This window comes from Oncorhynchus clarkii, chromosome 18 (genome assembly GCF_045791955.1).
Source record: "Oncorhynchus clarkii lewisi isolate Uvic-CL-2024 chromosome 18, UVic_Ocla_1.0, whole genome shotgun sequence".
NCBI lineage: Eukaryota > Metazoa > Chordata > Actinopteri > Salmoniformes > Salmonidae > Oncorhynchus > Oncorhynchus clarkii.
Window position 1 is genome coordinate 2,857,435 of NC_092164.1, and position 122,898 is coordinate 2,980,332.

The window sequence follows — 122,898 nt, forward strand, 5'->3', positions numbered from 1 at the left end:
TGCTGTTTCCAACTCTCTAGAGACAGCAGGAGCGGTAGAGAAACTCTCAATGATCGGCTATGAAAAGCCAACTGACATTTACTCCTGAGGTGCTGACCTGTTGCACCCTCGACAACCAATGTGATTATTATTATTTTCCCTCTTGGTCATCTATGAATATCTCCATCCAGCACAGCCAGAAGAGGACTGGCCACCCCTCAAAGCCTGGATCCTCTCTAGGTTTCTTCCTTGGTTCTGGCCTTTCTAGGGAGTTTTTCCTAGCCACTGTGCTTCAACACCTGCATTGCTTGCTGTTTGTTGTTTTAGGCTGCGTTTCTGTACAGCACTTTGTGACTTCTTTAACCCTCTTTCCTACTGATCAACCTTTAGGCTTCAACCACTCTGTCTCCCTTCACATGTTCTTTAACAATATCATCCATGGACATAGATATTGGGACCTCAGAGACTATTACTCCCTTCAATGTAGCATCAGCTCCAGGGTCATGGCTTCTGAGCTTCGTCCCATTATGATTTTCCAATTGAAGAATCTTCCCTTGCTGAACCTGACCAGCACAAGATATTAACAATCTACCACTTTCAATGTTTTATTTCACCTTTATTTAACCAGGTAGGCTCGTTCAGAACAAGTTCTCGTTTACACGGCTGCATCCCAGTTTATCTTCACCTCTTTTTATGGCCTTGGTTAATCAGGGTGTGAATGAGGTGTTCTCCTCAAACACCATCCCAACTTTCCACTCTAACACATTATTACTCTAGCTCCCTACCTTGGGCCTCTAGTTACTATACTACATGCACCCCTGCTTCCAGTATCAATATCTCTGTTCTTCCTATGTCTTCCCACTACAGAACATTCACATACTAGGCCCTCATCCTCCCGCTCCATATCATCACAACTGTCCCCCACATTGATCGCATTCCAGCACAGCTGTTGCTTCTCAAACTCTCAATTTCCATCGTTTCAGGGGTGTCAAACTCATTCTATTGAGGGCCAAATCTCATCAGGTGTTCCTTTCAATTAAAACCTAGACAATCAGATGAGGGGAGTTCCTTTCTAAATAGTGACCTTAATTCATTAATCAAGTACAGGTGTGGAGCGAAAACACCCAGACACTTGGTCCTCCATGGAATGAGTTTGACACGTGCTCCCATTCATTCGCATTAATCGACGCCATTCCATGCAGTTGGCCTCGCTCTCCAAATGGTGAAGGATAACTTCAGTTAGCTTCCCTCTATTTTGATTTTCACCACGAGAAAACTCCTAGAAAGACGACCGAAACCGTTGAAGCCGCCATTTGACTTGCCTTTTTTGAATCATCTTGATCTCGCGAGCTTACATTAACGAAACAGTGTATGTAAACTCGCGAGAACAGGATGGTTTGGACAAGGCTATTTACCAGCTCATAAACGTTTTACACAAAACCAAGAACATGTAAAAACAAACTTAAATAACTGGAATCTTTATGAAATGACTTTGACGAAATTATGTACATACACTCAGACAAACCCAGTCTATCTATGTGACTTGTAAAATCGTTTTTAATCACGTTCTTCACTAACTCGGTTAGACTCCAAAATAACACATACAATTAAAACCATTACAAGGCGTGAAACGGATTTGTTGCCAAGCATGTTATATATTCTTTCGACATTAGAAATTTTAAACATGCTATTACATACCTACAATGATACATTTGAAACGGACACAACAGCACAGTTCTGTCGTTTCGACCCGGAACTTCCTGTTCCCCACCTCGACAATGCAACAGCGTCATCTTCTTCTCTGGTATACTGACATTTACACAAATATAACCTGTCTGCTGCCACCTACTGTAAGGTTAATATAAATCCGAGACTCTCAAAATAGTGTGATATGTTACATTATGGTCCCATAAGACAGATGGTTACTTAATGAATGGAATTTGGTGGTGCTGTACTGTAACAGCGAGCTGGCCAGTTGAAAGTATTGACGCCAGGGACATATTGTTGGTGACTGTGTGCTCCTTCATTAGTTTTGTGTTTTTTATTATTTTTCTTCTGGTACCCTCCTACCTGAGAGGCATGAGGCCTGTGTGGCGTTGCACTGTTAAAATCATCCCAGTGTGGAGATGAAACACCTGTGTGCTGCAAAGCCACATGCTCTGTCCTCTCTGCTCAACCTAGGTGTTTTAATGTTGGTAATACTAATATAGAGATAATACTAATAGAGATAACCACTGCCCTACCTAGGTGTTTTAATGTTGGTAATACTAATATAGAGATAATACTAATAGAGATATCCACTGCTCTACCTAGGTGTTTTAATGTTGGTAATACTAATATAGAGATAATACTAATAGAGATATCCACTGCTCTACCTAGGTGTTTTAATGTTGGTAATACTAATATAGAGATAATACTAATAGAGATAACCACTGCCCTACCTAGGTGTTTTAATGTTGGTAATACTAATATAGAGATAATACTAATAGAGATAACCACTGCTCTACCTAGGTGTTTTAATGTTGGTAATACTAATATAGAGATAATACTAATAGAGATAACCACTGCTCTCCCTAGGAGTTTTAATGTTGGTAATACTAATATAGAGATAATACTAATAGAGATAACCACTGCTCTACCAAGGTGTGTTACAAAGCCACATGCTCTGTCCTCTCTGCTCTACCTAGTTGTTTTAAATGTGGATAATACTAATACAGAGATAACCATTGGATATGCATTTTCCATTATGCCATTGTGTTTACCACTTCAGAACCTTACATCTGTAGTTTGAATCACATACAGGGCATTATTCAAGACCACTTGACTTTTCCCACATTTTTTTACGTTACAGCCTTATTTGAAAATGGATTAAATTCATTTTTCCCTCGTCAATATAAACACAATACCTCATAATGATAAACCGAAAACAGGTTTTTAGATATTTTTGCAAATTTATACAAATGAATACCTTATTTGGTAAGTGCCCTCCAAGCTCGTCATCAAGCTCGGGACCCTGGGTCTCGACCCCGCCCTGTGCAACTGGGTACTGGACTTCCTGACGGGCCGCCTCCAGGTGGTGAGGGTAGGCAACAACATCTCCACCCCGCTGATCCTCAACACTGGGGCCCCACAAGGTTTGCGTTCTGAGCCCTCTCCTGTACTCCCTGTTCACCCACGACTGCGTGGCCACGCACGCCTCCAACTCAATCATCAAGTTTGCGGACGACACAACAGTGGTAGGCTTGATTACCAACAACGACGAGACGGCCTACAGGGAGGAGGTGAGGGCCCTCGGAGTGTGGTGTCAGGAAAATAACCTCACACTCAACGTCAACAAAACTAAGGAGATGATTGTGGACTTCAGGAAACAGCAGAGGGAACACCGCCCTATCCACATCGATGGAACAGTAGTGGAGAGGGTAGTAAGTTTTAAGTTCCTCGGCGTACACATCACAGACAAACTGAATTGGTCCACCCACACAGACAGCATTGTGAAGAAGGCGCAGCAGCGCCTCTTCAACCTCAGGAGGCTGAAGAAATTCGGCTTGTCACCAAAAGCACTCACAAACTTCTACAGATGCACAATCGAGAGCATCCTGTCGGGTACGGCAACTGCTCCGCCCACAACCGTAAGGCTCTCCAGAGGGTAGTGAGGTCTGCACAACGCATCACCGGGGGCAAACTACCTGCCCTCCAGGACACCTACACCACCCGATGTCACAGGAAGGCCATAAAGATCATCAAGGACAACAACCACCCGAGCCACTGCCTGTTCACCCCGCTATCATCCAGAAGGCGAGGTCAGTACAGGTGCATCAAAGCTGGGACCGAGAGACTGAAAAACAGCTTCTATCTCAAGGCCATCAGACTGTTAAACAGCCACCACTAACATTGAGTGGCTGCTGCCAACACACTGACTCAACTCCAGCCACTTTAATAATGGGAATTGATGGGAAATGATGTAAAATATATCACTAGCCACTTTAAACAATGCTACCTAATATAATGTTTACATACCCTACATTATTCATCTCATATGCATACGTATATACTGTACTCTATATCATCGACTGCATCTTTATGTAATACATGTATCACTAGCCACTTTAACTATGCCACTTTGTTTACATACTCATCTCATATGTATATACTGCACTCAATACCATCTACTGTATCTTGCCTATGCCGCTCTGTACCATCACTCATTCATATATCTTTATGTACATATTCTTTATCCCCTTACACTTGTGTCTATAAGGTAGTAGTTTTGGAATTGTTAGCTAGATTACTTGTTGGTTATTACTGCATTGTCGGAACTAGAAGCACAAGCATTTCGCTACACTCGCATTAACATCTGCTAACCATGTGTATGTGACAAATAACATTTGATTTGATTTATTCAGACCCTTTGCCCTGAGACTCGAAAGTGAGCTCAAGTGCATCCTGTTTCCATTGATAATCCTTGAGATGTTTCTACAACTTGATTGGAATCCACCTGTGGCAAATTCAAATGATTGGACATGATTGGAAAAGGATCACACCTGTCGATATAAGGTTCCACAGTTGACAGTGCATGTCAGAGCAAAAACCAAGCAACGAGGTCGAAGAAATTGTCTGTCGAGCTTTGAGACAGGTTTGTGGTGAGGAACAAATCTGGAGAAGAGTACCAAAATATTTCTCAAATCTCTGTTGAATGGGCTCCCTGCTTGTGCCGTAAACTCCTGCCTCACATTGGGGGCAAACCTTTTAAGGGCTCACGAGTGGCGCAGCGGTCTAAGGCACCTCATCTCAGTGCAAGAGACATCGTCTCTATAGTCCCTGGTTCGAATCCAGGCTGAATCACATCTGGCCATGATTGGACAGGGAATCGCACAATTGGCCCATCATCGGTCGGGATTGGCTGGGGTAAGCCTTCATTGTAAATAAGAATTTGTTCTTAACTGACTTGACTAGTTAAATAAAATTTCAAAAATGGACGCATGCCAGCAAAGCCACTAAACAATACATTAATTGCACTATAACAGTGAGAAACGGTGCCCACAAACTGTTAGGACCCAACAGCATAGTCCCAACAATTTACCACTGCTACACCTGGCTATCAGCGGAGCCTTGTCTGGCAATGAAACAGTTCATTCAGCCTCATTTACTGTCTTTTAAAGTAACATGGCTGACTTACTTAAACAAATGTGGTTTCTACTGACATTTGAGATGTACAAACTATGGCATAAGGGGACGACAAGCAGATAAGAGGCAATCCGTAATTTCGATTAAGACATTAATGAGCGAGCTAGGACGGACGTAGTCAATATAACTATTTGTTCAGCACTTTTGAAATGTACAGCGACAGAATTAAGAACATGGGCTGTTCTTACAGTGTTCTCCTTGTACGCCAAGTCAGAACCGTTGGATAAATTAAGGAGCATATAAGCAGACAATGAAAATTCTTACAATATTCAATGATTACATTTCTCAAAAACATGTTATAGGCTACATGTCAACCACCAAGTCAGAACAATAGGCAAAATTAAGAGGTGAAACAAGACCAAATTATTAGGGTGAGGCACATGGGCTACTAACATCTTACTACACAACATACACTTGGTATTACTTTCTTAGCTACAGTATACACATCTCCCTGGTATATTACATAATTTATGCAGAAGCATACAAGACATTTTTGGACTCACCTTGTTGTGCTGTGATCACTTGAACAGGAAGGTGGCGCGGCGGTCCTTCGTGGGTTTATTTTGTCATCAAACTTCATCAAAGTCTGGCATTCTCTGGATTTGTGGTGCTTTCAAGACAACTGGGAACTCAGGAAAAAAATGATGACGTCAGTGATCTTCAGGTCGTAGCTGTAGAAAGAGGCCCAAGTTCCCAATTTACAATTCTGAGTTGGATGAAAGTTCAAAACGTATTTTCCCAGTCGTAGCTTGTTTTTCCCTGAGTTCCCAGTTGTCTTGAACTCACTCAAGTCAGATTTTTCAGTACCGAGGTAAGTTGTTTTGAGCGTGTCACAAATCAAGCTTCATCTTCATTGACAGCACGGCCAATGTTGAATGTTTACATTTTTAAACTAGGAAAAAGGCCCCTTAATCTTAGACTTGGGACCACACAGCAACTCCACTGAATAGCAGGCTAATGATTGCTTTGCAATGCTTGCAGTTAGCCACTGATTCCTTCCAAACCACTCATTGTTGAATTTGCAATTTGATGTTTATGTCCAACGGCCGATGAGCACCGATATAGCACCGTTTTATCTATAATCTATAATCTATATCTATAATTCTCATTATTTTTCTTCATATGACAAAGATTAAAAAGGATTTGCCAGTAGATTGTCGACTTGATTCATGATGATGACTGCTAGCTCAGATGTTGAAAGTATGATGTTGACATGATCAGTCCAATCAAAGCAACTGTAGATATAACATGATTTTTGTAACTCTCTCCTAGCACCAAAGGGGCTTGAATTTTCAAGTTCTACCCTTAAACTTGGCAGTGACGTATTGTCCCCATGAATGACAGAACACTAAGCCAATCACGGCGCAATGCTCCGTATTTTCTGTGGGCTTGCCCCACTTCCACAGAAGGCTGAAGACCTGGATTTTGGAGCTGCCTTACTCAAGAAAACAAAAAAAAGAGTCCATGTTTGTATATTTATTTTATTTATGTATATTTATTGTACTTTATACTTTATTACTAACTCAATTATATGTTATTTTACATTGTTTGCAAACAGATCATTTATTTCACACTGTTTTATCGCTATAACTGTGGGGCTCAAAACAGGTGGCTCACCTGCCCTGAATGATGGGTCTCCACTGAACTTATCTAGAACACTGCAGTCCTTCTGGGTGTTTAACATTCCCAAGTTCCCCCATGTCACCCTGCTCCTCCGTACATTCCACTGGCGTCCAGCCGAAGCTCACATCCACTACAAGACAATGGTGTTTACTTACGGTGCAGCAAGAAGAACTGCCCCATCTCTACCTTCAGGCTCTAACCCTGTATCCCAACCCGAGCACTCAGTTCTGCCACCTCTGGTCTCAAGGCCGTCCCACTGCTACAGGAGGTCAAGCTCCCTCTCAGCCCAGACAAAGCACTTCTCTGTCCTGGCACCCCAATGGTGGCACCAGCTTCCTTCTGATGCTAGGACAGCAGAGTACCTGCCCCTCTGCCCGAAATGGTCTGAAACCCTACGTCTTTAAAGAGTACCCCCCCCCCCATAAATACAAATAATACAAATAATAATAATAATGTGACACTGACCAATTGAGGAGAAATGTGTTTACTGTGATATGTGGTTGTCTCACCTGGCTATCTTAAGATGAATGTACTTAATGTGGTGGTGACATCACAGGGTCAGAGAGAACTCCTGACTGTAGTCTTACAAAAACACTCCCAGCACTCAGCCCATAAGAACCATTCATACTGTCAGATCTAATATGAAGAACTGAATACTACCATAAGAACCATTCATACTGTCAGATCTAATATGAAGAACTGAATACAACCATAAGAACCATTCATACTGTCAGATCTAATATGAAGAACTGAATACTAAAGAGAAGAAGAGGTTGACCAGTACATATTCATGTAACTTTATTTTTCATTGGCAGATCAATAAAGCTTGCTTCAATGCAGTTATCCAAACACATTCATGATCAGTAACTAAAATAACTAATCTAAACTGTGACTGTGTAACATTAAATAAAGTTGTAAAACAATCCCCCCCCCCCTCCCCAAACTTGTGGTGAAAAGTGATCATCATACCATCTCTATCTGATACATGTTAGGGGCGGAAGGTAGCCTAGTGGTTAGAGCATTGAGCTAGTAACCAAAAGGTTACTAGATTGAATCCCCAAGCTGACAAGGTAAAAATCTGTTGTTCTGACTCTGAACAAGGTAGTTAACCCACTGTTCCTAGGCCATCATTGTAAATAAGAATTTGTTCTTAACTGACTTGCCTAGTTCAATAAAAAAAGTGTATACTAGCTCCTTCCCACAGAATACTGCAGAGGGACAACCTGGTCTCAGAGCAAAATGTATTATATTATACAAAATAAACATCCGTACCACTCCATTTAGTATGTTTGATTACATTGGACTACCAATATATAAACTAAACATGTATTTGTTGGTTTCATGAGCTGAAACAAAAAAAATCCAGTAATGTTCTATATGCACAAAAAACTAATGTCTCTCAAATGTCGTGCACAACATTGTTAATATCCCTGTTAGTGAGCATTTCCGCCTTTGTCAAGATAATCCATCCACCTGACAGGTGTGGCATATCAAGATGCCGATAAAACAGCATTATCATTACACAGGTGCACCTTGTGCTGGGGACAATAAAAGGCCACACAACACAATGTCACAGATGTCTCAAATCTCAAATTTAGGGAATGTGCAATTGTCATGATGAATGCAGGAATGTCCACCAGAGCTGTTGCCAGAGAACTGTTTATATCTCTACCATAAGTCTCCTCTAACGTCCTTTTAGAGAATTTGGCAGGACATCCAACCGGCCTCACAACTGCAGATCACATGAAACCACGGCAGCCCAGGACCTCTTCACCTGCAGGAATGTCTGGGGGTGGGGGGGGTGGGGGGGGGGGGGGGGGGGGTGGTGCTGAATAAAATGTATTTCTGTAATAAAGACCTTTGTGGGGAAAAACTATTTCTTATTGGCTGGGCCTGGCTCCCAAGTGGGCCCATGCCCTCCCAAGTCCCACCCATGGCTGAGCCCCTTCCCAGTCATGTGAAATCCATAGATTTGGGTCTCATTGACTTAAATTGACTGATTTCCTTATACAACCTGTAAATATTTGAAATTGTTGCGTTGAGATTGTTGTTCAGTATAATACGACTTGTAGGACGTATCGTACGTTAAGAATTAAAATGTGTATGTTATTTTACACATTGTTATTCATACAATATGTTGCAAACTTGTAAGATGTATGATATGTTTCGAATTCCAATTTGTTGTTGCTAACGTTAGCTAGGTGAGGGGTTTAAGGTAGAGTTAAATGGGTTTAGGGGAAAGGTTAGCAAACATGCTAAGTAGCTGCATGCTAAGCTAACATGATAAGTAATAGCTACAAAGTAGTAAGTAGTTGCAAAGTTACTAATTAGCTCAAATGCTAAAGTCCTCCTTGATGAGATTCAAACACTCAAACTTTGGCTAGAAGTTAGAGTTACACGCCCACCATTCCACAGAGCAGAGGTAAGGCATCTCTCCTGTGTGTTTACACTGGTGTGTTAAGTTGCTATGGTGAGAGAAACTCACCCAAAAGTCAGAGCAGACGTAAGCAGGCTTCTCTCGTGCATGTGGTCGCTGATGAACTATTAGCTCATTTGCAGTTTTGAAGCATTTTACACAGGCAGAGCAGGAGTATGGCTTCTCTCCTTAATGTATATGTTGGTGTGTTTTTAAAGTATCAAGTCGAGAGAAACTCACACCACAGTCAGGACAGGAGTAAGGCTTTTCTCCTGTGTGTGTTCTCTGATGAGCTTTTAGCTTAGCTGATGTTGTGAAGCATTTTACACAGTCAGAGCAGTGATAAGGCTTCTCTCCTGTGTGTGTTCTCTGATGAACTGTTAGCACAGTTGATGTTTTGAAGCATTTTCCACAGTTAGAGCAGGAGTATGGCTTCTCCCCTGTATGTATACGTTCATGTGATTTTAAGTGGGAAAGTTGAGAGAAACTCTTTCCACAGTCTAAGCAAATGTAAGGCTTCTCTCCTGAGTGTGTTCTCTGATGAACTTTTATATCAGTTGATGTTGTGAAGCACTTTCCACAGTCAGAGCAGACGTAAGGCTTCTCTCCTGTGTGTGTTCTCTGATGAACTTTTAGCTCATATAATGTTTTAAAACATTTTCCACAGTCAGAGCAGGAGTATGGCTTCTCCCCTGTATGTATACGTTCATGTGATTTTAAGTGGGAAAGTTGAGAGAAACTAGTTCCACAGTCAGGGCAGAAGAAGGGCTTCTCTCCTGTATGTGTTCTCCTGTGAACTTTTAGCTCATTTAATGTTTTGAAATATTTTCCACAGTCAGAGCAGTAATACGGCTTCTCTCCTGTGTGTGTTCTCTGATGAACTTTTAGCTCAGTTGACGTTTTGAAATATTTTACACAGCCAGAGCAGGAGTAAGGCTTCTCCCCTGAATGTATACGTTCATGGGTTTTTAAGGTATACAATTGGGAGAAACTCTTTCCACAGTCAGAGCAGTAATACGGCTTCTCTCCTGTGTGTGTTCTCTGGTGAACTTTTAGTTCATTTGATGTTTTAAAACATTTTCCACAGTCAGAGCAGGAATAAGGCTTCTCTCCTGTGTGTGTTCTTTGATGAACTTTTAGATCAGTTGATGTTGTGAAGCATTTTCTACAGTCAGAGCAGACGTAAGGCTTCGCTCCTATATGTACACGTTCATGTGTTTTTAAGTGGGAAAATTGAGAGAAACTAGTTCCACAGTCAGAGCAGACGTAAGGCTTCTCTCCTGTGTGTATACGTTGGTGTGCTTTTAAGGTGCCCAGATGAGAGAAACTCGCCCCACAGTTAGAGCAGAAGAAAGGCTTCTCTCCTGTGTGTGTTCTCTGATGAACTTTTAGCTGAGTTGATGTTTTAAAACGTTTTCCACAGTCAGAGCAGTAATAAGGCTTCTCTCCTGTGTGTGTTCTCCGATGAAGTTTTAGCTGAGTTGTTGTTTTGAAGCATTTACCACAGTCGGAACAGGAATAAGGCTTCTCTCCTGTGTGTATTTTTAGGTGTATTTTTAGCTTTGATAGAAATTGGAAAATCTCTTCACAATGTGGGCAGTGATGAGACCTCTTAGCTCTCTGATCTTCCTGCTGTTGATCTCTGGATGTAGAGAATGTCTCCACATGGTATCCTGTGTGAACATCAGAAGAACCAGTCAGTTGGTGTGAAGCCGTTTTTACATCAGTAGTTGTTACAAAGTGCTTAACAGAAACCCAGCCTAAAATCCCCAAAGAGCAAGCAATCCAGATGTAGAAGCACAGTGGCCACAAAAAACTCCCTAGAAAGCAGGAACATAGGAAAAATCTAAATACAAAAATCGTAATATTAAACATTCATGAAAATACATGTGTCTTACATTAAAACCTCTTAAGTCTACCCCTTCCTTTTTCGAACATTCTGTTAAAAATCGCGCAACTTTTCAGCGTCCTGCTACTCATGCCAGGAATATAGTATATGCATATGATTAGTATGTGTGGATAGAAAACACTCTGAAGTTTCTAAAACTGGTTAAATCACGGCTGTGACTATAACAGATCGTGTGTTTCATCGAAAAGCGCAAGAAAAACTGCTCTCTGAAAGCTAAAAATTATTTCCATGCGTCACTTTCATGGGTTGTTAAAAGGGCACAAAATTAATTATGGACCTGCATGCAATTCCTACAGATTCCACACGAAGTCGCCATTGTCGTCATTTTCCAGGGACTTTTTTCTTGGTAAATCCAACTAACTGGATTCAATTTCTTCCGGTCTCCACCAGGATGTTTTGAATGTGCACATTGGCAGCCATTGATTTGAAGACGAGGAGCTATTGAATATACATCGCCCTGTAATCATTTTGATAGATTATAAACGTTTACTAATACCTAAAGTTGGATTACAAAAGTATTTCGAAGTGTTTTGTGAAAGTTTATCGTCGACTTTTTTAATTTAAAAAAATGACGCAGCGTTTTAAAACACTGTTTTTTCCTGAATCACACAGCTTCCATAGAAAGCTATTTTGGGTATATATGGACCGATTTAAACGAAAAAAAGACCCAATAGTGATGTTTATGGGGCATATAGGAGTGCCAAGAAAGAAGCTCGTCAAAGGTAATGAATGTTTTATATTTTATTTCTGCGTTTTGTGTAGCGCCGGCTAAGCTAAATCTTTGTTTACGTCGCATTCAGGCATTTTGGGGTGTTGCATGCTATCAGATAATAGCTTCTCATGCTTTCGCCGAAAAGCATTTTAAAAATCTGACTTGTTGGCTAGGTTCACAACGAGTGTAGCTTTAATTCTATACCCTGCATGTGTATTTTAATGAACGTTTGAGTTTTAACGAGTACATTTAGCATTTAGCGTAGCGCATTTGCATTTCCAGGTGTCTACTTGAGACAAGTCTCAAGTAGGAGCAAGAAGTTGCTTCTTGTTAATCCAACTGTGTTGTCAGATTTCAAAAAGGCTTTACGGAGAAAGCATACCAAGTGATTATCTGAGGACAGCACCCCACATCAAAATACTTTTTCAACCAGCACAGGCGTCACAAAATCACAGACAGCAATTAAATAAATAACTTACCTTTGAAGATCTTCCTCTGATTGCAATCCCAAGGGTCCCAGCTACACAATGAATGGTCATTTTGTTCGATAAAGTCTTTCATTATATCCCAAAACTATCAGTTTAATTTGCGCGCTTGACTCAGTAATTCACTCGTTCAACATGCACACAAACAAATCCAAAAAGTTACCGGAAAAGTTTGTCCAAACAAGTCAAACGATGTTTCTAATTAATCCTCAGGTATTCTAATATCCAAATAAACAATAATATTTCAGACGGAGAATAGTGTGTTCAATAGCAAAGATAAATAACGAAGAGCGCACTCTCGTTGATGCGCGCAACATGACTACTTTTGTAATTGGGGACACCTTGGAAAAACTACAAATACTTGTTCATTTTTCAAAAAACAAGTCTGAAACCCTTTCTAAAGACTGTTGACATCTAGTGGAAGCCATGGGAACTGCTATATGGGTCCTATCTATGTGTATATCCCATAGGCAAGCATTGAAAAAACCTGTGACCTCAAAAAATAAAAATATTCCTTGAGGTTTTCGACCTGCCATATAAGGTCTGTTATTCCCACAGACATTATTTTAACAGTTTTAGGAACTTCAGTGTGTTTTCTATCCAATGCGATCAAGTATATGCATATCCTAGCCTTTGGGCAGTTCACAGGCAGTTTACTTTGGGCACGTCAGTCATCTGAAATTCCAAACATTAACCAGTATATAAAGGAAGTTAAATAAATAAATAAATACCTTTAGTGGTGAAATAAATGAATAAATTCTAAAGTTTGGGGTCACTTACAAATGTCCTTGTTTTTTAAAGAAAAGCACATGTTTTATCCATTCAAATAATGTCAAAGTGATCAGAAATACAGTGTAGACATTGTTAATGTTGTAAATGGCTATTGTAGCTGGAAACGGCTGAAGATCTCGTACAACGCTGTGTACTACTCTCTTCACAGAACAATGCAAACAGTCTCTAACCAGAATAGTGTCTAGAAGGCCAGCATCCCGGAGTCGCCTCTTCACTGTTGACATTGAGATTGGTGTTTTGCGGGTACTATTTAATGAAGCTGCCAGTTGAGGACTTGTCTGTTTCTCAAACTAGACACACTAATGTACTTGTCCTCTTGCCCAGTTGTGCACCGGGGCCTCCCACTCCTCTTTCTATTCTGGTTGAATCCAGTTTGCGCTGTTCTGTGAAGGGAGTAGTACACAGCGTTGTACGAGATCTTCAGTTTCTTGGGATCCCCAGTTTCTTTCTCACATGGAATGCTCTTCCAAATTTCAGAAGTTTCAGAAGAAAGGTCTTTGGTTCTGGCCATTTTGAGCCTGTAATCGAACCGACAAATGACCCAGATACTCAGCTAGTCTAAAGATGGACCGTTTTATTGCTTCACTAATCAGCACCACAGTTTTCAGCTGTGCTAACATAATTGCAAAAGGTTTTGTAATGATCAATTAGCCTTTTAAAATGATAAACTTGGATTAGCTAACACAACATGCCATTGGAACACAGGAGTGATGGTTGCTGATAATGGGCCTCTGTACACCTATGTAGATATTCCATATCTATCTGTTTCCAGCTACAATAGTCATTCTGTGCAGCGCAAAACGAGACGTAGGCCTATCCTCAACCAATCATATTTCTCAAATCCTTTTCAGGGTAAATTCCAGCCGAACACGGAGAGGACAGTAATGCATAACTACACTGAAAAAATATATAAATGTAAAGTGTTGGTCCCATGTTTCATGAGCTGAAAAAAAAAAATCTGAAATGTTCCAACACATTAAAAAAAAAAAAAAAAAAGCTTATTTCTCTCAAATTGTGTGCAGAAATATGTTTACATCCCTGTTAGTGAGCATTTTCCCCTTTACCAAGATAATCCATCCACCTGACAGGTGTGGCATATCAAGAAACTGATTAAACGGCATAGTCATTACACAGTTGCACCGTGTGCTGGTGTAACAGTATAACTTTAGTCCGTCCCCTCGCCCATACCTGGGTTCGAACCAGGGACCCTCTGCACACAGACATTAGTCACCCACGAAGACATCGTTACCCATCGCTCCACAAAAGCCGCGGCCCTTGCAGAGCAAGGGGAACCACTACTTCAAGGTCTCAAAGCGAGTGACGTCACCGATTGAAACACTATTAGCACGCACCACCACTAACTAGCTAGCCATTTCACATCGGTTACACTGGGGACAATAAAAGGCCACACAACACAATGTCACAGATGTCTCAAGTTTTGAGGGAGCGTGCAATTGTCATGCTGACTGAAGGAATGTCCACCAGAGCTGTTGCCAGAGAATTGAATGTATAAACTTGTATACCATAAGCTGCCTCCAATGTCCTATTAGAGTATTTGGCAGTACATCCAACCGGCCTTACAATCGTAGACCACGTGTAACAACGTCAGCCCAGGACCTGAGGTGGGTCTGGCTGCCAAGTGGGTGGGCCTATGCCTTCCAAGGCCCACCCATGGCTGCACCCCTGCCCAGTCATGTGAAATGTCCAGGTTAGGGCCTAATTCATTTCAATTGACTGATGCCCTTATTTTATATATATAAAAACAGCCAAACATGTTCTCTCGTTTCTGCATCACCAAATGTTGTGAGGCAAAAGAGTACGAATTGTGCTTCTTACCCTAACGGTTCTCTCACTGTCACCCAAAAGCAAATTAAATTTAGGGCCAGGCTTCATTTTGGGCCTACTTTTTCTCATGGTTGCTATGCTTAGACCGAGCGAGCTACAGTCAAGCGGGGCATCTCGTTGAACTCGGCACGGCCTTGAGATTATGGAAATTCCAATGCAGGCACTCTGTGTCTTTAAACACCTCACTTTGTCACTCCATCCTTGCTGTGTGTGTGTGTGTGTATGTGCATGTGAGAGGTTTTTCTTTGACATCTGTTGGGAGAAATGACTGATTTACAGTTCATGAGGGTTACCTAGTAACACATATGAAGTTTTGAAAAGATCTGATCTTTTTAAGCCTCCGAAACAGCACCTATGACACCATTTTAAGGCACTTCCGGTGGGCACAGGAAGCTGAACGTGAACACATATCCTCTTTGGGGTAGGCTCTTACAGAATCCTGAGTTTAAAGTCTTTATGTTAAGAATTGAGTGATTTACACAGGGTTGAACGCAATCATCTTCACATTTGCAGGTTATGTACATCAAAACACCTTTTTGGTGAATTTAACCACTTTCGGTAGTTCCAGGAATCATAGAATCCACGCAGGTAGACCTCATAGTGAGATGCGCCGCCACAATGGTGTTTGTTTAGTAAAGTCAGATCAATGTCTTGGACGATCACCTAATGATAAATTAGTAGTCCACATCACCAAATATTATAGCATAACATTACTGTTACAACAAAAAACGAATTTCTTACGAGATTTTAGGATGGTTTGCTGAATCGTCCCAAACTCAACATCGCGCAATTAGGCAGAATGTGCTTTGATTAAAACAAAATACAGGAATTCAAAATAATTCAACACCATCTGCTCTAATTTGCTCACCAAACAGTAATCCAAGAAGATTTAAATGCATATTCCCATGAAACTGATTGAGATCAAACGATTGGCATGCAGACGCAGCTTGGTCATTTCACTGGTAAAACGTGAAGAATTATCATTCAATATTGACAGTGATGAAGCCATGGCCTTTTTTGAAATGAGGTATGCCTAACTTCGTGATTGAGGGTATTAAATATTTTCAACGTTCTTGAGACAATGTGTGGGGAAAGGCAGGTGTTACAAGTTTAAATTGTTTTTGCTTCGCTGGGAAGTCTTGAGTTGTTCAGGGATGTGTGATGTCAGATTTACAGAATTCAACCTAGCAATAGACTGGTCATAACTTATGGAGGTCTAATACATGAAGATAACTTATAGATAGAACCAGCTCTTACCATGACTAACAGTTGTCCTAATCTTCTCCTCCACTTCTTCATCTTTAATGTTGACATTCAGCTCCAGTGTTTGACTGCAGTCTTCCAGCTTCACTGATGCCATCTCTGGATCCTGCAGTGCAAACTGGGCTCCACTGTAACAATCAGGACCCAGTGACTGTAGGTTTGGACTCAGTGTGGAAGGAGAGAGGCAGGCTGGGTTTGTCTTCACTGTTGATGTTAACGGCCTCAGACTTAATCTGAGTCGGTCTGTAGTAATAAAGACAAACGGACACAAAAGTTATTTTCTTGACAGTTCTGGCACTTTATTCTGTAAAAATATATTCTCTTTTTCCTTGTTCAATTATCTCATTTCAGTAGATCAGGTAGATAATCCCTGACAAAACATTAGATCACATTAGACACAAAGTACACATTTTAAATTGCACAACATAAGTGCACTTAATCTATAGTAGATTTCCTAAATTCACATAAATGACTAGACAACCATTTAGTACAAGATCGCAGTATGTTTCAGGCAGCACTATGTACTATTTTATGAATAACCTTGTCTTCTCTATATTATTTCACTCACAGAAAACAATTGTATTTCCCGTTCACACCATATTAAGAACTATCAGGGGTCTTACAGTGTCAAGTCAAATTCAAGGACTTTTCAGGCACTAATATTTATTTACTTTAAGCCCCATGTGAAAACCCTGAATTATAGATAAATATAGAAACAACTGAATGTGTCTGAATATTAGTACACATGTAAAGAACTGATAATCATTACATTCAGCTTCAGAACTGTAGAGCAACTGAAATGTTCTCTCTCTGATGAGGCACTACCTGCACTGAAGTCCATTGATGCAGACCTCCTATGGTATCATGGAGGTCCACAAACAAACCTTTAAGGTCCATGTCTGTCTAATTCAGTACTAAGAAAATAAAACAAGAAATACCTATTAACTTCTACCACACCCTCCCCTTCCCCAAAACCCTCCCACACCCCCCAATAAACTATATCAATAATTCCTTTCTGTGTTTGCAAACATTGGGGTCTATATCATGCTGAGACAATCCACCCCCAGGTTATCCAGCTTATCAAAAACCATACCGACAGTAACATCTGTTACCCCCAACAACTGCTGCAATTTACAAGATAACTTTCAACCTGGTATTTCTGCTTTACACAATCCAAGTTGTTGATAACCTTAACAATGAAAGCTATGAAGTACATATTATTCAATATTAAAGTATCCTTTGTCACAGTGCATTTATGGACGCAAGATTTCTGAACAGGCTTCGAAACCATGTCAGGACTAGTCGAAAGACCAGTTCTGACAGTAGGTCCTCTTACTAAGGGATCAGCCATGGAAGCTCCATCAGTCTGACAGTAGGTCCTCTTACTACGGGACCAGCCATGGAAGCTCCATCAGTCTGACAGTAGGTCCTCTTACTACGGGACCAGCCATGGAAGCTCCATCAGTCTGCACTGTAGTTCCACCAGTCTGTCTTACAGCCTCTGCATATGATACATCAAGACAGATTCTATATATCTGAGCATCTCTCTGCACCTAGCATCCACCAAATGCTGCTCTGTGTCCTCCACACAATTGCAACACTTAACAGTCACATTGGTCCAATATTCACTGTAATCATGTTCCCCACCACACTTGGCACATCTTTTCACTCAACAACTACATGTCCCATTCTTTGGCATTTAAAAACACTGTGATGATTCACTGTTGCTGCTCCAGTTTCAACTGTTCTGCTATGGAACCCTGACCTGTTCACTGGACGTGCTACCTGTTCCAGACCTGCTGTTTTCAACTCTCTAGAGACAGCAGGAGCGGTAGAGATGCTCTCAATGATTGGCTATGAAAAGCCAACTGACATTTACTCCTGAGGTGCTGACCTGTTGCACCCTCGACAACCACTGTGATTATTATTATTTGACCCTGCTGGTCATCTATGAACATTTGAACATCTTGGCCATGTTCTGTTATAATCTCCACCCAGCACAGCCAGAAGAGGACTGGCCACCAATCATAGCCTGGTTCCTCTCAAGGTTTCTTCCTTGGTTCTGGCCTTTCTTGGGAGTTTTTCCTAGCCACTGTGCTTCTACACTTGCATTGCTTGCTGTTTGGGGTTTGAGGCTGCGTTTCTGTACAGCACGTCGTGACATCAGCTGATGTAAGAAGGGCTTTATAAATACATTTGATTGGTTGAATGAGGAGGCTGGGTCAAAATCTCTGACATTGAAGCTAAGGAATCCTATTCTGTACTTTTCCAGACAAAACCTTCTAACACCTCAACAGCACTGATAAGCTTTCACTTCTTTAACCCTCTTTCCTACTGATCAACCTTTAGGCTTCAACCACTCTGTCTCCCTTCACATGTTCTTTAACAATATCATCTGTCGTTCTGCCCCTGAACAGGCAGTTAACCCACTGTTCCTAGGCCGTCATTGAAAATAAGAATTTGTTCTTAACTGACTTGCCTGGTTAAATAAAGGTAAAATAAAAAATAAATAAAAAATCCATGGACATAGATATTGGGACCTCATAGATTATTACTCCCTTCAATGTAGCATCAGCTCCAGGGTCATGGCTTCTGAGCTTCGTCCCATTATGATTTTCCTTTTGAAGAATCTTCCCTTGCTGAACCTGACCAGCACAAGATATTAACAATCTACCATTTATTTTTTATTTCACCTTTATTTAACCAGGTAGGCTAGTTCAGAACAAGTTCTAATTTACACAGATGCAGCCTAGTTTAACTTCACATCTTTTTATGGCCTTGGTTAATCAGATAGGGCCTCATTTACACCCTGTGGTTTCCTAAAACACCATCCCAACTTTCCACTCGGACACATTATTATTCTAGCTCCCTACCGTGGGCCTCTAGGTACTATGCTACATGCGCCTCTGCTTCCAGTATCAGTATCTCTGTTCTCCCTATGTCTTTCCACTACAGACCATTCAAATACTAGGCCCTCATCCTCCCGCTCCATATCATCAGAACTGCCCCCCACATTGATCGCATTCCAGCACAGCTGTTGCTTCTCAAACTCTCTCTCCATTTCAATTGTTTCAGGGCTGTCTAACTCATTCCATTGAGGGCCGAGTCTCAGCGGGTTTTATTTTTTCCTTTCAATTAAAACATAGACAATCAGTTGAGGTGAGTTCCTCACTAATTATTGACCTTAATTCATTAATCAAGTACAAGGGTGTAGCGAAAACCCGCAGACACTTAGTCCTCGTGTCGCAATTTCACCACGAGCAAACTTCTAAAGACAACCAAAACCGCTGAAGCCGCCATTTGACCAGCCTCGTCCAAACCATCCAGATCTCGCGAGCTTACATGAAATATCAAGTGTATGTAAACTTGCGAGTTCAGGATGGTTTAAACGAGGCTATTTACCAGCTCATAAACATAATTTTACACAAAACCAAGAACATGTAAAAACGAACTCAAAGTGGACTTTGACGAAATGATGTACATACACTCAGACAAACCCAAAGTCTAGCTAAGTGACTTGAAAAATCATCGTTTTAAATCACGTTCTTCACTCACTCGGTTTGACAATTAAAACCTTTACCAAACGTGATAATACCTTGACGGATTTGTTACCTAGCATGTTTTATATTCTTTCGACATTAGAAAGTTAAACATGCTATTACATACCTACAATGATACATTTGAAACTGACACAACCACTATCGACATAACAACACAGTTCTGTGGTTTCTACCCGGAACTTCCTGTTCCCAACTACGACATGTTCAACAGCGTCATCTTCTCCTCTGGTGTACTGACGTTTACACAAATATATATATATATATATATATATATATGTTGCTATGTTATTCAGGAACGTGTCAAGACCTGACCCTCAGAGCCTACCTTCTGTTGACCCTGTTGACTCAATTCAACAACAGAGCGATACGATCCTTGTTTCAGCAGGATGTTGTATCTATCTATACCTTATGTCATGTCTTATTGGAATGGATTTATTGATAAAATCTGTTAGAACAAAGTTTGGATGTTGCCACACACATACCTACTTGTTAACAAAATTAAGGAAGTTTCCTTTAAAATTATTCATAAATATTATCCTGCCAACCACTGCCAACCACTATATGAAGAAGTTTAAGGAAAACATCAACTCAAATTGCTCCTTTTGTAATGACCACCCAGAAACAGTGTTGCATCTTTTTTGGCATTGTATGCATGTAAGAAAACTTGTCTTGTGGCAAGACATCAGTAGGTTTATAATTGAACACTTTTATGAAGATTTTACACTATTGTGGAGAGATGTACTGTTTGGATTCTTTACATGCAATGGAAATAAGCTGAAACATTTTGATGTATCTAATTTCATTATTCTTTTGGCCAAATTTCATATACACAAATGTAAATTTACAAACAGAAAACCACATTTTCGTACCCTACAAAAAGGAAATTGAACTGTATTTTAAGACGGTTAAATGCTCTACTAACAAAAAAGCTGTTAGAATTGGTAATATATGCATGTCCCTTAAGGTCCTTATGTAATTGTAATGTGATATTGTACCCCCTAGCTCGATTGTCCATTGTTCGTAATCTATGTATGCTTGTGTTCCCTCATGTGCTTTATGTATTGATTTGTTGTTAATAAAATAATAATAATAATAATAATAAAATAACATTTACACAAATATAACGTGTCTGCCGCCACCTACTGTAAGGTTAATAAACTGTAGAAGAAAATACATTTCCTTTACGGAAAAGGGGAGGGGGAACAACGACGTCAAAACAAAATACAAAAATAGATCAATAACAACATCCCACTCCTTCAGTCACAGTCCGATTCAAATCACATCCCTACACAGTCTCATGGGCCTCGTAGGGAGGAACATCTTCAGTCAGTATTCCCTGCAATCAGTGGTGTAAAGTACTTAAGTACAAATATTTAAGTGCCACATCAGTAGTTTTGGGGGTATCTGTACTTTACTTTTGATATTTTGACAACTTCTACTTTTACTCCACTACATTCCTAAAGAAAATAATGTACTTTCAACTCCATACATTTTCCCTGACACCCAAAAGTACTCCTTACATTTTGAATGATCAGCAGGACAGAATTTTTTTAAAATTCGCGCATCCCTACTGCATCTGATTTGGCGGACTCACCAAACACAAATACTTTATTTTTAAATTATGGATTTTTGATTATGAGTTTTGATGTCGTTGTTCCCCCTCCCCTTTTCCGCAAAGGAAATTTATTTTCTTCTACAGTTTATTAACCTTACAGTAGGTGGCGGCAGACACGTTATATTTGTGTAAATGTCAGTATACCAGAGAATAAGAATACGATGATGCTGTTGAACATGTCGTAGTTGGGAACAGGAAGTTTCGGGTCGAAACGACAGAGCTGTGTTGTTGTGTCGATAGTGGTTGTGTCCGTTTCAAATGTATCATTGTAGGTATGTAATAGCATGTTTAAACTTTCTAATGCCGAGAGAATATATAACATGCTAGGTAACAAATCCGTCAAGGTATTATCACGTTTGGTAAAGGTTTTAATTGTATGTGTTATTTTGTGGTCAAACCGAGTGAGTGAAGAACGTGTTAAAAAAATATTTTACAAGTCACATAACTAGACTTTGGCTTGATCTGACTGTATGTACAAAATTTCGTCAAAGTCATTTCATAAAGATTCCACTTATTTGAGGTCGTTTTTACATGTTCTTGGTTTTGTGTAAAATGTTGTTTATTAGCTGGTAAATAGTCTCGTCCAAACCATCCTGGTCTCGCGAGTTTACATACCCTGTTTCGTTAATGTAAGCTCCGGAGATCAGGGTGGTTCGTACGACGCAAGTCAAAAGGCGGCAACGGTTTCGGTTGTCTTTCAAGGAGTTTGCTCGTGGTGAAATGGTGACATCAGGCTGCGTGATGGAGTGTCAAAATAGAGGGAAGCTAACTGAAGTTATCCTTCACCATTTGGAGAGAGAGGCCAACTGCATGGAATGGCGTCGATTAATGCAAATGAATCGGAGCACGTATCAAACTCATTCCATGGAGGACCAAGGGTCTGCGGGTTTTCGCTCCACCAATTAGAAATCTCATCTGATTGTATAAGTTTTAATTGAAATGGGGGGGAAGGAACCGAGGAGAGTCGGCCCTCAATGGATTGAGTTTGACACCCCTGAAACAATGGAAATGGAGAGTTTGAGAAGCAACAGCTGTGCTGGAATGCGATCAATGTGGGGGACAGTTCTGATGATATGGAGTGGGAGGATGAGGATGAATGTGGAGGACAGAGATATTGATACTGGAAGCAGAGGCGCATGTGTAACAGTATAATTTCAAACCGTCCCCTCGCCCATACCCGGGCGCGAACCAGGGACCTTCTGCACACATCAACAGTCACCCTCGAAGCATCGTTACCCAGCGCTCCACAAAAGCCGCGGCCCTACTTGATTAATGAATTAAGGTCACCAATTAGAAATCTCATCTGATTGTATAAGTTTTAATTGAAATGGGGGGGAAGGAACCGAGGAGAGTCGGCCCTCAATGGATTGAGTTTGACACCCCTGAAACAATGGAAATGGAGAGTTTGAGAAGCAACAGCTGTGCTGGAATGCGATCAATGTGGGGGACAGTTCTGATGATATGGAGTGGGAGGATGAGGATGAATGTGGAGGACAGAGATATTGATACTGGAAGCAGAGGCGCATGTGTAACAGTATAATTTCAAACCGTCCCCTCGCCCATACCCGGGCGCGAACCAGGGACCTTCTGCACACATCAACAGTCACCCTCGAAGCATCGTTACGCAGCGCTCCACAAAAGCCGCGGCCCTTGCAGAGCAAGGTCTCAGTGACGTCACTGATTGAAACGCTATTTAGCGCCCACGCTAACTAAGCTAGCCGTTTCACATCCGTTACACATGTAGTATAGAAACTCCAGAGGCCCACGGTAGGGAGCTAGAATAATAATGTGTTAGTTAGAGTGGAAAGTTGGGAGGTGTTTGAGGAGACCACAGGGCCCCATTTACACCCTGATTAACCAAGGCCATAAAAAGAGGTGTAGTTAAACTGGGACGTAGCCGTGTAAATTAGAACTTGTTCTGAAGGAGCCTACCTGGTTAAATAAAGGTGAAATAAAACATTGAAAGTGGTAGATTGTTAATATCTTGTGCTGGTCAGGTTCAGCAAGGGAAGATTCTTCAAATGGAAAATCATAATGGGACGAAGCTCAGAAGCCATGACCCTGGAGCTGATGCTACATTGAAGGGAGTAATAGTCTCTGAGGTCCCAATATCTATGTCCATGGATGATATTGTTAAAGAACATGTGAAGGGAGACAGAGTGGTTGAATCCTTAAGGTTGATCAGCAGGAAAGAGGGTTAAAGAAGTGAAAGCTTATCAGTGCTGTTGAGGTGTTAGAAGGTTTTGTCTGGAAAAGTACAGAATAGGATTCCTTAGCTTCACTGTCAGAGATTTTGACCCAGCCTCATTAATAAACCAATCAACTGTATTTATAAAGCCCTTCATATATCAGCGGATGTCACAAAGTGCTGTACAGAAACCCAGCCTAAAACCCCAAACAGGAAGCAATGCAGGTGTAGAAGCACAGTGGCTAGGAAAAACTCCCTAGAAAGGCCAGAACCAAGGAAGAAACGTTGAGAGGAACCAGGCTATGAGGGATGGCCAGTCCTCTTCTGGCTGTGCTGGGTGGAGATTATAACAGAACATTGCCAATATGTTCAAAAGTTCATAGATGACCAGCATTGTCAAATAATAATAATCACAGTGGTTGTCGAGGGTGCGACAGGTCAGCCCCTCAGGAGTAAATTTCAGTTGGCTTTTCATAGCCGATCATTATGAGTATCTCTACCGCTCGTGCTGTCTCTAGAGAGTTGAAAACAGCAGGTCTGGGACAGGTAGCACGTCCGGTGAACAGGTCAGGGTTCCATAGCAGAACAGTTGAAACTGGAGCAGCAACAGTGAATCATCACAGTGTTTTTAAATGCCAAAGAATGGGACATGTAGCTGTTGAGTGAAAAGATGTGCCAAGTGTGGTGGGGAACATGATTACAGTGAATGTTGGAGCATTGTGACGGTGAAGTGTTGCAATTGTGCGAAGGACACAGAGAGCAGCATATGGTGGATGCCAGGTGCAGAGAGATGCTCAGATATAGAATCCGTCATGATGTATCATATGCAGAGGCTGTAAGACAGACTGGTGGAACTACAGTGCAGACTGATGGAGCTTAATACAGTGAAGACAAGGTTATTCATAAAATAGTACATAGTGCTGCCTGAAACATACTGTGATCTTGTACTAAATGGTTGTTGAGTCATTTATGCATTGATGTGAATTTAGGAAATCTACTATAGATTAAGTGCACTTATGTTGTGCAATTTAAAATGTGTACTTTGTGTCTAATGTGAATGAATGTTTTGTCAAGGATTATCTACCTGATCTACTGAAATGAGATAATTGAACATTAAAAAATAGAAAATATTTTTACAGAATAAAGTGCCAGAACTGTCAAGAAAATAACTTTTGTGTCCGTTTGTCTTTATTACTACAGACCGACTCAGATTAAGTCTGAGGCCGGCAACATCAACAGTGAGGACAAACCCAGCCTGTCTCTCTCCTTCCACACTGAGTAGAAACCTACAGTCACTGGGTCCTGATTGTGACAGTGGAGCCCAGTTTGCTCTGCAGGATCCAGAGATGGAATCAGTGAAGCTAGAAGACTGCAGTCAAACACTGGAGCTGAATGTCAACATTAAAGATGAAGAAGAGGAGGAGAAGATTAGGACAACTGTTAGTCATGGTAAGAGCTGGTTCTATCTATAAGTTATCTTCATATATTAGACCTCCATAAGTTATGACCAGTCTATTGCTAGGTTGAATTCTGTAATTCTGACATCACACATCCCTGAATAACTCAAGACTTCACAGCGAAGCAAAAACTATTTAAACTTGTAACGCCTGCCTTTGCCCACACATTGTCTCAAGAACGTTGAAAATGTTTAATACCCTCAATCACCAAGTTAGGCATACCTCATTTCAAAATAGGCCATGGCATCATCACTGTCGATATTGAATTATAATTTGTTTGCTGCACAGAATATCAGATCTCAACAACGATTGGAGAAGTGTTGAACATAACCAGTAGACTACCACATCCTGATGATTTATATCTGATGCATATATAATTAAGATTTTATAGATAAATTTGTAGAAACATCTCAAGGATGATCAATGGAAACAGGATGCACCTGAGTTAATTTCAAAAGTTTGGGGTCACTTAACACCAGTCTCAACGTCAACAGCGAAGAGGCGACTCCGGGATGCTGGCCTTCTAGGCAGAGTTGCAAAGGCCAGTTTTATTGCTTCTTTAGTCAGAACCACAGTTTTTAGCTGTACTAACATACATTTAGAAAGGTTTTCTAATGATGAATTAGCCTTTTAAAATGATCAACTTGGATTAGCTAACACAACATGCCATTGGATCACAGGAGTGATGGTTGCTGATAATGGGCCTCTGTACGCCTATGTAGATATTCCATAAAATATCTGCCGTTTCCAGCTACAATAGTCATTTACAACAATAACAATGTCTTCACTGTATTTCTGATCAATTTGATGTTATTTTAATGGACAATCAATGTGCTTTTCTTTCAAAACAAGGACATTTCTAAGTAACCCCAAACTTTTGAATTTATTCATTTATTTCACCACTAATGGTAGTGTATTTATTTTATTTTGATTTTTTTACCTTTATTTTATGTCTAAACCTGTTTTCGCTTTGTCATTATGGGGTATATAACATAACAATGTGGAAAAAGTCAAGTGGTCTGAATACTTTCCATTTCTCCCATTTTGGTACGTTACAGCCTTATTCTAAAATTGATGACATGTTTTTCCTCGTCAATCTACACACAATATCCCATAATGACATCACAATACCCCATAATGACATCACAATACCCCATAATGACACCACAATACCCCATAATAACAAAGCCAAAACAGGTTTTTAGAAAGTCTTGCAAATGTAAAAAAATTAGATGATCCTTGACATGTTTCTACAACTTGGAGTCCACCTGTGGTAAATTCAATTGATTGGACATGATTTGGACAGGCACACACCTGTCTATGTCAGGTCCCACAGTTGACAGTGATTGTCAAAGTAAAAACCAAGTCATGAGGTGGAAGGATTTGTCCGTAGAGCTCCGAGACAGGATTGTGTCGGCACAGATCTGGGGACCGGTACCGAAACATTTCTGCTGCATTAAATGTCCCCAAGAACACAGAGGCCTCCATTATTCTTCAGTGGAAGAAGTTTGGAACCACCAAGACTCTTCCTAGAGCGGGCCACCCGGCCAAACTGAGCAATCGGGGGAGAAGGGCCTTGGTCAGGGAGGTGGCCAAGAACCCGATGGTTCTTCTCTGTCAGAGCTCCAGAGTTCCTCTATGGAGATGAGAGAATCTTCCAGAAGGACAACCATCTCTGCAGGACTCCACTAAATCAGGCCTTTATGGCAGAGTGCCCAGACAGAAGCCACTCATCAGTAAAAGGCACATGACAGTCCGCTTGGAGTTTGTCAAAAGGCATCTAAAGGATTCTGACCATGAGAAACAAGATTCTCTGGTCTGATGAAACCAAGATTGAACTCTTTGGCCTGAATGCCAAGTGTCATGTCTGGAGCAAACCTGGCACCATCCCTACAGTGAAGCATAGTGGTGGCAGCAGCATGCTGTGGGGATATTTTTCAGCGGCAGGGACTGGGTGACTAGTCAGGATCAAGGGATAGATGAACGTAGCAAAGTATAGAGAGATCATTGATGAAAACCTACTTGAGAGCGCTCGGGACCTCAGACTGGGGTGAAGGTTCACCTTCCAACAGGACAACGACACGAAGCACACAGCCAAGACAACGTGGGAGTGGCTTCGGTACAAGTCTCTGAATGTCATTGAGTGGCCAAGCCAGAGCCTGGACTTGAACCCGATCAAACATCTCTGGAGAGACCTGAAAATAGTTTTGCAGAGACGCTCCCCATCCAACCTGGCAGAGCTTGAGAGAATCTGCAGAGAAGAATGGGAGAAACTCCCCAAATACAAGTGTGCCAAGCTTGTAGCTTCATACCCAACAAGACTCAAGGCTGTAATCGTATTGTGTGTAGAGCGATGAGAAAAAAAAACACAACTTAATCCATTTTAGAATAAAGCTGTAATGTAACAAAATGTGGAAAAAGTAAAGTGGTCTGAATACTTTATGAATGCATTGTAGATGTTATTTCATGCTACTGAGACTTGTATGGGTGACAACAGTATTGTCAGCATTTGTTTTATTCACTGGGCTATCTGGAGTGATCAGAGAGTAGACTAAAGAAGTGGAGTAGACAAACCGCCAGTGTTTTAAAGTTCTCTGAAATGAGTCTGTATAGTTACTAACCCTGGTGATGTTGAGTGGAGGATGATATAGCTCATCATTTTCACGACTTTTTCCTCTTTTTAGTGTTTGACTCCTACCCAGTATTAGAATAGTTTTATTCCCATTCCCATACAGCCTACTGAAATGAATACATACACTACCGTTGAAAAGTTTAGGGTCACTAGGGATGTTATTTTAATGGACAAAAACCTGAGATAAAAATCCAACCAGGAAGTGGGAAATCTGAATTTGGTCTATATTCAACTCGGCTCCTATTGACGATACAGTGGGATATTGGTAATGTTGCACTTCCTACGGCTTCCACTAGATGTCAACAGTCTTTAGAACTTTGTCTGACGCTTCTACTGTGAAGTGGCACTGAAGGAGAGTGGAAAGAGTCAGAGGTCTGCCAGCAGCCACGAGCTGACCATGCCCGTTCACATGAGAGTATGCACCAGTTCCATTTGCTTTTCTGAAGACAAAGGAATTCTCCGGTTGGAACATTATTGAAGAATTATGTTAAAAACATCCTAAAGATTGATTCAATACATTGTTTGACATGTTTCTACTGACTGTTATGGAACTTTTTGATATTTTGTCTGCTGTTAGTGAATTCGCTTCGTGACTTTGGATTTGTTTACCAAACGCGCTAACAAAAGTAACTATTTGGACATAAATGATGGACATTACCGAACAAAACTAACATTTCTTGTGGGAGTCCTGGGAGTGCATTCCGACGAAGATCAGCAAAGGTAAGTGAAGATTTATAATGCTTTTTATTTTGTTGACTGCTTAATATGGCGGTTATATTTGTGTCTTGATGGGCTCTGAGCGCCGACTCAGATTATTGCATGGTTTAATTTTTCCGTAAAGCTTTTTTGAAATCTGACACAGCGGTTGCATTAAGGAGAAGTGCATCTAAAATTTTGCATAACAGTTGTGTGGCTCTCGTAAGGCGACAATGTAAACTCAGATTTTTGGATATAAATATGAACTTTACCGAACAAAACATGCATGTATTGTGGAACATGAAGTCCTATGAGTGTCATCTGATGAAGATCATTAAAGGTTAGTGATTAATTTGATCTATATTTCTGCTTTTTGTGAATCCTCTCTTTGGCTGGATTAATGGCTGTGTTATTCTGTGAATAGGCACTCACCTAACATAATCGTTTGGTTTGCTATCGGCGTAAAGCCTTTTTGAAATCGGAGACTGTGGATGGATTTACAACGAGTGTATCTTTAAAATGGTGTAAAATACATGTATGTTTAATTATGGGATTTCTGTTGTTTTTAACTTGGCACCCTGCAGTTTCACTGGCTGTTGAAGAGGTGGGATGCTACCGTATCACGTACCCTAGAGAGGTTAACTGCCTTGTTCAGGGGCAGAACGGCAGATTTTTACCTTGTCAGCTCGAGGATTCGATCTTGCAACCTTTCGGTTGCTCTAACCACTAGGCTACCTGTCACCCGTTATGGCCAGAAGAGGACTGATCACCGCTCTGAGCCTGGTTCCTCTCTAGGTTTCTTCCTAGGTTCCTGCTTTCTAGGGATTTTTTTGTGGCCACTGTGCTTCTACATCTGCATTGCTTGCTCTTTGGGGATTTTAGGCTGGGTTTCTGTTAGGCACTTTATGAAAACTACTGATGTAAAATGGGCTTCATAAAATACATTTGATTAACATGTATATCACACCAACTGACTGGTTCTTTTGATATTCACACAGGATACCATGTTGAGACATTCTCTACACCCAGAGAGCAACAGCAGGAAGATCAGAGAGCTAAGAGGTCTCATCACTGCCCACATTGTGAAGAGATTTTCCCATTTCTATCAAAGCTAAAAATACACCTAAAAATGCACACAGGAGAGAAGCCATACTCCTGCTCAGACTGTGGAAAATGCTTCACAACATCAACTGATCTAAAACTTCATCAGAGAACACACACCGGAGAGAAGCCTTACTCCTGCTCTGACTGTGGGGCGAGTTTCTCTCATCTGGGCACCTTAAAAACACACCAACGTATACACACAGGAGAGAAGCCTTACTCCTGCTCTGACTGTGGAAAATGCTTCACAACATCAACTGATCTAAAAGTTCATCAGAGAACACACACAGGAGAGAAGCCTTACTCCTGCTCTGACTGTGGAAAATGCTTCACAACGTCAACTTATCTAAAAGTTCATCAGAGAACACACACAGGAGAGAAGCCTTATTCCTGCTCTGACTGCGGAAAAAAATTTAAAACATCAAAAGAGCTAAAGGTTCATCAGAGAACACACACAGGAGAGAAGCCTTTCTTCTGCTCTGACTGTGGGGCGAGTTTCTCTCATCTGGGCACCTTAAAAACACACCAACGTATACACACAGGAGAGAAGCCTTACTCCTGCTCTGACTGTGGAACTAGTTTCTCTCAACTTTCCCACTTGAAATCACATGAACGTAAACACACAGGAGAGAAGCCTTACATCTGCTCTGACTGTGGAAAATGCTTCAAAACATCAACTGAGCTAAAAGTTCACCAGCGAACACACACAGGAGAGAAGCCGTACTACTGCTCTGACTGTGGAACTAGTTTCTCTAAATTTTCCCACTTAAAAACACATGAACGTATACATACAGGAGAGAAGCCTTACGTCTGCTCTGACTGTGTGGCGAGTTTCTCTCATCTGGGCACCTTAAAAACACACCAACTTATACACACAGGAGAGAAGCCTTACGTCTGCTCTGACTGTGGAAAATGCTTCACAACATCAACTCATCTAAAAGTTCATCAGAGAACACACACAGGAGAGAAGCCGTATTACTGCTCTGACTGTGGAACTAGTTTCTCTCAACTTTCCCACTTAAAATCACATGAACGTATACACACAGGAGAGAAGCCCTATTACTGCTCTGACTGTGGAAAACGTTTTAAAACATCAACTGAGCTAAAAGTTCATCAGAGAACACACACATGAGAGATGCCTGCTTACGTCTTGTCTGATTATTGGGTGAGTTTCTCTCACCATAGCAACTTAACACACCAATGTATACATACACACAGGGGAGAAGCCTTACTCTGTGGAGAGGTGGGCTTGTAAGTCAAACGTCTAGCCAAAGGCTGCGTGTTTGAATCTCATCAGAGAGGACTTTAGCATTTTAACTAATTAGCAACTTTGCAACTTCTTACTAATTTTTTAGCTATGTCAGCATGTTAGCTAACCTTTCCCCTAAACCCATTTAACTCTACCTTAAACCCCTCACCCCTAACCTAGTAACAACAAATTGGAATTCGTAACATATCATACATATTACAAGTTTGTAACATATTGTATGAATAGCAATGCGTAAAATAACATACAAATCGTATCATACTGAACAACAATCTAAACGCAACAATTTCAAAGATTTACAGTTTGTATAAGGAAATCAGTCAATTGAAATAAATGAGGCCCCAATCTATGGATTTCACATGACTGGGCAGGGGCTCAGGCATAGGCCCACTTGGGAGCCAGGCCCAGCCAATCAGCACGAATTTATCCCCACAAAAGGTCTTTATTACAGACAGAAATACAACTCAGCCCCCTCCCAGACAATCCTGCAGGTGAAGAGGTACTGGGCTGCCGTGGTTACATGTGATCTGCAGTTGTGAGGCCGGTTGGATGTCCTGCCAAATTCTCTAAAAGGACGTTAGAGGTGGCTTATGGTAGAGATATAAATATTGAGTTCTCCGGCACCAGCTCGGGTGGACATTCCTGCATTCATCATGACAATTGCACATCCCCTGAACTTGAGACATCTGTGACATTGTGTTGTGTGGCCTTTTATTGTCCCCCTGCACAAGGTGCACTTGTGTAATGATAATGCTGTTTTATCAGCATATTTATATGCCACACCTGTCAAGTGGATGGATTATTTTGACAAAGGCTGAAATGCTCATGAACAGGGATGTAAACAAAGTTGTGCACAACATTTGAGAGACGTTAGCTGACGTTGATGGATTGATGGATTTTTTTTTATTTCAGCTCATGAAACCAACACTTTATGTTTAGTTTATATTTTAGTTCAGTTTTTCAGGGAAACAAAGGTTCAATAACATACTAAATGGATGTTTTTTGTATAATAGAATACGTTTTGCTCTGAGACCAGGTTGTCCCTCTGCAGTATTATGTGGGAAGGAGCTATTTTACAATGTTTTAAATGTATTTATTGAACCTTTGTTTAACTAGGCAAGTCAGTTAAGGGCAAATTCTTATTTACAATGATGGCCTAGGAACAGTGGGTTAACTGCCTTGTTCAGAGTGTGATGATCACTTTTCACCATTAGTTTGGTGGGGATTGTTATTCAACTTAATTTAATGATACACAGCTTATGAATACATGTGCTTATTAATTGTCTTTAAAACTAGATATGTTTATTTTAGTTACTGATCATGAATGTGTTTGGATAACTGCATTGAAGCAAACTTTATTGATCTGCCAATGAAAAATAAAGTTACATGAATATGTACTGGTCAACCTCTTCTTCTCTTTAGTATTCAGTTCTTCATATTAGATCTGACAGTATGAATGGTTCTTATGGTTGTATTCAGTTCTGTATTCAGTGCGTAGATTGGGCTGAGAGGTTGCTTGACCTCCTGTAGCAGTGGGACGGCCATGAGACCAGAGGTAGCAGAACTGAGTGCTCGGGTTGGGATCCAGGGTTTGAGCCTGAAGGTAGAGATGGGGCAGTTCTTCTTGCTGCACCGTAAGTAAACACCATTGTCTTGTAGTGGATGTGAGCTTCGACTGGAAGCCAGTGGAATGTACGGAGGAGCAGGGTGACATGGGGGATCTTGGGAAGGTTAAACACCCAGACGGACTGCAGTGTTCTAGATAAGTTCAGTGGAGACCCATCATTCAGGGCAGGTGAGCCACCTGTTTTGAGCCCCGCAGTTTTAGCGATAAAACAGTGTGAAATAAATTATTTGTTTGCAAACAATGTAAAAAAAAACATAATTGAGTTATTAACAAAGCTGCATACAAACATGGACTCTTTTTTTGTTTTCTTGAGTAAGGCCGTGATTGGCTCAGTGTTCTGTCTTTCATGGGGACAATACGTCACTGCCAGGTCTACTTGAAAATTCAAGCCCCTTCGGTGCTGCGAGAGAGTTACATTAGAAGATCCCATCCAAGAAGTCTCACGCTCATTGTCCACAGATAAAATAACATCAAATCATGTGATATCTACAGTCGCTTTGATTGGACTGATCATGTCAACATAATACTTTCAAACTCTGAGCTAGCAGTCATCATCATGAATCAAGTTGACAATCTACTGGCAAATCCTTTTTAATCTTTGTGATATGAAGAGAAATATGAGAAATTATAGATAAAATGTATCGGTTTTCATCAGCCATTGAACATGAACTTTACACAACAAATTGCAAATTCAACAATGAGTGGTTTGGTAGGAATTAGTGGCTAACTGCAAGCATTGCAAAGCAATCATTAGCCTGCTATTCAGTGGAGTGGCTCTGTGGTCTCAAGTCTAAGATTAAGGGGCTCTTTTCCTAGTTCAAAATTGTAAACATTCAACATTGGCCGTGCTGTCGATGAAGCTTGATTTGTGCCGTGCTCAAAACAACATAACTCAGTACTTCAACATCTGACTTGAGTGAGTTCAATACAACTGGGAACTCAGTGAAAAACAAGCTACGACTGAGAAAATACGTTTTGAACTCATCCAACTCGGAATTGTAAATTGGGAACTCGGGCCTCTTTCTTCAGCTACGGCCTGAAGATCACTGACGCCATCATTTTTTCCCCTGAGTTCCCAGTTGTCTTGAAAGCACCATAAATCCAGAGAATGACAGACTTTGATGACAAAATATATCCATGTAACGGATGTGAAATGGCTAGCTAGTTAGCGATGGTGCTCGCTAAATAGCGTTTTAATCGGTGACGTCACTTGCTCTGAGACCTTGAAGTACTGGTTCCCCTTGCTCTGCAAGGACCGCGGCTTTTGTGGAGCGATGGGTAACGATACTTTGTGGGTGACTGTTGTTGATGTGTGCAGAGGGTCCCTGGTTCGCACCCGGGTAGGGGCGAGGGGACGGATCAAAGTTATACGGTTACACCCACGAAGGACTGCCGCCCCACCTTCCTGTTCAAGTGATCACAGCACAACAAGGTGAGTCCAAAAATGTATTGTATGCTGCTGCATAAATGATGTAACATGCCAGGGAGATGTGTATACTGTAGCCTAGAAAGTAATAATAAGTCTGTCGTCTGTAGTGTAGTAAGATGTCAGTAGCCCATGTGCCTCACCCTAATAATTTGGTCTATTTTCACCTCTTAATTTTTCCCACTGTTCTGACTTGGTGGTAGAGAAATGTAATCATTGAATATTGTAAGCTTTTTCATTGTCTGCTTATATGCCCCTTTATTTATCCTACGGTTCTGACTTGGTGTACAGGGAGAACACTGTAAGAACAGCCCATTTTCTGAATTCTGTCGTACATTTCAAAAGTGCTGAACAAAGTTATATTGACTACGTCCGTTATAGCTCGCTCATTAATGTCTTAATCGAAATTACGGAATGCCTCTTATCCGCTTTTCGTCACCTTATGCCATAGTTTGTACATCTCAATTGTCAGTAGAAACCACATTTCTGTAGTAAGAAGACCTACTTTCAAAACTGGTCTTTCTACTAGTCCTGACATGATTTCGAGGCCTGTTCAGAAATCTTGCAACCATAAATGCACTGTGACAAAGGATACTTTAATATTGAATAAAATGTACTTCATAGCATTCATTGGTAAGGTTATCAACAACTTGGATTGTGTAAAGCAGAAACACTAGGTTGAAAGTTATTTTGTAAACTGCAGCAGAGTTGTTGGGGGTAACAGATGTTACTGTCGGTATGGTTTTTGATAAGATGGATAACCTGGGTGTGGATTGTCTCAGCATGATTTAAACCCCCATGTTTGCAAACACAGAAAGGGATCTATTGAAATAGTTTATTGGGGGGTGTGGGAGGGTTTTGGGGAGGGTGTGGTAGAAGTTAATAGGGATTTCTTGGTTTACTTTCTTAGTACAGAATTAGACAGACATGGACCTTAAACATTTGTTTGCGGACCGCCATGATACCATAGGAGGTCTGCATCAACGGACTTCAGTGCAGGTAGTGCCTCATCAGAGAGAGAACATTTCAGTTGCTCTACAGTTCTGAAGCTGAATGTAATGATTATCAGTTCTTTACATGTGTAGTAATATTCAGACACATTCAGTTGTTTCTATATTTATCTATAATTCAGGGTTTTCATACGGGGCTTAAAGTAAATAAATATTAGTGCTTGAAAAAGTCCTTGAATTTGACTTGACACTACGAACCCTGATAGTTCTTACTATGGTGTGAACGGGAAATATAATTGTTTTCTGTGATTGAAATAATACAGTGAAGACAAGGTTATTCATAAAATAGTACATAGTGCTGCCTGAAACATACTGCAACCTTGTACTAAATGTTTTTTTGAGTCATTTATGCATTTACAGTGCCTTGCGAAAGTATTCGGCCCCCTTGAACTTTGCGACCTTTTGCCACATTTCAGGCTTCAAACATAAAGATATAAAACTGTATTTTTTTGTGAAGAATCAACAACAAGTGGGACACAATCATGAAGTGGAACGACATTTATTGGATATTTCAAACTTTTTTAACAAATCAAAAACAAGCAAAATTATTCAGCCCCTTTACTTTCAGTGCAGCAAACTCTCTCCAGAAGTTCAGTGAGGATCTCTGAATGATCCAATGTTGACCTAAATTACTAATGATGATAAATACAATCCACCTGTGTGTAATCAAGTCTCCGTATCAATGCACCTGCACTGTGATAGTCTCAGAGGTCCGTTAAAAGCGCAGAGAGCATCATGAAGAACAAGGAACACACCAGGCAGGTCCGAGATACTGTTGTGACGAAGTTTAAAGCCGGATTTGGATACAAAAAGATTTCCCAAGCTTTAAACATCCCAAGGAGCACTGTGCAAGCGATAATATTGAAATGGAAGGAGTATCAGACCACTGCAAATCTACCAAGACCTGGCCGTCCCTCTAAACTTTCAGCTCATACAAGGAGAAGACTGATCAGAGATGCAGCCAAGAGGCCCATGATCACTCTGGATGAACTGCAGAGATCTACAGCTGAGGTGACTCTGTCCATAGGACAACAATCAGTCGTATATTGCACAAATCTGGCCTTTATGGAAGAGTGGCAAGAAGAAAGCCATTTCTTAAAGATATCCATAAAAAGTGTCATTTAAAGTTTGCCACAAGCCACCTGGGAGACACACCAAACATGTGGAAGAAGGTGCTCTGGTCAGATGAAACCAAAATGGAACTTTTTGGCAACAATGCAAAACGTTATGTTTGGCGTAAAAGCAACACAGCTGAACACACCATCCCCACTGTCAAACATGGTGGTGGCAGCATCATGGTTTGGGCCTGCTTTTCTTCAGCAGGGACAGGGAAGATGGTTAAAATTGATGGGAACATGGATGGAGCCAAATACAGGACCATTCTGGAAGAAAACCTGATGGAGTCTGCAAAAGACCTGAGACTGGGACGGAGATTTGTCTTCCAACAAGACAATGGTCCAAAACATAAAGCAAAATCTACAATGGAATGGTTCAAAAATAAACATATCCAGGTGTTAGAATGGCCAAGTCAAAGTCCAGACCTGAATCCAATCGAGAATCTGTGGAAAGAACTGAAAACTGCTGTTCACAAATGCTCTCCATCCAACCTCACTGCGCTCGAGCTGTTTTGCAAGGAGGAATGGGAAAAAATGTCAGTCTCTTGATGTGCAAAACTGATAGAGACATACCCCAAGCGACTTACAGCTGTAATCGCAGCAAAAGGTGGCGCTACAAAGTATTAACTGAAAGGGGGCTGAATAATTTTGCACGCCCAATTTTTCAGTTTTTGATTTGTTAAAAAAAGTTTGAAATATCCAATAAATGTTGTTCCACTTCATGATTGTGTCCCACTTGTTGTTGATTCTTCACAAAAAAATACAGTTGTATATCTTTATGTTTGAAGCCTGAAATGTGGCAAAAGGTCGCAAAGTTCAAGGGGGCCGAATACTTTCGCAAGGCACTGTATGTAGATTTAGGAAATCTACTATATAGATTAATTGCCCTTATGTTGTGCAATTTAAAATGTGTGCTTTGTGTCTAATGTGAATGAATGTTTTGTCAAGGATTAGCTACCTGATCTACTGAAATGAGATGATTGATTAAGAAAAAAGTGGTTTGCTGATGTCAATGTTTTGAAGAAAGTGCCCCGTGGGTGGTGGGGTTGTGGTATGGGCAGGTTTAAAGCTACCGATAACAAACACGATTGAATTTTTTCGAGACGGGATTCTGAGGCACATTGTCATGCCATTCATCCGCCGCCATCACCTCATGCTTCAGCATGATATTGCACGGCCCCATGTCGCAAGGATCTGTACACAATTCCTGGAAGCTGAAAATGCCCCAGTTCTTCCATGGCCTGCATACTCACCAGACATCTCACCCATTGAGCATGTTTGTGATGCTCTGGATCGACGCGTACGACAGCGTATTCCAGTTCCTGCCAATATCCAGCAACAAGAGGAGTTGGACAACATTCCACAGGCCACAATCAACAGCCAGATCAACTCTATGCAAAGGAGATGTTTCACGCTGCATGAGGACAATGGTGGTCACACCAGATACCTCCTGGTTTTCTGATCCTTGCCACTACATTTTTTTATTTAAGGTATCTGTGATCAACTGATGCATATCTGTCTGTATTCCCAGTTGTGAAATCCATAGATTAGGGCCTAATTTATTTCAGTTGACTGATTTCCTTACATGAACTGTAACTCAGTAAAATATTTTAAATTGTTGCATGTGAAGTTTATATTTTATTATGTGCGCTAAACAAAACAAAAATATATATATATATACATTTTCCTTAAAGTTTATATATTTTCCTTGTCTCATCGCGCACCATCGACTCTTGTGGTGGACCGAGCGCAGTGCGCGCTAACAGAGGTTGCCAGGTCCACGGTGTTTCCTCCGACACATTGGTGCGGCTGGCTTCCTGGTTGGATGGCGCTGTGTTAAGAAGCAGTGCCGCTTGGTTGGGTTGTGTATCGGAGGACGCATGACTTTCAACCTTCGTCTCTCCCGAGCCCGTACGGGAGTTGTAGCGATGAGACAAGATAGTAGCTACTAAACAATTGGATACCACGAAATTGGGGATAAATAAATAAAATAAATTTAAAAAAAATAAATAAAACGTTTTATATATTTTTGAAGTACTAATGTTAGTGTCTGCACGACAACAACAACAAATGATTAAATACATGTAATATTGCCCTTAAACCGTTCAATTGAAATACTTTAGAATTCCATCCATTCCTTCTGGGGAGTGCCAATGGCTTCAAAGCCTCTCATTGGCCAATACATAGAAAATGCAATCGATGGGCCATATACATCAATGGGGATGAAAGTATTTGTGGATAGCAAATTAATAGTGTTATTATTTGACATTTTCAGGATGGGAAAAACTATTTCAGTGGCAACATAAACGACTAAAACCAAATAGAAAGTATGTAGAAAATATATGTAAACAGTCAGGCCCCCATTGTTTTTGTTATAATGTTTAATCATAAGAACACAGCATTAGTCATGTTAAAATGTAGCATTTAAGGAAATTTGCTTAAAAACTGAAAAATTCCCCTCCCGTTTCATGACTGCGAAATGCGCGTCCCCGACAGCGGAAGTTGCAGACAGAGCCCGTTGGTAAACCGGTAAAAAAAGATAACCGTGGTGGAGCGGAAAAATTGCTTTTACGTGGAATAAAACAGCTATATGTATGTATCTCGAGTTCTTATTCCCCAATATTCAAAGGTATTTATGTTAGTTTTGGATTACGCCGTTTCAACTAGAAAACATTGGTAACAGCTAGCTAGCAAGCTAAATTAGCTAGCTAAGCAACGTTAGCATTTCGTAAGTACCTGATAAACAGGCCAAGATTGTTAGCTAACTGGTTAGCTAATCCTAACAGCGCAGTTATCTTTTCTACCACAAACTGAGTATTAAATATGAACACAAATATAGCCATAATACCAACCTTAATGAAAAGACCAGCCAACTAGCTGGCTGAGCTAACGTTACCAATTAACTAACGTTATTATGTTAATGTTTAACTCACTTCATGCTAACTAACTCGCAAACTTCGCTAGTAACGCTAACTATTACGCTAGTTTGTTTATTGGGGTTTCCACTATTTGAAGCCCTCACATTGAACAGAACAGACATATAACAATGTCTACATGTTACCATGCTCTAAAAAAAATATGATCTTACTCTTCCATAGATCCCTCTATCTGCCGACCTCTCTTTGTGACTAGAACTGCCTGAACAGCGAGAGTGTGTGTGTTTCGGACCAGGGTGACTGTGTGTGAAGAATACACTCTGTGTTTGCGAGGCCCTGTAGGTAACTCCTCCAGACCCCAGAGTGAGGATTGTGTGTGACAATGGGGGACATCAGTGATCTGGACAGACGGATAGAACAACTTAAGCGTTGTGAACTCATCAGGGAAAATGAAGTCAAAGCACTGTGTGCCAAGGCCAGGTAATTAAACACAAAGGCCATATTACTTTACATTTTTCATACTATCTAAATCTTCATCACTAAGCCTGTCGTTTGTACGTTACTCTCCTCTACCAGAATCTCCCTGTAACACAGAGGGTGGATTCTCCAGTTTCTGTGAGTATTTTCAGAATAGAAGACACCTTGATTACTTTGTAGATCTGCCTAGACTGCCATTTATTTGCACTTCCCAATCTGAGCCCTCATGTTACGTGTAATGTTGGCTGGCTGAATACATTAAGGTGGGAATGTAAACACTAGGCTTTAGAACACCAGTTAACTGTAAAGTCTAGCTCATACTTGGTCTAACGACATGTTTGTAGGCAATTAGAATGCGACCAGTGTCACTGGTCAAAACAACATTTGATTTATACTCCTGTGGAATGTCTGTAGACCAGTCGCAATGACTGTCACTTTCCTTGTCGCACAGGCGTGAAAAAAGTTTACTTCTCTGCGACTCGCAGTGTCCGTTGATGTGGTTACCGTACTGTCACAGCAACTAGACCAAATCCTCCTATGATGATGCAGTTAAAAAAAAATAATCTCAGAATGACCTACTTTTATTTTGTCACACTATGGCACTAAGCTATTTTCTGTAAGCTCGCCATTACCTTGTAAATAATTATGTTGGTTTATTTTCCTGTAATAATGGATCACAAGTAACTAAAGTTTAGACGTTGTCAGCTATACTCTGGTCATTATTTGAACTGGCTAGACAACGAACCAAAACGTGGTTTAGAAAATAGCTTTTAGTTGCCTGGCTTGCTAGCTTGACATTTACTGAATTAATTTTTAAACGGATGGGTTTTATTGGTGTTAAAATAAAATATGCTATTTAGAGCACTGGGGTGCTGATGTCATGCAGAGGCTGTTTTGTTTATACTTTTTCATAAGTGTATAGTTTGATGTCGGACGACGATAGAATGTTCATGATGTCGCTAAGACAATTGTCTACAGACATGTCGATAGACAGACTGTAAACCTGACTTAATTGTAAATGGCCATATTGGCATTGTTGCATCATCGGTAGGAGAGTTTTGAAATTCCTGATTTTACTGAGATCATGCATACCTAAATGAGCTATACTTTGCTGGTGTCAAACCATTATGAAAACATGATACATGTTTTGAAAGCTGAGAAACGGCCCTTTCAAATTTCAAAACGTAAATCAAATGGTAATCAGTCAAGAAAAAACACCTGTGAAAATGTGCCATACACTTTTTCCCCCCAAACAACTGCAATTTACACTTCCTAATGAAGATAAAGAAACACTTAGAGTATATTGAGTCTTCCTTGTTTTGTATTTAAAATAAGGTTTTACATGTCTTTTATGTTTTTTTTACCTTTTTACCTTTATTTAACCAGGCAGGTCAGTTAAGAACAAATTCTTATTTTCAATGACGGCCTAGTGGGTTAAATGCCTGTTCAGGGGCAGAATGGCAGATTTGTACCTTGTCAGCTCGGAGGTTTGAACTTGCAACCATCCGGTTACTAGTCCAACGCTCTAACCACTAGGCTACCCTGCCACTCCATACCTTTTAACTGCGAATTAGTTACAGCTGTTTTAAACACCGGTGGTATTTTTGTAGAATTTTAGGGAATGTTCTGCGATCAGACACTTTCTTATTTGGATACTATAGTAAATGCATATATGCACCAAAACATATTACAAATGTAATTTAGTCATACAGAATAAAGTGCCAGAACTGTCAAGAAAATAACTTTTGTGTCCGTTTGTTTTTATTACTACAGGCCGACTCAGATTAAGTCTGAGGCCGGTAACATCAACAGTGAGGACAAACCAATCCTGTCTCTCTCCTTCCACACTGAGTTCAAACCTACAGTCACTGGGTCCTGATTGTGACAGTGGAGCCCAGTTTGCACTGCAGGATCCAGAGATGGCATCAGTGAAGCTGGAAGACTGCAGTCAAACACTGGAGCTGAATGTCAACATTAAAGATGAAGAGGAGGGGAACATTAGGACAACTGTTAGTCATGGTAAGAGCTGGTTCTATCTATAAATTATCTTCATATATTAGACCTCCATAAGTTATGACCAGTCTATTGCTAGGTTGAATTCTGTAATTCTGACATCACACTTCCCTGAACAACTCAAGACTTCCCAGCGAAGCAAAACATTTAAAAACTTGTAACGCCTGCCTTTGCCCACACATTGTCTCAAGAACGTTGAAAATGTTTAATACCCTCAATCACCAAGTTAGGCATACCTCATTTCAAAATAGGCCATGGCATCATCACTGTCAATATTGAATTATAATTTGTTTGCTGCACAGAGTATCAGATCTCAACAACGATTGGAGAAGTGTTGAACATAACCAGTAGACTACCACATCCTGATGATTTATATCTGATACATATATATTTAATATGTCAAGTTGTAGAAACATCTCAAGGATGATCAATGGAAACAGGATGCACCTGAGCTCAATTCAAAAGTTTGGGGTCACTTAATACCAGTCTCAACGTCAACAGTGAAGAGGCGACTCCGGGATGCTGGCCTTCCAGACAGTTTTTAGCTGTACTAACATAAATTCAAAAGGGTTTTGTAATGATCAATTAGCCTTTTAAAATGATACACTTGGATTAGCTAACACAACATGCCATTGGATCACAGATGGTTGCTGATAATGGGCCTCTGTTCGCCTATGTAGATATTCCATAAAATATCTGCCGTTTCCAGCTACAATAGTCATTTACAACAATTGTAATGTCTTCACTGTATTTCTGATCAATTTGATGTTATTTTAATGTTTAATATTTCAAGTTGTAGAAACATCTCAAGGATGATCATTGGAAACAGGAAGCATCTGAACTCAATTTTGAGTCTCTTGTTTTTCTGTTTTAAAAAACAATTAATTTGCTTTGTCATTATGGGGTATTGTGTGTAGATTGCTGAGGATATTTTTTTATTTAGTAAGGCTGTAAAAAAAACATCCCCAGGAAAAACATGTAATCAATTTTAGAATATGGCTGTAACATAACAAAATGTGGTAAATTACTACTAATATCTACATAGGTGTACAGAAGCCCATTATCAGCAACCATCACTCCTATGATCAAAATGCATGTTGTGTTAGCTAATCCAAGTTTATCATTTTAAAAGGCTAATTAATCATTACAAAACCCTTTTGTAATTATGTTAGCACAGCTGAAAACTGTGGTGCTGATAAAAGAAGCAATAAAACGGTCCTTTTTTTAGACTAGTTGAGTATCTGGGTCATTTGTGGGTTCGATTACAGGCTCAAAATGGCCAGAAACAAAGACCTTTCTTCTGAATGCCGTCAGTCTATTCTTGTTCTGAGAAATGAAGGCTATTCCATGCAAAAAATTGCCAAGAAACTGGAGATCTCGTACAAACGCTGTGTACTACCCCCTTCACAGAACAGCGCAAACTGGCTCTAACCAGAATAGAAAGAGGAGTGGGAGGCCCCGGTGCACAACTGGACAAGTACATTAGTGTGTCTAGTTTGAGAAACAGACGTCTCACAAGTCCTGGTTCCTCTCTCGGTTTCTTCCTAGGTTCCTGCTTTCTAGGGAGTTTTTTGTGGCCACTGTGCTTCTACATCTGCATTGCTTGCTCTTTGGGGATTTTAGGCTGGGTTTCTGTTATGCACTTTGACAACTACTGATGTAAAAAAGTGCTTCATAAAATACATTTGATTGGCATGTATATCACACCAGCTGACTGGTTCTTCTGATGTTGTTCACACAGGAGACCATGTTGAGACATTCTCTACATCCAGAGAGCAACAGCAGGAAGATCAGAGAGCTAAGAGGTCTCATCACTGCCCACATTGTGAAAAGATTTTCCCATTTCTATCAAAGCTAAAAATACACCTAAAAATACACACAGGAGAGAAGCCTTACTCCTGCTCTGACTGTGGAAAATGCTTCAAAACATCAACGGTGCTAAAACTTCATCAGAGAACACACACAGGAGAGAAGCCTTTCTTCTGCCCTGACTGTGGAACTAGTTTCTCTCAAGTTTCCCACTTAAAATCACATGAACGTATACATACAGGGGAGAAGCCATACTCCTGCTCTGACTGTGGGAAATGTTTTAAAACATCAAATGACCTAAAAGCTCATCAGAGAACACACACAGGAGAGAAGCCTTTCTTCTGCCCTGACTGTGGAACTAGTTTCTCTCAAATTCCCCACTTAAAATCACATGAACGTATACATACAGGTGAAAAGCCTTATGTCTGCTCTGACTGTGGGGTGAGTTTCTCTCATCTGGGCACCTTAAAAACACACCAACGTATACACACTGGAGAGAAGCCTTACTCCTGCTCTGACTGTGGAAAATGCTTCACAACATCAACTGATCTAAAAGTTCATCAGAGAACACACACAGGAGAGAAGCCTTATTTCTGCTCTGACTGTGGGGCGAGTTTCTCTCATCTGGGCACCTTAAAAACACACCAACTTATACACACTGGAGAGAAGCCTTACTCCTGCTCTGACTGTGGAAAATGCTTCACAACATCAACTGATCTAAAAGTTCATCAGAGAACACACACAGGGGAGAAGCCATACTCCTGCTCTGACTGTGGAAAATGTTTTAAAACATCAAAAGAGCTAAAAGTTCATCAGAGAACACACACAGGAGAGAAGCCTTTCTTCTGCCCTGACTGTGTAAAATGTTTTAAAACATCAACTCAGCTCAAAGTTCATCAGAGAACACACACAGGAGATAAGCCTTACGTCTGCTCTGACTGGAACTAGTTTCTTGCAACTTTCCAACTTAAAATCACATGAACATATATCTATGGATTTCATATTACTGTGCAGGGGCTCAGCCATGGGTGGGACTTGGGATGGCATATAGGCCCACTTGGGAGCCAGGCCCAGCCAATCAGCATGAGTTTTTCCCCACAAAAGGTCTTGATTACAGACAGAAATACTACTCAGCCCCCTCCCAGACAATCCTGCGGGTGAAGAGGTCCTGGGCTGCCGTGGTTACATGTGATCTGCAGTTGTGAGGCCGGTTGGATGTACTGCCAAATTCTCTAAAAGGACGTTAGAGGTGGCTTATGGGAGAGAGATTAATATTGAATTCTCTCCTGCAGTCATCATGACAATTGCACATTCCCTGAACTTGAGACATCTGTGACATTGTGTTGTGTGGTCTTAATGTCCCCCCAGCACAAGGTGCACCTGTGTAATGATAATGCTGTTTTATCAGCATCTTGATATGCCACACCTGTCAGGTGGATGGATTATCTTGACAAAGGCTGAAATGCTCACGAACAGTGATATAAACAAAGTTGTTCACAACATTTGAGAGAAAGTAGCTTTTTCTGTACATGGAACATTGCTGGAGTGTTTTAATTCAGCTCATGAAACCAACACTTTACATGTTTAGTTTATTTACATGTTTATATTTTAGTTCAGTTTACATTGGTAGGCCAATATAATGTAACTTAACATACTAAATGGAGTGGCACGGATGTTTTTGTAATACATAATACGTTTTGCTCAGAGACCAGGTTGTCCTTCGGCAGTATTTTGTGAGAATGAGCTAGTAGACACTAATTTAAAAAATGTGTTGAACCTTTATTTAACTAGGCAAGTCCGTTAAGAACAAATTCTTATTTACAATGATGGCCTAGGAACAGTGGGTTAACTGCCTTGTTCAGAGGCAGAATAACAGATTTTTACCTTGTCAGCTCGGGCATTCGATCTAGCAACCTTTTGGTTACTGGCCCGACGCTCTAACCACTATGCTACCTACCGCCCCTAACATGTATCAGATAGAGATGGTGTGATGATCACTTTTCACCATTAGTTTGGGGGGATTCTTTTACAACTGTATTTAATGATACACAGTTTATGAAATGAATACATGTGTTTATTAATAGTCTTTAAAACTAGATGAGATATTTTAGTTATTGATCATGAATGTGTTGGATAACTGCATTGAAGCAAACTTTATTGATCTGCCAATGAAAAAAAAAGTTACATGAATATGTACTGGTCAACCTCTTCTTCTCTTTAGTATTCAGTTCTTCATATTATATCTGACAGTATGAATGGTTCTTATGGTTGTATTCAGTTCTTCATATTAGATCTGACAGTATGAATGGTTCTTTTGGGCTGAGTGCCTGGAGTGTTTTTGTATGACTACAGTAAGGAGTTCTCTCTGACGCTGTGATGTCACCAGCACATTAAGTACATTCATCTTAAGATTGCCAGGTGAGACAACCACATATCACTATAAATACATTTCTCTTCCTCAATGAGTTAGTGTCACATTATTATTATTTCTATTTTGAAAGGGGGGGGGGGCGATACAAGCTACGACTGAGAAAATACGTTTTGAACTTTCATCCAACTCGGAATTGTAAATTGGGAACTCGGGCCTCTTTCTACAGCTACGACCTGAAGATCACTGACTGACATCATCATGATTCCCTTTTTTCTTCTTCAAGTTCCTAGTTGTCTTGAAACCACCACAAATCCAGAGAATGCCATAATTTGATGGCAAAGTTTGATGACAAAATATGCACACAAATTACTGCCGCGCCACCTTCCTGTTCAAGTGAGCACAGCATAACAAGGTGAGTCCAATAATGTCTTGTATGCTGCTGCATAAATTATGTAATATGCCAGGGAGATGTGTATTCTGTAGCTAAGAAAGTAATAATAAGTGTATGTTGTGTAGTAAGTTGTCAGTAGCCCATGTGCCTCACCCTAATAATTTGGTCTAGTTTCACATCTTAATTTTGCCTACTGTTCTGACTTGGTGGTTGACATGAAGCCTATAACCTGTTTTTGATAAATGTAATCATTGAATATTGTAAGAATTTTCATTGTCTGCATATATGCCCCTTTATTTATCCTACGGTTCTGACTTGGCGTTCAGGGAGAACACTGTAAGAACGGCCCATGTTCTGAATTCTGTTGCTGTACATTTCAAGAGTGCTGAACCAATAGTCATATTGATTACGTCCGTCCTAGCTCGCTCATGAATGTCTTAGTCGAAATTACAGATTGCCTCCTATCCACTTGTCGTCCCCTAATGTTTGTTCATATCAATTGTCAGTAGAAACCACATTTGTTTAAGTAAGTCAGCCATGTTATTTTAAAAGTCAGTAAATGAGGCTGAATTAGCTGTTTCGTTGCCAGACAAGGCTCTGCTGAGCCAGGTGTAGTAGTGGTAAATTGTTGAGACTATGCTGTTGGTCCTAACAGTTTGTGGTCACTGTTATAGTGCAATTAATGTATTGTGAATGTAAGTGGCTTAGCTGGCATGCATCCCTATTATTATTTTTTTTAACTAGTTAAGTCAGTTAAGAACAAATTCTTATTTACAATGAAGGCCTACCCCAGCCAATCCCGACCGATGCTGGGCCAATTGTGCGCTTCCCTATGGGACTCCCAATCGTGGCCGGATGTGATTCAGCTTGGATTCGAACCAGGGACTGTAGTGATGTCTCTTGCACTGAGATGAGGTGCCTTAGACCGCTGCACCACTCGGGAGCCCTTAAAAGGTTTGCGCCCAATGTAGGGCAGGAGTTTGAAGGCACAAGCAGGGAGCCCAGCCAACAGAGAATTGAGAAATATTTTGGTACTCTTCTCCAGTTCTGTTCCTCACTACAAACCTGTCTCGAAGCTCGACGGACAATTTCTTCGACCTCATTGCTTGGTTTTTGCTCTGACTTGCACTGTCAACTGTGGGACCTTAAAAAGACAGGTGTTATCATTTTCCAATCATGTCCAATCATTTGAATTTACCACAGGTGGACTCCAATCCAGTTGTAGAAACATCTCAAGGATGATCAATGGAAACAGGATGCACTTGAGCTGAATTTTGAGTATCAGAGGAAAGGGTATTAATTTTTATAAATTGACAAATTTATAAAAACCTTTTTTCACTTTGTCATTATGTGTATATTGTGTGTATATTGATGAGGGGTAAAAAATGCATTTAATAAATGTTTGTATAAGCCTGTAACGTAACAATATGTGGAAAAAGTCAAGGGGTCTTGTATAATGCCCTGTATATGCTTTAAACTACAATGTAAGGATCTGAAGTGGTAAACACAAAGGCATAATGGGAAATGCATGTCCAATGGTTATCTCTGTATGAGTCACATTAAAACACTAGGTAGGGCAGTGGTTATCTCTGTATTAGTATTACATAAAAACACCTACAGTGCCTTGTGAAAGTATTCGGCCCCCTTGAACTTTGCGACCTTTTGCCACATTTCAGGCTTCAAACATAAAGATATAAAACTGTATTTTTTTGTGAAGAATCAACAACAAGTGGGACACAATCATGAAGTGGAACGACATTTATTGGATATTTCTAACTTTTTTAACAAATCAAAAACTGAAAAATTGGGCGTGCAAAATTATTCAGCCCCCTTAAGTTAATACTTTGTAGCGCCACCTTTTGCTGCGATTACAGCTGTAAGTCGCTTGGGTATGTCTCTATCAGTTTTGCACATCGAGAGACTGAAATGTTTTCCCATTCCTCCTTGCAAAACAGCTCGAGCTCAGTGAGGTTGGATGGAGAGCATTTGTGAACAGCAGTTTTCAGTTCTTTCCACAGATTCTCGATTGGATTCAGGTCTGGACTTTGACTTGGCCATTCTAACACCTGGATATGTTTATTTTTGAACCATTCTATTGTAGATTTTTCTTTATGTTTTGGATCATTGTCTTGTTGGAAGACAAATCTCCGTCCCAGGTCTTTTGCAGACTCCATCAGTTTTTCTTCCAGAATGGTCCTGTATTTGGCTCCATCCATCTTCCCATCAATTGTAAGCATCTTCCCTGTCCCTGCTGAAGAAAAGCAGGCCCAAACCATGATGCTGCCACCACCATGTTTGACAGTGGGGATGGTGTGTTCAGCTGTGTTGCTTTTACGCCAAACATAACGTTTTGCATTGTTGCCAAAAAGTTCAATTTTGGTTTCATCTGACAAGAGCACCTTCTTCCACGTTTGGTGTCACCCCCAGGTGGCTTGTGGCAAACTTTAACCGACACTTTTTATGGATATCTTTAAGAAATGGCTTTCTTCTTGCCACTCTTCCATAACGGCCAGATTTGTGCAATATACGACTGATTGTTGTCCTATGGACAGAGTCTCCCACCTCAGCTGTAGATCTCTGCAGTTCATCCAGAGTGATCATGGGCCTCTTGGCTGCATCTCTGATCAGTCTTCTCCTTGTATGAGCTGAAAGTTTAGAGGGACGGCCAGGTCTTGGTAGATTTGCAGTGGTCTGATACTCTTTCCATTTCAATATTATCGCTTGCACAGTGCTCCTTGGGATGTTTAAAGCTTGGGAAATCTGTTTGTATCCAAATCCGGCTTTAAACTTCTTCACGGACCTATCTCGGACCTGCCTGGTGTGTTCCTTGTTCTTCCTGATGCTCTCTGCGCTTTTGACGGACCTCTGAGACTATCACAGTGCAGGTGCATTTATACGGAGACTTGATTACACACAGGTGGATTGTATTTATCATCATTAGTCATTTAGGTCAACATTGGATCATTCAGAGATCCTCACTGAACTTCTGGAGAGAGTTTGCTGCACTGAAAGTAAAGGGGCTGAATAATTTTGCACGCCCAATTTTTCAGTTTTTGATTTGTTAAAAAAGTTTGAAATATCCAATAAATGTCGTTCCACGTCATGATTGTGTCCCACTTGTTGTTGATTCTTCACAAAAAAATACAGTTTTATATATTTATGTTTGAAGCCTGAAATGTGGCAAAAGGTCGCAAAGTTCAAGGGGGCCGAATACTTTCGCAAGGCACTGTAGGTAGATTAGTGGTTATCTCTGTATTAGTAATATCCACATTAAGTCACCTAGGTAGATTAGTGGTTATCTCTGTATTAGTATTATCCACATTAAGTCACCTAGGTAGATTAGTGGTTATCTCTGTATTAGTATTATCCACATTAAGTCACCTAGGTAGATTAGTGGTTATCTCGGTATTAGTATTATCTCTGTATTACCCTAGGTAGAGCAGAGAAGACAGAGCATGTGACTTTGCAACACAGGTGTTTCATCTCCACACTGGGGTGATTTTAACAGTGCAACGCCACACAGGCCTCATGCCTCTCAGGTAGGAGGGTACCAGAAATAAATGAATAAAAAACACAAAACTAATGAAGGAGCACACAGTCACCAACAATATGTCCCTGGCATCAATACTTTCAACTGGCTCAGCTCGCTGTTACAGTACAGCACCACCAAATTCAATTTCTGAATTAACCATCTGTCTTTTGGAACCATAATGTAACATATCACACTATTTTGAGAGTCCCGGATTTATATTTACTATGTTACATCTAGTCTATGAGATGAGGCTGCACCTTTAAAACCTCTAGTGACTCCCCATCCCGCATGAGGGAGCGTAATCATCGACTGCCACTAATTAGCATAACGCAATAGCATTTTGTCCAGCTAGCAGCACGTAACTTGGTCACGGAAATCAGAAAAGCAATCAAATTAAATTGTTTACCTTTGATGAGCTTCGGATGTTTTTACTCACGAGACTCCCAGTTAGATAGCCAATGTTCCTTTTTTCCAAAAATATTATTTTTGTAGGCGAAATAGCTCCATTTGTTCTTCACCTTTGGCTGAGAAATCGCCCGGAAATTGCAGTCACAAAACACCGAAAAATATTCCAAATTAGCTCCATAATATCGACAGAAACATGGCAAACGTTGTTTATAATCAATCCTCAAGGTGTTTTTAAAATATCTATTTGATAATATATCCACCGGGACAATTGGTTTTTCAGTTGGACCGATTGGAATAATGGCTACCTCTGTATTTTACTCGAGAATCACTCTGGGAGCATCAGGTGAGCACTTGCGCAATGTAGCCGCTTACAGGTATTCTTCAACATAAATGCGTAAAACTACGTCACAATGCTGTAGACACCTTGGTGAATACGGAGAAAACGTAATTACGTTGATAGCCCATTCACTGCTCAATAGGGACGCATTGGAAAGCAGAGCTTTCAAAACATGAGGCACTTCTGGATTGGATTTTTCTCAGGCTTTCGCCTGCAATATCAGTTCTGTTATACTCACAGACAATATTTTTACAGTTTTGGAAACTTTAGAGTGTTTTCTATCCTAAGCTGTCAATTATATGCATATTCTAGCATCTTGTCCTGATGACAAAATAGGAATGTTTTTTTTCCAAAAATGAAAATACTACCCCCTAGTCACAAAAGGCACCTTTAACCTACATTATAAACACGCAGATCAAGAGGTGTTTTCCCTTCAGCATCTGCATGTGGCATAAACTCACCCACCTCACAGCATGAATCTAAAATGGTTAACCTTGGCTGTGAGTGATGGGGAAAAAATCTGACTCCAAGGCAATTACTTGAATAATTCAAATATGTTTTATAAACTTGATAACTTTTTGACTTCGCTATGGGGGTCAGGGGGAATTGGGCCGTGCTTCAGCTGAACTGCAGTACCGAAAATGCCCTCTGAGCACAGTGGAAAGCATGGGTATAGACTGGAAGCCTGGCCCCTTGATCCGAGAAGTGTGTAATGGCAGACCGCAATTAGGGGCATTCTCTCATATCAGGTGTTTCATGATATCTAGTTTACACCAACTGATGCTCCCCATTGGTCCATTACCGTTTCTTTTGCGTTGGGACAACACTTGTTGAAAATTGTAGCTAACCTTAATCTCAGTCTCCTAACCCCCACGTTAGTTATCCAAACATGCATAGTAAACAAATCCCTAACCCTCACCCTTTTCCTAACCTTAACCTCAGTCTCCTAACCTGTCATGCTAATTCACCTAACTGCCACTTTAATATTCCTATCCTGTTATGTATGCTATGTGCCTAGTTAAATAAATACTTTAAAAAAATGTTTACAAATAGTCTCCATCAGTTTCATAACGCCATAACTGACTAATGGCATGTATCCATTTTTATTATATCAGGGAACATCCACATCAAGAAACTGTACAGTAGTTCTCCTACTGGGAGGCGCCGGAAATAGATTAAAGAGCGATTGGTGCTGAGGAAGCTATGGCAGTGGATGCCCCGCAGCCTGTTGAGATTCATAATGACGTTTACCAGTTGAAGGATACCGATAGTAAATATTAATTGTACGTGCAGCTGAAAGGTTTTTGGGAGTTCAGGAATTAACATTGGAAGCATTGCAGGCAGTGGTGGAAAAAGTACCCAATTGTCATACTTGAGTTAAAGTAAAGATACTTGAGTCCTTTCCTATCAAGGTAAAAGTGAAAGCCACCCAGTAAAATACTACTTGAGTAAAAGTCTAAAAGTATTTAGTTTAACATATACATAAGTATCAAAAGTAAATGTAATTGCTAAAATATACTTAAGTATCAAAAGTAAAAGTATAAATAATTTCAAATTCCTTATATATTAAGCAAACGATTTTCTTGTAGTTTACATGTACGGATTGTCAGGGGCACACTCCAACACTCAGGGTGCATTTCTAAATTCGATCTGGCAATTTACTCTGACTTCAGAGCACTCTAACCTCAATCCTAACTCACACAAGCATCCAGATAAAATTAAATATATTTAATGAAACAAAACAAGAAGATGTTAACATCATTCAGCTACTGTAGCTGCCTACCTAACATCAACAGGCAGCACCAGTAGCGCAACAATTAAAAATAGACACCAAAAGTAAAGTTCCTGGCGATCATAGCGATCTGACTCCCTCCCCCCCTTCTGTCTGAACTTGGAATATTCCTGTTCGCGGGCTTTGGCCACTGACCCTCAACCTGGTTGTTGTTCTGCGTTGTGTACTGTTAGAGTTGCGTTAATTCTAATCTGGCATCAGGATAAATATGACACTGAGTCACCGATTGAATGCTATGTATTTTTTATTAGCTAAGCAATAAGTGGTAAATGCAATTTTCGTATATACGGGCTCTTTGTCCCACCTCGCAGGGCAAACAGAGAACTGACTTGTTCCTGACAAAGATATTATTAATATACTCTGAGAGAAATAGTTCCTGCTTCCGAGCCGGCCTGTCAGAGTAGAGACTGGGCGTGGTTTAGACTCACCCAGCCTATCGTTGATTGTTGTCGTACGAGTTGGTACCAGCCTCCGGGCGCTCCAGTTGATAGATGTAACTGTTGCTGTGTCGAGTATCTATGCGCTCATTCCCTAGATACCGTTATCACATATCTGGTTTCTGTTATTGTTAAGTTTGAGTTCTATCAAAAAACAGTCTGTGGTTTGCTACACTACGTTCTGTATTTGTCCGTTTTTATGTTATTCTGTATTTTTCCATCATGAGAAAGGCCCATGGCCCTGAAACTGTTAACAATGTTTCAAGTCAGCTATGTTGCATAACACATACATACATCCACACAAGCCAACAGCAGATAATATTCAATCACATATATGGTAACGGTCTATAGTGCATAACACAGAATCCTCATAGTACTATTCTAATAATTTGAAGTTTGATGGAATAAACATTTTAATTAAATTGTTGCCTGTAGCACATTTAAAGTCACCAATGCTCTGGATAACATGAACATAGCCTAACCAGCTCTGCTAAGGCGAGTGAAATGGTCAGAAATCGCTAATTTGTCCTGGAAGTAGCTAGCAAGCTAGCCAATGTTAACCAGTTATCTTGGATGCTTGACTGCGGTTGTGACGTCAGAACGCTTGAATCAACCCTCCTCCTCCGCCAGAGCGTCCAGTGTGGCTCTGAACGCTCCGAGAGAGATACGAACTGACAGTCTGACAACGCTCGGAATTTACAAACGCCCAAGCGCACTCTGGCACTCTATATTGAATTTAAGATCCCACCCATCATTTTCAAAGAAAGTATTTGTGTTTAGTGAGTCCGTCAAATCAGATGCAGTAGTATAACTTTAGACCGTCCCCTCGCCCATACCCGGGCGCGAACCAGGGACTCTCTGCAAACATCAACAGTCACCCAAGAAGCATCGTTAACAATCGCTCCACAAAAGCCGCGGCCCTTGCAGAGCAAGGGGAAACACTACTTCAAGGTCTCAGAGCAAGTGACGTCACCGATTGAAACGCTATTTAGCGCTCACCACTAGCTATTTCACATCGGTTACATAGGGATGCGCGAATTGAATTTTTTTCCTGTCCTGCTAATCATAAAAAAATGTAAGGAGTACTTTTGGGTGTCAGGGAAATGTTTGGAGTAGAAAGTACATTATTTTCTTTAGGAATGTAGTGGAGTAAAAGTAGAAGTTGTCAAAATATCAAAAGTAAAGTACAGATACCCCCCAAAACCTCCTGACGCAGTACTTAAAATATTTGTACTTAAGTACTTTACACCACTAATTGCAGGGAATACTGACTGAAGATGTTCCTCCCTACGAGGCCCATGAGACTGTGTAGGGATGTGATTTGAATAGGACTGTGACTGAAGGAGTGGGATGTTTTTATTGATCTATTTTTGTATTTTGCTTTGAAGTCGTTGTTTCCGCAATTGACATGTATTTATTTTAACAGTTTACTAGCCGCACAGTAGGTGGCGGCAGACACATTATATTTGTGTAAGTACACCAGAGAAAAAGTTGACCTTGTCGCATTTGGGAACAGGAAGTTCCGGGAAGAAAACAACATAACTGTGTTGTTATGTCGAAAGTGGTTGTGTCCGTTTCAAATGTATTATTGTAGGTATGTAAATAGCACGTTTAAAGTTTCTAATGTCGAAAGAATATATAATATGCTAGGTAACAAATCCGTCAAGGTATTATCACGTTTGTTAAAGGTTTTAATTGTATGTGTTATTTTGGGGTCAAACCGAGTGAGTGAAGAACGTGATTTAAAACGATTTTTCAAGTCACTAAGCTAGACTTTGGGTTTGTCTTGAGTGTATGTACATCATTTCGTCAAAGTCCACTTTGAGTTCGTTTTTACATGTTCTTGGTTTTGTGTAAAATGATGCTTATGATAGGTAAATAGCCTCGTCCGAAACATCCTGATCTCGCGAGTTTGCATACACTTTTTCGTTCATGTAAGCTCGCGAGATCTGGATGGTTCGGGACAAGGCTCGTCAAATGGCGTTCTTCAACGGTTTTGGTCGTCTTTCTTGAAGTTTGCTCGTGGTGAAATGGCGACAAGAGGGTGTGTGAAGAAGTGTCAAAATAAAGGGAAACTAGCTGAAGTTATCCTTCACCATTTGGAGAGAGGCCAACTGCATGGAATGGCGTCGATTAATGCGGATGAATCGGAGCACGTATCAAACTCTATCCATGGAGGACCAAGTGTCTGGGGGTTTTCGCTCCACCCTTGTACTTGATTAATGCATTAAGGTCACTAATTAGTGAGGAACTCCCCTCATCTGATTGTCTATGTTTTCATTGAAAGGAGAAAAAAAAACGCGGAGACTCGGCCCTCAGTGGAATGAGTTTGACACCCCTGAAACAATGGAAATGGAGAGTTTGTGAAGCAACAGCTGTGCTGGAATGCGATCAATGTGGGGGACAGTTCTGATGATATGGAGCGGGAGGATGAGGGCCTAGTATGTGAGTGGTCTGTAGTGGGAAGACATAGGAAGAACAGAGATAATGATACTGGAAGCAGAGGCGCATGTAGTATAGTAACTAGAGGCCCAAGGTAGGGAGCTAGAGTAATAATGTGTCCGAGTGGAAAGTTGGGATGGTGTTTGAGGAAACCACAGGGTGTAAATGAGGCCCTATCTGATTAACCAAGGCCATAAAAAGAGTTGAAGTTAAAACTAGGCCGCATCCGTGTAAATGAGAACTTGTTCTGAACTAGTCTACCTGGTTAAATAAAGGTGAAATAAAAAATAAATGGTAGATTGTTAATATCTTGTGCTGGTCAGGTTCAGCAAGGGAAGATTCTTCAAAAGGAAAATCATAATGGGACGAAGCTCAGAAGCCATGACCCTGGAGCTGATGCTACATTGAAGGGAGTAATAATCTCTGAGGTCCCAATATCTATGTCCATGGATGATATTGTTAAAGACCATGTGAAGGGGGACAGAGTGGTTGAAGCCTAAAGGTTGATCAGTAGGAAAGAGGGTTAAAGAAGTGAAAGCTTATCAGTGCTGTTGAAGTGTTAGAAGGTTTTGTCTGGAAAAGTACAGAATAGGATTCCTTAGCTTCAATGTCAGAGAATTTGTCCCAGCCTCATCAATCAACCAATCAAATGTATTTATAAAGCCTTTCTTACATCAGCTGATGTCACAAAGTGCTGTACAGAAACCCAGCCTAAAACCCCAAACAGCAAGCAATGCAGGTGTAGAAGCACAGTGGCTAGGAAAAACTCCCTAGAAAGGCCAGAACCTAGGAGGAAATCTAGAGAGGAACCAGGCTATGAGGGGTGGTCAGTCCTCTTCTGGCTGTGCCGGGTAGAGATTATAACAGAACATGGCCAAGATGTTCCAATGTTCATAAATGACCAGCAGGGTCAAATAATAATAATCACAGTGGTTGTCGAGGGTGCAACAGGTCAGCACCTCAGGAGTAAATGTCAGTTGGCTGATCATAGCCGATCATTGAGAGTATCTCTAACTTTCCTGCTGTCTCTCTTGAAAACAGCAGGTCTGGGACAGGTAGCACGTCTGGTGAACAGGTCAGGGTTCCGTAGCAGAACAGTTGAAAATGGATCAGCAGCGGTGAATCATCACAGTGTTTTTAAATTCCGAAGAATGGGACATGTAGCTGTTGAGTGAAAAGATGTGCCAAGTGTGGTGGGGAACATGATTACGCTGAATGTTGGAGCAATGTGACAGTTAAGTGTTGCAATTGTGTGGAGGACAAAGAGTGGAATTTGGTGGATGCCAGGTGCAGAGAGATGCTCAGAGATACAGAATCTGTCTTGATGTATCATATGCAGAGGCTGTAAGACAGACTGGTGGAACTACAGTGCAGACTGATGGAGCTTCCATGGCTGGTCCTGTAGTAAGAGGACCTGCTGTCAGACTGATGGAGCTTCCATGGCTGGTCCTGTAGTAAGAGGACCTGCTGTCAGACTGATGGAGCTTCCATGGCTGGTCCCGTAGTAAGAGGACCTACTGTCAGACTGATGGAGCTTCCATGGCTGATCCCTTAGTAAGAGGACCTGCTGTCAGACTGATGGAGCTTCCATGGCTGGTCCTGTAGTAAGAGGACCTGCTGTCAGACTGATGGAGCTTCCATGGTTGGTCCTGTAGTAAGAGGACCTACTGTCAGAACTGGTCTTTCTACTAGTCCTGACATGGTTTCGAGGCCTGTTCAAAAATATTGCGTTCATAAATGCACTGTGACAAAGGATACTTTAATATTGAATAATATGTACTTCATAGCTTTCATTGGTGAGGTTATCAACATCTTGCATTGTGTAAAACAGAAATACCAGGTTGAAAGTTATCTTGTAAATTGCAGCAGTTGTTGGGGGTAACAGATATTACTGTCGGTATGGATTTCAATAAACTGGATAACCTGGGGGTGGATTGTCTCAGCATGATTTAAACCCCCATGTTTGAAAACACAGAAAGGGATCTATTGATATAGTTTATTGGGCGGTGTGGGGGGTTATTGGGGAAGGGGAGGGTGTGGTAGAAGTTAATAGGGATTTCTTGTTTTATTTTCTTAGTACAGAATTAGACAGACCTGCACCTTAAATGTTTGTTTGTGGACCTCCATGATACCATAGGAGGTCTGCATCAATGGACTTCAGTGCAGGTAGTGCCTCATCAGAGAGAGAACATTTCAGTTGCTCTACAGTTCTGAAGCTGAATGTAATGATTATCAGTTCTTTACTAATATTCAGACACATTCAGTTGTTTCTATATTTATCTATAATTCAGGGTTTTCACACGGGGCTTAAAGTAAATAAATATTAGTGCCTGAAAAAGTCCTTGAATTTGACTTGCCACTGTACGAACCCTGATAATTCTTAATATGGTGTGAATGGGAAATACATTTGGTTTTTGTGAGTGAAATAATACAGTGAAGACAAGGTTATTCATAAAATAGTACATAGTGCTGCCTGAAACATATCTTGTACTAAATGGTTTTTGAGTCATTTATGCATTTATGTGAATTTAGGAAATCTACTATAGATTAAGTGTATTTATGTTGTGCAATTTAAAATGTGTACTCTGTGTCTAACATGAATGAATGTTTTGTCAAGGATTAGTTACCTGATCTACTGAAATGAGATAATTGAACAAGAAAATATTTTTAGAGAATAAAGTGCCAGAACTGTCAAGAAAATAACTTTTGTGTCCGTTTGTCTTTATTACTACAGACCGACTCAGATTAAGTCTGAGGCCGTTAACTTCAACAGTGAGGACAAACCCAGCCTGCCTCTCTCCTTCCACACTGAGTAGGAACCTACAGTCACTGGGTACTGATTGTGACAGTGGAGACCATTTTGCACTGAAGGATCCAGAGATGGCATCAGTGAAGCTGGAAGACTGCAGTCAAACACTGGAGCTGAATGTCAACATTAAAGATGAAGAAGAGGAGGAGAAGATTAGGACAACTGTTAGTCATGGTAAGAGCTGGTTCTATCTATAAATTATCTTCATGTATTAGACCTCCATAAGTTATGACCAGTCTATTGCTAGGTTGAATTCTGTAATTCTGACATCACACATCCCTGAACAACTCAAGACTTCACAGCGAAGCAAAAACTATTTAAACTTGTAACGCCTGCCTTTGCCCACACATTGTCTCAAGAACGTTGAAAATGTTTAATACCCTCAATCACCAAGTTAGTTATACCTCATTTCAAAATAGGCCATGTCATCATCACTGTCAATATTGAATTATAATTCTTCACGTTTTACCAGTGAAATGACCAAGCTGCGTCTGCATGCCAATCGTTTGATCTCAATCAATTCCATGGGAATATGCATTTAAATCTTCTTGGATTACTGTTTGGTTAGCAAATTAGAGCAGATGGTGTTAAATTATTTTGACTTCCTGTATTTTGTTTTAATCAAAGCACATTCTGCCTAATGGCGCGCTGTTGAGTTTGGGACGATTCAGCAAACCATCCTAAAATCTCCTAAGAAAATCGGTGTTGTTTTTGTTGTAACAGTAATGTTATGCTATAATATTTGGTTATTGGACTGCTCATTAATCATTAGGTGATCGTCCAAGACATTGATCTAACTTTACTAAAAAAAACACCATTGTGGCATCTCATCGCTCTTGCAAGCACTACACCCCTGCAGTCTGCTGCACCAAACTAGCGATTGATGCTCACCTAGCCTACTCTTTTGTCTCGTTCAACATTTGGTGAGGCAGAAACGAGAGAACATGTTGTTTTCATGAAAATCTGGGAATATTTGGCCAAGGAAACATTTCTGGTTGGTCTCAAGGAATGTCACACAGGGAGATTTTTAAAAACGGGATTGAGAGAAGTAGCAGCTAATGCTCATGGAGAGCCTAACTATTATTATTATTAACCTTTATTTAACTAGGCAACGATTGGAGAAGTGTTGAACATAACCAGTGGACTGTCACATCCTGATGATTTATATCTGATACATATATATTTTATATTTTATAAATCAAGTTGTCGAAACATCTCAATGATGATCAATGGAAACAGGATGCACCTGAGCTCAATTCAAAAGTTTGGGGTCACTTAATCTACCCATGGTGTCCGATTTAAAAAGTCATTTACAGTGAAAGCACAACATATGATTATGTTCGGTCATAGCCAAGTCAAAAAAACACAGCCATTTTTCCGTTACAGTCTGTAGAAACAAGTCAAATGATGAATGCAATCAATCTTTAGGATGTTTTTAACATAAATCATCAATAAGTTTCCAACCGGAGAATGTCATTGTCTGAAGAAAAGCATTGTAACGAGACCTAACTCTGTCGGGAGCAAGTGTCATGAGACCGAGGCTCTCTGCCGGACCACTTTCTCAAAGGGCTCTCATGAGCCCCTCCTTTATAGTAGAATCCTCAAACCAGTTTCTAAAGACGGTGACATCTTGTGGAAGCCCTAGGAAGTGGAACCTCATCCATATCTCACTGTGAATTCAATAGGCACTGTTTTGAAAATCTTTTTCTCACTTCCTGTTTGGATTTCTTCTCAGGTTTTTGCCTGCCATATGAGTTCTGTTATACTCACAGACATCATTCAAACAGTTTTAGAAACTTCAGAGTGTTTTCTATCCAATACTAATAATAATATGCATATATTAGCATCTGGGGTGTTGAGTTTGGGACAGTTTTCAACTGTGCTAACATAATTGCAAAAGTGTTTTCTAATGATAAACTTGGATTAGCTAACACAACATGCCATTGGATCACAGGAGTGATGGTTGCTGATAATGGGCCTCTGTACACCTATGTAGATATTCCATAAAATATCTGCCGTTTCCAGCTACAATAGTCATTTACAACAATAACAATGTCGATACTGTATTTCTGATCAATTTGATGTTATTTTAATGGACAAACAATGTGCTTTTCTTTCAAAACAAGGACATTTCTAAATGACTCCAAACGTTTGAACAGTAGTGTATATTTCATATGTTTCATACATAAAGTTGTAGAAACATCTCAAGGATGATCAATGGAAACAGGAAGCATCTGAACTCAATTTTGAGTCTGTCTTGTTCTTCTGTTTTTTTTGTTTTTTTAAATAAATTTGCAAAAATCTCTAAACCTGTTTTGGCTTTGTCATTATGGGGTATTGTGATGTCATTATGGGGTATTGTGATGTCATTATGGGGTATTGTGTAGATTGATGAGGATATTTTTTTATTTAATTTTAGAATAAGGCTGTAACAGAACAATGTGGAAAAAGTCAAGTGGTCTGAATACTTTCCGAGGACACTGTCAGACCCCTTCCCATTTCTCCCATTTTGGTACGTTACAGCCTTCTTCTAAAATTGATTACATGTTTTTCCTCGTCAATCTACACACAATATCCCATAATGACATCACAATACCCCATAATGACATCACAATACCCCATAACGACATCACAATACCCCATAATGACATCACAATACCCCATAATGACAAAACCAAAACAGGTTTTCAGAAATTCTTGCAAATGTAAAAAAAAAATACAATTGCTTATTTATGTTTTTAAGTTTTCAGACCCTTTGCTATGAGATTGTCCTTGAGATGTTTCTACAACTTGATTGGAGTCCACCTGTGGTAAATTCAATTGATTGGACATGATTTGGACAGGCACACACCTGTCTATGTAAGGTCCCACAGTTGACAGTGCATGTCAGAGTAAAAACCAAGCCATGAGGTCGATGGATTTGTCCGTAGAACTCCGAGACAGGATTATGTCGGCACAGATCTGGGGACCGATACCAAAATGTTTCTGCTGCATTAAATGTCCCCAAGAACACAGAGGCCTCCATTATTCTTCAATGGAAGAAGTTTGGAACCACCAAGACTCTTCCTAGAGCGGGCTACCCGGCCAAACTGAGCAATCGGGGGAGAAGGGCCTTGTTCGTGGAGGTGGCCAAGAACCTGATGGTCACTCAGACAGAGCTACAGAGTTCCTCTATGGAGATGAGAGAATCTTCCAGAAGGACAACCATCTCTGCAGCACTCCACTAATCATGCCTTTATGGTAGAGTGCCCAGACAGAAGCCACTCATCAGTAAAAGGCACATGACAGTCCGCTTGGAGTTTGCCAAAAGGCACCTAAAGGACTCTGACCATGAGAAACAAGATTCTCTAGTCTGATGAAACCAAGATTGAACTCTTTGGCCAAGACAACTTGGGAGTGGCTTCGGTACACGTTTCTGAATGTCATTGAGTGGCCCAGCTAAAGCCCGGACTTGAACCCGATCAAACATCTCTGGAGAGACCTGAAAATAGCTTTGCAGAGACGCTCTCCATCCAACCTGGCAGAACTTGAGAGGATCTGCAGAGAAGAATGGGAGAAACTCCCCAAATACAAGTGTGCCAAGCTTGTAGCTTCATACCCAACAAGACTCAAGGCTGTAATCGCTGCCAAAGGTGCTTCAACTAACTATTGTCTGAAGGGTCTGAATACTTACGTAAATGTAATACTTCAGTTATTTCTAAAAACCTGTTTTTGCTTTGTCATAATGGGCTATTGTGATGTCATAATGGGTATTGTGTGTAGATTGATGAGGGGAAACAAACAATTGACTCAATTTTAGAATAAGACTAATGTAACAAAATGTGGAAAAAGTCAAGGGGTCTGAATTATTTTTGAATGCATTGTCGATGTTATTTCATGCTGCTAAGACTTGTATGGATGACAACAGTATGGTCAGCATTTGTTTTATTCACTGGGCTATCTGGAGTGATCATAGTGTAGACTAAAGAAGTGAAGTAGACAAACTGCCAGTGTTTTGAAGTTCTCTGAAATGAGTCTGTGTAGTTACTAATCCTTTGTCACGAGAATTTCTATCCCAATGTTCTAACTGAACTATTTCATAACTCCATCTGTATCCTAGAGGTTGTAAGGCTCTAAGTTTTAATAAACAGAGCCCCAGCATACAAATGATCAGTTCTTTATTCAGAGAGCTCTGCCCTCTCAAGTTCAGAGCCCATCTTTTATACACACATCAGTGGAGAACCCCACCCCGCTTTAGGATGGCTGTATTGTTCCACTGTACACTTACATTGTTTATCATATTCTGCAACATGTTTCATGATTTTCTGCAAGCCTAACAGTTTCTCCACTCCGGGTGGGGACAGAATGTCCTGTAAGGAACACAGTGTTCTAATGATATCCTGTCAACGCTGCACACATTATCAACTCATAGTCTTATGTGTCTAATGGATTTCACACACAGTGATACAGTTTCAGGGTGAAATATTTTAGTAGAATTTGTGTGTTTAAAGTAATGACTATCACCCTTGTGATGTTGAGTGGAGGATGGTATAGCTAATCATTTTCACCACTTTTGCCTCTTATTAGTTTTTGACTCCTACCCAGTTTTAGAATAGTTTGATTCCCCTTCCCATACAGCCTACTGAAATGAATACATACACTACCGTTGAAAAGTTTAGGGTCACTTAGAAATGTCCTTGTTTTTTTTGTCCATTAAAATAACATCAAATTGACCATTAATACAGTGGAGACGTTGTTAATGTTGTAAATGACTTGTAGCTGGAAACGGATGATTTTTTAAAACGGAATATCTACATAGGTGTACAGAGACCCATTATCAGCAACCATCACTCCTGTGTTAGCTAATCCAAGTTTATCATTTATAAGGGCTAATTGATCATTACAAAACCCTTTTGCAATTATGTTAGCACAGCTGAAAACTGTGGTGCTGATTAAAGAAGCAATAAAACATTCCTTTTTTTAGACTAGTTGAGTATCTGAGTCATTTGTTGGTTCGATTACAGGCTCAAAATGGCCAAAAACAAAGACCTTTCTCCTGAAAGTCATCCGTCTATTCTTGTTCTGAGAAATGAAGGCTATTCCATGTGAGAAATTTCCAAGAAACTGAAGATCTCGTGCAGTTCTGTGTACTACTCCCTTCACAGAACAGTGCAAACTGGCTCTAACCAGAATAGCACAACTGGGCAAGAGGACAAGTATTTTAGAGTGTCTAGTTTGAGAAACAGACGTCTCACAAGTCCTCAACTGGCAGCTTCATTAAATAGTACCCGCAAAACACCAATCTCAATGTCAACAGTGAAGAGGCGACTCCGGGATGCTGGCCTTCTAGACACTATTCTGGTTAGAGACTGTTTGCTCTGTTCTGTGAAGGGAGTAGTACACAGCATTGTACGAGATCTTCAGCCGTTTCCAGCTACAATAGTCATTTACAACATTAACGACAGTCTACACTGTATTTCTGATCACTTTGATTGGACAAAAAAACGTGCTATTCTTTCAAAAACATGGACATTTGTAACTTTAGAATTTATTCATTTATTTCACCACTAATCGTAGTGTATTTAAAAAAAAAAAAATGTTTAACCTTTATTTAACTTTCTTAGCATACTGGTTATTGTCCGGAATTTCCGATGACTGACGTGCCCAAAGTAAACTGCCCAGAAGCTAGGGAATGCATATACTTGATAGCATTGGATAGAAAACAGTTTCTAAAGCTGTTAAAATAATGTCTGTGGGTATAACAGAACTGATATGGCAGGCCTTGAGAAAAATCCTTCTGGAATATTTATTTTTTGAGGTCACCGGTTTTTTCAATGCTTGCCTATGGGATTTTCAAATAGATAGGACCCAGATTGCAGTTCCTATGGCTTCCACTAGATGTCAACAGTCTTTAGAAAGGGTTTCATGCTTGTTTTTTGAAAAATGATAATCGCATGGTATGCTTTCTCCGTAAAGCCTTTTTCAAATCTGACAACGCAGTTGGATTAATAAGAAGCTTTTAAATGATGTAAGACACTTCTATTTTCATGAATGTTTAATATTCAGATTTTTGTATTTTGAATTTCGCGCTCTGCAATTTCCCCGGATGTTGTCGTAGGTGTCCTGCTAGCGTTTGGACATAGGCAAGTCAGTTAAGAACAAATTCTTATTTTCAATGATGGCCTAGGAACATTGGGTTAACTGCCTTGTTCAGGGGCAGAACGACAGATTTTTACCTTGTCAGCTCGGGGATTCGATCTTGCAGCCTTTCGGTTGCTCTAACCACTCTGCTCTGTCACCCGGTATGGCCAGAAGAGGACTGGTCACCACTCAGCCTGGTTCCTCTCTCGGTTTCTTCCTGCTTTCTAGGGAGTTTTTTTGTGGCCACTGTGCTTCTACATCTGCATTGCTTGCTCTTTGGGGATTTTAGGCTGGGTTTCTGTTAACCTCTCTGGGACCGTTTGGGACGCGAGCGTCCCACCTTTCAACTGCCAGTGAAACTGCAGGGTGCCAAATTTAAAACAACAGAAATCCCATAATTAATATTCCTCAAACATACAAGTATTTTACACCATTTTAAAGATAAAATTCTCGTTAATCCAACCACAGTGTCCGATTTCAAAAACATGTCAAACGATGTTTAGAATCAATCTTTAGGGTGTTTTTAACATAAATCTTCATTAATGTTCCAACCGGACAATTCCTTTGTCTGTACAAATGAAGTGGAACGTAGCTACTAAGGCTGTGGCACTCTGCCAGACCACTCACTCATAGAGCCCTTATGAGCCCCTCCTTTAGAGTAGAATCCTCAAAACAGGTTCTAAATACTGTTGACATCTAGTGGAAGTCTTGGGAAGTGATAAATAACTAACATCACACAATAGGAGCTGAGTTGAATAACTACAAACCTCAGATTTCCCACTTCCTGGTAGGATTTTTCTCAGGATTTTGCCTGCCATATGAGTTCTGTTATACTCACAGACATCATTCAAACAGTTTTAGAAACTTCAGATTGTTTTCTATCCAAATGTTATATTTATATGCATATTCTAGGTTTTTCGGCTGAGTAGCAGGCAGCTTAATTTGGGCACGTTTTTCATCCAAGCTACCCAATACTGCCCCCTACCCCAAAGAAGTTAACTTCACTGGGGTAGGGGGCAGCATTTGGAATTTTGGATGAAAAGCGTGCCCAAATTAAACTGCCTGCTACTTGGGCCCATAACCTAGGATATGCATATAATTAGTCGATTTGGATAGAAAACACTTAAAATAATGTTAAAATAATGTCTGAGTATAACATAACTGATATGGCAGGCGAAAACCAGAGGAAAATCCAACCAGGAAGTACTATTATTTTGGCTGTTTTTCTTTTGAAAGCCTATCCACCATACAAAGACTTAGGACCCAGTGGAAATCTGTCTTCCTCAACACGTGACCAGTCTTTAGGCATTGTTTCAGGCTTTTACTCTGAAAAATGAGGGAGATACACCGCTTTCAATGAGAGGACAGTGGACATTTCATCCATATGAGCCAGGCAAGTGATCGAGAGCGCGCATTTCTTGTTTACCTTTTTCCATTGACGAAGCTTTTGTCCGGTTGAAATATTATTGATTATTTATGACAAAAGCAACCTGAAGATTGATTTTAAACATCGTTTGACATGTTTCTACCATCTTTTATTGTACTTTATGACTTTTCGAGAGTGCTTATTGTGCCTTTGGATTTCTGAACTAAACGCACCAACAAAACGGAGGTATTTGGACATAAAGATTAACTTTATCGAACACAACAAACATTTGTTGTCGAACATGGAGACCTGGGAGTGCCACCAGATGAAGATCATCAAAGGTAAGTGATTAATTTTAATGCTATTTCTGACTTTTGTGAAGCTCTCCTTGGTTGGAAAATGGCTGTATGGGTTTCTGTGTCTAGTCGCTGACCTAACATAATCGCAAAGTGTGCTTTCGCCGTAAAGCCGTTTTGAAATCTGACACAGCGGTTGCATTAAGGAGAAGTTTATCTGTATTCGTATGTTTAACACTTGTATCATTTATCAATGTTTATGATGAGTATTTCTGTTTTTTGATGTGGCTCTCTTTACTTTCATCGGATGTTTGTTTGAGACAATGCATTTCTGAACACAACACACCAATTTCAAATGAGGTTTTTGGACATAAATTGTAACTTTATCGAACAAAACACACATTTATTGTGTAACATGAAGTCCTGTGAGTGCCATCTGATGAAGATCATCAAAGGTTAATGATTAATTGAATCGCTATTTCTGACTTTTATGAGACCTCTCCTTGGCTGGAAAATGGCTGTTTGGTTTTCTGTGACTAGGTGCTGACCTAACATAATCGTTTGGTGTGCTTTCGCCGTGAAGCCTATTTGAAATTTAACACTGTGGCTGGATTTACAAGATGTTTATCTTTAAAATTATGTGAAATACTTGTATGTTTGAGGAATTTTTCATTATGGGATTTGAACCAGACAGGTTAAGCACTTTGTGACAACTACTGATGTAAAAAGGGCTTCATAAAATACATTTGATTAACATGTATATCACACCAACTGACTGGTTCTTCTGATGTTCACACAGGATACCATGTTGAGACATTCTCTACATCCAGAGAGCAACAGCAGGAAGATCAGAGAGCTAAGAGGTCTCATCACTGCCCACATTGTGAAAAGATTTTCCCATTTCTATCAAAGCTAAAAATACACCTAAAAATACACACAGGAGAGAAGCCTTACTCCTGCTCTGACTGTGGAAAATGCTTCAAAACATCAACGGTGCTAAAACTTCATCAGAGAACACACACAGGAGAGAAGCCTTTCTACTGCCCTGACTGTGGAACTAGTTTCTCTCAACTTTCCCACTTAAAATCACATGAACGTCTACATACAGGGGAGAAGCCATACTCCTGCTCTTACTGTGGAAAACGTTTTAAAACATTATATGACCTAAAAGTTCACCAGAGAACACACACAGGAGAGAAGCCTTACGTCTGCTCTGACTGTGGAAAATGCTTCACAACATCAACTCATCTAAAAGTTCATCAGAGAACTCACACAGGAGAGAAGCCTTATTACTGCTCTGACTGTGGAAAATGTTTTAAAACATCAAATGAGCTAAAAGTTCATCAGACAACACACACAGGAGAGAAGCCTTTCTTCTGCCCTGACTGTGGAACTAGTTTCTCTCAAGTTTCCCACTTAAAATCACATGAACGTATACATACAGGGGAGAAGCCATACTCCTGCTCTGACTGTGGAAAATGTTTTAAAACATTATATGAGCTAAAAGTTCATCAGAGAACACACACAGGAGAGAAGCCTTACTCCTGCTCTGACTGTGGAAAATGCTTCACAACATCAACTCATCTAAAAGTTCATCAGAGAACACACACAGGAGAGAAGCCTTATTATTGCTCTGACTGTGGAAAATGTTTTAAAACATCAAATGAGCTAAAAGTTCATCAGGCAACACACACAGGAGAGAAGCCTTATTATTGCTCTGACTGTGGAAAACGTTTTAAAACAACAACTCAGCTAAAGGTTCACCAGAGGACTCACACAGGAGAGAAGCCTTTCTTCTGCTCTGACTGTGGGGCGAGTTTCTCTCATCTGAGCACCTTAAAAACACACCAACTTATACATACAGGAGAGAAGTCTTACGTCTGCTCTGAATGTGGAAAATGCTTCAAAACATCAACTGAGCTAAAAGTTCATCAGAGAACACACACAGGAGAGAAGCCGTATTTCTGCTCTGACTGTGGAACTAGTTTCTCTAAATTTTCCCACTTAAAATCACATGAACGTATACATACAGGAGAGAAGCCTTTCTTCTGCTCTGACTGTGGGGCGAGTTTCTCTCATCTGGGCACCTTAAAAACACACCAACGTATACACACAGGAGTGAAGCCTTATTCCTGCTCTGACTGTGGAAAATGTTTTAAAACATCAAATGAGCTAAAAGTTCATCAGACAACACACACAGGAGAGAAGCCTTTCTTCTGCCCTGACTGTGGAACTAGTTTCTCTCAACTTTCCCACTTAAAATCACATGAACGTCTACATACAGGGGAGAAGCCATACTCCTGCTCTGACTGTGGAAAATGTTTCAAAACATTATATGAGCTAAAAGTTCATCAGAGAACACACACAGGAGAGAAGCCTTACGTCTGCTCTGACTGTGGAAAATGCTTCACAACATCAACTCATCTAAAAGTTCATCAGAGAACACACACAGGAGAGAAGCCATACTCCTGCTCTGACTGTGGAAAACGTTTTAAAACATCAAATGAGCTAAAAGTTCATCAGACAACACACACAGGAGAGAAGCCGTATTACTGCTCTGACTGTGGAAAAGGTTTTAAAACATCAACTCAGCTAAAAGTTCATCAGACAACACACACAGGAGAGAAGCCATACTCCTGCTCTGACTGTGGAAAACGTTTTAAAACATCAAAAGAGCTAAAAGTTCATCAGAAGACTCACACAGGAGAGAAGCCTTTCTTCTGCTCTGACTGTGGGGCGAGTTTCTCTCATTTGGGCACCTTAAAAACACACCAACTTATACACACTGGTGAGAAGCCTTACATCTGCTCTGACTGTGGGAAATGCTTCAAAACATCAACTGAGCTAAAAGTTCATCAGAAGACTCACACAGGAGAGAAGCCGTATTACTGCTCTGAGTGTGGAACTAGTTTCTCTAAATTTTCCCACTTAAAAACACATGAACGTATACATACAGGAGAGAAGCCTTACGTCTGCTCTGACTGTGGAAAATGCTTCACAACATCAACTCATCTAAAAGTTCATCAGAGAACACACACAGGAGAGAAGCCTTATTACTGCTCTGACTGTGGGAAATGTTTTAAAACATCAAATGAGCTAAAAGTTCACCAGAGGACACACACAGGAGAGAAGCCTTTCTTCTGCCCTGACTGTGTTAAAGGTTTTAAAACATCAACTCAGCTCAAAGTTCATCAGAGGACTCACACAGGAGAGAAGCCTTTCTTCTGCTCTGACTGTGGGGCGAGTTTCTCTCATTTGGGCACCTTAAAAACACACCAACTTATACACACTGGTGAGACTTATACCCACCGCCTTACGTCAGCTCTGACTGTGGAAAATGCTTCAAAACATCAACTGAGCTAAAAGTTAATCAGAGAACACATGCAGGAGAGAAGCCATATTACTGCTCTGACTGTGGAACTAGCTTCTCTAAATTTTCCCACTTAAAAACACGTATACAATGGGGCAAAAAGGCATTTAGTCAGCCACCAATTGTGCAAGTTCTCCCACTTAAAAAGATGAGAGAGGCCTGTAATTTTCATCATAGGTACACTTCAACTATGACAGACAAAATGAGAAAACAAAGTCCAGAAAATCACATTGTAGGATTTTTAATGAATTAATTTGCAAATTATGGTGGAAAATAAGTATTTCTATGTCTATTGTGCACGTTCCCTAAACTTGAGACATCTGTGACATTGTGTGTCCTTTTTTTGTCCCCCAGCACAAGGCGCACCTGTGTAATGATATTGCTGTTTTATCAGCTTCTTGATATGCCACACCTGTTAGGTGGATGGATTATCTTGACAAAGGCTGAAATGCTCACTAACAAGGATATAAACAAGGTTGTGCACAACATTTGAGAGAAATTAGCTTTTTGTGCATATGGAACATTGCTGGAATGTTTTATTTCAGCTCATGAAACCAACACTTTACATGTTTAGTTGATATTTTAGTTCAGTTTTTATTGGTAGGCCAATGTAATGTAACCTAACATACAAATGGAGTGGAATGGATGTTTTTGTCATATATAATACGTTTTGCTCTGAGACCAGGTTGTCCCTCTGCAGTATTCTGTGTGAAGGAGCTAGTAGACACTTTTTTATTGAACCTTTATTTAACTAGGCAAGTCAGTTAAGAACAAAATCTTAATTACAATGATGGCCTAGGAACAGTGGGTTAACTGCCTTGTTCAGAGGCAGAACAACAGATTTTTACCTTGTCAGCTCAGGGATTCGATCAAGCAACCTACTGGTTACTGACCCAACGCTCTAACCACTAGGCTACCTTCCGCCCCTAACATGTATCAGATAGAGATGGTGTGATGATCACTTTTCACCATTAGTTTGGGGGGATTATTTTACAACTTTGTTTAATGATACACAGTTTATGAAATGAATCCATGTGTTTATTAATTGTCTTTCAAACTAGATGAGTTATTTTAGTTACTGATCATGAATGTGTTTGGATAATTGAAGCAAACTTTATTGATCTGCCAATGAGAAATAGAGTTAGATGAATATGTACTGGTCAACCTCTTCTTCTCTTTAGTATTCAGTTCTTCATATTAGATCTGACAGTATGAATGGTTCTTATGGGCTGAGTGCCTGGAGTGTTTTTGTATGACTACAGTCAGGAGTTCTCTCTGACCCTGTGATGTCACCAGCACATTAAGTAGATTCATCTTAAGATAGCCAGGTGAGACAACCACATGTCACAGTAAACACATTTCTCCTCAATTAGTCAGTTTCACATTATTATTATTATTATTTGTATTTTGGTGGGGGGATACTCTTTAAAGACGAAGGGTTTCAGACCTTTTGGGGCAGATGGGCAGGGACTCTGCTGTCCTAGCATCAGAGGGAAGCTGGTGCCACCATTGGGGTGCCAGGACAGAGAAGTGCTTTGACTGGGCTGAGAGGGAGCTTGACCTCCTGTAGCAGTGGGACGGCCATGAGACCAGAGGTGGCAGAACTGAGTGCTCGGGTTGGGATACAGGGTTTGAGCCTGAAGGTAGAGATGTGGCAGTTCCTCTTGCTGCACCGTAAGTAAACACCATTGTCTTGTAGTGGATGTGAGCTCCGGCTGGACGCCAGTGGAATGTACGGAGGAGCAGGGTGACATGGTGGAACTTGGGAAGGTTAAACACACAGACGGACTGCAGTGTTCTAGATAAGTTCAATGGCGACCCATCACTCAGGACAGGTGAGCCACCTGTTTTGAGCCCCACAGTTATAGCGATAAAGTGTGAAAAAAATGATCTGTTTGCAACCAATGTAAAAAAACATTTATAATTGAGTTATTAATAAATCCACAAACAAAAATGGTCTCTTTTGTTTTCTTGAGTAAGGCAGCTCCAAAATGCAGGTGTTTCAGCCTAGCTCATTGCCTTCTGTGGAGGTGGGGCAAGCCAGCAGAAAATACGGAGCGTTGTGCCGTGATTGGCTCAGTGTTCTGTCATTCATGGGGACAATACGTCACTGCCAAGTCTAAGGGTAGAAATTGAAAAGTCAAGCTCCTTGGGTGCTGTCATAGAGTTACATTAGAAGTGCCCATCCATGAAGGCTCAAGGTCATTGTCCACAGATAAAGTAACGTTAAATCATGTGATATCTACAGTCGCTTTGAGTGGACTTATCATGTCAACATCATACTTTCAAAATCTGAGCTAGCAGTCATCATCATGAATCAAGTTGACAATCTACTGGCAAATCCTTTTTAATCTTTGTCATATGAAGAGAAATAATGAGAAATTTTAGATAAAATGTATCGGTGCTCATCGGTCATTGGACATAAACATCACACAACAAATTGCAAATTCAACAATGAGTGGTTTGGAAGGAATCAGTGGCTAACTGCAAGCATTGCAAAGCAATCATTAGCCTGCTATTCAGTGGAGTGGCTGTGTGGTCCCAAGTCTAAGATTAAGGGGTTATTTTCCTAGTTTAAATTGGTAAACATTCAACATTGGCCATGCTGTCAATGAAGCTTGATTTGTGCCGCGCTCAAAACAACATAACTCAGTACTTCAAAATCTTACTTGAGTGAGTTCAAGACAACTGGGAACTCAGGGAAAAACAAGCTACGACTGAGAAAATACGTTTTGAACTTTCATCCAACTCGGAATTGTAAATTGGGAACTCGGGCCTCTTTCTACAGCTACGACCTGAAGATCACTGACGTCATCAGAAAGTAATACCAAGTGTATGTTGTGTAGTAAGATGTTAGTAGCCCATGTGCCTCACCCTAATATTTTGGTCTTGTTTCACCTCTTAATTTTGCCTACTGTTCTGACTTGGTGGTTGACATGAAGCCTATAACCTGTTTTTGAGAAATGTAATCATTGAATATTGTAAGAGCTTTCATTGTCTGCATATATGCCCCTTAATTTATCCTACGGTTCTGACTTGGCGTACAAGGAGAACACTGTAAGAACGGCCCATGTTCTGAATTTTGTCGCTTTGCATTTCAAAAGGGCTGCACAAATAGTTATATTGAATATATCCGTCATAGCTCGCTCATTGATGTCTTAATCGAAATTACGGATTACCTCTTATCCGCTTTTCGTCCCCTTATGCCATAGTTTGAACATCTCAATTGTCAGTAGAAACCATATTTGTTTAAGCAAGTCAGCCATGTTATTTTAAAAGGCAGTAAATGAGGCCTAATGAACTGTTTCGTTGCCAGACAAGGCTCCGCTGATAGCCAGGTGTAGCAGTGTTAAATTGTTGGGACTATGCTGTTGGGTCCTAACAGTTTGTGGGCACTGTTATAGTGCAATTAATGTATTGTTTAGTGGCTTTGCTGGCATGCATCCCACTTTAATTATTTATTTATTTAACTAGGTAAGTCAGTTAAGAACAAATTCTTATTTACAATTAAGGCCTTCCCCAGCCAAACCCGGAATATGCTGGGCCAATTGTGCGCTTCCCTTTGGGACTCTTAATCGTGGCCGGATGTGATTGAGCCTGGTTTCGAACCAGGGACTGTAGTGATACCTCTTGCACTGACATGCAGTGCCTAAGACCGCTGCACCACTCGGGAGTCCTTCAAATGTTTGTGCCTAACGTGGGGCAGGAGTTGGATGGCACAAGCAGGGAGCCCAGCCAACAGAGATTTGAGAAATGTTTTTCTACTCTTCTCCAGATCTGTGCCTCGCCACAAACCTCTCGAAGCTCAACAGAGATGTTTTTCTACTCTTCTCCAGATCTGTGCCTCGCCACAAACCTCTCGAAGCTCGACAGAGATGTTTTTCTACTCTTCTCCAGATCTGTGCCTCGCCACAAACCTCTCGAAGCTCAACAGAAATGTTTTTCTACTCTTCTCCAGATCTGTGCCTCGCCACAAACCTCTCGAAGCTCAACAGAGATGTTTTTCTACTCTTCTCCAGATCTGTGCCTCGCCACAAACCTCTCGAAGCTCAACAGAGATGTTTTTCTACTCTTCTCCAGATCTGTGCCTCGCCACAAACCTCTCGAAGCTCGACAGAAATGTTTTTCTACTCTTCTCCAGATCTGTGCCTCGCCACAAACCTCTCGAAGCTCAACAGAAATGTTTTTCTACTCTTCTCCAGATCTGTGCCTCGCCACAAACCTCTCGAAGCTCAACAGAGATGTTTTTCTACTCTTCTCCAGATCTGTGCCTCGCCACAAACCTCTCGAAGCTCAACAGAGATGTTTTTCTACTCTTCTCCAGATCTGTGCCTCGCCACAAACCTCTCGAAGCTCAACAGAGATGTTTTTCTACTCTTCTCCAGATCTGTGCCTCGCCACAAACCTCTCGAAGCTCAACAGAGATGTTTTTCTACTCTTCTCCAGATCTGTGCCTCGCCACAAACCTCTCGAAGCTCGACAGAGATGTTTTTCTACTCTTCTCCAGATCTGTGCCTCGCCACAAACCTCTCGAAGCTCGACAGAGATGTTTTTCTACTCTTCTCCAGATCTGTGCCTCGCCACAAACCTCTCGAAGCTCGACAGAGATGTTTTTCTACTCTTCTCCAGATCTGTGCCTCGCCACAAACCTCTCGAAGCTCGACAGAGATGTTTTTCTACTCTTCTCCAGATCTGTGCCTCGCCACAAACCTCTCGAAGCTCGACAGAACATTTCTTAGACCTCATTGCTTGGTTTTTTGCTTTGACTTGCATTGTCAACTATTTTGACAGGCGTGTGCTTTTCCAATCATGTCCAATCATTTGAATTTACCACAGGAGGACTCCAATGTAGAAACATCTCAAGGATGATCAATGTAAACAGAATGCACTTGAGCTGAATTTTGAGTCTCAGAGCAAATGGTCTGAATATTTATGCAAATGAGGATTCATTTTTATGAATTTGCTAAAATGTATAAAAAACTTTTTTTCGCTATGTCATTATGGGGTATTGTGTGTATATTGATGAGCGGTATCATTTTTTTTTTGTATAAGCCTGTAACGTAACAATATGTGGAAAAAGTCAAGGGGTCTTGTATAATGCCCTGTATATGCTTTAAACTACAATTTAAGGATCTGAAGTGGTAAACACAAAGGCATAATGGAAAATGCATGTCCAATGGTTATCTCTGTATTAGTATTATCCACGTTAAGTCACCTAAGTAGATTAGTGGTTATCTCTATTAGTATTATCTCTGTATTAGTATTACCCACATTAAAACACCTAGGTAGAGCAGTGGTTATCTCGGTATGAGTATTATCTCTGTATTACCCACATTAAAACACCTAGGTAGAGCAGTGGTTCTCTCTGTATTAGTATTATCTCTGTATTACCAACATTAAAACACCTAGGTAGGGCAGTGGTTCTCTTGGTATTAATATTATCTCTGTATTACCCACATTAAAACACCTAGGTAGAGCAGTGGTTATCTCTGTATTAGTATTATCTCTGTATTACCCACATTAAAACACCTAGGTAGAGCAGAGAGGACAGAGCATGTGGCATTGCAGCACACAGGTGTTTCATCTCCACACTGGGATGATTTTAACAGTGCAACGCCTCTCAGGCCTCATGCCTCTCAGGTAGGAGGGTACCAGAAATAAATGAATAAAAAACACAAAACTAATGAAGGAACACACAGGGCCACAGCACTTCAGGAGCACACAGTCACCAACAATATATCCCTGTTGTCAATACTTTCAACTGGCTCAGCTCGCTGTTACAGTACAGCACCACCAAATTCATATTATTAAGTAACCGTCTGTCTTATGTTACGTTTTTATGGTTACATATCACACTATTTTGAGAGTCCCATTTTTATTTTTAGTATGTTACATCTCGTCTATGAGACGAGGCTGCACCTTAACCTACATTATGCACAGCAGGTCAAGAGGTGTGTTTTCCCTTCAGCATAAGCTCACTAAAATGGTTAACCTTGGCTGTGAGTGATGGGAAAAAAATCTGACTAAGGCAATTACTTGAATAATTCAATTGATGTTTTGTTTACAAACTTGCTGAGTAATTTGTCTTGTTTAAAAAAAAATTGACTTCGCTATGGGAATTGGGCCGTGCTTCAGCTGAACTGCAGTACCGAAAATGCCCTCTGAGCACAGTGGAATGCATGCTTGTAGACTGGAAGCCTGGCCCCTTGATCCGAGAAGGGTGTAATTGCAGACCGCAATTTGGGGCGTTCTCTCATATCGGGTGTTTCATGATATCTAGTTTACACCATTGGTCCATTACCGTTTCTTTTGCGTTGGGACAACACTTGTTGAAAATTGTAGCTAAGCTTTTCCTAACCTTAATCTCAGTCTTCTAACCGCCACGTTAGTTATCCAAACATGCATAGTAAACAAATCCCTAACCCTCACCCTTTTCCTAACCTTAACCTCAGTCTCCTAACCTGCCATCCCATCGTATTTTATTTATTTATTTTACCTTTATTTAACTAGGCAAGTCAGTTAAGAACAAATACTTATTTTCAATGACGGCCTAGTGGGGTTTGAACTTTGTCAGCTCGGGGGTTTGAACTTGCAACCTTCCGGTTACTAGTCCAAATCTCTAACCACTAGGCTACCCTGCCGCCCCTGCCGCCAATTGATGCTCCCCATTGGTCCTTAACCGTTTCTTTTGCGTTGGGGACAACAGTTGTTGAGAACTGTAGAATTGTAGCTATGCCTAACCCTTTTCCTAACCTTAATCTCAGTCTCATAACCACCGTTAATTATCATAACCTGCCACGTTAGTTATCCAAACCTGCATGGTAAACAAATCCCTAACCCTCACCCTTTTCCTAACCTTATCCTCAGTCTCGTAACCTCCACTTTAATTGTCCTAACCTGCCACTTTAATTATCCTAACCTCTTATGTATGCTTTATGCCTAGTTAAATGTTTTGTTTATTTATTTATTTAACAAATAGTCTCCATCAGTTTCATAACACCGAAACTGACCAATGGCATGTATCCATTTTTATTATATCAGGGAACATCCACATCAAGAAACTGTACAGTAGTTCTCCTACTGGGAGGCGCGGGAAATAGATTAAAGAGTGATTGGTGCTGAGGAAGCTATGGCAGGGGATGCCCCGCAGCCTGTTGAGATTCATAATGTCGTTTACCAGTTGAAGGATACCGATAGTAGAGATAAATTGTATGTGCGGCTGAAAGGTTTATGGGAGTTCAGTAATTAACATTGGAAGCATTGCAGGCAGTGGTGGAAAAAGTACCCAATTGTCATACTTGAGTTAAAGTAAAAATAATTGAGTCAAGGAAAAGGTGAAAGCCACCCAGTAAAATACTACTTGAGTAAAGGTCTAAAAGTATTTAGTTTAACATATACATAAGTATCAAAAGTAAATGTAATTGCTAAAATATACTTAAGTATCAAAGGTAAAAGTATAAATCATTTCAAATTCATTACATTAGGCAAAATAGACAGCACGATTTTCTTGTAGTTTAAATGTAGGGATGGTCAGGGGCATACATAGCGCGCGTTCCTATGAGTGCCAGAGGACAGAATAAATGATCAAAAACGAACACCCCTTGAATACGGCCGGTGTCAGTAAACACAATATACTTAAGTACTTTACACCACTGATTGCAGGGAATACTGACTGAAGATGTTCCTCCCTACGAGGCCCATGAGACTGTGTAGGGATGTGATTTGAATCGGGCTGTGACTGAAGGAGTGGAATGTTTTTATTTATCTATTTTTGTATTTTGTTTTGATGTCGTTGTTTCCACAATGGACATGTATTTCTTTCTACAGTTTACTAACCGTACAGTAGGTGGCGGCAGACACGTTATATTGTGTAAACGTCAGTATACCAGAGAAGAAGATGACGCTGTTGCAATGTCGTAGTTGGGAACAGGAAGTTCCGGGTAGAAAACGACAGAACTGTGTTATGTCGATAGTGGTTGTGTCCGTTTCAAATGTATTATTACAGGTATGTAATAGCACGTTTTAAACTTTCTAATGTCGAAAGAATGTATATTATGTTAGGTAACAAATCCGTCAATGTATTATCACGTTTGGTAAAGGTTTTAATTGTATGTGTTATTTTGGGGTCAAATCGAGTGAGTGAAGAAGGTGATTAAAAACGATTTTTCAAGTCACATAGGTAGACTTTGGGTTTGTCTGAGTGTATGTATATAATTTAGTTAGTCATTTCATAAAGATTCCATTTATTTAAGTTAGTTTTTACATGTTCTTGGTTTTGTGTAAAATTGTGCTTATGAGCTGGTAAATAGCCTCGTCCGAAGCATCCTGATCTCGCGAGTTTACATGCGCTGTTTCGTTAATGTAAGCTCGCGAGATCTGGATGCTTCGGACGAGGCTCGTCAAATGGCGGCTTCAACGGTTTTGGTCGTCTTCCTAGGAGTTTGCTCGTGGGGAAATGGCGACATGAGGCTGTGTGATGGAGTGTCAAAATAGAGAGAAGCTAGCTGAAATTATCCTTCACCATTTGGAGAGAGAGGCCAACTGCATGGAATGGCGTCGATTAATGCGGATGAATCAGAGGACGTATCAAACTCATTCCATGGAGGACCAAGTGTCTGCGGGTTTTCGCTCCACCCTTGTACTTGATTAATGAATTAAGGTCACTAATTAGTGAGGAACTCACCTCAACTGATTGTCTGTTTTAATTGAAATGAAAAAAATAAAACCCGCTGAGACTCGGTCCTCAATGGAATTAGTTAGACACCCCTGAAACAATTGAAATGGAGAGAGAGTTTGAGAAGCAACAGCTGTGCTGGAATGCGATCAATGTGGGGGACAGTTCTGATGATATGGAGCCGGAGGATGAGGGCCTAGTATTTGAATGGTCTGTAGTGGAAAGACATAGGAAGAACAGAGATAATGATACTGGAAGCAGTGGCGCATGTAGTATAGAAACTCCAGAGGTCCAAGGTAGGGAGCTAGAATAATGTGTCACAGTGGAAAGTTGGGATAATGTTTGAGGAGACCACAGGGCCTCATTTACACCCTATCTGATTAACCAAGGCCTTAAAGAGAGGTGAAGTTCAGCTGGGCAGGATCCGTGTCCATGGTAGATTGTTAATATCTTGTGCTAGTCAGGTTCAGCAAAGGAAGATTTTTCAAATGGAAAATCATAATGGGACGAAGCTCAGGAAGACCGAGTGGTTGAAGCCTAAAGGTTGATCAGTAGGAAAGAGGGTTAAAGAAGTGAAAGCTTATCAGTGCTGTTGAGGTGTTAGAATGTTTTGTCTGGAAAAGTACAGAATAGGATTCCTTAGCTTCAATGTCAGTGATTTTGACCCAGCCTCATCAATCAACCAATCAAATGTATTTATAAAGCCCTTCTTACATCAGCTGATGTCACAAAGTGCTGTACAGAAACCCAGCCTAAAACCCCAAACAGCAAGCAATGCAGGTGTAGAAGCACAGTGGCTAGGAAAAACTCCCTAGAAAGGCCAGAACCTAGGAAGAAACCTAGAGAGGAACCAGGCTATGAGGGGTGGCCAGTCCTCTTCTGTCTGTGCTGGGTGGAGATTATAACAGAACATGGCCAAGATGTTCCAATGTTCATAGATGACCAGCAGGGTCAAATAATAATAATCACAGTGGTTGTCGAGGGTGCAACAACCTCAGGAGTAAATGTCATTTGGCTTTTAATAGCCAATCATTGAGAGTATCTCTACCGCTCCTGCTGTCTCTAGAGAGTTGAAAACAGCAGATCTGGGACAGGTAGCACGTCTGGTGAACAGGTCAGGGTTCCATGACAGCAGGCAGAACAGTTGAAACTGGATCAGCAACAGTGAATCATCACAGTGTTTTTAAATGCCAAAGAATGAGACATGTAGCTGTTGAGTGGAAAGATGTGCCAAGTGTGGTGGGGAACATGATTACAGTGAATGTTGGAGCAATGTGACAGTTAAGTGTTGCAATTGTGTGGAGGACACAGAGAGCAGCATATGGTGGATTCCAGGTGCAGAGAGATGCTCAGATATATAGGATCCGTCATGATGTATCATATGCAGAGGCTGTAAGACAGACTGGTGGAACTACAGTGCAGACTGATGGAGCTTCCATGGTTGGTCCTGTAGTAAGAGGACCTACTGTCAGACTGATGGAGCTTCCATGGCTGGTCCTGTAGTAAGAGGACCTACTGTCAGACTGATGGAGCTTCCATGGTTGGTCCTGTAGTAAGAGGACCTACTGTCAGACTGATGGAGCTTCCATGGTTGGTCCTGTAGTAAGAGGACCTACTGTCAGACTGATGGAGCTTCCATGGTTGGTCCTGTAGTAAGAGGACCTACTGTCAGACTGATGGAGCTTCCATGGTTGGTCCCGTAGTAAGAGGACCTACTGTCAGACTGATGGAGCTTCCATGGCTGGTCCTGTAGTAAGAGGACCTGCTGTCAGACTGATGGAGCTTCCATGGCTGGTCCTGTAGTAAGAGGACCTACTGTCAGACTGATGGAGCTTCCATGGCTGGTCCCGTAGTAAGAGGACCTACTGTTAGAACTGGTCTTTCTACTAGTCCTGACATGGTTTCGAGGCCTGTTCAGAAATCTTGTGCCCATGAATGCACTGTGACAAAGGATACTTTAATAGTGAATCATTTGTACTTCATAGTTTTCATTTGTAAGGTTATCAACAACTTGGATTGTGCAAAGCAGAAATACCAGGTTGAAAGTTATCTTGTAAACTGCAGCAGAGTTGTTGGGGGTAACAGATGTTACTGTCGGTATGGTTTTTGATAAGCTGGATAACCTCGGGGTGGATTGTCTCAGCATGATGTAAACCCCCAATGTTTGCAAACGCAGAAAGGGATCTATTGATATAGTTTATTGGGGGGTGTGGGAGGGTTTTTTGGGGGAAGGGGAGGGTGTGGTAGGAGTTAATAGGGATTTCTTGTTTTATTTTCTTAGTACAGAATTAGACAGACATGGACCTTAAAGGTTTGTTTGTGGACCTCCATGATACCATAGGAGGTCTGCATCAACGGACTTCAGTGCAGGTAGTGCCTCATCAGAGAGAGAACATTTCAGTTGCTCTACAGTTCTGAAGCTGAATGTAATGGTTATCAGTTCTAATATTCAGACACTGATAATTCTTACTATGGTGTGAACGGGAAATAAAATAGGTTTTTGTGAGTGAAGTAATACAGGGAAGACAAGGTTATTCATAAAAATAGTACATCGTGCTGCCTAAATCATACTGCAACCTTGTCCTAAATTGTTTTATGCATTTTTGTGAATTTAAGAAATCTAATGTAGATTAAGTGCACTTATGTTGTGCAATTTAAAATGTGTACTTCGTGTCTAATGTGAATTCATGTTTTGTCAAGGATTAGCTAGCTACCTGATCTACTGAAATGAGATAATTGAACAAGAAAAAAAGAGAATATATTTTTACAGAATAAAGTGCCAGAACTGTCAACACTAACTTTTGTGTCCTTTTGTCTACATAACTACAGGCCGACTCAGATTAAGAGGCCGTTAACATCAACAGTGAGGACAAACCCAGCCTGCTTCTCTCCTTCCACACTGAGTCCAAACCTACAGTCACTGGGTCCTGATTGTGACAGAGGAGCCCAGTTTGCACTGCAGGATCCAGAGATGGCAGCAGTGAAGCTGGAAGACTGCAGTCAAACACTGGAGCTGAATGTCATCATTAAAGATGAAGAAGAGGAGGAGGAGATTGGGACATCTGTTAGTCATGGTAACAGCAGGTTCTATCTACAGTGCATCCGGAAAGTTTTCAGACCCCTTGACTTTTTCCACATTTTGTTCTGTTACTTCCTTATTCTGAAATTGATGAGAACTACAATTTAAATCCATCTACACACACATTACCACATGTCAAATGTCAGGTTTTTTAAATGTTTGCAAATGTAATGTTGAAGCCCCTTTGGCAGCGATTACAGCCTCTTCTTGGGTATGAAGCTTGGCACACCTGTATTTGGGGAGTTTCTCCCATCCATTCTCTGTCAGGTTGGATGGGGAGTGTCACTGCACAGCTATTTTCAGGTCTCTCCAGAGATGTTCGATTGGGTTCAAGTCCGGACCTCTGGCTGGGCCACTCAAGGACATTCAGAGACATCCCAAAGCCACTCCTGCATTGTCTTGGCTGTGTGCTTAGTGTTGTTGTCCTGTTGGAAGGTGGAACTTCACCTCAGTCTGAGGTCCTGAGCGCTCTGGAGCAGGTGTTTATCAAGTATCTCAATGTTCTTTGCTCCAATCATCTTTCCCTTTATCCTGACTCGTCTCCCAGTCCCTGTCACCACCATGCTTTACCGTAGGGATGGTATTGGCCAGGTGATGAGCGGTGCCTGGTTTCCTCCAGATGTGATGCTTGGCATTCAGGCCAAAGAGTTCAAACTTTATTTAATCAGACCAGAGAATCTTCTTTCTTGTGATCTTCGTCTTTTTGGTGCCTTTTTGCAAATTCCAAACGGGCTGTCATGTGTCTTTTACTGAGGAGTGGCTTCCGTCTGGCCACTCTACCATAAATCCCTGATTGTTGTACCTTTTGACGGTTCTTCCACCTCCACAGAAGAACTCAGGAGCTCTGTCAGAGTGATTATCAGGTTCTTTGGTCACCTCCCTGACCAAGACCCTTCTCTCCCGATTGCTAAGTTTGGCTGGGCGGCCAGCTCTAGGAAGAGTCTTGGCATTTCAAAACTAATTATATTTAAGAATGTTGGAAGCCAGTGTGTTCTTGGGGACCTTCAATGCTGCAGACATTTTTTTGGTACACTTCCCCCAGATCTGTACCTCAACACAATCCTGTCTTGGAGATCTACGGACAATTCCTTTGACCTCATGGCTTGGTTTTTGCTCTGACACGCACTGTCAACTGTGGGACCTTATATAGACAGGTGTGTGTGCCTTTCCAAATGATGTCCAATCAATTTAATTTAGCACAGGTGGACTCCAATCAAGTTGTAGAAACATCTCAAGGATGCTCAATGGAAACAGGATGCACCTGAGCTCAACTTCGAGTCTCATAGCAAAGTGTCTGAATACTTATGTAAATATGGTATTTCTGTTTTTTTATTTTGAATACTTTTGCAAACATTTTCTAAAAACCTGTTTTTGCATTGTCATTATGGGGTTTTGTGCGTAGATTGTTGAGGGAAAAATATTTAATTGATTTTAGAATAAGGCTGTAACGTAACAAAATTGAAGGAGTCTGAATACTTTCTGAATGCACTGCTACGTTATTTTCATAAGTTCCTCTATAAATTGTGACCCAGCCTGTTGCTTGGTGGAATTTTGTAATTCGGACATCACACATCTTAAGCGATCTTGAGTGCTTAGAGAGTAGACTAAAGAAGGGAAATAGTCGAAATGCCACTTTTTTAAAAAAGTTCTATGAAATTAGTCTGTGTAGTTACTAACCCTTGTGATAGTGAGTGGAGGATGATATGAAATGAGTCTGTGTAGTTACTAACCCTTGTGATAGTGAGTGGAGGATGATATGAAATTAGTCTGTGTAGTTTCTAACCCTTGTGCTAGTGAGTGGAGGATGATATGAAATGAGTCTGTGTAGTTACTAACCCTTATGATAGTGAGTGGAGGATGATATGAAATGAGTCTGTGTAGTTACTAACCCTTGTGATAGTGAGTGGAGGATGATATGAAATGAGTCTGTGTAGTTTCTAACCCTTGTGATAGTGAGTGGAGGATGATATGAAATTAGTCTGTGTAGTTACTAACCCTTGTGATAGTGAGTGGAGGATGATATGGCTCATAATTTTCACTCCTTTTGCCCCTTCTTGACTTCCACTGTTACCAGGGTTGGGGTCAATACCAGATACTTCAGAAAATATACTGAAATTCCAATTCTCTGCAATGCTTTTAAATTAGGAAGAATTGGAATTTGGTTTACTTTGTGAATTGACTGGAATTTAAATGAAATTGACCCCAACCCTGACTTACCCACCTTTAGAATAGTTTTATTCCCCTGTATTGTACAGCCTACTGATATGAATACATATGTCACCCAGTACAGCCAGAAGAGGACTGGCCACCCCTGATATGTGACTAGTTTCAGAAAACTAGGTGTATGTCACACGTCACTACTTCACAGTAGAGCTATTTGAATGCAAACTTTGTTTTAAAATCAAAATGTGTTTTTTTGTCAGAAATGTCTTCTGGAACATGTGAACTTTCATGTGCCTTAATAACAAACTTGTACGCCATCTGTAAATACAAATAGAGTAAAACAATTCTGAGCCTAGTTGGTTTAGCCACAGAAAAAGGCAGCAACCTTCCAGCTAGCCATCATTGGCTGAGATAATGAGTGGGCTGGACATGCCTAGAGATTAGTTCAGATTGGTCTGCCATATAGCGCTTCTGTCTATTTGAGCTGGTCAGTATGTGTAGGTAATCCTGTCTAATGCGGCTTTAAATAATATATATATATATATATATCGTAGTGTAACTCCCCACTTTCTGGAGGACCGAGTTTTGAAATCAGTGGAATTAGAGTATGATATGTAAGGAAAACACCTGTCTCTGGATTACATCTTCAAACTAAGGGTAACGATGACATCAGTGAGAGAGGGAGAAGCGTCCATCCATGTATACGGACGGGTAAGATAGTCTAGCTAGCTAAATTTTCAGATATTACACGTTTCTAATTTTGTCAAAGTCGTTTTAATTTCAAGTTAAAGTGTTAGTGCACTGTTAGCTAGCTGGCTAACGTTAGCTTGGGTGCTTGACTACTGCTGTTAGGTCAGCTAGCTAACGTTATGATCAGTGTAGTGATATTATTCATATCTCAGAGAAATTTGCGTTGCTAGTTATAGCCTAATGTTAGCTGGCTAATATTGAACCTGGTTTGTTAGCTACCAGCAGATTCATGCAGGTTACTAACGAGTTGTGACTGTGGTTCATTGTTTAGCTAGCTAGCTAAATGTCTTAACAAAAGACTCCACTTTGCAAGTAACCATTTCAGTAGAATGTTTATGTCACTGCAACAACTATTGATAGACGTAGCTGGTACATTCGCTCTGGCTATCTACTCAGATTTCAGAGCACTCTCGTCTGAGTGTGCAAGAGCACAGAATAAATGATGATGTCTGTAAAAGTTGACAAAAAAGTGTGAATTGTTGCCAACAGCACAGGGTGTGAACGATACTGAATGGGTGTAGACAAAGAGGTCTGCAGTAGGTGTACCAAAATATTCAAAGGCCATTTTCTCAAAAGTGAGGTTACAAGTTTGTCAACTTTTAAAACAGAATTACTCTCCTATTGTTCCTCAACTGTAGTGTATGATATACAATTTTCTAGCTCTGAGTCTACTTCTATCCAATGTATAAAAATACAAAAAATGTTGGTACATTAGATCAAGCCGGTCAGTCACATATGAATACATATGTCACCTGGTACAGCCAGAAAAGGACTGGCCACCCCTCAGAGCCTGATTCCTCTCTAGGTTTCTTCCTATGTTCCTGCCTTTCTACTGAGTTTTTCCTTAGCCACTGCACTTCTGCATTGCTTGCTCTTTGGGGTTTTAGGCTGGGTTTCTGTTCAACACTTTGAAAACTGTTCATTTAAAAAAGGCTTAATTAAAAAAAATAATAGATCAATATCACAACTGAGTTGGGATTGACATGTATGTCACACAAACTGACTGGTTGTTCTGATGTTGTTCACACAGGAGACCATGTTGAGACATTCTCTACATCCAGAGAGCAACAGCAGGAAGGTCACAGAGCTAAGAGGTCTCACCACTGCCCACATTGTGAGGAGATTTTCCCAATTCTATCAAAGCTAAAAATACATCTAAAAATACACACAGGAGAGAAGCCTTACTCCTGCTCTGACTGTGGGGGGAGATTCTCCCGATTGGATACCTTAAAATGTCACCACCGAATACATACAGGAGAGAAGCCTTACTCCTGCTTTGACTGTGGTAAATGCTTTAAAACATCAACTGAGCTAAAATCTCATCAGCGAAGACACACAGGAGAGAAGCCTTACTCCTGCTCTGACTGTGGAGAGAGTTTCTCCAGATTGGATACCTTAAAATGTCACCAACAAATGCATACAGGAGTGAAGCCTTACTCCTGCTCTGAATGTGGAAAGAGTTTCTCTCAACAGGGCAACTTAAAAACACACCAACGTATACATAAAGGAGAGAAGCCTTACTCCTGCTCTGACTGTGGGAAAGGCTTTAAAACATCAACTGAGCTAAAATCTCACCAGAGAACTCACACAGGAGAGAAGCCTCACTACTGCTCTGACTGTGGGGCGAGTTTCTCTCAATTGAGCAATTTAAGAAGACACCAACGTATACATAAAGGAGAGAAGCCTTACCATTGCTCTGACTGTGGGACAAGTTTCTCTCAATTGAGCAACTTAAAAACGCACCAACGCATACATAAAGGAGAGAAGTTCTCTCAGACCAGCTAAGATTAAAGTCACTCCATCACTTAATTATCATTTGATAGAAGAAGTGGTAACAGTGAATTGGATCAAATGAAGAAAGCGTAGAACACTGTAATCTTATTGTTTCTCAATGTGATAGAACTGTACAGATGAAAAGGATTGTTATAGAATGTTAGCCTCTCTTTACTTTACTGATCAGTGTGCACCTTGTCAGTTTTGGTGTGTTTTGTTAGATTCTACTGTAAACATATTGAGATTACCTGGATTTTCCCTTAGCGTTGAAAACCCTCTGAGGGATCACTTGTTAAAACAATGAAGTGTGATGGTTGACTGGGTGATACGGCTTCCTTCTGCAGTTTTCTGTCGGATTGAGTTAGTAGACATAACATGTATCAGATAGAGATGGGGTGATGATCCGTTTTCACCACTAGTTTGGGTATATTATTTTTGCTATTAATCAACTTTGTTTGAAACATCGACACTGAAAAAAAATATATATATATATAAATGCAACATGTTTTTAGTTTTTATTTCACCTTTATTTAACCAGGTAGGCTAGTTGAGAACAAGTTCTCATTTGCAACTGCGACCTGGCAGACCTGGCAACATGTGAAGTGTTGGTCCCATGTTTCAAGACCAGAAATGTTCCTTATGCACAAAAAGGGTATTTCTCTCAAATTCTGTGCTCAAAATTGTTTCCATCCCTGTTAGCATTTTTTCTTTGCCAATATAATCCATCCATCTGACAGGTGTGGCATATCAAGAAGCTGATTAAACAACATGATCATTACGCAGGTGAACCTTGTGCTGGGAACAATACAAGGACAGTCTAAAATGTGCAGTTTTGTCACACAACCCAATGCCACAGATGTCTCATGTTTTAAGGGAATGTGCAATTGGCATGCTGACTGTAGGAATACCCACCAGAGCTGTTGACAGATAATTGAATGTTAATTTCCCTACAATAAGCTGCCTCCAACATTGTTTTAGAGAATTTGGCAGTACCTCCGACCGGCCTCAACCGCAGACCATGTGTATGGTGTTGTGTGGGCGAGCGGTTTGCTGATGTGAATGTTGTGAACAGAGTGCCCCATGGTGGCAGTGAGGTTACGGTATTGTTAGGCATAAACTACGGACAACAAACACAATTTTTGTGCCATTCATCCGCCGCCATCACCTCATGTTTCAGCATGATATAATACAGCTTTGTGAGGCTCATTTGAACTTGTTGAATTTCTGGGATCTTTTATTTCAACTTCATGAAACATTGGACCAACACTTTACTTTGCGTTTATATTTTGTAGATTTGTTATTTTAGTCATTGATAATTAATGTATTTGGATAACTGTAGTGAACTTAATGGGTCTACTAATGAAAAATAAATGTTCTACATTAATTTGTGCTGGTCAGTCTTTGTTTTTTGGGGGGTTTCTATACTGTAAATATACATTTTGAATTTTAAGAAATTAAACAAAATGTATATTTCGATCTCCTAAAAACATGTCACTACACCTCTACACGTCACCATGGGGACAAGCCAATATGCCAGCCACCAGTATTCTCACTAATGCATATGTAATGGTTTAAAAACCTTAAACCTATTAAGTCATCTATGATTTTCATGGAGACTTCAAATGGATCTCCCAGGTATCTAGATGGATCCTACACATCACCATGGAGACTTCAAACGGATCTCCCAGGTATCTAGATGGATCCTACACATCACCATGGAGACTTCAAACGGATCTCCCAGGTATCTAGATGGATCCTACACATCACCATGGAGACTTCAAACGGATCTCCCAGGTATCTAGATGGATCCTACACATCACCATGGAGACTTCAAACGGATCTCCCAGGTATCTAGATGGATCCTACACATCACCATGGAGACTTCAAACGGATCTCCCTGGTATCTAGATGGATCCGACACATCACCATGGAGACTTCAAATGGATCTCCCAGGTATCTAGATGGATCCTACACATCACCATGGAGACTTCAAATGGATCTCCCAGGTATCTAGATGGATCCGACACATCACCATGGAGACTTCAAACGGATCTCCCAGGTATCTAGATGGATCCTACACATCACCATGGAGACTTCAAACAGATCTCCCAGGTATCTAGATGGATCCTACACATCACCATGGAGACTTCAAACGGATCTCCCAGGTATCTAGATGGATCCTACACATCACCATGGAGACTTCAAACGGATCTCCCAGGTATCTAGATGGATCCTACACATCACCATGGAGACTTCAAACGGATCTCCCTGGTATCTAAATGGATCCTACACATCACCATGGAGACTTCAAACGGATCTCCCTGGTATCTAGATGGATCCTACACATCACCATGGAGACTTCAAACGGATCTCCCAGGTATCTAGATGGATCCTACACATCACCATGGAGACTTCAAACGGATCTCCCAGGTATCTAGATGGATCCTACACATCACCATGGAGACTTCAAACGGATCTCCCAGGTATCTAGATGGATCCTACACATCAACATGGAGACTTCAAACGGATCTCCCTGGTATCTAGATGGATCCTACACATCACCATGGAGACTTCAAACGGATCTCCCAGGTATCTAGATGGATCCTACACATCACCATGGAGACTTCAAACGGATCTCCCAGGTATCTAGATGGACCCTACACATCACCATGGAGACTTCAAACGGATCTCCCAGGTATCTAAATGGATCCAAAAAACAGTCAGAAGTAGGCTTGGATTTACTCCACAACCACTTCTCTAGTTTCCCCTTTTATTCCTTCTCTCTCATCTCCACTCGACACGCCATCAAACAACACATCCCCTCCGCCATCTTCTAGCCTTCCTCAGTCTGCCTCCTCTCCGTCTTTCTCCCAATGAATGGCCTGATGTCTCCCTGTCTCTGTGGACGCAAGGCCGAACACGCATCGCACACTGCACGCCTCTTTCCCTCCAGGCCAAAAAAAATGTTTCAAATTCTCGCTGAAGTTTCTAGCCACAAGGATACCTACTGTTTGTGTGGAAGTATGTGCGTAGGATACCTACTGTTTGTGTGGAAGTATGTGAGTAGGATACCTACTGTTTGTGTGGAAGTATGTGCGTAGGATACCTACTGTTTCTGTGGAAGTATGTGCGTAGGATACCTACTGTTTCTGTGGAAGTATGTGAGTAGGATACCTACTGTTTGTGTGGAAGTATGTGCGTAGGATACCTACTGTTTGTGTGGAAGTATGTGAGTAGGATACCTACTGTTTGTGTGGAAGTATGTGCGTAGGATACCTACTGTTTCTGTGGAAGTATGTGAGTAGGATACCTACTGTTTGTGTGGAAGTATGTGCGTAGGATACCTACTGTTTCTGTGGAAGTATGTGAGTAGGATACCTACTGTTTGTGTGGAAGTATGTGCGTAGGATACCTACTGTTTGTGTGGAAGTATGTGCGTAGGATACCTACTGTTTGTGTGGAAGTATGTGCGTAGGATACCTACTGTTTGTGTGGAAGTATGTGCGTAGGATACCTACTGTTTCTGTGGAAGTATGTGCGTAGGATACCTACTGTTTGTGTGGAAGTATGTGCGTAGGATACCTACTGTTTGTGTGGAAGTATGTGCGTAGGATACCTACTGTTTGTGTGGAAGTATGTGAGTAGGATACCTACTGTTTGTGTGGAAGTATGTGCGTAGGATACCTACTGTTTGTGTGGAAGTATGTGCGTAGGATACCTACTGTTTGTGTGGAAGTATGTGCGTAGGATACCTACTGTTTGTGTGGAAGTATGTGCGTAGGATACCTACTGTTTGTGAGGAAGTATGTGCGTAGGATACCTACTGTTTGTGTGGAAGTATGTGCGTAGGATACCTACTGTTTGTGTGGAAGTATGTGCGTAGGATACCTACTGTTTGTGTGGAAGTATGTGCGTAGGATACCTACTGTTTGTGTGGAAGTATGTGCGTAGGATACCTACTGTTTGTGTGGAAGTATGTGAGTAGGATACCTACTGTTTGTGTGGAAGTATGTGAGTAGGATACCTACTGTTTGTGTGGAAGTATGTGCGTAGGATACCTACTGTTTGTGTGGAAGTATGTGCGTAGGATACCTACTGTTTGTGTGGAAGTATGTGCGTAGGATACCTACTGTTTGTGAGGAAGTATGTGCGTAGGATACCTACTGTTTGTGTGGAAGTATGTGCGTAGGATACCTACTGTTTGTGTGGAAGTATGTGCGTAGGATACCTACTGTTTCTGTGGAAGTATGTGCGTAGGATACCTACTGTTTGTGTGGAAGTATGTGCGTAGGATACCTACTGTTTGTGTGGAAGTATGTGCGTAGGATACCTACTGTTTGTGTGGAAGTATGTGAGTAGGATACCTACTGTTTGTGTGGAAGTATGTGCGTAGGATACCTACTGTTTCTGTGGAAGTATGTGCGTAGGATACCTACTGTTTCTGTGGAAGTATGTGAGTAGGATACCTACTGTTTGTGTGGAAGTATGTGCGTAGGATACCTACTGTTTGTGTGGAAGTATGTGAGTAGGATACCTACTGTTTGTGTGGAAGTATGTGCGTAGGATACCTACTGTTTCTGTGGAAGTATGTGAGTAGGATACCTACTGTTTGTGTGGAAGTATGTGCGTAGGATACCTACTGTTTCTGTGGAAGTATGTGAGTAGGATACCTACTGTTTGTGTGGAAGTATGTGCGTAGGATACCTACTGTTTGTGTGGAAGTATGTGCGTAGGATACCTACTGTTTGTGTGGAAGTATGTGCGTAGGATACCTACTGTTTGTGTGGAAGTATGTGCGTAGGATACCTACTGTTTCTGTGGAAGTATGTGCGTAGGATACCTACTGTTTGTGTGGAAGTATGTGCGTAGGATACCTACTGTTTGTGTGGAAGTATGTGCGTAGGATACCTACTGTTTGTGTGGAAGTATGTGAGTAGGATACCTACTGTTTGTGTGGAAGTATGTGCGTAGGATACCTACTGTTTGTGTGGAAGTATGTGCGTAGGATACCTACTGTTTGTGTGGAAGTATGTGCGTAGGATACCTACTGTTTGTGTGGAAGTATGTGCGTAGGATACCTACTGTTTGTGAGGAAGTATGTGCGTAGGATACCTACTGTTTGTGTGGAAGTATGTGCGTAGGATACCTACTGTTTGTGTGGAAGTATGTGCGTAGGATACCTACTGTTTGTGTGGAAGTATGTGCGTAGGATACCTACTGTTTGTGTGGAAGTATGTGCGTAGGATACCTACTGTTTGTGTGGAAGTATGTGAGTAGGATACCTACTGTTTGTGTGGAAGTATGTGAGTAGGATACCTACTGTTTGTGTGGAAGTATGTGCGTAGGATACCTACTGTTTGTGTGGAAGTATGTGCGTAGGATACCTACTGTTTGTGTGGAAGTATGTGCGTAGGATACCTACTGTTTGTGAGGAAGTATGTGCGTAGGATACCTACTGTTTGTGTGGAAGTATGTGCGTAGGATACCTACTGTTTGTGTGGAAGTATGTGCGTAGGATACCTACTGTTTGTGTGGAAGTATGTGCGTAGGATACCTACTGTTTGTGTGGAAGTATGTGCGTAGGATACCTACTGTTTGTGTGGAAGTATGTGCGTAGGATACCTACTGTTTGTGTGGAAGTATGTGCGTAGGATACCTACTGTTTGTGTGGAAGTATGTGCGTAGGATACCTACTGTTTGTGTGGAAGTATGTGCGTAGGATACCTACTGTTTGTGTGGAAGTATGTGCGTAGGATACCTACTGTTTGTGTGGAAGTATGTGAGTAGGATACCTACTGTTTGTGAGGAAGTATGTGCGTAGGATACCTACTGTTTGTGTGGAAGTATGTGCGTAGGATACCTACTGTTTGTGAGGAAGTATGTGCGTAGGATACCTACTGTTTGTGTGGAAGTATGTGCGTAGGATACCTACTGTTTGTGTGGAAGTATGTGAGTAGGATACCTACTGTTTGTGTGGAAGTATGTGAGTAGGATACCTACTGTTTGTGTGGAAGTATGTGAGTAGGATACCTACTGTTTGTGTGGAAGTATGTGCGTAGGATACCTACTGTTTGTGTGGAAGTATGTGCGTAGGATACCTACTGTTTGTGTGGAAGTATGTGCGTAGGATACCTACTGTTTGTGTGGAAGTATGTGAGTAGGATACCTACTGTTTGTGTGGAAGTATGTGCGTAGGATACCTACTGTTTGTGTGGAAGTATGTGCGTAGGATACCTACTGTTTGTGTGGAAGTATGTGCGTAGGATACCTACTGTTTGTGTGGAAGTATGTGCGTAGGATACCTACTGTTTCTGTGGAAGTATGTGCGTAGGATACCTACTGTTTGTGTGGAAGTATGTGCGTAGGATACCTACTGTTTGTGTGGAAGTATGTGCGTAGGATACCTACTGTTTGTGTGGAAGTATGTGAGTAGGATACCTACTGTTTGTGTGGAAGTATGTGCGTAGGATACCTACTGTTTGTGTGGAAGTATGTGAGTAGGATACCTACTGTTTGTGTGGAAGTATGTGCGTAGGATACCTACTGTTTGTGTGGAAGTATGTGCGTAGGATACCTACTGTTTGTGAGGAAGTATGTGCGTAGGATACCTACTGTTTGTGTGGAAGTATGTGCGTAGGATACCTACTGTTTGTGTGGAAGTATGTGCGTAGGATACCTACTGTTTGTGTGGAAGTATGTGCGTAGGATACCTACTGTTTGTGTGGAAGTATGTGCGTAGGATACCTACTGTTTGTGTGGAAGTATGTGAGTAGGATACCTACTGTTTGTGTGGAAGTATGTGAGTAGGATACCTACTGTTTGTGTGGAAGTATGTGCGTAGGATACCTACTGTTTGTGTGGAAGTATGTGCGTAGGATACCTACTGTTTGTGTGGAAGTATGTGCGTAGGATACCTACTGTTTGTGAGGAAGTATGTGCGTAGGATACCTACTGTTTGTGTGGAAGTATGTGCGTAGGATACCTACTGTTTGTGTGGAAGTATGTGCGTAGGATACCTACTGTTTGTGTGGAAGTATGTGCGTAGGATACCTACTGTTTGTGTGGAAGTATGTGCGTAGGATACCTACTGTTTGTGTGGAAGTATGTGCGTAGGATACCTACTGTTTGTGTGGAAGTATGTGCGTAGGATACCTACTGTTTGTGTGGAAGTATGTGCGTAGGATACCTACTGTTTGTGTGGAAGTATGTGCGTAGGATACCTACTGTTTGTGTGGAAGTATGTGCGTAGGATACCTACTGTTTGTGTGGAAGTATGTGAGTAGGATACCTACTGTTTGTGAGGAAGTATGTGCGTAGGATACCTACTGTTTGTGTGGAAGTATGTGCGTAGGATACCTACTGTTTGTGAGGAAGTATGTGCGTAGGATACCTACTGTTTGTGTGGAAGTATGTGCGTAGGATACCTACTGTTTGTGTGGAAGTATGTGAGTAGGATACCTACTGTTTGTGTGGAAGTATGTGAGTAGGATACCTACTGTTTGTGTGGAAGTATGTGAGTAGGATACCTACTGTTTGTGTGGAAGTATGTGCGTAGGATACCTACTGTTTGTGTGGAAGTATGTGCGTAGGATACCTACTGTTTGTGTGGAAGTATGTGCGTAGGATACCTACTGTTTGTGTGGAAGTATGTGAGTAGGATACCTACTGTTTGTGTGGAAGTATGTGCGTAGGATACCTACTGTTTGTGTGGAAGTATGTGCGTAGGATACCTACTGTTTGTGTGGAAGTATGTGCGTAGGATACCTACTGTTTGTGTGGAAGTATGTGCGTAGGATACCTACTGTTTGTGTGGAAGTATGTGCGTAGGATACCTACTGTTTGTGTGGAAGTATGTGCGTAGGATACCTACTGTTTGTGTGGAAGTATGTGCGTAGGATACCTACTGTTTGTGTGGAAGTATGTGAGTAGGATACCTACTGTTTGTGAGGAAGTATGTGCGTAGGATACCTACTGTTTGTGTGGAAGTATGTGCGTAGGATACCTACTGTTTGTGAGGAAGTATGTGCGTAGGATACCTACTGTTTGTGTGGAAGTATGTGCGTAGGATACCTACTGTTTGTGTGGAAGTATGTGAGTAGGATACCTACTGTTTGTGTGGAAGTATGTGAGTAGGATACCTACTGTTTGTGTGGAAGTATGTGAGTAGGATACCTACTGTTTGTGTGGAAGTATGTGCGTAGGATACCTACTGTTTGTGTGGAAGTATGTGCGTAGGATACCTACTGTTTGTGTGGAAGTATGTGCGTAGGATACCTACTGTTTGTGTGGAAGTATGTGAGTAGGATACCTACTGTTTGTGTGGAAGTATGTGCGTAGGATACCTACTGTTTGTGTGGAAGTATGTGCGTAGGATACCTACTGTTTGTGTGGAAGTATGTGCGTAGGATACCTACTGTTTGTGAGGAAGTATGTGCGTAGGATACCTACTGTTTGTGTGGAAGTATGTGCGTAGGATACCTACTGTTTGTGTGGAAGTATGTGCGTAGGATACCTACTGTTTGTGTGGAAGTATGTGCGTAGGATACCTACTGTTTGTGTGGAAGTATGTGCGTAGGATACCTACTGTTTGTGTGGAAGTATGTGCGTAGGATACCTACTGTTTGTGTGGAAGTATGTGCGTAGGATACCTACTGTTTGTGTGGAAGTATGTGCGTAGGATACCTACTGTTTGTGTGGAAGTATGTGCGTAGGATACCTACTGTTTGTGTGGAAGTATGTGCGTAGGATACCTACTGTTTGTGTGGAAGTATGTGCGTAGGATACCTACTGTTTGTGTGGAAGTATGTGCGTAGGATACCTACTGTTTGTGTGGAAGTATGTGCGTAGGATACCTACTGTTTGTGTGGAAGTATGTGCGTAGGATACCTACTGTTTGTGTGGAAGTATGTGCGTAGGATACCTACTGTTTGTGTGGAAGTATGTGCGTAGGATACCTACTGTTTGTGTGGAAGTATGTGCGTAGGATACCTACTGTTTGTGTGGAAGTATGTGCGTAGGATACCTACTGTTTGTGAGGAAGTATGTGCGTAGGATACCTACTGTTTGTGTGGAAGTATGTGCGTAGGATACCTACTGTTTGTGTGGAAGTATGTGAGTAGGATACCTACTGTTTGTGTGGAAGTATGTGCGTAGGATACCTACTGTTTGTGTGGAAGTATGTGCGTAGGATACCTACTGTTTGTGTGGAAGTATGTGCGTAGGATACCTACTGTTTGTGTGGAAGTATGTGCGTAGGATACCTACTGTTTGTGAGGAAGTATGTGCGTAGGATACCTACTGTTTGTGTGGAAGTATGTGCGTAGGATACCTACTGTTTGTGTGGAAGTATGTGCGTAGGATACCTACTGTTTGTGTGGAAGTATGTGCGTAGGATACCTACTGTTTGTGTGGAAGTATGTGCGTAGGATACCTACTGTTTGTGTGGAAGTATGTGAGTAGGATACCTACTGTTTGTGTGGAAGTATGTGAGTAGGATACCTACTGTTTGTGTGGAAGTATGTGCGTAGGATACCTACTGTTTGTGTGGAAGTATGTGCGTAGGATACCTACTGTTTGTGTGGAAGTATGTGCGTAGGATACCTACTGTTTGTGAGGAAGTATGTGCGTAGGATACCTACTGTTTGTGTGGAAGTATGTGCGTAGGATACCTACTGTTTGTGTGGAAGTATGTGCGTAGGATACCTACTGTTTGTGTGGAAGTATGTGCGTAGGATACCTACTGTTTGTGTGGAAGTATGTGCGTAGGATACCTACTGTTTGTGTGGAAGTATGTGCGTAGGATACCTACTGTTTGTGTGGAAGTATGTGCGTAGGATACCTACTGTTTGTGTGGAAGTATGTGCGTAGGATACCTACTGTTTGTGTGGAAGTATGTGCGTAGGATACCTACTGTTTGTGTGGAAGTATGTGCGTAGGATACCTACTGTTTGTGTGGAAGTATGTGCGTAGGATACCTACTGTTTGTGTGGAAGTATGTGCGTAGGATACCTACTGTTTGTGAGGAAGTATGTGCGTAGGATACCTACTGTTTGTGTGGAAGTATGTGCGTAGGATACCTACTGTTTGTGTGGAAGTATGTGAGTAGGATACCTACTGTTTGTGTGGAAGTATGTGAGTAGGATACCTACTGTTTGTGTGGAAGTATGTGAGTAGGATACCTACTGTTTGTGTGGATGTATGTGTGTAGGATACCTACTGTTTGTGTGGAAGTATGTGCGTAGGATACCTACTGTTTGTGTGGAAGTATGTGAGTAGGATACCTACTGTTTGTGTGGAAGTATGTGCGTAGGATACCTACTGTTTCTGTGGAAGTATGTGCGTAGGATACCTACTGTTTCTGTGGAAGTATGTGAGTAGGATACCTACTGTTTGTGTGGAAGTATGTGCGTAGGATACCTACTGTTTGTGTGGAAGTATGTGAGTAGGATACCTACTGTTTGTGTGGAAGTATGTGCGTAGGATACCTACTGTTTCTGTGGAAGTATGTGAGTAGGATACCTACTGTTTGTGTGGAAGTATGTGCGTAGGATACCTACTGTTTCTGTGGAAGTATGTGAGTAGGATACCTACTGTTTGTGTGGAAGTATGTGCGTAGGATACCTACTGTTTGTGTGGAAGTATGTGCGTAGGATACCTACTGTTTGTGTGGAAGTATGTGCGTAGGATACCTACTGTTTGTGTGGAAGTATGTGCGTAGGATACCTACTGTTTCTGTGGAAGTATGTGCGTAGGATACCTACTGTTTGTGTGGAAGTATGTGCGTAGGATACCTACTGTTTGTGTGGAAGTATGTGCGTAGGATACCTACTGTTTGTGTGGAAGTATGTGAGTAGGATACCTACTGTTTGTGTGGAAGTATGTGCGTAGGATACCTACTGTTTGTGTGGAAGTATGTGCGTAGGATACCTACTGTTTGTGTGGAAGTATGTGCGTAGGATACCTACTGTTTGTGTGGAAGTATGTGCGTAGGATACCTACTGTTTGTGAGGAAGTATGTGCGTAGGATACCTACTGTTTGTGTGGAAGTATGTGCGTAGGATACCTACTGTTTGTGTGGAAGTATGTGCGTAGGATACCTACTGTTTGTGTGGAAGTATGTGCGTAGGATACCTACTGTTTGTGTGGAAGTATGTGCGTAGGATACCTACTGTTTGTGTGGAAGTATGTGAGTAGGATACCTACTGTTTGTGTGGAAGTATGTGAGTAGGATACCTACTGTTTGTGTGGAAGTATGTGCGTAGGATACCTACTGTTTGTGTGGAAGTATGTGCGTAGGATACCTACTGTTTGTGTGGAAGTATGTGCGTAGGATACCTACTGTTTGTGAGGAAGTATGTGCGTAGGATACCTACTGTTTGTGTGGAAGTATGTGCGTAGGATACCTACTGTTTGTGTGGAAGTATGTGCGTAGGATACCTACTGTTTGTGTGGAAGTATGTGCGTAGGATACCTACTGTTTGTGTGGAAGTATGTGCGTAGGATACCTACTGTTTGTGTGGAAGTATGTGCGTAGGATACCTACTGTTTGTGTGGAAGTATGTGCGTAGGATACCTACTGTTTGTGTGGAAGTATGTGCGTAGGATACCTACTGTTTGTGTGGAAGTATGTGCGTAGGATACCTACTGTTTGTGTGGAAGTATGTGCGTAGGATACCTACTGTTTCTGTGGAAGTATGTGAGTAGGATACCTACTGTTTGTGTGGAAGTATGTGCGTAGGATACCTACTGTTTGTGTGGAAGTATGTGCGTAGGATACCTACTGTTTGTGTGGAAGTATGTGCGTAGGATACCTACTGTTTGTGTGGAAGTATGTGCGTAGGATACCTACTGTTTCTGTGGAAGTATGTGCGTAGGATACCTACTGTTTGTGTGGAAGTATGTGCGTAGGATACCTACTGTTTGTGTGGAAGTATGTGCGTAGGATACCTACTGTTTGTGTGGAAGTATGTGAGTAGGATACCTACTGTTTGTGTGGAAGTATGTGCGTAGGATACCTACTGTTTGTGTGGAAGTATGTGCGTAGGATACCTACTGTTTGTGTGGAAGTATGTGCGTAGGATACCTACTGTTTGTGTGGAAGTATGTGCGTAGGATACCTACTGTTTGTGAGGAAGTATGTGCGTAGGATACCTACTGTTTGTGTGGAAGTATGTGCGTAGGATACCTACTGTTTGTGTGGAAGTATGTGCGTAGGATACCTACTGTTTGTGTGGAAGTATGTGCGTAGGATACCTACTGTTTGTGTGGAAGTATGTGCGTAGGATACCTACTGTTTGTGTGGAAGTATGTGAGTAGGATACCTACTGTTTGTGTGGAAGTATGTGAGTAGGATACCTACTGTTTGTGTGGAAGTATGTGCGTAGGATACCTACTGTTTGTGTGGAAGTATGTGCGTAGGATACCTACTGTTTGTGTGGAAGTATGTGCGTAGGATACCTACTGTTTGTGAGGAAGTATGTGCGTAGGATACCTACTGTTTGTGTGGAAGTATGTGCGTAGGATACCTACTGTTTGTGTGGAAGTATGTGCGTAGGATACCTACTGTTTGTGTGGAAGTATGTGCGTAGGATACCTACTGTTTGTGTGGAAGTATGTGCGTAGGATACCTACTGTTTGTGTGGAAGTATGTGCGTAGGATACCTACTGTTTGTGTGGAAGTATGTGCGTAGGATACCTACTGTTTGTGTGGAAGTATGTGCGTAGGATACCTACTGTTTGTGTGGAAGTATGTGCGTAGGATACCTACTGTTTGTGTGGAAGTATGTGCGTAGGATACCTACTGTTTGTGTGGAAGTATGTGAGTAGGATACCTACTGTTTGTGAGGAAGTATGTGCGTAGGATACCTACTGTTTGTGTGGAAGTATGTGCGTAGGATACCTACTGTTTGTGAGGAAGTATGTGCGTAGGATACCTACTGTTTGTGTGGAAGTATGTGCGTAGGATACCTACTGTTTGTGTGGAAGTATGTGAGTAGGATACCTACTGTTTGTGTGGAAGTATGTGAGTAGGATACCTACTGTTTGTGTGGAAGTATGTGAGTAGGATACCTACTGTTTGTGTGGAAGTATGTGCGTAGGATACCTACTGTTTGTGTGGAAGTATGTGCGTAGGATACCTACTGTTTGTGTGGAAGTATGTGCGTAGGATACCTACTGTTTGTGTGGAAGTATGTGAGTAGGATACCTACTGTTTGTGTGGAAGTATGTGCGTAGGATACCTACTGTTTGTGTGGAAGTATGTGCGTAGGATACCTACTGTTTGTGTGGAAGTATGTGCGTAGGATACCTACTGTTTGTGTGGAAGTATGTGCGTAGGATACCTACTGTTTCTGTGGAAGTATGTGCGTAGGATACCTACTGTTTGTGTGGAAGTATGTGCGTAGGATACCTACTGTTTGTGTGGAAGTATGTGCGTAGGATACCTACTGTTTGTGTGGAAGTATGTGAGTAGGATACCTACTGTTTGTGTGGAAGTATGTGCGTAGGATACCTACTGTTTGTGTGGAAGTATGTGCGTAGGATACCTACTGTTTGTGTGGAAGTATGTGCGTAGGATACCTACTGTTTGTGTGGAAGTATGTGCGTAGGATACCTACTGTTTGTGAGGAAGTATGTGCGTAGGATACCTACTGTTTGTGTGGAAGTATGTGCGTAGGATACCTACTGTTTGTGTGGAAGTATGTGCGTAGGATACCTACTGTTTGTGTGGAAGTATGTGCGTAGGATACCTACTGTTTGTGTGGAAGTATGTGCGTAGGATACCTACTGTTTGTGTGGAAGTATGTGAGTAGGATACCTACTGTTTGTGTGGAAGTATGTGAGTAGGATACCTACTGTTTGTGTGGAAGTATGTGCGTAGGATACCTACTGTTTGTGTGGAAGTATGTGCGTAGGATACCTACTGTTTGTGTGGAAGTATGTGCGTAGGATACCTACTGTTTGTGAGGAAGTATGTGCGTAGGATACCTACTGTTTGTGTGGAAGTATGTGCGTAGGATACCTACTGTTTGTGTGGAAGTATGTGCGTAGGATACCTACTGTTTGTGTGGAAGTATGTGCGTAGGATACCTACTGTTTGTGTGGAAGTATGTGCGTAGGATACCTACTGTTTGTGTGGAAGTATGTGCGTAGGATACCTACTGTTTGTGTGGAAGTATGTGCGTAGGATACCTACTGTTTGTGTGGAAGTATGTGCGTAGGATACCTACTGTTTGTGTGGAAGTATGTGCGTAGGATACCTACTGTTTGTGTGGAAGTATGTGCGTAGGATACCTACTGTTTGTGTGGAAGTATGTGAGTAGGATACCTACTGTTTGTGAGGAAGTATGTGCGTAGGATACCTACTGTTTGTGTGGAAGTATGTGCGTAGGATACCTACTGTTTGTGAGGAAGTATGTGCGTAGGATACCTACTGTTTGTGTGGAAGTATGTGCGTAGGATACCTACTGTTTGTGTGGAAGTATGTGAGTAGGATACCTACTGTTTGTGTGGAAGTATGTGAGTAGGATACCTACTGTTTGTGTGGAAGTATGTGAGTAGGATACCTACTGTTTGTGTGGAAGTATGTGCGTAGGATACCTACTGTTTGTGTGGAAGTATGTGCGTAGGATACCTACTGTTTGTGTGGAAGTATGTGCGTAGGATACCTACTGTTTGTGTGGAAGTATGTGAGTAGGATACCTACTGTTTGTGTGGAAGTATGTGCGTAGGATACCTACTGTTTGTGTGGAAGTATGTGCGTAGGATACCTACTGTTTGTGTGGAAGTATGTGCGTAGGATACCTACTGTTTGTGAGGAAGTATGTGCGTAGGATACCTACTGTTTGTGTGGAAGTATGTGCGTAGGATACCTACTGTTTGTGTGGAAGTATGTGCGTAGGATACCTACTGTTTGTGTGGAAGTATGTGCGTAGGATACCTACTGTTTGTGTGGAAGTATGTGCGTAGGATACCTACTGTTTGTGTGGAAGTATGTGCGTAGGATACCTACTGTTTGTGTGGAAGTATGTGCGTAGGATACCTACTGTTTGTGTGGAAGTATGTGCGTAGGATACCTACTGTTTGTGTGGAAGTATGTGAGTAGGATACCTACTGTTTGTGAGGAAGTATGTGCGTAGGATACCTACTGTTTGTGTGGAAGTATGTGCGTAGGATACCTACTGTTTGTGAGGAAGTATGTGCGTAGGATACCTACTGTTTGTGTGGAAGTATGTGCGTAGGATACCTACTGTTTGTGTGGAAGTATGTGAGTAGGATACCTACTGTTTGTGTGGAAGTATGTGAGTAGGATACCTACTGTTTGTGTGGAAGTATGTGAGTAGGATACCTACTGTTTGTGTGGAAGTATGTGCGTAGGATACCTACTGTTTGTGTGGAAGTATGTGCGTAGGATACCTACTGTTTGTGTGGAAGTATGTGCGTAGGATACCTACTGTTTGTGTGGAAGTATGTGAGTAGGATACCTACTGTTTGTGTGGAAGTATGTGCGTAGGATACCTACTGTTTGTGTGGAAGTATGTGCGTAGGATACCTACTGTTTGTGTGGAAGTATGTGCGTAGGATACCTACTGTTTGTGAGGAAGTATGTGCGTAGGATACCTACTGTTTGTGTGGAAGTATGTGCGTAGGATACCTACTGTTTGTGTGGAAGTATGTGCGTAGGATACCTACTGTTTGTGTGGAAGTATGTGCGTAGGATACCTACTGTTTGTGTGGAAGTATGTGCGTAGGATACCTACTGTTTGTGTGGAAGTATGTGCGTAGGATACCTACTGTTTGTGTGGAAGTATGTGCGTAGGATACCTACTGTTTGTGTGGAAGTATGTGCGTAGGATACCTACTGTTTGTGTGGAAGTATGTGCGTAGGATACCTACTGTTTGTGTGGAAGTATGTGCGTAGGATACCTACTGTTTGTGTGGAAGTATGTGCGTAGGATACCTACTGTTTGTGTGGAAGTATGTGCGTAGGATACCTACTGTTTGTGTGGAAGTATGTGCGTAGGATACCTACTGTTTGTGTGGAAGTATGTGCGTAGGATACCTACTGTTTGTGTGGAAGTATGTGCGTAGGATACCTACTGTTTGTGTGGAAGTATGTGCGTAGGATACCTACTGTTTGTGTGGAAGTATGTGCGTAGGATACCTACTGTTTGTGTGGAAGTATGTGCGTAGGATACCTACTGTTTGTGAGGAAGTATGTGCGTAGGATACCTACTGTTTGTGTGGAAGTATGTGCGTAGGATACCTACTGTTTGTGTGGAAGTATGTGAGTAGGATACCTACTGTTTGTGTGGAAGTATGTGCGTAGGATACCTACTGTTTGTGTGGAAGTATGTGCGTAGGATACCTACTGTTTGTGTGGAAGTATGTGCGTAGGATACCTACTGTTTGTGTGGAAGTATGTGCGTAGGATACCTACTGTTTGTGAGGAAGTATGTGCGTAGGATACCTACTGTTTGTGTGGAAGTATGTGCGTAGGATACCTACTGTTTGTGTGGAAGTATGTGCGTAGGATACCTACTGTTTGTGTGGAAGTATGTGCGTAGGATACCTACTGTTTGTGTGGAAGTATGTGCGTAGGATACCTACTGTTTGTGTGGAAGTATGTGAGTAGGATACCTACTGTTTGTGTGGAAGTATGTGAGTAGGATACCTACTGTTTGTGTGGAAGTATGTGCGTAGGATACCTACTGTTTGTGTGGAAGTATGTGCGTAGGATACCTACTGTTTGTGTGGAAGTATGTGCGTAGGATACCTACTGTTTGTGAGGAAGTATGTGCGTAGGATACCTACTGTTTGTGTGGAAGTATGTGCGTAGGATACCTACTGTTTGTGTGGAAGTATGTGCGTAGGATACCTACTGTTTGTGTGGAAGTATGTGCGTAGGATACCTACTGTTTGTGTGGAAGTATGTGCGTAGGATACCTACTGTTTGTGTGGAAGTATGTGCGTAGGATACCTACTGTTTGTGTGGAAGTATGTGCGTAGGATACCTACTGTTTGTGTGGAAGTATGTGCGTAGGATACCTACTGTTTGTGTGGAAGTATGTGCGTAGGATACCTACTGTTTGTGTGGAAGTATGTGCGTAGGATACCTACTGTTTGTGTGGAAGTATGTGCGTAGGATACCTACTGTTTGTGTGGAAGTATGTGCGTAGGATACCTACTGTTTGTGAGGAAGTATGTGCGTAGGATACCTACTGTTTGTGTGGAAGTATGTGCGTAGGATACCTACTGTTTGTGTGGAAGTATGTGAGTAGGATACCTACTGTTTGTGTGGAAGTATGTGAGTAGGATACCTACTGTTTGTGTGGAAGTATGTGCGTAGGATACCTACTGTTTGTGTGGAAGTATGTGCGTAGGATACCTACTGTTTGTGTGGAAGTATGTGAGTAGGATACCTACTGTTTGTGTGGAAGTATGTGCGTAGGATACCTACTGTTTGTGTGGAAGTATGTGCGTAGGATACCTACTGTTTGTGTGGAAGTATGTGCGTAGGATACCTACTGTTTGTGAGGAAGTATGTGCGTAGGATACCTACTGTTTGTGTGGAAGTATGTGCGTAGGATACCTACTGTTTGTGTGGAAGTATGTGCGTAGGATACCTACTGTTTGTGTGGAAGTATGTGCGTAGGATACCTACTGTTTGTGTGGAAGTATGTGCGTAGGATACCTACTGTTTGTGTGGAAGTATGTGCGTAGGATACCTACTGTTTGTGTGGAAGTATGTGCGTAGGATACCTACTGTTTGTGTGGAAGTATGTGCGTAGGATACCTACTGTTTGTGTGGAAGTATGTGAGTAGGATACCTACTGTTTGTGAGGAAGTATGTGCGTAGGATACCTACTGTTTGTGTGGAAGTATGTGCGTAGGATACCTACTGTTTGTGAGGAAGTATGTGCGTAGGATACCTACTGTTTGTGTGGAAGTATGTGCGTAGGATACCTACTGTTTGTGTGGAAGTATGTGAGTAGGATACCTACTGTTTGTGTGGAAGTATGTGAGTAGGATACCTACTGTTTGTGTGGAAGTATGTGAGTAGGATACCTACTGTTTGTGTGGAAGTATGTGCGTAGGATACCTACTGTTTGTGTGGAAGTATGTGCGTAGGATACCTACTGTTTGTGTGGAAGTATGTGCGTAGGATACCTACTGTTTGTGTGGAAGTATGTGAGTAGGATACCTACTGTTTGTGTGGAAGTATGTGCGTAGGATACCTACTGTTTGTGTGGAAGTATGTGCGTAGGATACCTACTGTTTGTGTGGAAGTATGTGCGTAGGATACCTACTGTTTGTGAGGAAGTATGTGCGTAGGATACCTACTGTTTGTGTGGAAGTATGTGCGTAGGATACCTACTGTTTGTGTGGAAGTATGTGCGTAGGATACCTACTGTTTGTGTGGAAGTATGTGCGTAGGATACCTACTGTTTGTGTGGAAGTATGTGCGTAGGATACCTACTGTTTGTGTGGAAGTATGTGCGTAGGATACCTACTGTTTGTGTGGAAGTATGTGCGTAGGATACCTACTGTTTGTGTGGAAGTATGTGCGTAGGATACCTACTGTTTGTGTGGAAGTATGTGCGTAGGATACCTACTGTTTGTGTGGAAGTATGTGCGTAGGATACCTACTGTTTGTGTGGAAGTATGTGCGTAGGATACCTACTGTTTGTGTGGAAGTATGTGCGTAGGATACCTACTGTTTGTGTGGAAGTATGTGCGTAGGATACCTACTGTTTGTGTGGAAGTATGTGCGTAGGATACCTACTGTTTGTGTGGAAGTATGTGCGTAGGATACCTACTGTTTGTGTGGAAGTATGTGCGTAGGATACCTACTGTTTGTGTGGAAGTATGTGCGTAGGATACCTACTGTTTGTGTGGAAGTATGTGCGTAGGATACCTACTGTTTGTGTGGAAGTATGTGCGTAGGATACCTACTGTTTGTGTGGAAGTATGTGAGTAGGATACCTACTGTTTGTGTGGAAGTATGTGCGTAGGATACCTACTGTTTGTGTGGAAGTATGTGCGTAGGATACCTACTGTTTGTGTGGAAGTATGTGAGTAGGATACCTACTGTTTGTGTGGAAGTATGTGCGTAGGATACCTACTGTTTGTGTGGAAGTATGTGAGTAGGATACCTACTGTTTGTGAGGAAGTATGTGCGTAGGATACCTACTGTTTGTGTGGAAGTATGTGCGTAGGATACCTACTGTTTGTGTGGAAGTATGTGATTAGGATACCTACTGTTTGTGTGGAAGTATGTGCGTAGGATACCTACTGTTTGTGTGGAAGTATGTGAGTAGGATACCTACTGTTTGTGTGGAAGTATGTGCGTAGGATACCTACTGTTTGTGTGGAAGTATGTGCGTAGGATACCTACTGTTTGTGTGGAAGTATGTGAGTAGGATACCTACTGTTTGTGTGGAAGTATGTGCGTAGGATACCTACTGTTTGTGTGGAAGTATGTGAGTAGGATACCTACTGTTTGTGTGGAAGTATGTGCGTAGGATACCTACTGTTTGTGTGGAAGTATGTGCGTAGGATACCTACTGTTTGTGTGGAAGTATGTGCGTAGGATACCTACTGTTTGTGTGGAAGTATGTGCGTAGGATACCTACTGTTTGTGTGGAAGTATGTGCGTAGGATACCTACTGTTTGTGTGGAAGTATGTGCGTAGGATACCTACTGTTTGTGTGGAAGTATGTGCGTAGGATACCTACTGTTTGTGTGGAAGTATGTGCGTAGGATACCTACTGTTTGTGTGGAAGTATGTGCGTAGGATACCTACTGTTTGTGAGGAAGTATGTGAGTAGGATACCTACTGTTTGTGTGGAAGTATGTGCGTAGGATACCTACTGTTTGTGTGGAAGTATGTGCGTAGGATACCTACTGTTTGTGTGGAAGTATGTGCGTAGGATACCTACTGTTTGTGTGGAAGTATGTGCGTAGGATACCTACTGTTTGTGTGGATGTATGTGCGTAGGATACCTACTGTTTGTGTGGAAGTATGTGCGTAGGATACCTACTGTTTGTGTGGAAGTATGTGCGTAGGATACCTACTGTTTGTGTGGAAGTATGTGCGTAGGATACCTACTGTTTGTGTGGAAGTATGTGCGTAGGATACCTACTGTTTGTGTGGAAGTATGTGCGTAGGATACCTACTGTTTGTGTGGAAGTATGTGCGTAGGATACCTACTGTTTGTGTGGAAGTATGTGCGTAGGATACCTACTGTTTGTGTGGAAGTATGTGCGTAGGATACCTACTGTTTGTGTGGAAGTATGTGCGTAGGATACCTACTGTTTGTGTGGAAGTATGTGCGTAGGATACCTACTGTTTGTGTGGAAGTATGTGAGTAGGATACCTACTGTTTGTGTGGAAGTATGTGCGTAGGATACCTACTGTTTGTGTGGAAGTATGTGCGTAGGATACCTACTGTTTGTGTGGAAGTATGTGCGTAGGATACCTACTGTTTGTGTGGAAGTATGTGCGTAGGATACCTACTGTTTGTGTGGAAGTATGTGCGTAGGATACCTACTGTTTGTGTGGAAGTATGTGCGTAGGATACCTACTGTTTGTGTGGAAGTATGTGCGTAGGATACCTACTGTTTGTGTGGAAGTATGTGCGTAGGATACCTACTGTTTGTGTGGAAGTATGTGCGTAGGATACCTACTGTTTGTGTGGAAGTATGTGCGTAGGATACCTACTGTTTGTGAGGAAGTATGTGCGTAGGATACCTACTGTTTGTGTGGAAGTATGTGCGTAGGATACCTACTGTTTGTGTGGAAGTATGTGCGTAGGATACCTACTGTTTGTGTGGAAGTATGTGCGTAGGATACCTACTGTTTGTGTGGAAGTATGTGCGTAGGATACCTACTGTTTGTGAGGAAGTATGTGCGTAGGATACCTACTGTTTGTGTGGAAGTATGTGCGTAGGATACCTACTGTTTGTGTGGAAGTATGTGCGTAGGATACCTACTGTTTGTGTGGAAGTATGTGCGTAGGATACCTACTGTTTGTGAGGAAGTATGTGCGTAGGATACCTACTGTTTGTGTGGAAGTATGTGCGTAGGATACCTACTGTTTGTGTGGAAGTATGTGCGTAGGATACCTACTGTTTGTGTGGAAGTATGTGCGTAGGATACCTACTGTTTGTGTGGAAGTATGTGCGTAGGATACCTACTGTTTGTGTGGAAGTATGTGCGTAGGATACCTACTGTTTGTGTGGAAGTATGTGCGTAGGATACCTACTGTTTGTGTGGAAGTATGTGCGTAGGATACCTACTGTTTGTGTGGAAGTATGTGCGTAGGATACCTACTGTTTGTGTGGAAGTATGTGCGTAGGATACCTACTGTTTGTGTGGAAGTATGTGCGTAGGATACCTACTGTTTGTGTGGAAGTATGTGCGTAGGATACCTACTGTTTGTGAGGAAGTATGTGCGTAGGATACCTACTGTTTGTGTGGAAGTATGTGCGTAGGATACCTACTGTTTGTGTGGAAGTATGTGCGTAGGATACCTACTGTTTGTGTGGAAGTATGTGCGTAGGATACCTACTGTTTGTGTGGAAGTATGTGCGTAGGATACCTACTGTTTGTGTGGAAGTATGTGCGTAGGATACCTACTGTTTGTGTGGAAGTATGTGCGTAGGATACCTACTGTTTGTGTGGAAGTATGTGCGTAGGATACCTACTGTTTGTGTGGAAGTATGTGCGTAGGATACCTACTGTTTGTGAGGAAGTATGTGCGTAGGATACCTACTGTTTGTGTGGAAGTATGTGCGTAGGATACCTACTGTTTGTGTGGAAGTATGTGCGTAGGATACCTACTGTTTGTGTGGAAGTATGTGCGTAGGATACCTACTGTTTGTGTGGAAGTATGTGCGTAGGATACCTACTGTTTGTGTGGAAGTATGTGCGTAGGATACCTACTGTTTGTGTGGAAGTATGTGCGTAGGATACCTACTGTTTGTGTGGAAGTATGTGCGTAGGATACCTACTGTTTGTGTGGAAGTATGTGCGTAGGATACCTACTGTTTGTGTGGAAGTATGTGCGTAGGATACCTACTGTTTGTGTGGAAGTATGTGAGTAGGATACCTACTGTTTGTGTGGAAGTATGTGCGTAGGATACCTACTGTTTGTGTGGAAGTATGTGCGTAGGATACCTACTGTTTGTGTGGAAGTATGTGCGTAGGATACCTACTGTTTGTGTGGAAGTATGTGCGTAGGATACCTACTGTTTGTGTGGAAGTATGTGCGTAGGATACCTACTGTTTGTGTGGAAGTATGTGCGTAGGATACCTACTGTTTGTGTGGAAGTATGTGCGTAGGATACCTACTGTTTGTGTGGAAGTATGTGCGTAGGATACCTACTGTTTGTGTGGAAGTATGTGCGTAGGATACCTACTGTTTGTGTGGAAGTATGTGCGTAGGATACCTACTGTTTGTGAGGAAGTATGTGCGTAGGATACCTACTGTTTGTGTGGAAGTATGTGCGTAGGATACCTACTGTTTGTGAGGAAGTATGTGCGTAGGATACCTACTGTTTGTGTGGAAGTATGTGCGTAGGATACCTACTGTTTGTGTGGAAGTATGTGCGTAGGATACCTACTGTTTGTGAGGAAGTATGTGCGTAGGATACCTACTGTTTGTGTGGAAGTATGTGCGTAGGATACCTACTGTTTGTGTGGAAGTATGTGCGTAGGATACCTACTGTTTGTGTGGAAGTATGTGCGTAGGATACCTACTGTTTGTGAGGAAGTATGTGCGTAGGATACCTACTGTTTGTGTGGAAGTATGTGCGTAGGATACCTACTGTTTGTGTGGAAGTATGTGCGTAGGATACCTACTGTTTGTGTGGAAGTATGTGCGTAGGATACCTACTGTTTGTGTGGAAGTATGTGCGTAGGATACCTACTGTTTGTGTGGAAGTATGTGCGTAGGATACCTACTGTTTGTGTGGAAGTATGTGCGTAGGATACCTACTGTTTGTGTGGAAGTATGTGCGTAGGATACCTACTGTTTGTGTGGAAGTATGTGCGTAGGATACCTACTGTTTGTGTGGAAGTATGTGCGTAGGATACCTACTGTTTGTGTGGAAGTATGTGCGTAGGATACCTACTGTTTGTGTGGAAGTATGTGCGTAGGATACCTACTGTTTGTGTGGAAGTATGTGCGTAGGATACCTACTGTTTGTGTGGAAGTATGTGCGTAGGATACCTACTGTTTGTGTGGAAGTATGTGCGTAGGATACCTACTGTTTGTGAGGAAGTATGTGCGTAGGATACCTACTGTTTGTGTGGAAGTATGTGCGTAGGATACCTACTGTTTGTGTGGAAGTATGTGCGTAGGATACCTACTGTTTGTGTGGAAGTATGTGCGTAGGATACCTACTGTTTGTGTGGAAGTATGTGCGTAGGATACCTACTGTTTGTGTGGAAGTATGTGCGTAGGATACCTACTGTTTGTGTGGAAGTATGTGCGTAGGATACCTACTGTTTGTGTGGAAGTATGTGCGTAGGATACCTACTGTTTGTGTGGAAGTATGTGCGTAGGATACCTACTGTTTGTGAGGAAGTATGTGCGTAGGATACCTACTGTTTGTGTGGAAGTATGTGCGTAGGATACCTACTGTTTGTGTGGAAGTATGTGCGTAGGATACCTACTGTTTGTGTGGAAGTATGTGCGTAGGATACCTACTGTTTGTGTGGAAGTATGTGCGTAGGATACCTACTGTTTGTGTGGAAGTATGTGCGTAGGATACCTACTGTTTGTGTGGAAGTATGTGCGTAGGATACCTACTGTTTGTGTGGAAGTATGTGCGTAGGATACCTACTGTTTGTGTGGAAGTATGTGCGTAGGATACCTACTGTTTGTGAGGAAGTATGTGCGTAGGATACCTACTGTTTGTGTGGAAGTATGTGCGTAGGATACCTACTGTTTGTGTGGAAGTATGTGCGTAGGATACCTACTGTTTGTGTGGAAGTATGTGCGTAGGATACCTACTGTTTGTGTGGAAGTATGTGCGTAGGATACCTACTGTTTGTGGGGAAGTATGTGCGTAGGATACCTACTGTTTGTGTGGAAGTATGTGCGTAGGATACCTACTGTTTGTGTGGAAGTATGTGCGTAGGATACCTACTGTTTGTGTGGAAGTATGTGCGTAGGATACCTACTGTTTGTGAGGAAGTATGTGCGTAGGATACCTACTGTTTGTGTGGAAGTATGTGCGTAGGATACCTACTGTTTGTGTGGAAGTATGTGCGTAGGATACCTACTGTTTGTGTGGAAGTATGTGCGTAGGATACCTACTGTTTGTGTGGAAGTATGTGCGTAGGATACCTACTGTTTGTGTGGAAGTATGTGCGTAGGATACCTACTGTTTGTGTGGAAGTATGTGCGTAGGATACCTACTGTTTGTGTGGAAGTATGTGAGTAAAATAAATCTAAAGTGTTGGTCACATGTTTCATGAGCTGAAATAAAAGATCCCAGAAATGTTCCATATGCACAAAAAGTTTATTTCTCTCAAATGTTGTACAAAAAATGTGCTTACAGCCCTGTTAGTGAGCATTTCTCCTTTGCCAAGATAATCAATTTCCCTGACAGGTGTGGCATATCAAGAAGCTGATTAAACAGCATGATCATTAACCAGGTGTACTTTGTGCTGGGGACAACAAAAGGCCGCTCTAAAATGTGACGTTTTGTCACACAACCCAATGCTACAGATGTCTCACGTTTTGAGCGTGCGCGCAATTAGCATGCTGACTGCAGGAATGTCTACCAGAGCTGTTGCTAGAGAATTTAGGGTTAATTTATCTACCATAAGCAGCCAAATTTGGCAGTGTGTTCAACTGGCCTTACAACCACAGACTAAGTGTATAACCACCCCAATACAGGGCCTCCACATCCGGCTTCTTCAACCAACGGGATCGTCTGAGACCATCCACCCGGACAGCTGATGAAAGTGAGGAATACTTCTGTCTGTACTAAAGCCCTTTTTGTGGGAACAACTCATTCTGATTTTGCTGGGCCTGGCTGCTCAGTGGTTGTTCCCTCCCCGGCCCACCCATGTCTGCACCCCTGCCGAGTCATGTGACATTCATTTGATTTGGCCCTAATTAATTTATTTCCTTATACGAACTGTGTAATTGTTACATGTTGCATTTATATTTTTGTTCAGTGTACTGTGGTGAAATCAGAATTGGCGAAGTAACGTAGATAAATGAAGATGGTTCCTGTCTGGGTGGACTGATCCATTGTGGAGGCCGGCACAGTCCATCAGTCTCAGACACCTGTCTGATTGGTTCCTGTCTGGGTGGACTGATCCATTGTGGAGGCCGGCACAGTCCATCAGTCTCAGACACCTGTCTGATTGGTTCCTGTCTGGGTGGACTGATCCATTGTGGAGGCCGGCACAGTCCATCAGTCAATATGCTTAAACTGTTAACTCTTGTTATTAGAATGTCTCCTTTGGGAGTTTGGTGTTGGCAACTGCTCTTCCTCCCTCATCTGGGCCCCAGTCACCTGAGGCCAGGCTTGTCTATCACATGTTCCTGTTGCTATGCAGAATATCAGAAAGAGAACAGGGAAAAGGAGGTCAGAAGGAAACATTGTTTCCATACGTGAATGTGGAATGTCTTTACCTATTGCAAACCATGTGAAGGAATGAGTGATGGGAACCAATCACTTGTCTCCACAATGTCTGTGCATCAGTCACACCCTCCTAGCAAGGTGGAAACTAAGTAACATCAAGTGTCTGTGCGTCAGTCACACCCTCCTAGCAAGGTGGAAACTAAGTAACAAGTGTCTGTGGGTCAGTCACACCCTCCTAGCAAGGTGGAAACTAAGTAACAAGTGTCTGTGCGTCAGTCACACCCTCCTAGCAAGGTGGAAACTAAGTAACAAGTGTCTGTGCGTCAGTCACACCCTCCTAGCAAGGTGGAAAGTAAGTAACAACAAGTGTCCTTTTAAGTTCTTAGTACTGAACAAAACAACAAGTTCCTTGTATTTGGGGCCTAAGGTCTGGCACAGGATGTGTGGGGTTAGTGTCTGGAACCATTGTACATCATCTCGGAGGTTGCACCTATCCTGACCTATCCTGAGATAGTAGATAACCCAGTGGCTCACTCCACTCAGTGAGAACTCACTCTGTCCATTTGTGTTTGATTATTTATAAATGAATAAAGATTTAGTTTAAGTATAACTCTGACTTGTGTAATAAGTTTCTCTCATTTTATAGTATTTAAAATATCTACCACAATACTTAGTTCCTATTTGATTACTTGATAAAAAAAAAAAATTCCTTAAAGTCCTCTAACGTAACGTAGCAGACGTAAAAGTATCCATCTAGAGATCACACGTACCACATATTGTAGTTCCTGACTTGATTTCACTCGTTAAAGATTTGATTTATCTCTAGAGAAATGGCCGTTGGGCTCAGAGAAAACAAAACGGAACTAAATCAAATTCAAGCATTTGAAACGACGTCAGTCAATTAGTTGTTTTAATAACCCCCCAAAAATTGGAAATGTTGGTTAATCGCTAAATAATACAGTGAAGACAAGGTTATTCAGGAAAATATTACATAGATCTGCCTAAAACATACTGCAACCTTGTACTAAATGGTTTTTGAGTCGTTTATTAATTTATGTCAATTTAAGTGCACTTACATTGTGTAATTTAAAGTGTGCATGTGTCTGTGATTGAATTAATATTTTACCTTCAATGTTTAGCTGCCTGATCTGTTGAAATTAGATAATTGTACAATAAAAAAATATAATCTATTTTTAGACTCAAAGAAAGTTCCAGAACTGTCAAGACAATAACTCCTTGTTCCAACTTCCCACTGTGCATGAAAAGTTGCAGTAGACCTGTTTCATGAGGAACTGTTTCAATGAGAAGGTAAATGTTATTTCATGCTACTGAGACTTGCATGGTTTGACACCAGTATTGTCAGCATGTTTTATTAACTGGGCTGTCTGGAGTGATCAGAGAGTAGACTAAAGAAGTGAAGTAGACCAACTGACAGTGTTTTAAAGTTCTGTGAAATGAGTCTGTGTAGTTTCTAACCCTTGTGATAGTGAGTGGAGGATGATATGAAATGAGTCTGTGTAGTGACTAACCCTTGTGATAGTGAGTGGAGGATGATATGAAATGAGTCTGTGTAGTTTCTAACCCTTGTGATAGTGAGTGGAGGATGATATGAAATGAGTCTGTGTAGTTACTAACCCTTGTGATAGTGAGTGGAGGATGATATGAAATGAGTCTGTGTAGTTTCTAACCCTTGTGATAGTGAGTGGAGGATGATATGAAATTAGTCTGTGTAGTGACTAACCCTTGTGATAGTGAGTGGAGGATGATATGAAATGAGTCTGTGTAGTTTCTAACCCTTGTGATAGTGAGTGGAGGATGATATGAAATGAGTCTGTGTAGTTACTAACCGTTGTGATAGTGAGTGGAGGATGATATGAAATGAGTCTGTGTAGTTACTAACCCTTGTGATAGTGAGTGGAGGATGATATGAAATGAGTCTGTGTAGTGACTAACCCTTGTGATAGTGAGTGGAGGATTATATGAAATGAGTCTGTGTAGTTACTAACCCTTGTGATAGTGAGTGGAGGATGATATGAAATGAGTCTGTGTAGTTACTAACCCTTGTGGTAGTGAGTGGAGGATGATATAGCTCATAATTTTCACTCCTTTTGGCCCATTTTGAACTTCTGACTCTTACCCACTTTTAGAATAGTTTTATTCCCATTTTGTATGGTACAGCCTACTGATATGAAGTCATGTATATCTCACCAACTGACTGGTTCTTCTGATGTTGTTCACACAGGACACTGTGTTGAGACATTCTCTACATCCAGAGAGCAACAGCAGGAAGATCACAGAGCCAAGAGGTCTAACCACTGCCCACACTGTGAGGAGATTTGACAAATTCTATCAAAGCTCAAAATGCACCTAAAAATACACACAGGAGAGAATCCGTATTATTGTACTGACTAGGAAGAACTTCACAATATCACAAACTCTGACAGCTCATCAGAGAACACACACAGGAGAGAAGCCTTACTCCTGCTCTGACTGTGGGAAGAGTTTCTCCCGATTGGATAGCTTAAAATCCCATGAACGTATACATACAGGAGAGAAGCCTTACTACTACTCTGACTGTGGGGAGAGTTTCTCGCAAAAGAGCAGCTTAAAAGTACACCAACGAATACATACAGGAGAGGTGCTTCTACAGCTGCATTGCTTGCTGTTTGGGGTTTTAGGCTGGGTTTCTGTACAGCACTTTGAGATATCAGCTGATGTAAGAAGGGCTATATAAATACATTTGATTGGATTTGAGAGAAGCCTTACTACTGCTCTGACTGTGGAGAGTGTTTTGCCCGATTGGATACCTTAAAAACACATGAACATACAGGAGAGAAGCCTTACTACTGCTCTGAATGTGTCAAATGTTTCTCAACATCAAAACACATGAACGTATACATACAGGAGAGAAGCCTTATTCCTGCTCTGGCTGTGGAAAGAGTTTTTCTCACCAGAGCAACTTAAAAACACATCAACGTATACATTAAGAAGAAAAGCAGCATCAGTTCTCTCAGACCAGCTAAGTTTAAAGTCACTCCATCACTTCATTCTCATCTCATAAAGGAAATGGTAACGTTGAATTAAGAAAGCGTAGAACACTATTGTAATCTTATTGTTTCTCACTGTGAGAGAACTGTCCAGTGGAAAGGAAGAGTTATAGAATGTTAGCCTCTTTACTTTACTGATTAGTGTGCTCCTTTAGTTTTGGTGTGTTTTGTTTGATTCTACTGTAAACATATTGAGATGACCTTGGATTTGCCCGTAGTGTTGAATACCCTCTGTGAGGCTTCTCATTTTAAAAACAAACAGGCTGTGTTTGAATGCTCAAACTAACCGCACTGACTGTACTATTTGTGACGTGAATGGAGTATATAGTATGCTTATTGGTCATCGTATGGATATGGTTAGCATGCAATTCGCCAAAATACGAAGTTTACACACAGAGGACACTATTTCTGTACTTTTAGGGCCCATAATGCAATTCTTCAGAAAAAAGGGGGATGGCTTCACAACGTGTTCAGATTTCAAGAAAATGGGGTAAAATATGCAGCCGAAGTCCAATGAGAGAGAATACAAATTCATTTCTTTAACTAATTATAACAAATGTTAAGAAAATGTTGAGCAATGTAATTAAGTAATGACTTTTCAAATAAGTTACGTTACACGTTAAGTTGGCTGACAATTTGTTAGCTACGCTATCCTTAGGAACTGCATAGCATTACAGCAGTATGTACTGGTATGTTAGCTACGCTATCCTTAGGAACTGCATAGCATTACAGCAGTATGTACTGGTATGTTAGCTACGCTATCCTTAGGAACTGCATAGCATTACAGCAGTATGTACTGGTATGTTAGCTACGCTATCCTTAGGAACTGCATAGCATTACAGCAGTATGTACTGGTATGTTAGCTACGCTATCCTTAGGAACTGCATAGCATTACAGCAGTATGTACTGGTATGTTAGCTACGCTATCCTTAGGAACTGCATAGCATTACAGCAGTATGTACTGGTATGTTAGCTACGCTATCCTTAGGAACTGCATAGCATTACAGCAGTATGTACTGGTATGTTAGCTACGCTATCCTTAGGAACTGCATAGCATTACAACAGTATGTACTGGTATGTTAGCTACGCTATCCTTAGGAACTGCATAGCATTACAGCAGTATGTACTGGTATGTTAGCTAACGTTAGTTGGATACTAATAACGTTACATGGAACTTGCCAGGCAGTATATTAACTATCTGGTATCTAACTAACCAACATTTATTGACTTGATTATTCACATCATTCTATACTGTAGTCGTTGTGCGTTTCAATAGACATTGTTAATTCTGGCTATCTACTCCGATTTCAGAACACTCTTGTGCAGAATGACTGATGAATTTACGAACGCTCAACACCCGTTGAATATAGCCGGCGTCAGTAAACGTCGGCAAAAGAAAGCCTAATAAATTATTGCTAGCAGTCACCAACGCTCTGGATTACATGAAAACAGTCTAACCAGTTCTGCTATGGCAAGTAAAATGGTCAGTGAGGTGTTCTTTCATTTGTGTCTGGAAGTAGCTAGCAAACGTTAGCCAGTTAGCTTGGGTGCTTGACTGCCGTTGAACGCTCGGATCAACCCTCCTCCTCCGCCAGAGCGTCCAGTGTGGCTCTGAACGCTCCGAGGGCGATTCGAACTGACAGTCTGACAACGCTCTGAATTTACGAAAGCCCAAGCGCACTCTGGCACTCCAGATTGAATTTACGAACACACACCCGAAATCTTAAAATGTTTAGCTAGTCATTTGATATGCTAAAAAGCTGGCAAGAGGTTGCATAGCAACAGCATCCGGAAGACAGGTAAAGCTCTCGGACGCTCAACTGAAACGATACCGTTCGTTTACAGTATACTAAAATTAACTCTAGTTTGAGGTATATAGTCATTTAGTATGTAGTATGTTAGTATGGGTATTCGAACACAGCTATAGTCTGCCAGTTGACTGGGTGTTACTGCTTCCCTCTCAGCCTGGTCTGACTCTGTGTCTGTTTGGGAGAGTTTCTCTACAGTTTTACTGTTTTTACTCAGGAACCCAGTGTCTCAGTTGCTATGGTGCCCTGAGGACAAACATTCCATCAATACAAGCAAAACAAAAATATATATATTTTTTTAGCTACAAGACACACACACAATACCCCCCCCCCCCCCCCCCCCCCCCCCCTCGACAATGCAGTAATAACCAACAAGTAATCTAGCTAACAATTCCAAAACTACTACCTTATAGACACAAGTGTAAGGGGATAAAGAATATGTACATAAAGATATATGAATGAGTGATGGTACAGAGCGGCATAGGCAAGATACAGTAGATGGTATTGAGTGCAGTATATACATATGAGATGAGTATGTAAACAAAGTGGCATAGTTAAAGTGGCTAGTGATACATGTATTACATAAAGATGCAGTCGATGATATAGAGTACAGTATATACGTATGCATATGAGATGAATAATGTAGGGTATGTAAACATTATATTAGGTAGCATTGTTTAAAGTGGCTAGTGATATATTTTACATCATTTCCCATCAATTCCCATTATTAAAGTGGCTGGAGTTGAGTCAGTGTGTTGGCAGCAGCCACTCAATGTTAGTGATGGCTGTTTAACAGTCTGATGGCCTTGAGATAGAAGCTGTTTTTCAGTCTCTCGGTCCCAGCTTTGATGCACCTGTACTGACCTCGCCTTCTGGATGATAGCGGGGTGAACAGGCAGTGGCTCGGGTGGTTGTTGTCCTTGATGATCTTTATGGCCTTCCTGTGACATCGGGTGGTGTAGGTGTCCTGGAGGGCAGGTAGTTTGCCCCCGGTGATGCGTTGTGCAGACCTCACTACCCTCTGGAGAGCCTTACGGTTGTGGGCGGAGCAGTTGCCATACCAGGCGGTGATACAGCCCAACAGGATGCTCTCGATTGTGCATCTGTAGAAGTTTGTGAGTGCTTTTGGTGACAAGCCGAATTTCTTCAGCCTCCTGAGGTTGAAGAGGCGCTGCTGCGCCTTCTTCACGATGCTGTCTGTGTGGGTGGACCAATTCAGTTTGTCTGTGATGTGTACGCCGAGGAACTTAAAACTTACTACCCTCTCCACTACTGTTCCATCGATGTGGATAGGGGGGTGTTCCCTCTGCTGTTTCCTGAAGTCCACAATCATCTCCTTAGTTTTGTTGACGTTGAGTGTGAGGTTATTTTCCTGACACCACACTCCGAGGGCAATGTTGATGACATCAATGCTGTTTTCTCTTTACTTCTTAATATAAACCACTAGCGTTCTAAAATTACACTGCAAGTTGGGCCTAAATATTGTTAGCCGCTAATGCTAATCGCTAGCTAGCAATCTAATAAATGTACTGAGTCGGAGCAAACGTAATTAGCTATGCAGCCTGATAATACCAGTGATGCTGTAGACCTGAATCAGCATGTTGTTTGGGAAACAGTATCTTCAAAACCAAATAGGAATATGTGAAGCAAGAATGTTAGCTACATGACGTAGCTAATAGAAAACACTGGTTCCTACTCTGTCACAACAACTGCTCCCTGGCATTTTAATTTGTTGTCATTATTATATTTTAACTATAGAATTAGAATAATCACTAACACTACTTTACACCCAGCGTCATAACACTTTATAACACAGTCACAATATGTCAATAACAGCTAATAGAACTTGTCACTGTTTAGACATATTGCATTATTTTATGTAGATGTCATAACCAGTCATAAGTGTCAAAATCCACAAAACCAGCCACACATGGCAAAACATTCCATTACACCATAGCCTGTGTGTCAACAGTATGTTTGTTATCTCTCTTTTTTTATTTTTTATTGAATATGTTAAATTGTCATTGTAATTGCGCACACATTGTCAGACATGGACCTACCCCAATGCTCTGTTGTTGATGACTGGGATGAATGCAGCAGCAGATTTCAGGTGAGAGACATGGCCCTATGTAATTATACAAAAGAGAAGAAGAGTTTGACCAGCAAAAATGTACAAACTTTATTTATTGGTAGATCGATTCAGTTCAATGCATTCATCCAAAACACTTTTCTCATCAATGACTAAAATGACAATTTAATAAATACATGAAGTCATTTCTAAGATTGTGTATCGTTAAATAGTTGTTTAGTATTAATAACGGATCATCACACCATCTCTATCTGATACATGTTGTGTCTACCAGCTCATTCCCACAGAAAACTGATCACACCATCTCTATCTGATACATGTTGTGTCTACAAACTCATTCCCACAGAAAACTGATCACACCATCTCTATCTGATACATGTTGTGTCTACGAACTCATTCCCACAGAAAACTGATCACACCATCTCTATCTGATACATGTTGTGTCTACGAACTCATTCCCACAGAAAACTGATCACACCATCTCTATCTGATACATGTTGTGTCTACCAGCTCATTCCCACAGAAAACTGATCACACCATCTCTATCTGATACATGTTGTGTCTACGAACTCATTCCCACAGAAAACTGATCACACCATCTCTATCTGATACATGTTGTGTCTACAAACTCATTCCCACAGAAAACTGATCATCACACCATCTCTATCTGATACATGTTGTGTCTACGAACTCATTCCCACAGAAAACTGATCACACCATCTCTATCTGATACATGTGTCTACGAACTCATTCCCACAGAAAACTGATCACACCATCTCTATCTGATACATGTTGTGTCTACTAACTCATTCCCACAGAAAACTGATCATCACACCATCTGATACATGTTGTCTACCAGCTCATTCCCACAGAAAACTGCAGAGGGAAGCAGTGCCATCCAGTCAACCATCAGACTACATTGTTTTAATAATGGGCACTGATATGGAAAATCTAGTTAATCAATATGAGTTCAACTGTAATTTGTCTAACTGATATCTATATATCAGTTTGAATAAATAACAATTGTGACTGTCTGGACATATTTCCACAGCTTTGTGAAGTCCATACAACTGCTTGCGGATTGGCTATTGGGGCAAGTGTCATTGTTCTGTGGGCCTAACCAGCCCAACCAGTGTAAATACAATGGGACGCAGTTGATGGCCCATCAGCAGCCTGTTAAATATGCTAAATTGAGAGCCTATTCGAGGGTTTTGTGCCTGGGGAACCAGTCATGTATGCTGTTAACCAAAACTTTTATCCCAGTATGCCTTGCTCATTTACCACTCACCGGACAGTTTATTAGTTACACCAATTTTGCCTGCAGAACAGCCTGAATTCTTCGGGACATGGATTGTGCATGTTGTAAACGTTCCACAGGGATGTTGGTCCATGCTGATGTGAAAGCATCAGGCAGTCTTTTTTATTTCACCTTTATTTAACCAGGTAGGCCAGTTGAGAACAAGTTCTCATTTACAACTGCGGACTGGCCAAGATAAAGCAAAGCAGTTCGACACATACAACGACACAGAGTTAGTTACACATGGAGTAAAACAAACATACAGTCAATAATAAATATATATATATATATATATAAACAAGTCTATATACAATGTGAGCAAATGAGGGAGGTAAATACAATATAGCAAGTAAAACACTGGAATGGGAGATTTGCAGTGGAAGAATGTGCAAAGTAGAGAGAAATAATGGGGTGCAAAGGAGCTAAATAAATAAATACAGTAGGGAAAGAGGTAGTTTGGGCTAAATTATACATGGGCTATGTACAGGTGCAGTAATATGTGAGCTGCTCTGACAGCTGGTGCTTAAAGCTAGTGAGGGAGATAAGTGTTTCCAGTTTCAGAGATTTTTGTAGTTTGTTCCAGTCATTGGCAGCAGAGAACTGTAAGGAGTGGCGGCCAAAGGAAGAATTGGTTTTGTGGGTGACCAGAGAGATATACAGTGGGGAGAACAAGTACTTGATAACCTGCAAAATCGGCAGTGTTTCCTACTTACAAAGCATGTAGAGGTCTGTAATTTTTATCATAGGTACACTTCAACTGTGAGACGGAATCTAAAACAAAAATCCAGAAAATCACATTGTATGATTTTTTTAAGTCTGTAGCAGGCAGCAACGGTGAGAGATTTGTTTTTAGAGAGGTGGCTTTTTAAAAGTAGAAGTTCAAATTGTTTGGGTACAGACCTGGATAGTTGGACAGAACTCTGCAGACTATCTTTGCAGTAGATTGCAACACCGCCCTCTTTGGCCTTTCTATCTTGTCTGAAAATGTTGTATGTTGTAAAAGGTTGAAAATGTATGTCCTTCATAGATATTATACACATTTTTTTACATAAAGTTTTTTTGATCTATCAGTACATTGGAGCTGAGCCATATTATTTGCTGTAATATTAGATCTGCCTTATCTGGAGGATGACATTGTAGCCAACTCTGTAAGACTTCATTTAAAAAGGAGGATACTTTAAGCAGGGGTCCATTGTCAATCCACCCAAAATGTACGGTTTTATTCTGAAAAAGGCTTCTCTATTGTGTGTATCCGTTGGTGTGATTTTAAGCTGCCCTGTCGAGAGAAACACTTTCCACAGTCAGAGCAGGAGTAAGGCTTCTCGCCTGTATGTATAGGTTGGTGTGATTTTAAGCTGCTCTGTAGAGAGAAATTCTTCCCACAGTCAGAGCAGAAGTAAGGCTTCTGTCCTGTATGTATTAGCTGGTGACAGTTTAAGGTATTCAATCGGGAAAAACTCCTTCCACAGTCAGAGCAGAAGTAAGGCTTCTCTCCTGTGTGTGTTCTCTGATGAACGTTTATTGCAGATGATGTTGTGAAGCACTTCCCACAGTCAGAGCAGGAGTACGGCTTCTCTCCTGTATGTGTACGCTGGTGTGATTTTAAGCTGCTCTGTTGAGAGAAACTCTTTCCACAGTCAGAGCAGAAGTAAGGCTTCTCTCCTGTATGTATACGTTGGTGTGCATTTAAATGGACCAGTTGAGAAAATGTCTTCCCACAGTCAGAGCAGGAATATGGCTTTTCTCCTGTATGTATACGTTTGTGTGTTTTTAAGGTATCCAATCCTGAGAAACTGACCCCACAGTCAGAGCAGGAGTAAGGCTTCTCTCCTTTATGTATACGTTGGTGTGTTTTTAAATTGCTCTGTTGAGAGAAACTTTTTCCACATTCCGAGCAGGAGTAAGGCGTCTTTCCTGTGTGTGTTCTCTGATGAACTGTCAGAGACCTTGATGTTTTGAAGCTTTTTCCACAGTCGGAACAGGAATACAGACTCTCTCCTGTGTGTATTTTTAGGTGCATTTCTAGCTTTGATAGAATTGGGAAAATCTCCTCACAATGTGGGCAGTGGTGAGACCTCTTAGCTCTGTGATCTTCCTGCTGATGCTCTCTGGATGTAGAGAATGTCTCAACATGGTCTCCTGTGTGAACAACATCAGAAGAACCAGTCAGTTGAAGAGATATACATATGACTTCATATCAGTAGGCTGTACCATACAAAAAATGAATAAAACTAATTCTAAAAGTGGATAAGAGTTGAAGGCAAAAAGGGGTAAAAGGAGTGAAAATTAGGAGCCATATCATCATCCACTCACTATCACAAGGGTTAGTAACTACACAGACTCATTTCATATCATCCTCCACTCACTATCACAAGGGTTAGAAACTACAGACTCATTTCATATCATCCTCCACTCACTATCACAAGGGTTAGTAACGACACAGACTCATTTCATATCATCCTCCACTCACTATCACAAGGGTCAGTAACGACACAGACTCATTTCATATCGTCCTCCACTCACTATCACAAGGGTTAGTAACGACACAGACTCATTTCATATCATCCTCCACTCACTATCACAAGGGTTAGTAACTACAGACTCATTTCATATCATCCTCCACTCACTATCACAAGGGTTAGTAACTACACAGACTCATTTCATATCATCCTCCACTCACTATCACAAGTTAGCAACCACCAGGGTTGGGGTCAATTCCATTTCTATTCGAGTTAATTCAGAATGCAAACCAAATTCCAATTCGAAATGTTTCTCTCAAAGGATTGACGATAACTGTCATTTCAGTGTTCAATTAATTGGAATTGCATTTTTTCTAAATGCTGACAATACTGGTGTCAAACCATACAAGACTCAGTAGCATGAAATAACATGACTTTCTTATTTAAACAGTTCATCATGAAACAGTTCTACAGTAACTTTTCATACAAAGTGGAGAAGTTGGAATGCACAACAAGCTTTGTTGTGCAGTGTGGAGTTGTTCAGGGATGTGTGATGTCAGAGTTACAGACTTCAACCTATCAATAGACCGGGTCATAACTTATGGAGGTCTAATTTATGAAGATGACTTATAGATAGATAGAACCTGCTGTTACCATGATTAACAGATGTCCCAATCTTCTCCTCCTCTTCTTCTTCATCTTTAATGTTGACATTCAGCTCCAGTGTTTGACTGCAGTCTTCCAGCTTCACTGATGCCATCTCTGGATCCTGCAGTGCAAACTGGGCTCCTCTGTCACAATCAGGACCCAGTGACTGTAGGTTTGGACTCAGTGTGGAAGGAGAGAGGCAGGTTGGGTTTGTCCTCACTGTTGATGTTAACGGCCTCAGACTTAATCTGAGTCGGTCTGTAGTAATAAAGAGAAACGGACACAAAAGTTATTTTCTTGACAGTTCTGGCACTTTCTTTATTCTCTAAATATATATTAAATTGTTCTTGTTCAATTATCGCATTTCAACAGATCAGGTAGCTAAACATTGAAAACAAAACATGAATTCAGATTAGACTCACATACTTTAAATTACACAACGTAAGTGCATGTAACCTATAGATTTTCTAAATTAATATAAATCACTCAAACCATTTAGTACAAGATCACAGTATGTTTCAGGCAGCACTATGTACTATTTTCCTGAATAACCTTGTCTTCACTGTATTATTTCACTCACAACCAATGGTTAGTGGTGGAAAAAAGTACTAAATTGTTATATTTGAGTAAAAGTACATCTAATTAATTTTATTAAAGCTACAATATGTAACTTTTTAGGCAACCCGACCAAATGCACATAGAAATGTGAGTTATCGATCTGTCAGTCTCATTGAAAGCAAGTCTAAGAAGCGGTA

The 122,898-nt window shown here is 41.1% G+C and overlaps 3 protein-coding genes across 8 annotated transcripts; 2 read left to right on the forward strand and 1 right to left on the reverse strand.

Annotated features, from left to right (window-relative positions):
• Positions 1 to 7,707: 7,707 nt before the first annotated feature.
• LOC139372831 (zinc finger protein 850-like) lies at positions 7,708 to 121,119 on the reverse strand. Of its 3 annotated transcripts, none has more exons than XM_071112659.1 (2): positions 16,203 to 16,445; positions 7,708 to 10,875 (listed from the first exon to the last, which is right to left on the reverse strand). In XM_071112659.1, exons 1-2 carry the CDS (start codon positions 16,303 to 16,305, stop codon positions 9,392 to 9,394), a joined length of 1,587 nt encoding a protein of 528 aa, XP_070968760.1. In that variant the 5' UTR covers positions 16,306 to 16,445; the 3' UTR covers positions 7,708 to 9,391. The 3 variants fall into 3 exon arrangements, with proteins under 3 accessions (XP_070968760.1, XP_070968759.1, XP_070968758.1); XM_071112658.1 differs by lacking the exon at positions 16,203 to 16,445 and adding an exon at positions 120,363 to 121,119 and having other exon boundaries at positions 8,660 to 10,650; XM_071112657.1 differs by lacking the exon at positions 16,203 to 16,445 and adding an exon at positions 120,293 to 121,119 and having other exon boundaries at positions 8,660 to 10,748.
• On the forward strand, positions 21,616 to 86,457 carry LOC139372824 (zinc finger protein 585A-like). Of its 2 annotated transcripts, XM_071112641.1 has the most exons (3): positions 21,616 to 21,655; positions 80,252 to 80,496; positions 84,445 to 86,457. In XM_071112641.1, exons 1-3 carry the CDS (start codon positions 21,642 to 21,644, stop codon positions 85,197 to 85,199), a joined length of 1,014 nt encoding a protein of 337 aa, XP_070968742.1. In that variant the 5' UTR covers positions 21,616 to 21,641; the 3' UTR covers positions 85,200 to 86,457. The 2 variants fall into 2 exon arrangements, with proteins under 2 accessions (XP_070968742.1, XP_070968741.1); XM_071112640.1 differs by lacking the exons at positions 21,616 to 21,655; positions 80,252 to 80,496; positions 84,445 to 86,457 and adding exons at positions 57,571 to 57,770; positions 66,178 to 70,702.
• Positions 24,903 to 45,534, forward strand: LOC139372830 (zinc finger protein 135-like). 3 transcript variants are annotated; one of them, XM_071112654.1, is made up of 5 exons: positions 38,409 to 38,531; positions 39,001 to 39,258; positions 39,355 to 39,393; positions 41,029 to 41,274; positions 43,010 to 45,534. In XM_071112654.1, exons 2-5 carry the CDS (start codon positions 39,228 to 39,230, stop codon positions 44,023 to 44,025), a joined length of 1,332 nt encoding a protein of 443 aa, XP_070968755.1. In that variant the 5' UTR covers positions 38,409 to 38,531; positions 39,001 to 39,227; the 3' UTR covers positions 44,026 to 45,534. The 3 variants fall into 3 exon arrangements, with proteins under 3 accessions (XP_070968756.1, XP_070968754.1, XP_070968755.1); XM_071112653.1 differs by lacking the exons at positions 38,409 to 38,531; positions 39,001 to 39,258; positions 39,355 to 39,393; positions 41,029 to 41,274 and adding exons at positions 24,918 to 25,020; positions 29,355 to 30,585 and having other exon boundaries at positions 43,149 to 45,534; XM_071112655.1 differs by lacking the exons at positions 38,409 to 38,531; positions 39,001 to 39,258; positions 39,355 to 39,393; positions 41,029 to 41,274; positions 43,010 to 45,534 and adding exons at positions 24,903 to 25,020; positions 29,355 to 30,862.
• Positions 121,120 to 122,898: the final 1,779 nt, after the last annotated feature.

Coding starts and splice junctions, on each gene's coding strand:
- LOC139372830 (XM_071112653.1), top strand. CDS start 24,918: ATGGAATCAGTGAAGCTAGAAGACTGCAGTCAAACACTGGAGCTGAAT. Junction 25,021..29,354: donor TAGGACAACTGTTAGTCATG/GTAAGAGCTGGT, acceptor ATATTCACACAG/GATACCATGTTGAGACATTC. Junction 30,586..43,148: donor GTTCATCAGAGAACACACAC/ATGAGAGATGCC, acceptor AAAAATACACAC/AGGAGAGAAGCCTTACTCCT.
- LOC139372831 (XM_071112657.1), bottom strand. CDS start 121,056: ATGCACCTAAAAATACACACAGGAGAGAGTCTGTATTCCTGTTCCGAC. Junction 10,749..120,292: donor GGCAGCTTAAAATCACACCA/ACGGATACACAC, acceptor AAAAATACACCT/AAAAATACACACAGGAGAGA.
- LOC139372824 (XM_071112640.1), top strand. CDS start 57,668: ATGGCATCAGTGAAGCTGGAAGACTGCAGTCAAACACTGGAGCTGAAT. Junction 57,771..66,177: donor TAGGACAACTGTTAGTCATG/GTAAGAGCTGGT, acceptor ATGTTCACACAG/GATACCATGTTGAGACATTC.